Source organism: Mirounga leonina, unplaced genomic scaffold (assembly GCF_011800145.1).
Source record: "Mirounga leonina isolate KUSES-001 unplaced genomic scaffold, KU_Mleo_1.0 Mir_151, whole genome shotgun sequence".
In the NCBI taxonomy this organism is placed as follows: Eukaryota; Metazoa; Chordata; class Mammalia; order Carnivora; family Phocidae; genus Mirounga; species Mirounga leonina.
The window spans coordinates 110,638,088-110,782,266 of NW_023270377.1; positions in this window are offsets into that span (position 1 = coordinate 110,638,088).

Here is a 144,179-nt window from a genome sequence, read left to right on the forward strand (position 1 = left end):
GTTGTGATCTCTAGTAATTCTTTCAAAGAACCAGCTTCTAGTTCTTTTAATATGTTCTATTGTGTTTTTTTGGTTTCTATTTCATTGATTTCTGCTCTAACCATTATTATTTCTTGTCTCCTGCTTGGTTTAGGCTCTATTAGCTGTTCTTTCTCCAGCTCCTTTAGATGTAAGGTTAGCTTGTATACTGAGAATTTTCTATTCTTAAGAGAGTCTTGTATTACTATATACTTCCCTCAACCACCTTTGCTGCATCCCAAAGGTTTTGAACAGTTGGGTTTTCATTTTCATTTATTTCCATGAATTTTTTAATTCCTCTTTAATTTCCTCATTGTCCCATTTATCCTTTAGTAGGATGCTCTTTATCCTCCAAGTGAAAGGAGAAACTTCCTACACTGTTGGTGGGAATGCACGCTGGTCCAGCCACTCTGGAAAATAGTATGGAGGTTCCTCAAAAAGTTGAAAATAGATCTACCCTATGTCCCAGCAATTGCACTACTAGGTATTTACCCCTAAGATACAAATGTAATCTGAAGGGACACCTGCACCCTAAAGTTTATAGTAGTAATGTCCACAGTAGCCAAACTCTGGAAAGGGCCCAGAAGTCCATTGACAGATGAATGGATAAAGACGATGTGGTATATATATATGGACTATTACTCAGGCATCAAAAAATAAAATCTTGCCATTTGAAATGAGGTGGATGGAATAGATGGTATTATGCTAAGCAAAATAATTCAATCAGAGAAAGATAATTATATGATCCCACTGATATGTGGAATTTAAGAAACAAAACAGAGGATCATAGGGGAAGAGAGCAAAAAATAAAACAAGATTAAACCAGAGAGGGAGACAAACCATAAGAGACTCTTAATCATAGAAAACAAACTGAAGGTTGCTGGAGGCGGGGAGGGGTGGAGGGATGGGGTAATTGGGTGATGGACATTAAGGAGGGCATGTGATGTAATGAACAATGGGTAGTTAGTATTTAAGACTGATGAATCACTGACCTCTACCTCTGAAACCAATAATACATTATATGTTAATTAATTGAATTTAAACTTTTAAAGATATTTTTAAAAAAAGAAAGATAAGAACATGCCTTTCTTCATGGGGATATTACACGAAATAATCCATGAGGTTGTATATGCAAGAAAGACATGGTGATCCCATGTAAGTGGCTGTTCCTTATTTACATTGTTTAAAAAAATTCTTTAGTGGTATATTTAAGAGATTCAGCACATTCAAAACATTTTTTTCAACAGTAGAGTTGTGGACACCTGCTGAACTTCTGTTTGCCTCATGTGTGATCATTGTTTTATTCTTTTTGCCTTTTTGCAAGTATTCATATTAAAATATTTAAAAGAAAATAAAACCTCCATGTATTTGTGTTCCCTCCAAATTTTCTCTCATGGTTCACTTCAAGTTTTAAAGCATTGTGTTCTGAAAATATGCATGGTATAATCTCAATCTTTTAGTACTGGTTGAGACCTGATTTGTCACCCAGTATGTGATCTATTCTGGAGAATTTTCCATGTGCAGTCGAGATGAATGTGTATTCTGTTGCTTTAGAATGAAATGCTCTGTATATATTTTGGAAGACCATCTGGTCCAGTGTGTCTTTCAAAGCCCCTTCTTCTTTGTTGATCTTCTGTTTAGATGAACTGTCTATTGCTGTGAGTGGGGTGTTAAGTTAAAGTCCCCTACTATTATTGTATTATTATCAATGTCTTTCTTTAATTTTATTTTAATTGGTTTATACAATTGGCTGCTCTCATGTTCAGAGCATAACTATTTAAAATTGTTAGAACTTCTTGTTGGATAGACCCTTCAAATATGATATTGTGTCCCTCTTCATCCCCTACTACAGTCTTTGGTTTAAAATCTAATTTGTCTGTTCTAAGGATTGCTACCCCAGCTTTCTTTTGAGGTCCGTTAGCATGAGAAATTGTTCTCTACCCCCTCACTTTCATTCTGGAGGTGTCTTTAAGTCTAAAATGAGTCTCTTGCAGACAGCATATCAATGGGTCTTGCTTTTTTAACCAATCTGATACCCTGTCTTTTGATTGGAGCATTTAGCCCATTTATATTCAGAATATCTATTGAAAGATATGAATTTAGTGCTATTGTATTACCTGTAAAGTCTCTGTTTCTGTGCATTGTCTCTGTTACTTTCTGGTCTGTGTTACTTTTGGGCTCTCTCTTCACTTATAAGATCCCCTTTAATATTTCTTGCAGGGCTTGTTTAGTGATCACAAATTCTTTTAGTTTCTATTTGTCCTACAAGCTCTTTATCTCTCCTTCCATTCTGAATGACAGCCTTGTTGGATAACGTATTCTTTGCTGCATGTTTTCCCCATTTAGTACCCTGAATATATCATGCCAGCCCTTTCTGGCCTCCCAGGTCTCCATGGATAGGTCTGCTGCCAGTGTGATGTTCATTTATTTGTAAGTTAAAGACCTCTTCTCTCAAGCTGCTTTCAGGATTTTCTCTTTATCTCTGAAATTTGCAATCTTCACTATTGCATGTCACAGTGTTGATCTATTTTTATTGATTTTGAGGGGGTTCCTTTGTGCCTCCTGGAATTGAATGCCTATTTCCTTCCCCAGATTAAGGAAGTTCTCAGCTATAATTTTCTCAAATATACATTCTGCCCCTCTTTCTCTTTCTTCTTCCTCTGGAATCCCAATAATTCTAATATTGTTTTTGCTTTATGGTATCAATGATCTCTCAAATCCTCCCCCTCATAGTCCAGTAATTGTTTATCTCTCTTTTGCTCAGTTTCTTTATTCTCAATAATTTTATCTTCTATATCATTTATTCTCTCTTCTGCCCCATTTATCCTAGCAGTAAGAGCCTCCATTTTTTCATTGCATCTCAGCAATACCTTTTTTTAATTTCAGACTGATTAGATCTTAGTTCTTTTATTTCTCCAGAAAGGGATGCTCTAATGTCTTCTATGCTTTTTTAACCCCAGGTAGTACCTTTATAATCATTATTCTGAATTCTAACTCTGACATTTTACCAATACCCATATTTATTAAGTCTCTGGCAATGATTATGCTTATTATCCTTTTTTCTGGGAAATTCTTCTCTGGTCATTTTTTCCAGAGAAGAATAGGTGAACTAGAAAACAAAAAAGAAATAAAAAATAAAAATATCAACCACGACCCTGGTGAAATACACACTAGGCAAACCAGAAGAGATCAGAAACCAAAGAAGAAGAAAAAAAAAAGGAAAAAAGTGAGACTATAACCAAACAAGGAGACAGGACAGGATGATACACTTAGTCCTGGGTGTATTTTGGTCCATTTGTTAGAAAACGCTTGATCCCAAAATTGTAAAGAAAGTGAAACTTACATATACACAAAAATAAAACAATACAGTGAAAGGAAGCCAAAAATGAAGAATATAATCTATAAGATATAAATGCTAAAATGAAAATTTTAAAAAAAGACTTAGAGGAAAGAGTTGATTAAAAAGAAGCTAATTGAAAAGAAAAAAAAAAGGAAAAGAAAATTTTAAACTGAAAGACTAAAGAATCGTGATAAAAAAAAACCTTGAATTCTATATACTATTTTCCCCTAGCGCTGGAGTTTTGCAATTCTGCGTGCTCGGTAAACTTGGTATTTGCCTGTTCTTCCAGTTGGTCTTCTGGGGGAGGGGCCTGCTGAGCTGATTCTCAGGTGTCTGCCTGGGCGGAGTTGCACCGCCCCTTGCCAGGGGGCCAGACTCAGTGTAAATTGCTTCAGGTTGCTCTACGTAGCTTTTGTTCCCTGAAGGCTTTTCACACCATTTTAGAGAATGAAAAAAAAAAAAAATGGTGGTGCCCCAATCTCCAGCCCTGGAGCCAAATGATTGCAGCCCCCACTCTTCAGTGCACCCTCACGAAAAAGCAGTCAAGCACCTTTTGTATGCATCAAACTCTGCAGACTCCCATGGTGCACACCTGCACCAATCCTCCCAGGAGACAAAGGGGGTCTCACCGCACCCTGCTACTTGCTGGGCTCAGGCTCCAGGAGTGGTTGCTCAAACGTGTGCACACCCCCACTGCTCTTCCCAGGGGAAGGAGCAGGGTCTCAGAGCAGTTTTGCTGTTTGCTGGGCCTGTGCTTGGAAAGCACTAGCCAGATCATTCCGATTTATGGCAACACCTAGCTGAGAGGCTATTCCAGGGTTAGCTTGCATGGGAACTCTGCCAACTCAGGCACCCTCATTCTTTCTGTGACCCTGGGGATCCTGAGACCACACTGTCTCACCTAGGATTCTGCCCCTCTTCACCACCTGAGCAGCTTTCAGGCAGGGAAGTCCCTCATCAGAGCAGATTTTTAAAAGTTCCAATTTTGCACTCTGCTGCTATATCACTTCCCAGTAGCCAGCTTCTGGAGGTTCCCTCCCCCCACCATTTGTCATCTTCTGATATATCCCCTCAGATTCACTTCCCCGCACCTCCTACCTTGCAAAAAGTGGTTGATTTTCTATTTGTAGAATTGTAGCAAATCTTTTCTTGGGTCTCAGGTTGAATTCACATGTGTTCAGAATGATTTGTCAGATATCTAGCTGAATTCAAGGGACCAGATGAAACGAGGGTCCCCTACTCTTCTGCAATCTTCTGGAAATCATCAAGAGACACTTAACAATAGAGAACAAACTGAGGGTGATGGAGGGATGTGGGTGGGGGTGGGCTAGAGGGTGATGGGGATTAAGGAGGGCACTTGTGACAAGCACTGGGTGTTGTATGTAAGTGATGAATCACTGAATTCTACTCCTGAAACCAATATTGCACTGTATGCCAACTAACTAGAATTTAAATATAATGTTTCTAAAAAGAGAGAGAAGACACAATTAACTAATATCAGAAAGAAAAGGGGAACATCAATATGGATTATACAGAAATTTTAAAAACAGGAAAATAATTTTATAAAAACTTTATGGTAATACATATGGAAATTTAAATGAAATGGGCAAATTTCTTGAAAACCACAACTTGCCAAAATTGATGCTAAAAGAAAATCTAAATAGGTAGATAACTTTTTAAAAATTTTGAATCATTGGGGGCACCTGGGTAGCTCAGTCAGTTAAGCCTCCGACTCTCAATTTCAGCTCAGGTCATGATCTCAGGGTCGTGGATTGAGCCCTGAGTCAGACTCCAGGTTCAGCACAGAGTCTGCTTGTCCCTCTCCCTCTGCTCCTCTCCCTTTCTCCTCCTCCTGCTCTCTCTCTCAAATAAATAAAATCTTTTAAAATTTTTTAAAAATTTGAATCAGTACTTAAAATTCTTCCCACAAAGACCTCTCCAGGGCTAAATGGCTTTACCAATAAATTATACTAAGTATTTAAGAAGAAATGACAAATTTTACACAAACTCTTCCAGATAGTGGAAAAGAATGGAACATTCCCCAATTCACTTTAACCTTGCTACCAAATGCAAGGGCATTACAGGAAAGGAAAATCTCACACCAGAGTCTCAGGAACATGGATGCAAAAGTCATAAAGAAAATACTAGCAAATTAAGTCCAGTAATGTATAAAAAAGAACCAAGTTGAGTTTATTTTAAGAAAGGAAGATTGGTTTCCAATTAAAATTCAAAGAATGTAATTCAACACAGTATCAGAACAAAGGAGTAAAATTATACAAGCTTTTTATTAGATGTAGCAAAGGCATTTGATAAAATTTAAAATCCATTCAGGAAAAAAAAAAAAAAACCTTAACAAACTAGGAATAGAAGACAACTTCCTGAATCTAAGAAATAGTATCTACTAAAAATCCTTGCAGCAAATATCACACCTAAATGGCAAAATACTGAAAACTTAACCTCTAAAATCAGGACCAAGAATCAGGACTGATTACCATTTCTCCTTAACATTTTATTGGAGATACTAGCCAATGCCTAAGGCAGACAAAAAGTAATAAAAGGTTTAAGGAATTGGAAAGGAAGAAATAAAACTATAGGGGCGCCTGGGTGGCTCAGTCGTTAAGCGTCTGCCTTCGACTCAGGTCATGATCTCAGGGTCCTGGGATCGAGCCCCACATTGGGCTCCCTGCTCCGCAGGAAGCCTGTTTCTCCCTCTCCCACTCCTCCTGCTTGTGTTCCCTCTCTCACTGTGTCTCTCTCTGTCAAATAAATAAAATCTTTAAAAAAAAAAAAAGAAAGAAAACTATAATGTATATTTCTATATTCCAGCAACAAAAAATAGAAAATGAAATTTAAGAAAAGATACCCACTTACAAAAATGGTTAATAAACCCAAAATACCTAAGATTAAATCTAGCAAAGTGTGGGCAAGTCCTCTACACAGAAAATCACAAAACATTATGGAAGGAAAACTTAAAGAGACAAATCTGGGGAGACAAAACAAATGAGCAATTACACTCATAGATTGGAAGTCTCTATAATGTAAACATATCATTTCTCCCCAGATTATCAATAAACTCAGTACCATCCAGTCAAGATCCCAGTCAGTCCTGACCCCAAGCAGAATACAAGCCCACCATCACTGCCAGCTCCATGCCTAAGAGCTCCACCTGCTTCCCCACCATAGGCTCAGCCTGACCTGTGGCTTTGGAATTACCCATGTCCCTAGTCAGGGCTCAGAGTTATGAGTCCTCAAGTGTTAACCTCGTTAGCAGACCTGCCTGACATCATCTTTCATGCAGCATCTTGTGCATTTCTTGGCCAGCTCCTTACATCTCCAGTTTCCCTTTCATGCTCTGAGGTTGCTCTGCTGCCTGCAGACACCTGCCACACCATCCTGGATACACATAGTGTCCAAGCACAGGTTCCTCTGAAACAGGCAGTCTGGAGTCAGACAGGCCCAGGTTCTTGTCCCAGAGTGGCCAGCCACCAGATACACAGCCTGCTTAAGCCACATCCCCCTAAGCTTCCATGCCCTCATACATGATCTTGATGTTGCAGAGCTGTTGTGAGAATTAAGTAAGATATAATGCAGATTTCCTGGCTGGATGAGTACTTGACATATAGTAGGTGTTCCAACAAAGACAGATGGGAGATGGCAGGAAAACTTGCTTTCCTGGGGCCCTTCATATCTTCTTTTTAGGTGCTGGATCTAAAAGCAAACTCCCTAGGTTTTTTTCTGTCCCTCCCCAAATAAACTCAGCCTGCTGTACTTGCCTCTGCAGGCTTCCTTATAGCACAGGTATTCTAGACATCCTACTCCAGTGCAACCCACCATTAAGTAAAATTAAGTCTTCATAGTACAAATTGATAGCAGGTCTTACTCAATTAAGATTGATTTCATGTGAGATCTGGGAGGCTAATAATTTTATATGATGTCATAACAGCTCTGAAATCCTTCTTTGTTCCTGACCCCAAACCCTCCTTTGGAAGCATGCTGGTTAGGTACAGTTTAAGTTTTCTAGTTATATTATCATATTGAACATCTGCTATGTGCTACTCACTTTACATGTCTTATTTCAAAACTTCATAACAACCTTATGAAATTAGGTATTAGTAACTCCATTTTACAGATGAAGAGAATGGAGTTGACCTACCCAGGATCACACAGCAAACTACTGCTGGCACTGAGTCCACACCCTGCTCTCTAACCCTCAATAATGCAGCATCCCAAGGCCAACAGCTGGGAATGAGTTTCTCAGCCCTCCTTCTCCTAAATGCCCAGGATTCTGCCATATCCCAGTCAATAGGACTTGTCTATAGAAGCATTGACTGGGTGGAATGAAGGTGCACTCTTTGAACAAAGTCAGGAGTCACTGCTCTACTTGGTCTTATGAAGACCAACGGGTCAACACTCATCTTAATCTGGTGCAGGATTGTTTTCACTAGTGATGAATATATGGTGAGAGGTAGACCCAAAGAAGCTGCAGAAGGTGAAACTTTGAGACATTTCACTGCCAAGGTTCTGGGCACTTGGATAGAGGAAGAAGAATCCCTCAAAACACACTTCACCCAGATGCTACAAAGAGAAGTGTACCTCATCCTGGCAATGAGAACCTCACTTGTGAATTGAACATGTTAACCTTAAAAATGAAACTGCCAGGAGCACCCCTGGGTGGCTCATTCATTTAAGCAGCAGGCTCTTGATTTCTTCTCAGGTCATGATCTTGGGGTCCAGGGATAGAGCCCCAAGTTAGGCTCCATGCTCAGTGGGGAGTCTGCTTGAGAATTCTCTGCCTTCCTCTCCCTCTGCCCCTTCCCGCCTCTCTAAAATAAGCAAATCAATCTTAAAAATAAATAAAAATAAAACTGCCAGGTATTTTACCATCAAAAGTGGTTTTATTTAGGACTAGCAAAGAGTTGCAATCTGGAACAAGCTATGGCAAAACCATAGGCAAGCCCACAGGACAAAGGAGAGGAACACTCTATAGAGGAAAAGGGGAAGTTGGGAAGGCTGTGGTAAACACAAAGTTCATTGGAGTAAACTGGGAGATGGAAGTATAGTGTAAGTAAGTATAGTGGCTGCTCACTGGCTGAGTTGTGACTACCTCTCATTGTCTGGGCTGTTGCCAGGAAGACTTTCTTCCCCCTGCTGCGGTGGTAAAGTAGTATCCACAGGCATGGCTCCTCTCTTCTTGTTGATTCTGCAATTAACTCCCCTGCTGGCCTCCCAACTCCCTTTGAATGAGGCTTCTTTTTATTAATTTTCACCAATATTTTGCTAAATGACAAGAAGGAAATAATATAAACTGAGCAGGCATATTAACTATGAGTTAGGCATCAGGCTGGGTGCTATCCATGCACATCTCATTACTGCCCCATTTTGCTAAGGAAAAAACAGGTTTAATGAATTTAAGTAATTAGTTTAAGACAGCGTGGCATGACATACTGGGAAAAGCATGAGGCTTGAATCTTGGTTCCAGCGTCTACCAGCTTGGGCAAGCTGCTTAAAATCTTTGCATCTCAACTCCCAACCTGTAAAATGGGATGACAAGAGGTTCCTGGCCGCAGCCAAGAGGGAGTGACAAGGATGAGATTTACCCTCCTGCCTGAAGCAGTAAAAAAAAAATCAACAAAATATGTAAAATGACAGTTTCAAGACAGTGTACATCAAGCAACAAAGGATGAGGGTCCTGAGCATTGGTCAACAGGTAAGAAGAGCCTTACAACGGTCCCAGCTTACTGCCCAGAAAAAATTTCCAGATCATAGCCAAAGGAAGGGGCTCATCTAGAGCCCCTAGACTCCTTGAGTTGAGCATCTGGGGAGACTGGCTAGTCTGCAGAACAGAGCACCAGGGAGGAGAGAGAATATTGGAGGCTTGTGGAGAGCCCTTCTGTATTCAGGAGTCCTAACCAGAACATGCATGCAAGGAAACTACACTAGGCCAGTGAAGAACCCCCTAAAAGAATAAAAGGTAGTAGTTCCTAGAACTCACACAGGGCTGGAAATACTGCCTGTCCCCACCAGTTAGACTAGAAAATGTCATGGTTCATAAGACATTGGGTGGAGTATACAGAAGGGCCTTGCTTCAGGAGTATGGGATAATTTACCTTAGACTAAGTACTTTTTCAGTCCTGTCTAAAAACTCTTAAAATCCAAATAAATAGCAATAGCACGGAGGACCATAGGGGAAGGGAAGGAAATCCAAAGGGGGAAAATCAGAGAAGGAGATGAACCATGAGAGAATATGGACCCGGAGAAACAATCTGGGGGTTTCAGAGGGGAGGAGGGTGGGGGGAGGGAGTAACAGGGTGATGGGTATTGAGGAGGGCACATGATGTGATGAGCACTGGGTGTTATACTTAACTAATGAATCATTGAACACTACATCAAAAACTAATTATGTACTATACAGTGGCTAACTGAACATAATAAAAAAATCCAAATAAATAAATAACTTAAATTCCAATAGGATCAAACTGTTTCTTAATAATTTAACTGCATCTCACAACAAAACTCAAAAATACCGATAGGAGTTCAAACTGTCTATCATCCAACAAGGCAAGCATACAATATTTGGATCCAACCAAAAATTACCAGGCAGATAAGGATGCAAGAAAATATGATCCATAATGAAAATATCAATCAATGAATCAAAACCCATCCAGAACTGATAGATATCTTCATGGTTACCCATCTCACTTTCTTCAATCATTTGTTCAAACATCACTTTCTATATGTAGCCTATCCCACCTACTCTATTTGAAATTGCAACATGCCTATTCCACTTTTCTGATTTCCCTTACCTGGCCCTTAAGTTTGTGCCTGACCCTTAATGGTCACTCAACAAATATTTGTTGAATAAATGAATGACTCAACTGTAGGAAATACTTTTCAAGATTTCGTGCAACTAAGGAAATGTAACTGCTTTGAGCGGTGGTGAGCTCCCTGTTTCTGACTGCAGTCTCTTAAGAAAAAGAAATTAACAACAAGAACCTTGGGTTATTTGTCTTTTCCCAAAACTTCATAAAAGAAACACTAAAAATGTTAATCTTCTTAGAGGATATTAGAAAAGAGATCATCTGGAATTTATAAAGTATCTTGGTTAATAGGTTCATTTTAATAATAGCTGATCTTTCCATCCACAGAGAGGCTGCTTTGCCAGCTCAGCAAGTCTCCTCAAAGACTTTCTGGGGTGTGCTTTATGGTTAAGATATAATAAAAATACAGAGGGTGCTTGCCATTCTCGGAGAACAATAACACCATGGCCTGAAACCTGACAAGGCATGTGATTCATCTTATAAACTAATTTTTATAAACTTTCAGCCACTGCTGAGCCAGAACTTGTCAACACAATTCCCAGTTCACAGAGGAAGGACTTGCCCAAGGTGTGGGCTGTCTTGGTGAAGGAATTGCTGGCACTTGCAGACACAGGACCTGGCCTAGGCCTTGCCTAGGAGACTTGCCTCCACCTGGATGGACCCACCCTGCTCCCAGACTGAAGGGGCTCAGCCTCCTCCATGGCCAGCCAGATCTTGCAGCTTCTGCCTGCCTTGCCCACTGTCAGGGGGACCCTGTGGTGTATCTGCCTGGACTCCAGCATGGGTCCAGCACATTTAGTTCACTGATTCTTGAAGTGCTCCAGGGTGGAATACCTGAAAGCTTATTTCTTGACAGGCTTCCCATCCTCAGCCCTAAAACCTACACTCCAGACCCTACTTGTTTTCTGACTGCCCAGCTGTTCCCACCTCTACACCATTGTTCATGTGACACTTTCTCCCTGGAATGCTGTCTCCCACCCTGCAGGTGTCCCAACTTCAGATTCAGAGATGGACAGAAAGATGTCCTCCACGACTGAGCATCACCCTGGCCAGCAGACCAGAGGCTTTCTCCATCGTTCTCAAGTTCTGGAGAGGGCTTCTGAGTAACTGAATGCCAGACTCTTTTTAGGGAAAATATCTTCAAAAAAATAGTTATTTTCATTCACAGTGGGTCAGAGTGCAAAGGCATAAAGCGCTTAGAAGATATAAAATAGTAAACAAATGTATTCCTCATTGGTCATGGCTTTGCTTTTCACAAAACCATGCAAGATTCCCCATGCCTATCACAGACCCCCAACACAAAGTAACCCTTGGGTCCTGGCAACCCCAGACCACAGGGTCACACCCAACACATACCCAGCACTTCACCCTTTCCCAGACCCGGCTTTAAAGCATTTTATAGGCTAGCTCTTTTAATTCTCACACAAAAATCCCATGAAAGAGGTCTGTAGTTTTCCCATCTTCAGGAGAGAAAACTGACATGCAGAGAGTTCCAGAGACCTTCTCAAGGAAGGTTATGTAATGGAGAAGTGCAGGGTGAAAACAACCCAGGCAGCTGGCACCAGTGTCTAAGCCCCTAACCACTGCACCACCTGCCCCTTATAAATGCATTCTTTGGACACACTGGCAAGGACCAATTCTGCCAAGAGACATGCATGGAACACACATTTAAATAGCTGTTGCTGTGTCCCAGGTCCAGAAATGAGAAGGTTCACACAGGTTTCAAGGTGTCCACATTACAGAGACCAGTCAAGATGCGCAATAAGCAATTGGTGGAGCCTACCCTCTGTTCAGGAGTGTAATTTGGCTTGTCTACACACATCAGATCTGATGGTTCCAATCAAATCAGCTCCCTTTTCCATGGTTCCACCAGGGCTGGGCAGGCTGTAATTCACTGTGACCGCTGGGTAGCTGCCCCTGCCCACGTCAGGCCCTCCAGCCAGATACAAAGCATTAAGCCCCAGGATGTCTCCAGCCATGCCTGGCCTAACAATCTATGCTTATTACAGTTTATTGTTTGTTTTTTTATTTTCTCCAAAAATGGCAAGATCACTTCTTCAGTTGGTCTGCAAACAAGAGTTAAATACTTATTAAGTTGTAAAAAGGAGTAAATATGTTGTAAAATGGATTCTAATAGGCTTCTTCCCTCAAAAAAGTAACTTAATGAATACAGTTTGAATTTTGTTCCATTAATAATGTGCCCAATCACTTCTGCTTTGCAAGAAGTGACTATATGTAGATGATATTACTGTAGTAGCCTATTTTTTCTGTGCAATTAGCTGCATACATTTCCTGACAGACTAATTTATGTATTAATGCTTTCTAAAAGCAAAGGCATTTTGCATATAATTGTATTCCTTGTAATCCATCTGTTGAAAAATTTGTGTGCTTCTCTGTTTATTTGCTAATGCCTTCCCCTCTCTGGGATGATAAGGCATAAGAGTCATAATATTTTCTGGGCAAAATAAATACTAAATTAAAGGGTAATTAGAGGCCAGATGTGTGGCTGGTGGGAATGTCTCCACAAGGTATGGTGAGTTCTCCACTTGAACTGTTTATGCTGCTAAGTGGGAACTGAATAACAACATGATTAAAATTGTTACTTTGGATTTGCTTGTGTGCGAATCACCTTCTGTACCAGGTGGAGGTCATTACAAATTTGCTAAACTAGCCTGAGGAAACATCAAACCACAGTCCTCTTGATTTGGAACTCAGCTAACTTGGACCACACGGGGCTTCATCAGACTGACCTGATACACAGGCTGGCCTGATACACCGGGCTTCATCAGACTGTCCTGATACACAGGCAGCTTTTGCAACCACCTCCAGGGTGCAGCCAGAGCTTTCCTCGATGAGACTTAGCCCCCTCCTTTGTGGAAGGCTTTAAAAACTGCATCACACTTGGATTTGCAATGTTTTATTTGGTCTTAATTTTAAGCCCATCAGCCAAAGGCCACCAGGAACACATTCAGAGTTCAGTGTTTACCTGCTGGGGCAAGAAAGATTACATGCCACAGGGAGCCATGGGACATCTTGGTGCAGGGGGGTCCAGAGGGGCTTACTGTAGGATTTGGGCTTATGTTGGGTGACCGAGGAATGTTCAGGGAAGCAGGGGTAGCTATTGTAGGTTGGGTGCTATTGGAGTGTGGAGACAGTTCAATGAGCAGGTATCTTGGTAACTTCTATCTAGGAGATAAGAAGAACAGATCAAGGCTGGACTTGTCATTGGAGAAGAATCAACAGCCCAGCAAGTTAGCCAGTTCATCTGTGGATGCCTTGGGTCCTTGTTTGTGTGTCTGTTCAGGTTTGTGTGTCATTTTTGTCTTATTCCATCATGCTAATAGTCATCAAAGAGTGCCAGTGTGTGTGCCCTGTGACTTAGCTGGGAGGAACCAGACTAACCACCAGCTGTCGGCTGCTTTCTGTGGTCTCACAGTCATCCTACGGGGGAGGCACGTACCTGGGACAGAGCATTCAACAAATACTGGCCAGATAACAGCAGGGCAGATGGGAGGGAATAAACCAATGGATAGCTATGATCAGTATTAGCATTTTATGGATGAGGTGATTCAGGCCCAGAAGCGGGTCAGAGGGAAAACAAAGATCACTTACCACCAGGGTTGGGAGGCAGAAAGACCTACCCTATGCCAGGAGCTTTATGCCAATACCTCAATAATTCTTCCAACGACTTTATGGCACAAGGACCCACTTTACAGACATGGAAACTGAGGCTCAGTGAAATGAAGTGACTGACTTATAATTAGGCACATTACATAATTAGATTCATAATTAGCAGTAAGGCTGGGATTTGACCTGTGTCTAATTCCAAATCATCTGCTTTTTCTATTATACCATTTTGCTGGGGTCAACACCCACCTTGAGAGAACAGGGAATTGAGCCTTGGGTCACAAAGCTGGTGGGTTCCTGGCATTGGGTGTGAGGGTGGGGGTCTGTCTGACTCCAGAACCTGAGCTCATTCTACCCACCCTCACTGGCACTGAGAGAGGGTAGAAGCCTAGCAGAGGCAGAGACACACATAGGGGAACAGCAGCAAGGGTGGCAGAATCCCAGGGCCCTGTGGGGGCGGGAGGTGCTCCATGCTCAGCTAGGACAGATTCCTGGAGGAGATGTCCCTGAGCTGAAGGACAGGAAAAGAGCAGTTGCCCCATGATGCTTAGGGAACAGCTGGTGGGCATTCCTGTCCCTGCTACAGAGTGAAAAATCTGAGGTCAACAAATGCACAGTCAGGATGTGGTGCAGCTAACATTCAAAGTCAGGGCCATCTCTCTCCAAAATGTTACCTAGCCCACAAAATAGGAAACTGGACTCAATTTTGTGATGACCTGCCCATGTGCATCTAGTCCCCTCTGTGTCCTGGGATGTCTCCTTTCCTGACCTTGATTTCTCCTTGTCTGAAATGGCCTGGATGAGTGCTTTTCACACTGTGTTCATGGAGCCCAGTAGCCTCACAGAAATGTCAACATCAGGGGGCTCAGCCACCCAGCTTCAAACACCCCCATGCACAGCCGCCCCCACCAACTGGTTCCCACATTGCCATGGACACTGGGTTGTAGTTGGACAAAAGTTCAGTTCTGCTGCCATCTCTCCAGGACCTTCCTGTTCAGATGGGGTGCTTCTAGATTTGTCCCTTCTGTCCCCTTGGCCTTCCCCAAGTCTCCAAGGCCCCCAACCAAAGGGAGCTTGTTGATCTGCATGTAGGTTCACCCAGGATCCTTCAAAGCCATGGTGGGCATTAATGAAACCCATCTCTGGCACACACTATCTCACCCTCCAGCCCTCTGCCCACCTCACTGCTGCCCTCTATCCCCTCTTGTTCCCTGTTCCACCGCACAGAGCCAGGTGCTTTGGGGTGCCCTTCTCTCTGGGAAATTTGCATTGTATTGGAAAGATTGAGGACTTTGTGACCCAAATGATGACCTGCTAGTTGTGGGGCTCAGCCCTGTACCTGTGGGGGGGGGCCTCTCTGAACACACAGACAACCTCAACAGAAAGAACCCCTGAGGCCCCTCAGCCTCAACCTGAGACCTTGCGGTGGTCTTTGGACTGGAAATAAAAACCACACCTCACAGGGCTGTTGGGAACTCAGAAACAGCAGCTCCCTGACCTCTCAGACAGGGAAGCACTTCTCCTGACCCCTGACCCCTGTCTCTCGAGGGAAGGGCCTACCACCCTGACCTCCAGCTAGACGCCTGAGAAGGCCAGCACTCTCAAGTGGGCTCACCTGAACCACAGATGGATTCAGTGCCAGGACAGGAGTTTGGGGAGGGATTTGGGGAATATTCCTTCACAGAAACTTCAAATATTCTGCTTGCTTATTTGAGACTTGCCCTGACACCCAACTGGGGAATGTACCTTCATCCAGTAACACTAGTAGGTCCAGAGTCACTCCTTCCCTCCCTGACTCTGTCTCATCTCAACGTTGTTGGACACAGATAGTTTTCCTCCAGCTCCAGCTGTTGCTGGGACTGAATTTAATCTTGTAATCACATGTTCTGATAAACTATTACTGACTTTGGGTAAAAGACCAAGGTCAAATTGGAATCTTATTCTGTCTCACTGAAAGTGAGTGCACTGTGGTTTGTTTGGTTTTGTTTGTTTGCTTTGCTTTGTTTCGTTTGTTTTTGTTTTGAGCAAGGGAATTGCAACTTTGAGCAGCTGGGATCCATGCAGCAGAAAGGAAAGTATGCATGTATGAAAAAAACTCCCTTGTTTTCTTTCCAAATGACTAAAAGCATGAGTCCAGTTGAGATAGCATCCAGCAGATGACATGACAACAAAAGAAAAGGAAATGAGTCTTAGTAGCAAAGTTCTAGTAGTCCCAAGACCTGAATTGACCAAATCATTCTGGTGAACTTGCCCTTGAGCACAGGCCCCACTGACACAATGCAGGCTCAGAGGATGAGGAAAGCAAAGCCCCTGCGGAGAAAAGAGTTGGCATGTGTCCACCAGCTCCTGCACAGCCAGTAATTACACAATGGGCAAGGTCAGATTCCTGAGGCTTAACCACCAGACTTGTCTATTTTGCTTGCTCCACCCATAACACAAGTGATTGGACCAGTGGTAGAGACCTGGCCTAAACCAGGCCATTCATTGGCTAGCCCACAGTCCTTCACCTTCTCTACCTCAAATGTTTGAACTGAGAGACAGGGAAAGTATAAGTAGTTTGTGAGAGAAACTTACATTTAAAGGGCTCTTGAACGGGAGTTGGGTGGTCATATTGGACAGAGGCATATAGAGGAAGAGAAGACAAAGAGAGACAGAGTGCAAGCAAGCCCATACATGGAGCAGAAAAGAAAGCCACAAAAGGGAGAGAAAAGAGTGGGAGATACCAGGGGAAGAGAGGAGGGTCCCAGTGCCAACCCCTTGCATGTGGCTGTCTTTCAAGGTTCTATGGGTTGCCTTCTGCAGCCTGTGCAACCCTCACCCAGTCTCATGGCACAGATGACGAAACGTAGGTGCGGATTTTAAGCAACTTATCCAAGGTTATGCAAATATCTGACCCCGAAGACATCATCATGTCTTCATTTTTTTAATTTAAATTCAATTAGCCAAGGTATCGTACATCATTAGTTTTTAAATGCCCAGTGGTCCAACCTCAAAAGTGAAATTGGTCTCATTCATCAAGTATGGCATTTTCTCTTTCACTCACTCATTTGTTCATCAATCTCTGAAAGCACCACTGTGCTCCAGGTACCTTCTAGTCACTGGGACACTTTGAGCCCAGCTTTGCTCACACTCTTTCATGAGGAGTTTGTATGAGCTAAGTCTCACTGAGGAGTTTGTATGAGCTAAGTCTCACTGGAGCACTAAGCAGACGACCATCAGCCAGCCCAGCTCCTTCACCATCCTGGCGTGCCCACACCCAGTCAGGTATCACTTGGTACTCTGTTCTAGCTCATTTTTTTTTCCAATAAGCTTACATTGACCCCATGTAGCACCCTTGTACACTTTTCATTCTCTCTGCCCTTGCTCTCTTGTTCACACACTCATTGACACCAGCCTGGGCAGAGCTTGGGCACGTAACACACAAACCACCGTTCTGGAAAGGCACTACCCTAGGGTATGGGAACCACAGAGAGACAGTAACTATTGTGGAGTGGAGACAGTTTCCACCTGGCCTGATTCCATCTGGAGACAAGTCCCGGGGGTCTGCTCAGTGACGGCCTTGATGAAGCTGAAAGAAAAATGACTGGATAAGGGCTATACCCCCCATCCACCCCACACACACACCCTCTATAATGAGGTCCCACATAGGTCATCTGTGTGGCCACCCACATAGATTAAATGGCTCCCCACCTTCCTCCTGAAGATTTGGGGCAAGTTTTACTACCCCTCTAAGCTTCTATTTTCCCACATGTAAGACAGGTAATAAGAGGAACTACCTCCTAAGACTAATGAAATGATGAGTACTAAGCTCCTACTCTATCTAACACAGAAAGAACTGCAGTGCCTTTAATCGCTTATTAGGCGCAACCAAATGTTAAGTGGGCTGATTCCATCTCCACTTCCTCCTCTGCAGGAACAGCGCCTAGGTGTCACTCTGGCTGATCTACAGTCTTCTCTGTTGGGGTCCCCACATTGATTCCAGCTCTGGTTCCTAGGAGCATACACAGCCCAGTCCTAAAGTCCTGAGTGCTCACCAGTGGGCAAGGGTGCTGCCTATTCTCTCCAGGGCCCTGGTGACACTGTGCCTTCACTCTCCTTCTTCTGGCCTCTCTGATGTCACCTTGGGCTCTCCCCTTCCCAGCCTTCTGCTGCATCCTGGTGCACGAAGGGCATTTGGCTTTTTGTGGGGAGAAGCCTCCCTCCACTCCCCTCAAGAGAGGAGCCATGCATCACAACCAAACAGCTGCAGGGCAGCACAGCCTGTCACTACTGTGGAGTCCAGAAACTACAATAGTCTTTACCCTGTGTTTGAGGGATGGATGTGTGCACATAAAGTCCTGAAAGACCTACTTGCCCCATGGCTCATGAAGGTGAGAAAGGTGATCCTAAGTGTGAGTGTCCCTGGAAACAGGGCTCAGCTTACATCATGTAGGCAAACTAGAAAAACTGTATAGCATGGGCTCTGATTTGCCTTTAGTTTCCTCAATCAATGAACAGAAACATCACATGTTTTAATATCCTGGGGTTTGTTATATTTTGTCACTAAAAGCAAAATCAAGCCAATGGATCAAAACTGCATTATTTTCAGACCACACACACATACACAGGCACCTTCACACTCAAGGTTCAAGGTTCAGTTAGAAAACATTCAATTCACCTAGATACTTTTTACACTAAATCAAGGATGTTACAAAATTAAAATTAGCATACTCACACCATATTCTCTTACTTTAAAAGTAAAATATTGAGAAACAGGGATGTGGAATTATGGGATCAAATGTTTCTTGACAAAAAATAATAGTTTATCTCACACTTTCAAAAGTGAAAAGAACCTTGTATGAATTTAACAAAACATGTACATGATTAATATGCTCAAAATTATAAAATGCTGATGAAATAAATCAAAGACAAAAAAATGTTCTAATACTGTGTTGAATGATTAGAAGACCCAACATAGTACAGATACTGATATTCCCCACACTGGTCTGTAGGTTTAATGCCATCCCTATCAAAATTCTTGCAAGGTTTTTTGTAGATATAGATGAGTTTATTCTAAAATGTATATAAATAGGTGAAAAGAAGGAGAAGAAGGAGAAATAAAGAAAAGAAAGTGGGGTGAATCACTCTTCTGGAGTTAGGGTTTATTATATAGCTACCAAAATCAAGACAATGTAGTATTAGCAGGGAATAAACACACTGGTCAATAGAAAAGAAAGAACCTGCAAATAGACTCAAATGAATTGTTTACAAAAATGCAAAGGCAAGTCAAAGGAGGAAGAAGAAGAGCCTTTCCAACAAACGGTGCTGGAGAATTTGGACATCCACAGGCCAAAAAGTGAACTTCAATGTAAGTCTCACACCTTATACAAAAATTAACTCACACCTTATACAAAAATTAACTCAAAATGGACTTAAATGTAAAATAAAAGCTTTAAAACTTTTAGGAAAAAACATAAAAGAAAATCTACAGGACCTAGGACTAGGCAAAGTGATCCTAGATTTGAATCCAAAAGCATAATCCATAAAACAAAAAATCAGTAAATCAGATCTCATCAAAATTAAAAATTTTCACTCTGAAAGATACTGTTAAAGGTTGAAACACAACCTACAAACTGGGAAAAAATATTTGTAAACCACATACCCAATAAAGGATTTGTATTCAGAATATATAGAGAACTCTCAAAAATCAACAGTAAAAAAAAAAAAAAAATCGCATTAGAAAATCACAAAAGACAGGGGTGCCTGTGTGGCTCAGTTAAGCATCCGACTCTTGGTTTCAGCTCAGGTCATGATCTCAGTGTTGTGGGATTGAGCCCTGCGTTGAGCCCCACATGGGGCTCCATGCTTGGTGGGTAGTCTGCTTGACTACCCTCCCCTTCTGCCCTTCCCCCTACTTGCTCTCATACTCTCTCTATCAAATAAATAAATAAATCTTTACAAGAAAAAAGAAGATAACAAAAGACATGAACTGATATTTCACTGAAAAGGATATCCAGATGTCAAAAAAAATCACATGAAAAGATGTCCGACCTCATCAACCATTAGGAAATTGAAATTAAAACCACAATCAGATATTACTACTTGCCTATCAGAACAGCTAAAATAAAAAATAGTAATAAAACCAAGTGCTGGTGAGTATGTTGAGAAACTAGACCACTCATACATTGCTATTGTAAATGTAAAATTATACAACCACTCTATAAAATAATTTAGTAGTGGGCGCCTGGGTGGCTCAGTTGGTTAAGTGACTGCCTTCGGCTCAGGTCATGATCCCAGGGTCCTGGGATCGAGTCCCGCATCGGGCTCCCTGCTCAGCAGGGAGTCTGCTTCTCCCTCTGACACTCACCCCTCTCATGCTCTCTCTGTATCTCATTCTCTCTCAAATAAATAAAAAAATCTTTAAAAAATAAAAAAAATAAATAAAATAAAATAAAATAATTTAGTAGTTTCTTTTCAAATTAAACACATAATTACCATATGAATAGAATTGCTGTGGACATTCCTTGAACATTTATTTTCATTTCATTGTGATAAATGTCCAAAAGTGCAACTGCTAGGTCATATGGTAATATGGTATACCTACAAAAAAAAAAAGAGAGAGAGAGAATGGTATACACACAGCACAGAATTGGAATCAGCAATAAAATGGAACAAACTAGTGATACCTGCAACAACTTGATATTAAGGGAATTAGGCTGAGTGAGAAAAAAAAAATCTCAAAAGGTTCCATACTTTATGATTCCATTTATAAAACACCCTCTAACATAATTATAGAAATGAAGAACAGATTAGTGGTTGCCAGACGTTGGTGATTGATGGAGAAGAGGCAGGTGTGGCTATAAAGAGATAGCATGAGAAAGCCTTGTAGTGGTAGAATAGTTCTGTATCATGAGTATGGTGGTTGTTAGGAAGCTAGCTACACATTTGATAAAACTGCATAGAACTACACATACACATGCATGTGCATGTACACATAAGTGCATGTAAAACTGGTGAGATCTGAATAAGCTCTGTGGATTGTACCAATGTCAATTTCCTGGTTTGATATGTACTATAATTTTGCAAGATGTTAATGTGGAAGAGGCTGGGTCAAGATGTATGGGATCTCTGTAAATTTCCCTGCAACTTCCTGTGAATCTACAATTATTTCAAAGTAAAAAGTTATTTTTCAATGACCACCTTTTTCCTTTTTTTTTAAGATTTTTATTTATTTATTTGAAAGAGAGAAAGTTTGAGTTGGGCAGAAGCAGAGGGAGAAGCAGACTCCCAGCTGAGTAAGGAGCCTGACATGGGACTTGATCCCAGGATCCTGAGACCGGAAGGCAGACGCTTAACCGATTGAGCCACCCAGGTGTCCCGTGACCACCTTTTTCAAGCACAACTGAAAAAGAAAAAAACTATTTTCTGAAGACTCAAGCAACCAAATTTCTAAATCAACTGTAGGTTCACCACTAAGTCTTTGCAGACTCTTGGAGTGAAGTAATAACAAACTGTGACCTGAGCATGGTGGGGATGGTCATCCGGGGGAAAACACTCACTTTTGAGCAGATGGAACACCATGTTCTGTGGTCATGTCACCTGACCCACTTGTGAATACATAGATGAGCCCCCTCAGTGAGTAAGTGGGGATGTGACCTTCCCCAGCCACGAAGCCCCACTCCCTTCTTGCCTCCTTTCCCTTCCTCCAGGGAGGCTCTTATCATATGTTATTTAAATATATGGCTTCAAGTTTTAATCAGTGAGACTTCAGAGGACAAACATGCTTTTCACAGAAATCTTGCATATGGAATGAAGTCTGATCACTCAGATGACAGCTTCCTCAGTGACTTTATTGAAGCATTAGCACATTATCATGATTGAACAAGGAAGTTGGCCTAGAATTTACAAAGTCTCTTCCAAGTATAGAAATACTTTATTCCCTAGACTTGGCTAATTCCATTCTAATTAAATCTAGATGGAACACTGCACAGCTTCAAAAATAGAGTGAAAAGTAAACTCTACCGGCTTGACAACTCTGACGTGATACATTTGGTCTAGTTTGAAGCAAACATTCTCCATGAAGATGTTCTTACACCCAGATGGGGAGATGTCCATTAGTCCAGGTGACATCAAAGCCATTTCCTCTGTGGACTTCATATCTTTTGATAAACAGGAGTTTGAATTCCTTTCTTCTATTGATAGAAATAACAACAGCCAAATTCTATTGTCTACTGTACCAGGCATTATTACTTTTATTATCCTCATTTTGCCAGTGAAAATACCTAGATTCACAGTGATTAAGCGACCTTAGCAAGGTCATGGGCCAGTAGGTGCCAAAGCTGATTCGAACCCAAGGAAGGCTATGTCCAAAGTGCTGCTCTTTCTATCCCACCCCTCACTGTCATGAGCCCAGCACGTGGTAGACATCATGCAGATGAAAACAAAACTAAGGCCTTGCTCTTAGGGAATGTGGCCTCATATATGCAGAACAACACAAGAGGAATCATTGCCTTGAGCTAGAATGTGTCCAACAGACTGGAGAGCAGGAGAAGTTCTAAGATGGGGGTGGTCAGTGGCCTAGAGGGGCCAGAGGGGAGTGAAGCAGGGGGAGAGGAGGAGGGCAGCCCCTTGGAGGACCAGCAACATTTGGGCAGGAGTGGGCATTCTGTGGTTGTTGCTACTGTGCTGTGGTGAAAAATCTCATGCGTTTTTATTATTTCTTACTATCTTACTTTGACTTCCCAAAGCAAGTGTTCCTATGGGTGGAGAACAGGTCAGCATATGAAGAAAGCCATGGTTTTCATTGCATTATTTAATATATTTACATTTATGTATTAATTTGTGAGGAAAGATGAAATAGGTTTTCAGAACAGCTGACCTTCCAGGTGAGTAGGTCAAGCAACATCATGGCAGTGCACTATTTACTGAAGGGAGTATGTGTGATCTTTCATTCATTCATTCATTCATTCATTCATTTATATCCATGTTTTTTTTTCCAAAAAGGATTTCAGAGGTTGGATATCTACCATATGATGGGGTTTTTAGACCTATTTTCCCACGACCATGCCCTCAACATCCCCATGAGACTTATCTAGTTATCAACATGGGGAGACAAACACAATGTAGTGCCCCCAACATTGGCGGCAGGGAAAGGTCACCTCCTAGAGCTAACCTGTGCATCACACAAAATGGACCAACACAGAAAAACCAAACACAACCCTACTGGGGCAAACGTATTTCCCGCAATAAGATAAGATCACTATCTGACAAAGGACAGTCAATTACCCAAAGGTCACACTTCATGGCCCTATAAGACATGAACTAGTTTTTTATAACCCAGCAAACTAATCCTGATGTTTCTTTATTAAACTGCCTATAAATACCTAGCTCCTCAAATGCTCTTCAGACTGGTTTTGACATTTTACTGATTCCCCCATTAATTAATGAGCTGAATAAGCTCTTTGACATATGTTTGTTTTATATTTGCATCAAAGGCATAATTTTTAACCTTAGGAAAATGATAATTTAAGAGGCTAAACATGAAAAACAAGACATCTCCCTGGAGCCAGCAAGAGCTTTGTAGTGGGCAAATGTGGGCTCAAATTGCAGCTTTGCTACCTACCTGTTGGGATAATGGTCAAGTTACTTCACTCCTAAATCCCCAGCTTCCACACCTACAAAATAAGGATAATATTTGTCCTGCTGATTTGTTATGAAAATTAAATGAGATAATACATGAAGGCAATTCAGTATACTGTGTGAACCCAATAAATGGTGTCTATTACTATTGTAAATATTGATAATATTACAGATAACCCTGCCCATAAAGTTACCCTTCCCCTACATATAATTGATTAGACCAAGGATGGAGACACCGTAGCCAAGCAAGGCTTGTGAAATTCTCTCTCTCTCTCTGAAATAATAAATAAATAAATAAATAAATAAATAAATCTTTTTTTAGTTTTTTTTTATTATTATGTTAATCACCATACATTACATCATTAGGGTTTTTTTTATTTTTTATTGTTATGTTAATCCCCATACATTACATCATTAGTTTTAGATGTAGTGTTCCATGATTCATTGCTTGTGCATAACACCCAGTGCTCCATGCAGAACGTGCCCTCCTCAATACCCATCACCAGGCTAACCCATCCTCCCCCCTCTCAGAACCCTCAGTTTGTTTTTCAGAGTCCATCGTCTCTCATGGTTCGTCTCCCCCTCCAATTTCCCCCCCTTCATTCTTCCCCTCCTGCTATCTTCTTCTTCTTCTTCTTTTTAACATATAATGTATTATTTGTTTCAGAGGTACAGATCTGTGATTCAACAATCTTACACAATTCACAGCGCTCACCATAGCACATACCCTCCCCAATGTCTATCACCCAGCCACCCCATCCCTCCCACCCCCCACCACTCTAGCAACCCTCAGTTTGTTTCCTGAGATTAAGAGTTCCTCATATCAGTGAGGTCATATGATACATGTTTTTCTCTGATTGACTTATTTTGCTCATAAATAAATCTTTTTAAAAGAGAGAGAGAGAGAAAGAGCAGAGAGTGAAAGAAAGGAGGCCTAACTCCTAGAGCATTTCAGTGCCCTATGCAGCCTGGTCCCTGCTTGGGGCCCCATGAATTGTCCCTGGATGCTTAACAATAAATATTGCTTTATAGCTGAAGCTGGGATGAAATCTATCACTTACAATCAGGTGAGATTTTACTAAAACTAATATTGCTATTGTTATTGTTGCTACTATTGTTACTATTATTCTCCCAAGGACTAACACAGAGAATGAGACAGCTCCAATTGTCAGCTGTGGTGTCTGGGGACTGGACACTGAGAAGGGCTCATTGCCCTGGCTTTTTCAGCTTCAGCTCAGAGGTGGGCCAAACCTCAGGCAGCCCCAGCATCAGGGAGAAGTGGCCTAACAACCTGGGAACAGACCCTCATCCCTTCCTACATGATGAAAATTAAGTTGCCTTCCAATCCCAGTTCTATAGCTCACTCTACCAACATGTACCCTTTTCAAAATTCACCAAGGAAGGAATGATCTGGAGGAGATTATGCAAATACCCCAGACTCAGTAGGTAAACCCAACTTTAATAAATATGCAGAATCTAGCCTTTATGTGTCTGATTAACCAGGGAGGTGTTTGCTTTGTAAATATCACCTTCTGAGGGCCAGCTTTCTGAGTTCACTTAAACATGTGTTTTGAGGCATGATAATTTTTTCACTTTACATACAGTAAATGTTTAGATTTTAAGTGTACATTTCCCTTTGATGAATGTACATATTCATGTAGCTATGATCCAAGTCAAGATATCGAGCATGACTTGTACCCTGAAAGTCCCTTCATGACCCTTCCCAGTCTACCTCTGGCCCCACAAGATGGTCACTCCTCTATCACTACTATCAGAAATTATATTTTCCTGTTCTTGAACTTCATATAAGTGGAATGATAAAGTATATTATCATTTGAGTCCAGTGTCTTTCACTCAGCATAATTCTTTGAAATTTGTCCTTACTGTTGCAAGGATCAATAGTCCATTCTTTTTTATTGCTGAACAGAATTCCAATGTATTGAGAGAGTGTGATTTTGTTCACCCATTCACCTATTGGTGGACATTTAGGTTGTTTCCAGTTTTGAGTCATTATACATAAAGCTCCTATAAATAGTCTAACGTAAGTTTTTGGGTGGACATCTATGGTGATTTCTCTTGGGTGAGTACTTAAGAATGGAGTTGCTCTATTAGAAAAATACCTGAAGCTCACCCATTGCTGCATGGAGAACCACTTGAGCCAACAGAGCTCAGTCCTGTTCAGACTCCCTGGATCTGCTTTGCTATTGTCCACTTATCCATCCTGCTTTCCAGCCGGCAATTATAATCTTTCTCCCAGAGGTGAGCATCTTGCTCACGGCCTTGTCTCTTCTGTTTCAGCAGAAAACTTAGTCAAGGAGGACTAATGAAAATTATAGCTATTTATCCACCAAAGCTATGAAATCATACATTAGGGCTCCCAGAGCCCCAGATCATTGTGCTGTGACAAATAAGATTGTTTCCTTGAGCACCCAGGAGTGAAAACAGAAGTAAATGCACGTCGGAGATTTTTCTCCCTTCTACTTGATTATCAGAAGATTAAACTATGAATATAGCTTAGTATATCTTTAAAGTATCAATCAGGTGCTTGTTAGGAGTTTCAGAGAAAAGATGCCTCCACATCAACATACAGCTTCCCAAATTCAATACAGAATTCTAAAGTAAACAATTCTTCACAGAGAAGCCATGATGGAATGTCTCCCAAACCAGGAGACCACCCGAGGCAGTTGTTTCAAGCTCCTAGGGCTCCCCCTACTGACGTGTGGAAGCTGCCACCAGGACCCTCCCTCCTTTCTGTTTAACAACCCTCCACTATGTGCAGGCCTTCAGGGGATGAAGAGACCAGAGAGCATTCTTGGGCTCATGGTCAGAGAATCAGGTGATGGAGGAACTTCATATATAGGACACAGGAGGGGCCTGTTACCCTAGCTATCCCAGAGGACGCTTCCCGGAGAACCCAGCTTTTGAGCTAAGCTTTAGGACATGAGAACAGAATGTTATATGTCAATTATATTTTAATAAAGCTGGGGGGGAAAGACATGAGAAAGAGAGATTCTGCTAAAGAAGAAAATGAAGAGTTTTCCATTTCAGAGGAGCACCTTGTACAGAACCATGAAGCCCTGAGACAGACCAATTGTTCAGAAGCTTCCCAGACAAAGCTTGATTAGAGCACAGGTGGGGGAGAGGTGGAGCCGGGGGTGGGGGTGCAGGAGCAAGGCCAGCTGGGGACCTGTGAGCCCTGAAGACAAAGGGAGCCTAGCAGCAGAGGACCAAGGGAAACCCCATAGGAGGCCATGCCATGTGTATATGAGCATGTGAAAGAGTCTGTACTCTTTGTGAATGTGAGTGTGTGTTTCATTGCGTGTCACTGTGTGTGTCCATGAATCTGTGTGAATGTATGTGAGAGCATATGCGTTTGTGTGTTTGTGTGTGCAGGGTCTCACTCATGCTCCAAGATGGAACCAGAACCAGGTTGAACCCACTGGATCACTGGAGAGCCAGAACTCATGAGGTTAAATTCCACTTTGCAGAATTTCTAAGCACCATCTTCTAGAGCAATTTATACATTTCTCATTCACCCTCACAGAACCTAGACATTTTCATTCTCACTTTACAGAAGAGGAAAGTAAGGCCCAGAAACAATGCTAGTAAGGGAAAGAGCTAACTCCAATTCACTTCTATTCAATCTCTGGTCTCTGGCCTCTGAGCCAGCACCACAGGCCACTGAGCCAAGTGACCAGGACACCCCTTGAATGGGGACCTCAGTCATCTCTAAAACCCCAGCCTGAAGAGAAGGGCCAGGTGCTGGCCAGCCGTTGTGGTGCTGAAATGGGAAAGAAGCACAGAATGGAAGGGGAGGCCAGAGTGGAGGGAACACTGCGGCTTCCCTCTTCCTGGTTCCTCATCCCCAAATAGACACTAGGTCAGGAACATGTAGGCTGGGTTGACCAATGCAGCTGACACTGAATGTAGGTAATTATATGATTCTGAAATGGTATGGCTTAGCTCTGCTACAAGTGGAATGAGAGCACTGTGTACCCTGGGCCCTCTGAGGTATGTTCCATTCACATCAGGCAAGAACAGACACCCTCTACTTTGCTGGGGGCTGGGCTGCTGGGATTTCTGATCTAGAAGCTCCACTGTAGGGAAAATATGGACTCCCTGCCTGAGAGGAAGTCACATGCTACCCAGACACAGAGACAGGACAAACAGACTCTCTCCTTAAAATTCAACCCACAGTTACTGTTTTCTGTTGCCTTCCTTTATACTTCCTTTGCACTTTGGAGGTTTCCATTTCAGAATACATTTTAACCATTTTCTGCCCCGGTTTAATGCATTATTGAAAGGCTTCCTGATCACCAGGAGGAATGCATGTAGAGGAGACTTGTCACCTCGTGATGATGTAGATTTTTCTGGCCCCTGAAGTCCACTGTTAGCCTCGATGGAAGGACTCCAGCCTCTGTTGCTGCCATGCTGAAAACCCTCTATATAAAGAGGATAGACAGTGTGAATTCACCAAGGACCAGGAGACGCAGCAATGCGTGGCCCTCCCCAAAGACTGGAGGCTGAGGCGAAACCACTTGAAATCAGCTGGGGAAAAGAAGAAAGAGATGCAATGGATCACATGCACACCTGAAACAAACAGAGCAATTATTAACCTGCCTGAGGGCAGACCTGACAGCTATTTCATAAGGAACTAGAGCTCAGAAGACAGATCTCAGCCTCCTCACATGCAGAATGCACAGCCAGCACCCTGTCCTTCAGTCTTTCAGATTCAGTTCAGCTAGTCGATTACCAAGGCCTGGGTTGCCAGCTCTGCACCAGGTGCAGGGAGGGGATGGAAGCACCCCCCTGCCTTCATCACCCAGTCCAACAGGGAAATGACCAGAGACAGAGAGTTTCATTCATGCCATTTGTCTGTGGACTTAATCTCTTCAACTATATTTATTGAGCACCTGCTGCATACCTGACATTATCCTATCAACAGACAAACACTCTGCCCTCATGAAGCTTATGTTCTAATGAGAGAAGAGAAAGAATAAGCAAGTAAATAAGAAAAACAAGTGGTGTGACCTCTACAAAGTACAGAGTACAAAGATGATGTGTACCATGGGAAAGACTAAAGCGGTGAAGGGTAAGGAGTGCCAGGGAGGGATGGGTGTTACACACTTAAACACTTTATTTATGAGGATGGGGAAGTCTTCAGTTGATAAAGCAACACCTGCACAGACACCGGAGGAAGCAAGCTGAGTAGGTGTCCCAGAGAGTGTACCTGTTGAGGGAACAGCAAGTGCAGGCCTGCCTGCAGTGGGCGCTCTTAGTAAATCAGGGAACGGCAGAGAGGTGGTGTGGTGGAGGGAGGAGGGACACTAGGAGTGGCCGTGCCAGGCCTCACCATGGGCTTCTTACTTGCTCTAGGGGTTTTCTGAAGTGTGCCAATGCCTCAGCGGGGATGGTAATGTCCCTAGGAAAGGGGGCTGGAAATCTTCAGGGGCATATTTTGATTGTCTCAAAGATCAGGGACATTGCTGCCCTTTGCTCCTGGAACAGGGGTGGTGTTAAAGGCTTTGTGAAGGAAAGCTCTAGCCCTAGAAAGATCTGCCATATACCAGACCCCACAGCATCCCTGCAGACATGAGCAGGAACCTGCTCTTAATGCCCCAGCCCAGACCCACTTTACTGGCAAACCAAGGTGAGTGCAAGGTTTCAACATGCCATGGATGTTTCAGGCACACCATGCCACAAAACCTGTTTGATCCAAGGCTTTCCTGAGGTTTATTCACTATTTGGAAAATACCATAACCACAAAGGCCCTTCCAGGCACTTCTGGTGCCAATACTGAGACCCCACATCAGTCTTCAAGGCCCCATCCCATTCAATCAGCCCCTGACCTTGCCTGTCATCATGACATGCACTTTTTCATGTTATTTCTCTTTTCTATCCCACAGAGCATAATATGGTTTTTTGAAAATGTAAGTGGAGGTGGTGGGTTCTCTTCAGGACAGTAGAGGAGGATTACTGAGCACTGACGGGATGAGACTCTCTGCCTTGGGGTGTCCGAGAGGAGGGGTGAGGTGCCATTTCTGGCTCAGACTTGAGTGGAATTGCTGTAGGCTGTCCTGTACTTTGTGGCACAGGCAGGAGCAGCGAGACCAGTTGAGAGGCTGGTGTTGAATCCAGCTGACAGACGGTGGTGGCTTGGGTCCCAGCAGTACCTGAGAAGGCAGACCAAAGTGTCCACATTCTGGTCATGTTTTAAGGGTGAAGCTTATAGATTTACTGATGGAACAAATGTGAGTGTGAGAGAAGAAGAAGAGTTGAGGATACCTGCAACGATTTTGACCGAGCACCTGGAAGGGCAGGGGTGTCACAGACTGAGATGGGGAAGAGCACAGGGGCACAGAAAGGAAGGGGGACAGGGTCAGGAGCTCAGATTTGGACCATGAAGTTGGAGTTGCCTTTTCATGGAGATGCGCAATGGGCAAATGGAAACATTACAGAGGAGCCTGAAAAAGCAGAGAAGGAGCCTGAGAGACCAGATGACTTTCTGGAGAAAGAGCCACCTGGGCTGGGGCTTTAAGGGTCAGGAGGATTTTGCTGGAGAAGAAGGATATTGTTAGCAGAGGAAATAGCATGACCAAAGGAGGTGACACAATGACTATGCAGGACCTCCAAGCCATTCAGGAAGACAGGCTCTATGTGCTCTGGAAGCACGAGCAGGAACTGGAGGGCCACCGGAAGGCCAGGTATTTGTCCCACAGGCAAGGGGAAGTCACTGAAAGACCTACACAGGTCAAATTCTTCCATCTCTTCTGGAAAGACAACAGCACTGTTCCAGGCCCACTTCCTCACTGCTTAACCAACACCCACTTGCACACTTCAGGGCATTTTGTTTTGTTTTCTTTGCAACTGAACTATAAGATCCTTAGAAGGAGAGTGTCAAGCTTCAGGGAATTCAGGAAATGACAGTTGCACCGCATTTGGAGACCCCCATGCCGTGAGTAGGTGAGTAGGGCACAGCCCACCAGATGAGGAAGGCGCCCCAGGATTACATGACACAGTGTGTGCAATGCCCCACAAACAGCACCATCTGAGGTCCTATCAGACCACCTCTTTGGCTAAATGGGGTAAGGGCTTGTGGGGGGGGAATTGGGGAGCAATGGCAGGGCTAAGAACACCATCTGACCCCTGCTGTCCAAGCAGCATGAGGGCTCCCATGTGTTGGGCACCTGCTGCCTTCTAAGCACTGCTCCATTTAATCCTTCCAGCACCTGGAGAAGACAGATCTCAGGGCCCTGTGTCTCAGGTGGCTAGTGAGACCCCCAGAGAAGTAGTCAGAACACAGGTGAGGTCAAACACTAGCAGTTGGGAACAGCCCATCCAGCTGCAAAGCCTGGCCACAACCACTGGGCAGAGCCACCTCCCTGGTGAGGGAGCAGCCAAGCAGCAGGGCCTCAGCTGTCTGATTGAGGGAAGGGCAAAGGCTGATGCAGATTCGGGGATCTCTGAGACCCCATTCTCTGCACCCTCGCTGTTCGGCCTTTTTGCGGTATGACGATGGGCCAGCTTCTTGCTGCAGAGAAGGTTAATTTCTTGGCACAAGGGGGCAGTAGGGTTCGTGCCCCTACCCTGGGGAGCTGGCTCTCCAGTCACTGCCTGCACCTGAGTGACTTCGTGGTCTTGCCCTTCCAGGAGACAGGAACTGAGGTGGGGTCAGCCTCATTGGTCTCATTTATCAGCACAGGTGGCCTTGGAGCTGAACCTTGGAGGCTGAGCAGCAGTGGTTTGGCTAGATAGTAGGATTTTGGCGATGGAAGAAGGGGTCTGGGAGCGAAGGCAGGGATCCATGGACGAAGTCCATCCCTCACCCATTTCTTGAGCGTGTTCCCAGAGGCTGCCTGGCAGGTGAACTAGCCCTGCCCCACAGTCCCCAACTGCCTCGTCACATGCAGGATGCACAGCCAGCACCCTGTCCTTCAGTCTTTCAGATTCAGTTCAGCTAGTCGATTACCAAGGCCTGGGTTGCCAGCTCTGCACCAGGTGCAGGGAGGGGATGGAAGCACCCCCCTGCCTTCATCACCCAGTCCAACAGGGAAATGACCAGAGACAGAGAGTTTCATTCATGCCATTTGTCTGTGCCATTTGTTTGGCACACCTCGCACACCTCGGTGGTTTCTGGAAGGAACATTTTTATACATTGTCTCCTAATCCTCCCCCACCCCCATTAAATTTGAATACGACAGATACACTGCGTTCTGCTTATGTACTGTGTGTCTACAGGTGCTTTACACATAAGAGAAGTAAAAGCCTGGGGCCGTGATGTCCAGCTTTCACTGCAGGAAGTACATCAATGCAGCTGTGACAGACAACTAAGTGAGAGCTGGGTCCCTGGGAGCCCGGGGATTAGCATGAGAAGGGAAGTGCTGAGTTTCTGGATATCAGGCCCTTGGGTGCCCACAAAGGGGTTAAAAGAGTGTCCCTTGCCTGGGGAACTGGATGGGGGTGGGGGCAAAGGGAAGCTGGGAACAAAGCATAGGTGAGCATGAGAGATTGGGGAGAATGGAAATGAAATGAACAAGTCAGCTCCCTTCACAGCTTGCCAGCATCCTGGTGCCCCTTCCTGAATCCTGACAAGGGCTTTGGACGTCATGCACTCTTGCTGTCCTATGGAAGAGGGAACTGGGGCTCAGAGGGGCCCAGCAACTGGCCCCATGGATGAAAGGGCTGAGGCTTGGCTCTGGAGTCTGCAGAACGGTCAGACTTAGCCCTAGAGCACAGGGTCCTGTGTGCAGACAGCAAACAAATAAATCATGCCCCACTGAGCTCAGGGCACAAGGACGGGGACAGGCAGGAGGCATCTCTGCAGATGATTTGTCTGAAGTCCTCTGGAAGGAGACGAGGGTGCCGTGCACAGGGGGAACAGAGCAGCAGCAGATTTCCAAGCCAGAGGCCGCTGGGGCTGCTGAGTGGACATCTGAGGGACACCCAGAACCCAGACAGCATTCAGGAAGGAACACTGCAGAGGCAGCGGTGGTCAGGGCCACTGTGGCCTGGCCTAGAGGAGCGAGCCCGGTGTGAGGTCAGTGTGGCCAGACAACAGCACTCTCAGGATGCAGGCCTCATTGGAGGCACTCTGGGTACAGGAGGAAACTCTCAGGGCCTCCCAGCAGTTCTGTGATTCTGCAGTGGGACTCAGGAAACCAAGACTCATGCAGAGATGCTGGATCTCCCCTGGGGCTGTGTTGCCTTTGGCTGAGGAAACAGATCCATCTATTACTGATGACAAATGTTATGCAAAATTTAGGAGCCCAGGGTATGTAGCACAGGTAGGTTCACACCAGAGCAATAATCCACTGAAGAAAGAGCTCTGCCTGCTGTCTCTTTATCAACCTGGCAGATGTGCCTGGCACATGAGGTTATACCTGATTTTCAGGGTCTTGCATACCTCACACTTCTTAGAAATAAGAGTTTGGTGTGATTCACGTGCTTGCAATAAAGACCAAAGGATTTGCCAGAGGGAGGTGCTTCTCCAGGGAGGTCCAGCAGAACCCACCCCTACCTCCAACCTCAGGTCTCAGCTGCATTCTATAACCTTGTGCTTGCCACCATTCTGTTTTGCACTTTAAAATATTGTTTTAAAAGTGAAAGATGTAGGTCACAAGTCATTATGTCTAATTCTATGGTCTTTCTTCCAGCAAATCTCAAATATGCACACAAGTGGGCATGATTCTTACATACCCAGTGGGTTTTCCCTTGGACTGGAAATGACAGGGCTAATTTCTTGAGTGTGTAATCTGAGTGTGAGTGAGTGTGTGTGTGTGTACACATGTGAGCGTGCATAACCCCCTAAGAGGGTGTGTTTTCCTTTCCATTTTCATCTCTAATTCACAGACAATTAAACTCCACAGACTATATAAGCATCACCCTCATCTGAGCACCTTGAATAACTCACAGATGGAAAGGAGGGCAAATGGGCAGCGGAGCTCCTTCCACAGGTGCTGGAGTAAGTGGCCAGTTGTCAGGCCTTACGGGGCTGGGGCAGGATGGGCAGGGGCTCTGTGCACAAGGCCTGGCTCCAGGTGTCCCCTCGCTGGCCTGTGCAGTTCCTTGAACTCCAAACTGTGAGAGCCACCACTTTCTGAACAGCAGAAAATACACCAGCCGCTGCAGTGATAGTTCTCCCAGTCTTCACAACAGCCCACATAGGAAGTAGAACCTCAGGAGATCAAGTTACCCATGTGACTGTTGCTTTGTTTGTGCCAGGAAGGCTTCCCACATTCAGTGCAAGGAAAGACAAATTAAACGTAGGTGGGAAAAAAGGCAATAGGAAAACAAGGGTAAAAGACAGACATGGAGACAGGAGCTCATGAGGAAAGGCTGCAGTCTTGCTGAGAGAGGACCACCAGGCAGAGCAGACAGGTGACCACACTGCTGCCTGCAGCGCACGTGGGGGGAGATGGGGCTGGCTCTTGGACCCTTGCCCAGAGAAGCTGTTGGTGGCAGCCAAGAGGTGAGATAAACAATGTCCTCTGCGGGAGCTTCAGGAAACCCCTTCCTCTGTGCCTGCTCTCTGTGCACATACCCCAGAGGATGATCCAGGGAAGCCAACAGCCCTGGGAAGATCTGGGATGTGCCAGCAGTTTTCTGGGCAGGACCAAGGACAAGCACCACCGTGTCATCCTTGCCCAGTCTGATAGCCCTGGAAGCACTCCTTCCATTGGGGAACATGAGCTTCCAAATGAAGGCAACTTGGGCTGCACCCCCACTCCAGTGCTGTCAGGGGAAAGAGACACGCTCCATGTCTCTAGCATGAGTCAGGGCCACCTCTGCCCCCATGTCTTCCAGCAGCCCAAGCAATGGTTGCTTCCCTTTGCACTTCCTACTCAAAAAGGCAGGATTCCAAGAAGGGGTGACATGTGGGGCTAGGGGAGTCCCATGTTTATCAGGAAATCTGTCTATGCTGGTCTCAAAACATCTTAGAGCAGATGGAATGTGTCTCTGGGGCACCTTCAGGTCCCCTGGGAACATCTTGCTCACTTCTTACACCTCCCTGAAGCCAATGATTCAGTTCATTCACTCACTCACTCATTTCTCCAACAAATATTTTGAGGACCTATACTGTGCAAGGTGCTAGGAACACAGCAGTAAGGACGGCCACAGGGTCCCTACACACCAAGAGGTCAAATCTGTGTTCTTTCTACTTCAGCCTTTTTTGCCCATCTTCCTGCCTGTGATGGGCCGTCTCTACTTGAACTGGCATCTCCCATAACTACAAATCTAAACCTCACCTTTCCCTCAAGACCAACCTCAAATGGAGCTGCTTCCATGCACAATCTTCCCTGATTGTCCAGTTGGGAGGGAACTCTCACCTTGCTGACACTCAAAGACATTTGTTCTGCCCCTTTCATGGTTTTTAGCATTTCTGCTTTTTCTATTTTTTTTTTCCAAAAAGAGTTGCGGATTCTCCCATGATAGTTCCCTGTAGAATTATTTGCCTGTTAAATCCCTTGCCCTCACATCCCTTGCCCTCACATCACTCCCTCCCCACTTTGTAAACCCTGGTTTATCTGGTTCCAGAGGATTCCCGGTATCAATCAAGAAGTGTGCTGTGAAGACAAGAAAAGGAAAAGTGCCTGTCTCAGTACACAGCCCACAGTGGTACACCTTACATTTTTGGTTGAAGAACAGGTATATTACCATAGAAACACGCTTCCCTGAAGGAGCCCATTATAACGGAACATTAATTTGCAGACTTCAGATCCCATATTACAATTGTAGTTAAATAATTATTGTTGCTGATGTTTTGGTAAGATTTCAAAGATTCTGTTTTGGTGGTTGGTGCACATTGGGGCAGAGTTGAGTTAATATTCCAGAATATAGATGCCCTGCCTACATCTATATTAGTATTTATTTATAGGTATATCTAGTCAATATGCACATAAGTACAGATGATGGAGAGATAGAGATCTATAGATAGCTCCCCTTCATTTCTTATTCCCACTTCCATTCCCCAGATGCACTCAATGTATTTAATATATGTCCTTAAATATGCATGTCTCTTTGTAAAAGATATAGTACTGTTTTGTATATGTACTTATACTATAAATTACATGAGTTATATTAGGCCTTAAAATTTCATTGTTTCTTCTTATATTTTCATTTGACCATGGGTTTTTAATTTGTATCATTTTGCTCTATATGTATCTAGGTTATCACTTCTCAATGTTGTTTAGTGTTATTCCACAGTTTGCTTCCACCTTATTTTATATCCAAGGCCCAATAGTGAATACCAAGTTGCCCCACTTCAATCTGTCATAAACGAAAGGACAGATCTCCTCCTTGTGCACATCTCCTGGCAGGGCTCATTAAGGATTTCTCTGAGACTCTTAGCTGCAGCTGGGTTACTAGTCATGGGGTGTGTGCACTAGATTCACCAAGTTCTCTGGGATGGCCACACAGTCTACACTCCAGAGTTCCCATCTGCCCACATCCTTATCAATGTGTGATCTTATCTTTTGTCTAATTGTTGTTTTTCTGTTGGATGTGAAGCAGTTGCTTGTTTTAATTTTAACTTGTATTGTGACATTGGCTCATGAATTTGTTATCATTTGGGCTTCCGCTTCTATCAATTCCCTATTCAGTTCTTGTATCCACTTTTCTATTGGACTGTCCCTTCTTTTCCTTGTAGTGTGAAGGAACTCCTTTCAGCTTTGCCTATTCCTATTGCCTTCCACTACTATAACCCTCATTGGCCAGAAGTCCTCCATTCAGAGGTAATATTCAACTTTTTGTATTATGCCAGGATTCGACAGCTTTGTTCAAGTAATTATTTGCTTAATCTCTGCTGTCCTCCCCTGGACTCTAAGGGTAGGAATCATGGCAGTCTTATACCCCCAATGTCTATAACAGCACTTGTTATATTAGTTCATGAATCAATATTCAGGGAATGAATAAGGCTGGCACCTGCCACATTGCAAGTGCTCAGTAAATGGAAGCTGTTATTTTTAATGAATGAGATTTTTCCCAAGGAAAGACTCTAAAGAAATGTAATGAAGCAATCTTCTTCAGAGAGAAGTACAAAATCAAAACTAAATAAATGGAAGCTAAAATACCAGTGAAACTCGGGAAACAAGAAAGATTTCTGGGTTTTCTTAAGAGGTTTGAATGTTTTCCTTTAGTGCAGAAAGCCTCGTGAGGAATGAATCCAGATTTCCCACTTGGGAACAGCGTTGTCACAACAGGGTTTTTGTTTGTTTTTGCTTTTGATGGTTTTGTTTGGTCCTAAAAGCAAACAGGAAATGAACACCTATTTGGAAAAAAAAAATCTACAAAGAGTCTGTGGTGTTTCAACAAAGACCGGTCCCTTCCTCCTACCCTAAGGTCAGTAGAATAGACTCAACTCCAGAGCACTGCAGCTAAGAACACAGGGAGCCCTCTCCTCACCCTCCCAACTGAATGGCCTTCTTCCTTGGAGGAGATGGACATGAGTGTTTCTTATTCTGCCCCCAGCTACCTGTTGCAGACTGAGCACAGCAGAGAGGTGGGGGGACTCCATTTTTCCAGCCAGCTCCCACTCATGGAGATAAGGCTCTAATGTGGGTACAGTGCACAGAGAGAACCAGCCCTTACTAGCTCTTCCTCCAGTTCATTAGGTAGTTCCACATCAGCAGAGGCAAGCCAAGAAAACCTCAGACTGCTGCCCCCTCCACCAAGTGCTCAGATCCTACAGTGGGTGTGACACTCAAAGAGAAGTGACCTTGTCCCCACCTCCAGCTCTAGAGCCCTACCTAAAAGATTTTGCCTGGGGGGTGGGGGGAGAAGCAGGCTTTAAACGTATAACTCAATGTCTTCTCAAAGGAACTGACTTTGTAACCATATGGAGAACGTTCTATTAAATGTACTTTTAAGAATGGTAGAGGCTGTGGGGAAAGGAAATCTGGAAGAGATCCATGAACTTAAGATACAGTCTAGACTGTGGGCTGGCTAGTTTGTAGGAGAGAACCAGAGGATAAAACAGCTTAGAGAGCCCTCCTGGGGCAGAACAGGTATCAAACGCAGATGTAGATCGCAGAAACTATTTCTTAAAAGCAGCCACAGTTTGATTGGATTAGTTTGAAGAGTAATTTATGCTCCAGGGCATTGTTGAAAGGAAGATGGGTAAATGGCCAATAAGCATTTGATGCAATTTTTAACATGATTAATCATCAGGGAAAATGCTAATCAAGAGACCACTTCACACCCACTAGTGTCTAGAGTAAAACAGAATAACCAGTGTTGGTAAGGATTCGAAAAAATTTGAACCTTCACACACTTGGTGGTGGAAATGTGAAATGATGCAGCTGCCTTGGAAAACAGTGTGAAAGTTCCTCAAACAATCACACATAGAGCTACCATATGAGCCAGTAATTGCACTCGTAGGCATATAATCAAGAGAAATAAAAATATATGTTCACACAAAAATTTGTACATGAATGCTCATAGCAGCACTATTCAGAATAGCCAAAAAGTATAAACAACACAAATGTATATCACCTGACGGGTAAATAAAATAGAATGGGTAAACAAAATGTGCAATATTTTCAATGGAATATTTTTTGGCCATGAAAAAGAATGTAGTACTGATATATGTTACATCACTGATAAATGTTGAAAACATGCTAAGTGAAAGAAATAGTCCCAAAGACCATATTTTATATTTCATTTATACGAGTATCCCAGAATAGGGAAATCTAAAGAGATAGAAAATCGATTAGTGGGTGTTTAGGGTTTGGGAAGGTGATGGAAAAGGGTAATAGTGAGTACAGGGTTTCTTTTTGAGGGGCTAAAAATGTTCTAAATTTGACCATGGTGAAAATCACATATCTGTGAATATACTGTACATTAAATGGATGAATTCTAAAGCATGTTAATTATACCTTAAGGTTCTCAAAAAGGAAGTCTTGAGATATTTCCATGAGTATACATATAGAACAGAACCTGGTATGGCTAGGCAGTGGGAGTCTCTACCACAACTGTTAAGTGATAAACTGAGATGTGGCAGAGTCTTCAGCATGTTACCATTATGCTCAAGTATGAGAATGCGTGTGTATCTGTTTGTACAGAGTATCTCTACTTGGAAGGACAAGACACTGGTGACATGGATGTCTCTGGAAGGGGAGCTAGGTGGCATGGAAACAGGGGTGGGGAGAGAGACTCACTTTTCAGTATACCCTCTGCATCTTTTGAATCTTGTATCATATGCATATTCAAGAGTAATGAAATTATTTAAAAAATGAATAAAATCATTCAGTGACTCCTCATTGCCTTCACAGTGAAATTACATTTCCAAAACATGCTGTAAAAGTCTGTTCATGATCTTGAGTTTACCTCATCTTCATCTTCACCCCAGCACAACTTTTTTCTATTTCCAGCCCTGGACACTGCTTCCGCTCCACCTTCTGAGTTTTGCCTTCTGAACATGCCCACTCCCTCAATCTCATCTGCCTCTTAGCCTTGGAGGTACTACACAAGCTCTTGGGGAAGCCTCTCCTGATGCATCAGACTGCATTGGATGTCTCTTTATAAGTTCTAGCATTTCCATGTCATTCCATTCATCAAAACAGGGTGTGGGGCAACCAGATTTCAAGTTCCTGGCACAGGGCCTGAAATACAGCAAGCACTCATGAGTAAGAGAAAGTGTGAGTGAAGGGGGTAGAAGTAGACACCCCTAAGGACCTACTCGCACAGAATAACCAATAGACATAGCGTGTTTATTGAACTGCTGAATCACCCCCATATTTCTAGCAATGTGCTGGTTTCTGAGCCACCCCCCAGAGAGAACACCTCAATCTCTGTCTTTGTTGAGGTGTGACCCATTCAGAGAAACAGCCCAAACTACACAGCATCAGCACAGTCATCACTGCTATTCCTCCTTACACACCTTGCTAAAAGGCCCATGAAAATACCATTCAGCAGATGGAGATACATGCAGAGAGGTGATAATCTGCCCAAAGTCCCAGCTTGTAAGTGGTGGCTCTGGGATTTGGACCTGAATCCAAAGCTCTGGGTCCTTCTATTCCACCCTGCTGTCTTCCAAAGTTTCCTTACCCCCAACAAGAAGGAAATCAACACGGGTCAAGGGATGTTCTTTGGGTTCCTTGGATCCTCCTCCACCCAAATTCATCTTTAAATCCTCTCAAAACATCGCTGTACATTTTTTATTATTTAGACTGACAGATATTTAGAACTTTTTTACCTTGATTATTCTAATCCTTTAAAAATTCTTCATAGAGAATGTCAAAAGACTGAAAAAAATCCACTAATCGAGTTGTATAATATGGTACTATATTCCAAAAATAATGCTGATATATTTCTGTTGTTATCATTTACTGTGGCTTTCTTGTGGGGAGTTCCAGCTTCTGATATCTCAGCCATACAAACACACACACACAGAAATTATGAACCCTCAATTCTGTTCCTTCCTAGGAAACATGGAAGGAACCTGACCACTTCTAAGTCATGGTCTCTACCCTTATGAAAGCTCTCTGTGATCTGGTAGGGAGCAAGAGACATTTACATGAATAAATATATGTTAGAATGCAGTAAGTGATACCAGAAAAACATATCCAATTACTAATCAGTGTGAGACTGCAAAGACCCCACCACCTCAGTGCAACTTGGGACACCTCTAAAACCTACTTAAGCCCCAGAACCACCTGTACAGTGAGCAGAGGCTGCTGTCAGCCTGCATGGATGTCACTGGACTTCTCCACTGCCCACCTCTGCTTCCTTCTAATTTTAAACATTCTGATGAATGACATGTCATTGTGGTTTTAATTTGCACCTCTCCAGACTGATGACATTGAGCATCTTTTTGTGTGCTTATTATTCATCTGTATATCCTTTTTGGTGAAGTGTCCACTGAAATTTTTAGACCATTTTTTATTGGTTTGGGTTTTTTATTGTTCAGTTTTACAGAGTTCTTTACATTTTATGGATAAAAATTCGGTATGACATACATTTTCTCCCAGGCTGTGGTTTGCCTTTTCATATTCTTGACAATGTCTTTCGAAGAGCATAAATTTAATTTTGGTTAAATCCATTTGATTAATTTATTCCTCTATGTATCATGCTTTTTGTTGATTTGTAGAAGTTCCTTATATATTTTGGATACTAACCCTTTACCAGATATGTCATTTGCAAATATCTTCTCCCATTCTGTAAGTTGCTTTTTAGTTTTGTTAATTGTTTCCTTCACTGTGCAGATTTTTATTTTGATGTAGTCCCAATAGTTTCTTTTTGCTTTTGTTTCCCTTGCCTCAGGAGATACATGTAGTAAGAAGTTGCTATGGCCAATATCAAAGAGGTTACTGCCTATGTTCTCCTCTAAGATTTTAATGGTTTCATGTCTCACATTTAGGTCTTTCAACCATTTTGAATTTATTTTTGTGTATATAGTAAGAAAGTGGCCCAGTTTCATTCTTTTGCATGTTGTTCAGTTTTCTCAACACCATTTGTTGAAGAAACTGTCTTTTCCCCATTGGATATTCTTTCCTGCTTTATTGAAGATTAATTAACCATGCAGTTGTGGTGAGGAAGTTCCACTTTTATTCCTAGTTTGCCAGGTGCTTTTATCAGGACTAGATATTGAATATTATCAAATGCTGTTTCTGCATCTATTGAAATGATCATACAGTTTTACTTTTTAAGTTTGATAATATAGTGAAAAACAGTGCTTGATTTTTAAATGTTAAATCAATTTTGCATTCCTGGGACAAACCACACATGATAATATATATTATTGAATTCAGTTTGACAAAATTTCTTTTAGAGTTTTTACATCATTCGTCATGAGGGATATAGGACTTTAGTTTTCTTCTCTTTATAGGGTCTTTGCTTGGTTTCTGTATCAGGGTAATGCTGGCCTCATTGAATGACATGGAAAGTATTCCTTCCTCTTCTGGTTGCTGTAAGGGACAGTGTAGACTTGATATTTTTTCCTGAAAAGTGTAGTAGAATCTACCAATTAAGCCACATAAGCCTGGGATTTTCTTAATGCAAAGGTTTTTAGCTAAAATTTAAATGCATTAATATATATAGGACTATTCAAGTTATCTATTTCATCTTCAGTAAGCTTTAGAGATTTGTGTCTTTCAAGGAATTTGTTCATTTCATCTAACTTGTTGAATATATAGAGATTAAGTTGTTCACAATAATCCCTTTCCATCTTTTTAATGTCTATAGCATCTTCTTATGTCATCTCTCTATTCCTTATGACATTTGCCATCATATTTCTAGTTTCTTAAAGTGAAAGTTTGAAAGATTGATTTGAGATTTCTTTTCTAATATCTGTATTTAGTGTCATAAACACACTATTTTTTATTATGTAGTAATATTGCTTTAGCTCCATCTAACAAATTTTAATATGCTTTCATTTTCAGTCAGTTTTCAATTCTTTCTTTCCTTTTGATTTCTTCTTTGATCCATGGGTTATTTAGATGTGTGTTATTTAGTTTCCAAATACTTGAGGATTTTCCAGATATCTTCATATTGCAGATTTTTTATTTATATAAATTCAATTAGACATGTCCACAATGACCAAACTATGGAAAGAGCCAAGATGTCTATCAACAGATGAATGGATAAAGAAGATGTGGTGTATATACACACACACACACACACATGGAATATATTATGAAGCCATTAAAAACAAACAAAAAATGAAATCTTGCCATTTGCAACGATGTGGATGGAACTAGAGGGTATTATGCTAAGCGAAATAAGTCAATCAGAGAAAGACAACTATCATATGATCTCACTGATATGAGGAATTCTTAATCTCAGGAAACAAACTGAGGGTTGCTGGAGTAGTGGAGGGTGGGAGGGATGGAGTGGCTGGGTGGTAGACATTGTGGAGGGTATGTGCTATGGTGAGCACTGTGAATTGTGTAAGACTGATGAATCACAGACCTGTATCTCTGAAACAAATAATACATTATATGTTAAAAAAAAAAAAAAGAAGAAGATAGCAGGAAGGGAAAAAGGAAGGGGGGGAAATTGGAGGGGGAGATGAACCATGAGAGACTATGGACTCTGAGAAACAAACTGAGGGTTTTAAAGGGGAGGGGGGTAGGGGGATTGGTTAGCCTGGTAATGGGTATTAAGGAGGGCATGTATTGAATGGAGCACTGGGTGTTATACGCAAACAATGAATAATGAATCATGGAACACAACATCAAAAACTAATGATGTAATGTATGGTGACTAACATAATAAAATAAAATTTAAAAAATAAAATAAAATAAATTCAATTAGCCAAGGTGTAGTACATCATTAGTTTTTTATATAATGTTCAATGATTCCTTAGTTGAGTATAACACCCAGTGCTCATCATATCATGTGCCCTTTTTAATGCCAATCACCAGGTACCCCATCCCCCCCACCCACCTCCCTTTCCACAACCCTCAGTTTGTTTCCCGGAGTCAAGAGTCTCATATGGTTTGTCTCCCTCTCTGATTTCTTCCCGTTCAGTTTCCCCCACATCGCTATTGTCCTCTGCACTATTCTTTATGTTCCACATATGAGTGAAACCATATGGTAATTGTGTTTCACTGATTGACTTATTTCACTTAGCATAATACCTTCCAGTTGCATCCATGTCGATGTAAATGGTGGATATTCATCCTTTCCGATAGCTGAGTAGTATTCCATTGTATATATGGACCGCGTCTTCTTTATCCATTCATGCATTGAAGGATATCTCAGCTCCTTCCAGTTTGGCTATTGCGGACATTGCTGTTATGAACATTGGGGTGCATGTGCCCCTTCTTTTCACTACATCTGTATCTTAGGGGTAAATACCCAGTAGTGCAATTGCTGGGTCATAGGGTAGCTCTATTGCTGATCCTTAATTTAATTCCACTGGTCAGATAACATGCTCTCCATGACACGAATCCTTTCAAATTCATTGAAGCTTATTTTAAGGTTCAGAGTATACTTCATCTTGGTAAATGTTTCATGCGCACTTGAAAATAATGTGTTCTGCTGTACAGTAGGGCTCCATAAATGTCATTTCAGTCATATTTGGTTTATAGTTTCATTTTTATTTTCTTACTGATTTTCTGTCCACCAATTATTTAGAAAGGAGTGTGGAAATATTCAGCTATATTTGCAGAAGTATCTGTTTCTTTTCAGGTATATTCATGTTTGCTTCATGTATTTTGAAGCTCTGTTATTAGGTGGATGAACATTTATAATTGTTATGCGGTGATTAACTGACCCCTTTACCGTTATGAAATGACTTTATCCATAGTAATACTTTTTCTCTGAAATCCACTTTATCTGCTACCAAGATACTGACTCCTGACTGGTGTTAGCATGCCATATTGTTTTCCATTTTTATACTTCTAATCTAATTGTGTATGTGTGTGTGTGCACGTATACAGGTGCACTTGTATTTGGCTCTAACTTTTTAAGCCAATTGGAACAATCTCTAATCTTTGATTGGGATGTAGGTTAAACCTGTTTCCTTTAATGTGATTCCCTTTGTTCTCTTTTTATCCAATCTGTCACTTGTTTTCTATTTCCTTTATAAGAATTTTTTGGATACTAGCCCTTTATCTGATAAAACATTTGCAAATATCTTCTCCCATTGTCTTTTAGTTTTGTTGACTGTTTCCTTTGCTGTGCAAAAGCTTTTTATCTGATGAAGTCCCAATAGTTCATTTTTGTTTTTGTTTCCCTTTGAAGCACAACTCAGGAAACAACAGGTATTAGCAAGGATGCAGAGAAAGGGGAACCCTCTTACACTGTTATAGGCAATGCAAACTAGTGCAGCCACTCTGGAAAACAGTATAGAGGTTTCTCAAAAAGATAAAAATAAAGCTACCTGACAACCCAGCAATTGCACTACTAGGTATTTATCCAAAGGCTACAAATACAGTGATTCAAAGGGGCACATGCACCTCAATGTTTATAGCAGCAATGTCCACAATAGCCAAAATATGGAATGAGCCCAGATATCCATCAACAGATGAATGGATAAAGAAGATGTGGTATATATATACAACGGAATATTACTCAGCCATCAAAAAAGAATGAAATCTTGCCATTTGCAACAACGTGGATGGAACTAGAGGGTATTATACTAAGCGAAATAAGTCAATCAGAGAAAGACAAATATATGATTTGACACATATATGGATGTTAAGAAACAAAATAGACGAACATCAGGGAAGGGATGGGAAAATAGAATAAGATGAAATCAGAGAGGGAGAAAAACCATAAGAGACTCTTAACTACAGGAAACAAACTGGGGATTTGTGGGTAGGTGGAGGGAGGGATGAGGTAACTGGGTGATGGGCATTAAGGAGGGCACTTAATATAATGAGCACTGGGTGTTATATGTAACTGATGAATCACTAAACTCTACCTCTGAAACTATGTTAATTGATTTTAAGTTTAAAAAATTTTTTGGATTAAGGATTTTTTATATTTTCATTTTATCTCCTTTATTGGCTTATCAGCTACAACTTTGTTATATTATTTTAGAGACTGAGAGTTTATAGCACACTTTTTAACTTTTCAGTGTACAGTCAAGTGATATCATATCACTTGAACTGTAACAGATGAACCTTATAACAATATACTTCTATTTTTCCCTCTTAGCCTTTGTGTTATTGTCGTCACACACTTTACTTCTATATACATTGTAAATTCCACAATGCACTGTTGTTATTTTTGTTTTAAATAGTTGCTTCTCTCTCCAGTAGGTTAAAATAATAAGAAATGTTTTTGTTGTTTGTTTTTAAAGATTTTATTTATTTATTTGACAGGGAGAGAGAGAGAGACAGCAAAAGAGGGAACACAAACAGGGGGAGTGGGAGAGGGAGAAGCAAAGCAGACTTCCCGCCGAGCAGGGAGCCCAATGTGGGGCTCTATCCCAGGACCCTGGGATCATGACCTGAGCGGAAGGGAGATGCTTAACAACTGAGCCACCCAGGTGTCCCAAGAAATGTGTTGGGTTTTTTTTGTTTTTGTTTTTTTTTAATTTAAATTTCTATTGCTCCTCACTATTTCATATACACCAAAATTTCCGTCTGGTATTTTCCCACCTATAAAAAGGGCCTTTTTTAATGTTTCTTATAATACAAGTCTGTTGGTGATTAATTCTTTCAGTTTTTGTATATTGGGGGGGAAAAGTATTTCTCCTTCAATTTTGAAAGATTTTTCCTAAAGAGTTTTTCTTTTAGTATTTGAAAGATAACTTCGTCTTCTTGCTTGCATTTCTTTTAATGAGAAATTTTCTGTCATCCTTATCTCTGCTCCTTTGTACATAAATGTTTCTTTTTTCATTGTTTTTAAGGTTTTCCTTTTATTACTGTATTTGAACAACTTGATTATGATGTGCTTTAGTGTAGTTTTCTTCTTGTTTATGTGCTTAGGATATGTTGAGCTTCTTGAGTCTATGGGTTCTAGTTTTCTTCAAATTTAGAATATTCAAAGAAAACTACATTCCTTAAATTTTTTTCCACCCACCTCCCCTTCTGGGACTTCAGTTACTTATGTATTTGGATATTCAACCATTGAAATTGTTTCCCAACTCACTGCTATTCTGGTCATTTGCTGTCAGTCTTTTTGTTTCTCTATTTTGCATTTTCTCTCTGTTTTGTATTTTTTATCGTCTTTATTGCCTTGCCTCCAATGTCATTAATCTTTCCTTCTATGTTGTCTAATTTGTCATTGATTCCAACCTGTGTATTTTTCATCTCACACATTATAGCTTTCATCTCAAAAAGTTTGATTTGGGTCCTTATCTCTAGTTAACATGTTCAATCCTTTCCTTTATTGTATTAAATATATAAAATATTATTATAATGATTGTTTTAATGTCCTAGTCTACCAATTCTATCATTTGTCATTTCTAAATCTCTGTTGACTTGTTGATATTTATCCTCATTATGGATCATATGTTCTTCTTTCCTGGTAGTTTTTTATTGAGTGCCAGACATTGTGAATTTTAATTTGTTGGGTTTTGGATGTTTTATATTCCTATAAATAGCTTTAAACTTTATTTTGGTGTGTGTTTTAGTTAATTGGAAATAGTTTGAGTTTTTTTATCTTTCTTTTATGTTTTGTTAAATGGCACCAGAAAAGCACTTAGCCTCAGGCTAATTTTGTCCTCGACTAAAAGACAAAGCCTTCTAAGTACTCTATCCAGTGCCACTGATTTTTTTTTTTTTTTACTCTGGCTAATGGGAAGAGGCACTATTCCCAGCCCTGTTTGTTCTGTGGGGAATGTTCCCTGTAATTCTTTTGCATAGATTTTTTTTCTAACCAGTTTTCTCATATAAATGCACTGATCAGTGCTCAGCTGAATACTAGATGAGGACCCTCTGCAGATCTGTGTAGTTCTCTCTGTGTGCAGCTCTCTCCTCTCCGTTATTGCTTCCTGTAAGTCATAGCTGCCTTGGACTCCCTAACTTTCAACTCTACTTTTGTCATCTCAGTGAGTCTGCTGAGCTTTGCCTGGTTTCCCCTTCCCACACATAACTTAGAAACTTCTTGCAAGTAGTGTGCTGGGGCAATCATAAGCCTCACCTCATTTATTTCCCTGTGCTCATGGATCACTCTGCTTCATTTCCTGGTGTTCAGTGTCTTAAAAATGTCATTCCAGGGTGCCTGGGTGGCTCAGTTGGTTAAGCGACTGCCTTCAGCTCAGGTCATGATCCTGGAGTCCCGGGATCAAGTCCCACATCGGGCTCCCTGCTCGGCAGGGAGTCTGCTTCTCCCTCTGACCCTCCTCCCTCTCATGCTCTCTGTCTCTCATTCTCTCTGTCTCAAATAAATAAATAAAATCTTTAAAAAAAATGTCATTCCAATAATTTGTCCCACTTTTATCAGGCAGGAGGATAAATCCAGTTCCTGTTACTCTACCCTTGCCAGAAGTGGAAGCCATAGAAATGTTCACACAAGAGTCACACTGATGAGTGTTACCTGTGTCCATTCACACACGGTATCCAGGAAGTAACACCTTGTCAGATGACAAGTGTGTCTGGCTTGACAGAAGCTCAGTCCTGATGTGAAGATGAAGACCTCATGCTCTTTGAATTCGATGTCATCAAACCATCAAACACCATGGTAGAGTCACCCTTTGGACCTTGTCTGTAACATAACTGCCAGGAGAAAATGTGCAAACCAGATAGATATGAGCATGTGGTAATTGCATTCCTCACAGTGCATCAGTAAATTGGCACCTCTGTGATGCCAGTTTCTTCTATAGCCCAAGTCAAACTTGGGGACATTAGGATGTGGGACTTCTGAACCCCTAAGTTTAACGTCGAGTTTTGAAGAGATTATCAAGGTGGGTACAACTGTCAAGAACGGATTTAACCACTATTTTCCATACAATACCCAAAACATACTGTACTTCATGCAATTCTACAAGCTGTTTCATATAAAAATAGCTATCTAAACAGTTGGAATTTGTATTCTAAAGCACCAAAAATTCTCATTTTAATGATTTTTATGGCTATTATTCTAATGATTTGATTTCAAATTTTAACAATAACAAGCACAATAAAATAAGCAACTAAAGTCACATACTTTTGTACAAAGAGTAAAGAGAACATATCATAAGCCAGCATGGTCAATCATCATAATTGTGAGCACCACTTTTGTGTTTGCGAGAGAATATTAACCCTCAGGGATCTGGGACAGTGCAAGCAATTGGACAATGCCAGTTCCTTCCATTTTAATGAGAACTAACTGGCTGTGTGGCTGAGGCTAAGGCTGTGGCCCTCCCTTTCTCTGCTTCCTCATCTGATATGATGGTAACAGAGCCTTCCCTGCCTGTGGCATCAACCCTACAGTGGTTGTCAGAGTCTCCAGAGAAGTATAAACTATAATCCAAATGCATGATGACTCCAAAAGCTCTTGTCTTTATTAAATGTCACACCTTTCATGCCACAGTCAGCAAAACCAGGCAAGTCATTAGATTCTACCATACCGAAAAAAATGCTTCCCACTGGAGAAATTTGCCCCTCACAGTGTGTTTTCTTAAGGAAGATATCATGTTAAATGGTAAAGCATATTGCTTAGAAAGGCTATCCCCCAAGACACTTGTTTCTTTTTCTAGACAGTTTATCCCCAAAGGGGTAATCTGGGATTTCAGAAAAGTTTAACTAAGTGAGGGAGCATTAGGTATTTATAAAAAGAATTGAGCAAACAAGGCCCTCAGCAACAGTCCCCTGTGAATGGAAACAAGGTTGCCTTTTATGAGAACATTTCATGGGAACTCATTGCATCATAATAAGAGAATGAATCAGTGTTAGTCCCTCACACAGTAAAACCAATCAGCTTCCCCCCCCCACCCCCATCCTCCTCCTGTAGCCCCTGTCTTCTAGGGAATGGCCCCAATTGTCCCACTGTGAAAGCTAAGAGCCATCCTGGATGCAGCTCCACAGGAAGTGAATCATGGGAACTTGTAGAGGCTAATCCTAATCATCCACAACTGTCCTCTTCCCTCCCTTCCCACATCTGCCCACCACAAGGCTGCCATCATCTCCCACCACCACTTTGCTACCTCCTGCTCACCTCCATTCATCACTTGTTTACAAGCCTATCTCCCTCACCATCTGAGAGCACCTCCTTATTCCCATCATCCCCCAATAGCAGCACAGTGCCTGCAGCACACTCACCATCCAAGACAAGTTTGATAAAACGTATCTTTGCTCAGATCCTTGCTCCCAAATTTCCACAGTGATAACCCAGCCATATCACTCCTGCTTAACCCCTCCCATGGATCCCTGAGACTTTGGTGGTGCCTAAAGCTTTCTATACCTGAACTCTGCTTCCCACCCTCCCACTCATTTCTTTCTATGTCCTCCTTGAGGTCCCTTGATTCCAGACCACCTGTAGTTCCCCAAAGATGTATTGGATACAGGAGAGTTGGGGTGAGCAGAAAAAGCCCACATTGGAGGAAAGATGGGTAGAGGCTAGAGAAAGCCTTAGAATAGAGGCAGAAAGTAAATAATGCTGCCACAAACATAGGGGTCAATGTATCCCTTCAAATTAGTATTTTTGTATTCTTTGGGTAAATGCACAGTAGTGTGATTGCTGGATCATAGGATAGTTCTATTTTTAATTTTTTGAGGAACCTCCATACTGTTTTCCACAGTGGCTGCACCAGTTTGCATTCCCACCAACAGTGCAAGAGGGTTCCCCTTTCTCCACCTTTTTGCCAACACTGACTGTTTCTTGTGTTGTTAATTTTAGCCATTCAGACAGGTGTGGGGTGATATCTCATTATACTTTTGATTTGTATTACCCTGATGATGAGTGATGTTGAGCATCTTTTCATGTGTCTGTTGGCCATCTGCATGTCTTCTTTGGAAAAATGTCTTTTCATTTCTTCTACCCATTTTTTAACTGGATTATTTGGGTTTGGGGTGTTGAGTTGTAGAAGTTCCTTATGTATTTTGGATACTGACCCTTTATCAGATATGTCATTTGCAAATATCTTCTCCCATTCATAAGTTGCTTTTTAGTTTTGTTAATTGATTGCTTCACCGTGCAGAAGCTTTTTATTTTTATGTAATCTCAATAGTTTATGGAAGCAGCCCAAGTGTTCATCAATTGATGAATGGATAAAGAAGATACATATGTGGCATACATACACAATGGAATATTATTCAGCTATAAAAAGAATGAAATCTTGCCATTTGCAACAACATGGCTGGATCTAGAGTGTATTATGCTAAGCAAAATAAGTCAGTAAGAGAAAGACAAATGCCATATGATTTCATGGATGTGTGGCATTTAAGAAACAAAACAAATGAGCAAAGGATAAAAAAAAAAGAGAGGGAGACAAACCAAGAAACAGACTCTTAACTATAGAAAACAAACTGATGGTTACCAGAAGGGAGGGGGGTGGGGGAATGGGTGAAATAAGTGAAGGGGATTAAGAAGGGCACTTGTGGTGATGAGCACTGGGTGATGTATGGAATTGTTGAATCATTATGTTGTACACCTGAAACTAATATAACAATGTTATGTTCACTATACTGGAACTTCAAAAAAAAAAAAAAAACAGGTAGAAGGAACCACACCTCTTTCTATTGGCAATCATATTCCATTGTGAGCGGTTCTCTCTCTCTCTCTCTCTCTCTCTCTCTCTCTCTCTCTCTCTCTCTCTTTTAGAGAGGGAGAAAGGGGGGAGAGGCAGAGGGAGAGGAAGCTAGAGAATCTTAAGCAGGCTTCATGCCCAGCTTGGAGCCCGACATGGGGCTCAATCTCATAAACCTGAGATCATGACCTGAGCTGAAATCAAGAGTTGGACGCTTAACTCACTGAGCAACCCAGGTGCCCTGTGAGCAGTTTTTTTTGTTTTTTGTTTTTTGTTTTATAAATGGACTATTCATTCACAAGCATTTGGTGAGCACCTACTAAGTGCTAGAACAAGGGCTAAGATGTGAGTAATAAGCTGTGTCTTTCCCCCTAAGGGAAGAACATTCAGCATGGGGTAGACAATGAGTTGCAAGCAATACACAATAATGTGATTCTTAGAGTGCTGGGTACTCAGGTGAAAGGAAATTAAGTCTGCCTGGAGGTAGTGGAGGTGCCCAAGGAGGTCTTCCCATAAGAGGTGCAATTGAAATTGTGTGTAAAAGGATGAAGAGGCAGAGGAGGGGTTGGGGAATCCCTATGGGGTCTGAACAGGAGGTTGTTTGTGGCACATTCAGGAAAGAGCAAGCATAAGGATAAGAAGAAAACTGCTCCTCACTGAACACCCTCCTTGGTCATAGTCCCTCCACTCACTTCAAGAAGCTTCCATGTAATGGACAACATAAAATTCTGTGAGAAAAGAGTCCTATGCATGAGACTCCACTTATAGCAGTTAAAAGACCTGAGAATACCCACCTGCTTCAGTGGTCCTCAATATTCACAATGTGGCCCACAGACACCTCTCCATCCCCCTGCTCTCTCACCCTGGGGCCAGCTGATGTCAACATCTAGTTGACCTTGGAAGTTATATCCTGATGACAGGTCTCTGAATGATTAGGAGTAGGCCATCCCACGCCCATTCTGCCACTTGATCAGACCTTCTGTGAGGCAGAAATAAATGTTGATTGTGATAAGCCCCTGAGACAGCAGAGCTATCTGTCTATCTTACACAGAAGAAGTCTGGAGGGGCAGAGGTAAAAAGTAAAATCTATGCAGAGACTATAGGGGGATATTTGAACAACTTCCAGTGAGCATGCATAATTGCTACTCTGCATTTGTGCATTTCTCCAGGGAGAGAATCCATGACATTTACTAAATTTTCCAAAGGGGTCAATGATCAAAAATGCTAAGATTCACTGACTTACATTATTTCATTTAACCATTTGAGTTAGGCATTACTGAAGCTCAGTGGTCTAAGTTTACCAAGCCAGTTCATTCATGCATTCACTCAGCACATATTTACTGAGCGTTTTCTCTGCTCCCAACACCCTTCAGTCTATACTGGAGAACAAGAGAGCCTGGCCCTCACAGAGATGGAAAATAGAGCACACAACAAAGAAGTGTGCAGTAAATGTGGCAGTGAGGAGAGGGCCCATAATCTGGCTGTGCCCACTCTGGGGGTAAGGGGAGGTGCTCTGAAGAAGGAGATGTAGCTGTGACCCAGACACAGCTGGGCTAAAATATTGCTGCCTGCAGAGGGAAGGGCCTATGCAGATGCTCAACAGCAGGAGGGCAGCCAGGGCTGAAAGACTCTGCACTGGAGCCTGGAGCACTAGGGAAGGGAAGGGGGGCTGGCACGGGGGCAGGGCTGAGCTATGGAAGGCCCTGGGGGCCATGTTCCAGAGCCTGTGCTTACCCTAAGAGAGAAACCATAAGCAGGGGGGTCCTCTGACCCCAAGGCTAATGTCATCACTTCAATAGTTCACTAAACAAACTGGCTGTGAGTCCCTCAAACCCCCAGAAGCGGTCAGAGGAAGCACTCTCCAGATAACCCCCTTTTGCCTGGCTACATCCACATGGGCACATTTTCATCTCCCACCCCAGACCCAGCTTGCCCCAGGGACCAGGCCCAACGTGACCCATCAGCACATCTTCTCAGGTGCAATAGGTACAGGTGCAACATGCAGCACTTAATTCATAATTGGCACCTTTTTTCTCCATTCTCTTGATCACAGAGAGCAAAGAACAGCAGCCTTTCAGAATGTGTCCATCTGAATGTTAGGGTTGCTGCTTAGCTGCTTTGAAGTCTCAGAGCCTGACTGTTTGAAATGGAAAATTGTCACATTTATAAGATTATGCAGAATCCACTTTTCACCACCATTTCCCCAAGTCAGTGAAATTTACCCACCACCTGCCATTAAACTTACAGCCATAAAGGACAAAAGTAATGGAAACAAGTTAAGGTGCCAGGAGCATTACCCAGTTACAGGAAATTCAACAAAAGGAGCAAGGTCCAGTTTCTAAAATGAAAATACAACAGGTTTCAAATCCTGCCACAATGCCTTTCCAATAACAGAGACTCTGGAAAGAGAAGAACCAAGTCATTTAAACCCCAGCCCCCCACCAACTTACTGGTTCACCAACCCAGCCAACCTGGTGATTCCTCATGCCTGCTCTGCAGTGAACAGATTCCTTGCTTACAAAAAGGCACTGTGCTAATATCAGGGATCATTAGCCAGCCAGCTTCTGAATTAATGCAATGGAGCTGTCAGGTACAACTGTCTAGTGACATTGATAAAAGGCAAATTTGAAAGCTGTCCCAAATAGCCAATAAGTAAGGAGTTCAGGTCATGGTTTTTTAGGTAAGGACCTGGATCCAGCCATGTGGTCATATTACACTGTCCCAGAGGGCTAAGCCTGGTACCATTGTGTCACTTTTAATGCCTGGTGAATAAAAGATGTAAATATGAAAGAGGACACTATAAAATATTTAAAAGATAAATAGGAGGAGCACCTGCCCAGCTTCGTCTTGTGACTCTTGATCTCAGGGTTGTGAGTTCAAGCCCCACATTGGGGGTAGAGCCTACTTAAAAATAAATCAATTTTTTAAAAAAGATCATACAGGAGAATGGCTTATGACTTGGGGATAAGAAAGGACTTCTTAAACAAGACACAAAATGCCCAAGCCATAAAAGAAAGGATAGATAATTTTAACTACATTAAAGTTAAGGATATCTGTACATCAAATGACATCACAGAGAGAACAGGCAACTCAGATACTGAGAAAAGATGCTCACAAATTATATCCAACACATAAAAGAATTCTGCTGACTTGATAAAAAAAGACACTAACAAGCCCAAAGAAACATGAACAAAATACATAAACAGGCATTTCCCAGGACGAAGACAACCATGATCATAACCACATAAAAAGTTGTGCAGCTTCATTTGTAATCAAAGATCTATAAATTGGAACCATAATGAAAGACCATTTCACATTCAATAGTCAGAGAATCCCAAGGATGAGGGTGGAACACTCACGCACTACTCCTGGTGCTATTTGGCCCAGCCACTGGCAAGAGTGAATAAGTTAGAGATACCTAAGTCTCCTCTTCAAAATATAACCAGGAGCAGTGGTACTCAAACACTTTATACTTTTATGTTATTTATATACTTAAAAATTATTAAGGAATCTGAAGAGCTTTTATTTATGTGGGTTATACCTGATGTTTGTCATACTAAAATTAAAAATAAGAAAGTTTTTAATATGGGTTAATTTATATTAAAATTAACAATAATATGCACCAAAAGCCATAAGATACCTAGCAATAAACCTAACCAAAGAAGTAAAGGATCTGTACTCTGCAAACAATAGAACACTTATGAGAGAAATTGAAGAGGACACAAAGAAACGGGAAAACATTCCATGTTCATGGATTAGAAGAACAAATATTGTTAAAATATCTATGCTACCCAAAGCAATCTACACTTTCAGTGCAATTCCTATCAAAATACCATCAACATTTTTCACAGGGCTAGAACAAACAATCCTAAAATTTGTATGGAATCAGAAAAGACCCTGAGTAGCCAAAACAATCCTGAAAAAGAAAAGTAAACCTGGAGGTATCATAATTCTGGACTTCAAGCTCTATTACAAACCTGTCATCATCAAGACAGTATGATACTGGCACAAAAACAGACACATAGATCAATGGAACAGAATAGAGAGCCCATAAATGGACCCTCAACTCTATGGTCAAGTAGTCTTTGGCAAAGCAGGAAAGAATATCCAACAGAATAAAGGACAGTCTCTTCAACAAATGGTGTTCGGAAAATTGGACAGCCACATGCAGAAGAATGAAACTGGACCATTTCCTTACGACATACACAAAAATAAACTCAAAATGTTTGAAAGACCTAAATGTGAGACAAGAATCCATCAAATTCTAGAGGAGAACAGAGGCAGCAACCTCTTTGACCTCAGCCATAACAAGTTCTTAGCAGACACATCTCTGGAGGCAAAGGAAACAAAAGCAAAAATGAACTATTGGGACCTCATCAGGATAAAAATCTTTTGCACAGCAAAGGAAAAAGTCAACAAAACTAAAAGGCAACCTACGGAATGGGAGAAGATATTTGCAAATGTCTTATCAGATAAAGGGTTAGTATCCAAAATCTATAAAGAACTTATCAAACTCAACACCCAAGAAACAACAAATCCAGTCAGGGAATGGTCAGAAGACATGAACAAACATTTCTCCAAAGATGTACAAATGGCCAACAGACACATGAAAAAATGCTCCCCATCACTTGGCATCAGGGAAATACAAATCAAAACCAGGATGGGATACTACCTCACACCAGTCAGGATGGCTAAAATTGACAACTCAGAAAACAACAGATATTGGTTGAGGATACAAAGAAAGGGGAACTCTCTTACACTGTTCATGGGAATGCAAGCTGGTGCAGCTGGAGTTTCCTCAAAAAGTTGAAAATAGAGCTACCCTATGACCTAGCAACTGAACTACTGGGTATTTACCCCAAAGATACAAATGTAGTGATCCGAAGGGGTATGTACACCCCAATGTTTATAGCAGCAATGTCCACAATAGCCAAACTATGGAAAGAGCCAAGATGTTCATCAACAGATGAACAGATAAAGAAGATGTGGTATATATACAATGGAATATTATGCAGCCATCAAAAAAATGAAATCTTGCCATTTGCAACAACGTGGATGGAACTAGATGGCATTATGCTAAGCGAAATAAGTCAATTGAGAAAGACAAGTATCATGTGATCGCACTTATATGAGGAATCCTTAATCTTAGGAAACAAACTGAGGGTTGCTGGAGTGGTGGGGGGTGGGACGGATGGGGTAGCTGGGTAATGGACATTGGGGAGGGTATGTGCTATGGTGAGCACTGTGAATTGTCTAAGACTGATGAATCACAAATCTGTACCTCTGAAACAAGATATTAGGAAGGGAAAAATGAAGGGGGGTAATTCCAGGGGCAGGGAGATGAACCATGAGAGACTATGTACTCTGAGAAACAAACTGAGGGTTTTAGAGCGGAGGGGGCTGAGGGGATGGGTTAGCACGGTGATGGGTATTAAAGAGGGCACGTACTGCATGGAGCACTGGGTGTTATACGCAAACAATGAATCATGGAACACTACATCAAAAACTAATGATGTAATGTATGGTGATTAACACAACATAATAAAATTTTTTAAAAAAGAATTGAAAAAATAAGAAAATAACTGAAAAAAAAACCTAAAAAACTAAAGAATAAAAATACCAAGAATGCTATATACTTTTTTTCCCAAAAGCTGACTTTGCAGCCCTCTATGATCAATAAACTTGGGAGCGAGATGTTTGTGCTAGTCTTCTGGGGGAGGGGCCTGTTGGGCTGATTCTCAGGTGGACTCGCCCTAGTGGAAAAGCACCTCCGTGCAGAGGCCGGGCTCGGTGTAAGCAGCTCCAGACTCCACTAGGTGGCTCCATTTTACTCTCTGAAGGCTTTCAGCACTGATAGGTGGGATGAATATGGCTGTGCCCTGCTCTCTAGCCCTGGAGCTGAAAATTTGTGCCCCCTACTCTTCAATAAACCCTCACAGAAAAGCAATCAGCCATTCTTGTCTCCCCCTTTCTGTCAGAATTCTGTTTTCACCCAGTTGTGACCAAGCATTTTTATCTCAGGCATGCAACTGAGTTTCAAAACTCCCAATTTTACAGACTCCCACTATGCGTACCCATGCTGTTCCTCCCGGGGGAAGGGAGGCACCTCAGCACACTTTGCCTTTTGCTGGATACCCCCTCTCCAGGAAAGTGGTGACATGACTGTGCAGCAGTTCACAGTTTGTGGGGACAAAGAGCAGAAAGAGCCCCTAGACTCGCTGTTCTCAGCTGGCTTCCCCGCTCCTATGCCTGGGAGCTCTGCCTCACTCAGGCACCGCTGCTCTTCTTGTGACCCCGGGGATCCTCTGACCACCCTGTCACATCTGAGATTCCACACCTGGGATTCCACTACCTGAGAACCTTTAAGCCAGGAATGTCCCCTACTGTAGCAGACTCCTAAAATTTCTGATTTTGCCCTCCACTGCTTACACTTTGTGGCAGCCTCCTTAAGCAAGCTCCCTTCCCTCCACCACATCCTCAGCTATATCCCACCAGATTCAAGTCTCCCCACCTCCTACCTTCCAAACAGTGGTCATTTTTCTACTGTAGACTTGCAACATTTGTTTTTTCAGATCTCTGATTGTTCTTGGGTATTCAGAGTGATTTGATAAATATCTAGTTTTATTCCAGAGACTAGACAAGCAGGGTCCCCCCACTTCTTTGACATCTTAACATCATTGCTTTATTTCTTACAAATATTTTTAATGTCTAACAATAGAAGACAGCTGGTTTCTCATATTGCTTTCACGTTCAGTCTATTGTCATATATTGTTTTGGTTGAATATGAGAACATCCAGCTGCACGCAGATAAGGAGTTGGAAAAAAAACTTATCTTTCAGATAACTGGATGTGCTTTCTTGGTTTCATACCAAAACTTGATAAATGACAGCCCATGAGAGGTTAGTTGTAATGTGCAATCTGAAACTGTACCAATAAAATTTTCATAGTCAGTTAGATTAGAATCCACTGGCCTATCTTGCATTTTGAATGACTTTCTACAGCATGCAGCATTTTGTAACATTGTGCATTGGTCATATGGAAAGTACTGGGTCCCTAAGTTGCACATACCTTCCAAAGGAACACTTATGAGAGAATGACAGTGAAAAAGGCAAATAAGTTTTTCCTATTATTATGAAAGTAGTTTTGACCTCACAGACCCCCTGAAAGTGTCTGGGAACTGCAGACCCCAGACCAACTTGGAGAACCATGCCATCTAGAAACTCTTATAGGCATGCACCAGTCAATGCCATGCACTGGAATGTCACAGCAGTTGTGTTAGAACATGGGAGACATGGCAATGAACTGGTATTCATCAAGACTACAATAGAAAAATAAATTGTAGGAAAAGCACACAGTAGAATACCACACAAAATAAGGTAAAGGAAACAGCTACAACTATATCCATCAACATAGATGAATTGCCAACATGTAACGATGAGCAAAAGAAATTAATCACAAGAGAATACATAGAGAGAGGACTATCCCAGGCTCACAAAGTTCAGAATAAAGGCAAAAACTAACTAACATATTGTAGGAATGCAGACATTGGGAAACATGAAGTATTATTAACACAGTGTTCTAGGTGGTAGGCACCTTTCTTGGGGAGGGGAATGTCAAGTATCAGTAATCTTCTATCTCCTAACCTGGTGGGGGCAGGAGCAGGGAGGTACATGAGTGTCTATTTTAGCATCCTCTTTAAGTATGTGTGTGTGTGTGTATGTGTGTGTTTGCACTCCCTGTTATATAAGTGGTACATTTAATAATGAAAAAATACTGTTGAGGGTGAGAAAAGAATTAAGAAATGAGAAAAGATGAGCACTAGCCTGGTAAGAAATAGTGCTCCCTGAGCCCATCTCACCCTGCAACCTGTCTTCATGACAGTTGTCCCCTTCACTTGTCATCCTTCTGAGTAAGCCATTAGCAAATGTGTTTGGACCCTGGCTGTTTTGAGGATAATCGAATCTTTGGCAAAACTGAGGGTTTCTTTCCCTGGCAAATGGGCAGCCCCTCAGGAACCCAGCTCCAACTTCACCTTAGTCCTCTCAGTCATGGCCTGTCCCACTGCCACAGGTTCTGATCTTCCCTGCCTCACAGTGAGCTCCCCAAAGGCAGGGCCCATGACTCACTATCCAGGGGCCCTGCAACCCAAGCTGCAGAGGCCCCAGCCAGCAAGTTCCTAGAGAAGGTCTGACAGTGGGGGATGGGAAGTCTCAGGAGTCCTGTGAGATCATGGAGACAAATGTGTCCAGGGCACCACCTTGCCTATGGGCCCTACGTGATGGACAACAGCCAAGGGTGACCCACTCCTGTAAGCTCCAAGCTGGGTGCATGGCACTAATTTCACCCTCTTCCTGCTCCCTGGGGAGGCACAAGAAAGGGCAGGGGGTTGAATAACAACAATAAGCCTACTCTATTCATGACAAAGGAAAGGATAAGCAAATACACTTTGTCATGGGTCACAGGACTTTGGTATGTCTCCCAAAGACCTTCAGCATACCAAGGACCATAGCCCTGCACTTTATAACCACTGAATTATGTGCATCTATTTTTTAATCTGTCCAACCAATATTTGCCACATGGTACCATGGCAGGCACTGTGCTGGTGGTGAGTATGCAGTGGTAGTAGAGACAGGCTCCATGGTTGCCTTGCTGCTCCCACTCTGCCCCAGCAGCCAGTGTCAAATGCCCATGGATGAACTGTGGTGAGGCTTTGGAAAAGAGGCAGAGACACTGCAGGGAGAGCATACACAGTCGCCCACGCCCGGCATCCGAACAGGTAGCTCCACTCAGTTCTGCTCCCTGAGGCCCCACTACAGAGCCCCCTCTGCCCAGCCTCACTTTCCACCCACTACTGCCCTGTGGGCTACTGGGGATTTCCCAGCCTTGCCTTCCCCTGAGCTGAGCATGCACCTGGGCCCTCTCCTTCTCCCCACCCTCCCCCAGGTCTGGCTGCCTTCTGTTCTAAGTTAGCTGTTACTTCTTCCAGGCAGCCCTCCTTGTGCTCCCACCTCCCCATGCTTCTGTGTATCCCTCCAAATTACAAACCACATGGAAATTTCCTCATCTGTCGCCTCTGTGCACTGGGAATCCTATATCCCTAGTGTTAAGCAGAGGGTCTGTCATGGCCTAGTTGTAAAATCACTTTTGAATGATATAAGGAATGGAAGGACCTTTAATCTGCTCTGGACCTTTCCTAGCTGAGTCTTGGCATAAGGACATGCACTTTCTCTTCTCCCAGGGCACTTAGAAGTCCAGCCAGTGGGGTCTGTGTGAAGGTACCAGCCAAAAGTCCTCAGTGCTGTCAGAAGTTATGTGGTCCTGGCCCATAGAAGCCACCAACCTAAAATTTGAGATCAAATCCCTGCCCCCAAGATGCCCAAGAGGCCTAACAGAGCAGCCAGAATCCCAGTCCATTCCCTCTGAGCACCACGAAGGCTTTGTGAAGGAAGATAGCCACCTCCAAGTGTTCACTGCATACCTGCGCTGCTCAGGGGACATAGGTACAGGGGCCAGCCCATGGGTGCAGATGAAAGACACACCAAGGGACCTTGCAGCCACTCTTGGTCCTTCTGGGTTACTACCACACACATTGGGCTGCATGGCATTTGATGACTCTGTGAGCAGTCTCTACTTTCTTCCTCTCTTGTGCAGCTCAGAATGCAGGCAGTAGAGTCTCAGATGTAGAGATGGGGTGGTTAATTTTATATATCAATTTGGCTAGCCCAAATCTTATTCTGATGCTTCTGTGAGAGTGCCTTTGGATGAGATTATCATTTAAATCAGTGAGCTATGAGTAAAGAAGATTACACTCCATAAAGTGAGAGGGCCTCATCCAATTAGTTGAAGGCCCAAATAGAACAAAAGACTGACTTCTGCCAATGAGAAGAAATTCTATAGCAGCTGGACTTCAGACCTGCACTTTCACTCTCCTGGGCCTCTAGCCTGCTTGCTCACCCTGAAGATTTTGGATTTGCCAGCCTCCACAGGAGCCAGTTCCTTAAAATAAATATCTATTTATCTATATCTATCTACCTACCTATCTATCTATCTAAACATCCTATTGGCTCTGTTTCTCTGGAGAACCCTGACCAATACAGAGACCTATCTGCTAGGATTTCAGGGCAAGGAGCAGCCTCTCTGGGTCTGAACTGGCTCACCTGTTATGTGGGGGTAAAAATCCCATGGCCTCAGAGGGGTTGTTTCCTGAAAATTAAATGAGATAACAGGTATAAAGTAGCATGGCTCAAAAGGGACATGGAATAAATGTTAGGGCTGGAGCAGAAAAAGCAGAAGAGAAGGATTAGAATGAGGGGATGAGGGGGGGAGAGAAAAGGGGAGGACATGGGGAGCCCTTCCCAGACTGGGGAATAACAATGAGGGAAGGTTCCCCTGCCTTCTCCTTGCAGTAGATGCTCTCACCTCTCCCCCATTGGCCAATCACCCCCTTTCCCAAGAAGCGCAAAGTGGCCTGGCCTTCCTCCTAGGAGGGTGAGAGGAAAACTCCTCTCACTGTTGGAGGCTAATGAGTCCCCAACAGCAAGTGAAAGACCCAGACCCCAGTTGATGGCCTAATACCTCACTGTTTTACATTCCCAAGTGACAGATAAAGGACACCTTATTCAACCCTTAAGTGGCACCTCTAGAGGGCACTAGGAAATGGTTTCAATGTGAAGTCCCTGAACAATGGGAAGGGGGTGAGGGGGAGCAGGAGGCCAGGGTCAAGGATATCATGCAGCAATGTAAAATGGCGATGTCTCATGTTGACATGGCCACTTGAGCACAGGTGGGTCAAAACACTTGAATCAAGCCTCCTGCTCTATGTGTTTGCTGTTTTACAATCCTATATTTTTGAAGTAACTTATTAGCATGGTCACTTTCCATGTCATTAAATATTCTGGAAAAACTTGATTGCAATGGCTGTGTAATTAATCATCACCTAAATGTAGCATAATTAATATAACCATTTCTCTATGGTTGGACTATTTCAACATTTCCATTTTTTTTTTTACTATCATAGATAATGTTGCAATGAAAACCGACATACATAAAGCTGTGATTGCATCTTTGATTATTTTTTAGCATATAGACTGAACCAGGATTACTGATTCCAAGAGTATGAACATGTGAAACTTTGGGTACATGATACCAAGCAGCTTAAAAGAGAAAGTCATTAAGGAAGTGCCTGGCTGGCTCAGTTGATAGAGCATACAACTCTTGATCTTGAGGTTGTGAGATTGAGCCCCACATTGGGCATAGAGCTTACTTAAAAAAAAAAAAAGATTAGAAGAGCAGAAATTAGGGTAGAAGGAAAGATGGCGGGGGAGTAGGGACCCTATTTCAACTGGTCCCTGGAATTGAGCTGGATATCTACCAGACCACTCTGAGCACCCACAAAATCAGCCTAAGATATAAGAAGTCCTGGATCTCTACAAACAGAATATCACAGGCAGTTGGTTTTGAGGTATGAAGCAGGGAGCCGTAATTCCACGGGCAGATATCAGAGGATAAACGACAGCGGGAGGGAGCCTGTCCATGGGGATCCTACAACTCTGGTGAGCAAAAGCCTCCCGCGCTGGGGAAGAGGCACAGACTTGCAGACCAGTAGCAGCAGGGAAAGGACTTTGGGGCAGCCCCTGGGGTGGAACCTGGGGCGGTGGGGTCGGCGAGCGAACTGGGAGCAGCTGGCGGTTTTAGAACCAAAAAGGGCAGAGACATGCCATGACGAGGAGGCAGGACTGGGTGCTCTGCAATGGGGCACACAACCCAGGATGCTACAGTTTATAGCAGCACAGACAGAAATGGAGATGGAGTGGCCTGGAGGCCTCACTGAAGAACAGACTGCGATCTCTCTCCTCTGAGGCAGAAGGTTGCAAACAGTCTCTTCTGCTCTGACTCGTGGAAGAGATGCAGAAAGCCACCAGGGAAAGCCGCCAGAGAACAAAAGCCCCAAAAACTGATTCCCGCTGAGGCCATCCCCACCAGAGGGAGGCAGGGCAACTCTGCCCAAACAGGGTTGCCTGAGTAACAGTGTGGCAGGCCCCTCCCCCAGAAGACAGGCTGGGAAAACAAGAGGCCAGCAACCCTAAGGACCCTAGAAAAGAATCTTGCTTGGGTTCTGCTCAATAATTTGGACTCTATACATTCCCTCAAACACCCATCAACAGAATGACTAGGAGGAAGAACCCCCAAAATAGAAAAGACTCACAGATCTTGACTTATGCTGCAGATTTACAAATGGATGCAGATATAACCAAGATGTCAGAGATGGAATTCAGGCTAGCAATTGTGAAGACAATGGCTACAATGGTGAAATCAATTAATGGCAACACAGAGTCTCTAAGGGCAGAAATGAAAGCTGAATTGGCAGAACTTAAAAATGCTGTCAATGAGATCTAATCCAATCTAGATAACCTAACAGCTAGGGTAACTGAGTTAGAAGAACGAATAAGCGACCTGGAAGAAAATATACTAGGTAAAAAGGGAAAAAAAGGAGGCCAGGGAAAAATAACTCAGAATCCATGAAAATAGAATCAGAGAAATAAGTGACACCATGAAGCATTCCAATGTCAGAATAATTGGAATCCCGGAGGGGGTGGGCAGAGAGAGAGGACTAGAAGATGTATTTGAGCAAATCTTAGCTGAGAACTTCTCTACTCTGGGGAATGAAACAAACAGTCACATCCTAGAGGCAGAGAGGACCCCTCCCAAGATCAAGGAAAACAGGCCAACACCCTGGCATGTAATAGTAAAACTTGCAAATCTTAGAACCAAGGAAACGATCTTAAGGGCAGTTAGGGGGAAGAGATTCCTTATGTACAGAGCGAGGAACATCAGAATAAGATCAGACCTATCCACAGAGACCTGGCAAGCCAGAAAGGCCTGGCAAAACATATTCAGGGCCAAGAATACTTTATCCGGCAAGGCTGTCATTTAGAATGGATGGAGAGAGGCAGAGCTTCCACAACCAGCAGAAACTGAAAGAATATGTGACCATTAAGCTGGCCCTGCAAGAAATATTAAGGGGGGTTCTATAAAAGGAGAAAGACCCTAAGAGTGATCTACAACAGAAATTTACAGGGACAATCTATAAAAACAACGTCTTCACAGGCAACATGATGACAATTAATTCATATCTTTCAATAATCACTCTCAACGTGAATGGCCTAAACGCACCCATAAAATGGCACAGGATTGCAGATTGGATAAAAAGACAGGACCCATCCATATACTGCCTACAAGAGACTCATTCTGAACCTAAAGATACATCCAGACTGAAAGTGAAGGGATGGAGATCCATCTTCCATGCCAGCAGACCTCAAAAGAAAGGTGGGGTAGCAATTCTTATATCAGACAAATTAGATTTTAAACTAAAGTCTGTAATTAGAGACACAGAAGGACACTATATCATTCTTAAAGGGTCTATCCAACAAGAAGATCTAACAATTGCAAATGTCTATGCCCCCAACATGGAAGCAGCCATCTACATAAGCCAACTGTTAACCAAAATCAAGAGTCATATTGATAACAATACGTTAATTGTAGGAGACCTCAGTACTGCACTCTCAGCAATGGACAGATCATCTAAGCAGAAAATCAACAAGGAAACAAGAGCTTTGAATGATACACTGGACTAGATGGACCTCATAGATATTTACAGAACATTCCACCCTAAAACAACAGAATACTCATTCTTCTCAAGTACACATGGAAATCTCCAGAATAGACCACATACTGGGACACAAATCAGGTCTCAACCGATACCAAAAGATTGAAATTATTCCCTGCATATTCTCAAACCACAGTGCTTTAAAACTGGAACTCAATCACAAGAAAAAATTTGGCAGGAATTCAAACACTTGGAAGCTAAAGACCACGCGGCTCAAGAATGTTTGGGTCAGGGCGCCTGGGTGGCTCAGTTGGTTAAGCGACTGCCTTCAGCTCAGGTCATGATCCTGGAGTCCCGGGATCAAGTCCCGCATCGATCTCCCTGCTCGGCAGGGAGTCTGCTTCTCCCTCTGCCCTCTTTCCTCTCGTGCTCTCTGTCTCTCATTCTCTCTCTCTCAAATAAGTAAATAAAATCTTTAAAAAATTTAAAAAAAAAATAAAAAAAATAAAGAATGTTTGGGTCAACCAGGAAATCAAAGAACTTAAACAATTCACAGAAACCAATGAGAATGAAAACACATCGGTCCAAAACCTATGGGATACTGCAAAGGCGATCCTAAGGGGGAAATACATAGCAAGCCAAGCCTCACTCAAAAAAAACAGAAAAATCCAGAATTCACCAACTAACTCTACACCTTAAAGAACTAGAGAAAAAGCAACAAATGATGCCTAAGCCACGCATTAGAAGAGAAATAATTAAAATTAGAGCAGAAATCAATGAATTAGAAACCAGAAACACAGTAGATCAGATCAATGAAACTTTGGTTCTTTGAAAGAATTAATAAGATCGATAAACCACTGGCCAGACATATCCAAAAGAAAAGAGAAAGGACCCAAATTAATAAAATTATGAATGAAAGGGGAGAGATCACGACCAACACCAAGAAAATAGAAAAATTATTAGAAATTATTATCAACAACTATATGCCAATAAACTGAGCAAACTGGATGAAATGGAGGCCTTCCTGGAAACCTATAAGTAGCCAAGACTGAAACAGGAAGAAATTGACAACCTGAATAGGCCAATAACCAGTAATGAGATTCAGGCAGTGATCAAAAACTTCCCCAAAAACAAGAGTCCAGGGCCTGACGGATTCCCTGGGGAATTCTACCAAACATTCAAAGAAGAAATAATATCTATCCTACTGAAGCTATTCCAAAAAATAGAAACAGAAGGAAAACTTCCAAACTCATTCTATGAGGACAGCATTACCTTAATCCCCAAACCAGGCAAAGACCCCATCAGAAAGGAGAATTTCAGACCGATATCCCTGATGAATATGGATGCCAAAATCCTCAACAAAATCCTAGCTAATAAGATCCAACAACACATTAAAAGGATCATCCACCACAACCAAGTGGGATTTATCCCTGGGCTGCAATGGTGGTTCAACATTCGCAAATCAATCAATGTGATAGATCACATTAATAAGAGGAGGGAGAAGAAACATATGGTCCTCTCAATTGATGCAGAAAAAGCATTTGACAAAATAAAACCTCCTTTCCTGATTAAAACTCTCCAGAGTATAGGGATAGAGGGAACATTCCTCAAGTTCATAAAATCCATCTATGAAAATCACACAGCGAATACCATCCTCAATGGGGAAAAGCTGAGAGCCTTTCCCTTAAGATCAGGAACATGTCAAGGATGTCCACTCTCACCACTATTATTCAACATAGTATTAGAAGTCCTAGCAACAGCAATCAGAAAACAAAAAGAAATAAAAGGTATTCAAATTGGCAAAGAAGAAGTCAAACTCTCTCTTCGCAGACGACAAGATCCTTTATGTGGAAAATCCAAAAGACTCCACCCGCACCACCCGCAAATTACTAGAACTCATACAGCAATTCAGTAATGTGTATACAAAATCAATGCACAGAAATCAGTTGCTTTCTTATACACTAATAACACAACTGTAGAAAGAGAAATTAGAGAAATGATTCCATTTACAATAGGACCAAAAACCATAAGATACCTCAGAATAAACCTAACCAAAGACGTAAAGGAGCTATACTCTAGGAACTACAAAACACTCATAAAAGAAATTGAAGAAGACACAAAAAGATGGAAAAATATTCCATGCTCATGGATCGGAAGAATAAACATTGTTAAAATGTCTATGCTACCCAGAGGTATCTATACCTTCAATGCAATCCCACTCAAAATTCCAATGACATTTTTCAGAGTGCTGGAACAAACAATCCTAAAATTTGTATGGAATCAGAAAAGACCCCAAATCGCCAAGGAAATGTTGAAAAAGAAAAACAAAGCTGTGGGCATCATGTTGCCCAATTTCAAGCTATATAACAAAGCTGTGATCACCAAGACAGCATGGTACTGGCACAAAAACAGACATATAGACCAATGGAACAGAACAGAGAACCCAGATATGGACCCTCAACTCTATGGTCAACTAATCTTTGACAAAGCAGGAAAAAACAGGCAATGGAAAAAAGACAGTCTCTTCAATAAATGGTGCTGGGAAAATTGGACAGCCACATTCAGAAGAATGAAACTCGACCATTCTCTAACACCATTCACAAAGATAAACTCAAGGTGGATGAAAGACCTCAATGTGAGACAGGAATCCATCAAAATCCTAGAGGAGAACATAGGCAGTAACCTCTTTGACATCGGCCACAGCAACTTCTTTCAAGATACATCTCCAAAGGCTAGTGAAACAAAAGCAAAAATGAACCTTTGGGACTTCATCAAGATAAAAAGCTTCTTCACAGCAAAGGAAACTGTCAACAAAACAAAGAGGCAACCCACAGAATGGGAGAAGATATTTGCAAATGACACTACAGATAAAGGGCTGGTATCCAAGATCTATAAAGAACTTCTCAAACTCAACATCCAAAAAACAAATAACCAAGTCAAAAAGTCATTCAGAAGATATGAAAAGACACTTCTCTGAAGAAGACATACAAATGGCTAACAGACACATGAAAAAATGTTCATCATCATTAGCCATCAGGAAAATTCAAACCAAAACCACATTGAGATACCACCTTCCACCAGTTAGAATGGCAAAAATGGACAGGGAAAGAAACAACAAATGTTGGAGAGGTTGTGGAGAAAGGGGAACCCTCTTACACTGTTGGTGGGAATGCAAGTTGGTATAGCCACTTTGGAAAACAGTGTGGAGGTTCCTCAAAATATTAAAAATAGAGCTACCCTATGACCCAGCAATTGCACTACTGGGCATTTACCCCAAAGACACAGATGTAGTGAAAAGTAGGGCCATATGCACCCCTATGTTTATAGCAGCAACGTCCACAATAGCTAAACTGTGGAAAGAGACGAGATGCTCTTCAACAGATGAATGGATAAAGAAGATGTGGTCCATATATACAATGGACTATTACTCAGCCATCAGAAAGGATGAGTACCCAACTTTTACATCAACATGGATGGGCCTGGAGGAGATAACGCTAAGTGAAATAAGTCAAGCAGAGAAAGTCAATTATCATATGGTTTCCCTTATTTGTGGAACATAAGGAATAGCATGGAGGACATTAGGAGAAGGAAGGGAAAAATGAAGGGGGGGGAATTGGTGGAAGAGATCAACCATGAGAGACTATGGACTCTGCGAAACAAACAGGGTTTTAGAGGGGAGGGGTTAGGGGGATTGGTTAGCCTGGTGGTTAGTATTAAGGAGTGTATGTACTGCATGGAGCACTGGGTGTTATACGAAAACAATGGACCATGGATTACCACATCAAAAACTAATGATGGGGGCGCGGAGCAAGATGGCGGAGGAGTAGGAGACCTGGATTTCGTCTGGTCCCAGGAATTCAGCTGGATAGGGATCAAACCATTCTGAACACCTACAAACTCAAAAGGAGATCAAAGAAAAGAATAGCAACAACTCTCTGAACAGAAAAGCGACCACTTTCTGGAAGGTAGGACGTGTGGAGAAGTGAATCCGAGGCGATATTCGGGAGGATAGACGGCGGGGGAGGGTCCTCCGTCGGCCGCTTCTGGCAAGTGATAGAGCCGCGGAGCACAAAATCGGAACTTTTAAAAGTCTGCTCCACTGAGGGACGTCACTCTGGTGGCTAAGCGGGGGGTGGATCCCTCTGGGACAGTGTGGTCTCAAGACGCTCGGGGTCACAGAAAGACTGGGGGTGCCTGAGTGTGGCAGAGCTCCCAGGTAACGGAGCAGGGAAGCTGGCTGCAGAGGCGGAGCCCAGGCGCAGGCTCTCAGCTTGGGGTTGCCATAAACCATGATCCGTGGCACAGTCGGGCCACTGCTCCTCCAGCAGGGACCCAACAAGCGGCAGATCCAGGGAGACTCACCTTCCTCCCCTGGGAGGAGCCACACGGGAGTGCACCGCAGGGATCTGCTGGGTTTGGAGACTCCACCAGGGGTCAGGTGCCAGAGATAGAAATGCGCGGTCACAGGCCGGGTGAGCACAGAGTGCGGCCGGAGACCGGGGAGACGGGAGTGACTGACGGCTTTTCTCTGGGGGCGCACTGAGGAGCGGGGCCCCGAGTTCTTGACTCCTCCAGGGCAGAGATTGGGAGGCCACCATTTTCACTCTCTGCCTCCAAAGCTGTACGGAAAGCTCGCAGGGAACAAAAGCCCCGGAGAGCAAACCCGAGCAGATTACTTAGCCAGGAGGGGGCAAGGGCGGGGCAATTCCACCTCCAGCAGAGACATTTGGAAACCACGGCAACAGGCCCCTCCCCAGAAGATCAGCGAGAACAGCCAGCCAAGACCAAGTTTACCGATCAATGAGAACGGCAGAACTCCAGCGCTAGGGGACTACTGCACATAGAATTCATGGCTTTTTTACCATGATTCTTTAGTCTTTCAAAGTTAATTTTTTTAACTGTCTTTTTTTCTTTTTTTTTCTTTTTGAATTTTTCTTTTTCCCTTTTTCAACCAACATCTTATCAATCCCTTTTTTAAAAAAACATTTTTATTTTTCATTTTTAGAGTCATATTCTATCCCTTCATAGTAGTTACCCGTATTTTTGGTATCCTACTAAAGAATGAATGGGTCGACCAGGAAATTAAAGAAGAATTAAAAAAATACATGGAAATCAATGAAAATGAAAACACAACTATTCAAAATCTTTGGGATGCAGCAAAGGCAGTCCTAAGAGGAAAGTATATAGCAATACAAGCCTTTCTAAGAAACAAGAAAGGTCTCAAGTACACTACCTAACCCTACACCTAAAGGAGCTGGAGAAAGAACAGTAAATAAAGCCTAAACCCAGCAGGAGAAGAGAAATAATAAAGATCAGAGCAGAAATCAATGAAATAGAAACTAAAAGAACAGTAGAACAGATCAATGAAACTAGGAGCTGGTTCTTTGAAAGAATTAACAAGATGGATAAACTCCTGGCCAGACTTATCAAAGAGAAATGACCCAAATCAACAAAATCATGAATGAAAGAGGAGAGATCACAACCAACACCAAAGAAATACAAACAATTATAAGAACATATTATGAACAACTCTATGCCAGCAAATCAGATAACCTGGAAGAAATGGATGCATTCCTAGAGATGTATCAACTACCAAAACTGAACCAGGAAGAAATAGAAAACCTGAACAGACCTATAACCACTAAGGAAATTGAAGCAGTCATCAAAAATCTCCCAAAAAACAAAAGCCCAGGGCCAGATGGCTTCCCAGGGGAATTCTACCAAACATTTCAAGAAGAATTAATACCTATTCTTCTGAAACTGTTCCAAAAAATAGAAATGGAAGGAAAACTTCCGAACTCATTTTATGAGGCCAGCATTACCTTGATCCCAAAACCAGACAAAGACCCCATCAAAAAGGAGAATTACAGACCAATATCCCTGATGAACATGGATGCAAAAATTCTCACCAAAATAGTAGCCAATAGGATCCAACAGTACATTAAAAGGATTATTCACTACGACCAAGTGGGATTTATCCCAGGGCTGCAAGGTTGGTTCAACATCCTCAAATCAATCAATGTGATACAATACATTAACAAAAGAAAGAACAAGAATCATATGATCCTCTCAATAGATGCAGAAAAAGCATTTGACAAAGTACAGCATCCTTTCTTGATCAAAACTCTTCAGAGTATAGGCATAGAGGGTATATACCTCAATATCATAAAAGCCATCTATGAAAAACCTACAGTGAATATCATTCTCAATGGGGAAAAACTGAGAGCTTTCCCCTTAAGGTCAGGAACATGGCAGGGATGTCCACTATCACCACTGCTATTCAACATAGTATTGGAAGTCCTAGCCACAGCAATCAGACAACAAAAAGAAATAAAAGGCATCCAAATCGGCAAAGAAGAAGTCAAACTCTCACTCTTTGCAGATGATATGATACTTTATGTGGAAAACCCCAAAGACTCCACCCCAAAACTGCTAGAACTCATACAGGAATTCAGTAAAGTGGCAGGATATAAAATCAATGCACAGAAATCAGTGGCATTCCTATACACCAACAAGACTGAAGAAAGAGAAATTAAGGAGTCGATCCCATTTACAATTGCACCCACAACCATAAGATACCTAGGAATAAATCTAACCAAAGAGACAAAGGATCTGTACTCAGAAAACTATAAAGTACTCATGAACGAAATTGAGGAAGACACGAAGAAAAGGAAAAACGTTCCATGCTCATGGATTGGAAGAACAAATATTGTGAAGATGTCAATGCTACCTAGTGCAATCTACACATTCAATGCAATCCCCATCAAAATACCATCCACTTTTTTCAAAGAAATGGAACAAATAATCCTAAAATTTGTATGGAACCAGAAAAGACCCCGCATAGCCAGAGGAATGTTGAAAAAGAAAAGCAAAGCCGGCGGCATCACAATTCCGGTTTTCCAGCTCTATTACAAAGCTGTCGTCATCAAGACAGTATGGTACTGGCACAAAAACAGACACATAGATCAATGGAACAGAATAGAGAGCCCAGAAATGGACTCTCAACTCTATGGTCAACTCATCTTTGACAAAGCAGGAAAGAATGTCCAGTGGAAAAAAGACAGTCTCTTCAACAAATGGTGTTGGGAAAATTGGATAGCCACATGCAGAAGAATGAAACTGGACCAGTTCCTTACACCACACACAAAAATAGACTCCAAATTGTTGAAAGACCTTAATGTGAGACAGGAGTCCATCAAAATCCTAAAGGAGAACACAGGCAGCAACCTCTTCGACCTCAGCCAAAGCAACTTCTTCCTAGAAACATCGCCAAAGGCAAGGGAAGCAAAAGCAAAAATGAACTAATGGGACTTCATCAAGATAAAAAGCTTTTGCAAAGCAAAGGAAACAGTCAACAAAACCAAAAGACAACCGACAAAATGGGAGAAGATATTTGCAAATGACATATCAGATAAAGGGCTAGTATCAAAAATCTATAAAGAACTCATCAAACTCAACACCCAAAGAACAAAGAATCCAATCAAGAAATGGGCAGAAGACATGAACAGACATTTTTCCAAAGAAGACATCCAAATGGCCAACAGACACATGAAAAAGTGCTCAATATCGCTCGGCATCAGGGAAATCCAAATCAAAACCTCAATGAGATATCACCTTACACCAGTCAGAATGGCTAAAATTAACAAGTCAGGAAACGACAGATGTTGGCGGGGGTGCGGAGAAAGGGGAACCCTCCTACACTGTTGGTGGGAATGCAAGCTGGTGCAGCCACTCTGGAAAACAGTATGAATGTTCCTCAAAAAGTTTAAAATAGAGCTACCCTATGACCCAGCAATTGCACTCCTGGGTATTTACCCCAAAGATACAAATGTAGGGATCCAAAGGGGTACGTGCACCCCGATGTTTATAGCAGCAATGTCCACAATAGCCAAACTGTGGAAAGAGCCAAGATGTCCATCAACAGATGAATGGATAAAGAAGATGTGGTATATATATACAATGGAATATTATGCAGCCATGAAAAGGAATGAGATCTTGCCATTTGCAACGACGTGGATGGAACTGGGGGGTATTATGTTGAGTGAAATAAGTCAAACAGAGAAAGACATGTATCATATGATCTCACTGATATGAGGAATTCTTAATCTCAGGAAACAAACTGAGGGTTGCTGGAGTGGGGGGTGGGGTCGGAGGGATGGGGTGACTGGGTGATAGACACTGGGGAGGGTATGTGCTCTGGTAAGCGCTGTGAATTGTGCAAGACTGTTGAATCTCAGATCTGTACCTCTGAAACAAATAATGCAATATATGTTAAAAAAAAAAAAAAAGAAGAGGAAGAACGTAGCAGGAGGGGAAGAATGAAGTAGGGGAAATCGGAGGGGTAGACGAACCATGAGAGACGATGGACTCTGAAAAACAAACTGAGGGTTCTAGAGGGGAGGTTTGTGGGAGGATTTGTTAGCCTGGTGGTGGGTATTGAGGAGGGCAAATTCCGCATGGAGCACTGCGTGTTATGCACAAACAACGAATCATGGAACACTACATCTAAAACTAATGATGTAATGTAAGGGATTAACATAAGAATAAAAAAAATCAAGGAATGAAAATTTCCATAAAAAAATTAGCAATGTCAAACAAACAAACAAAAAAACTAATGATGTATGGTGACTAACATAACATAATAAAATTTAAAAAAAAAGATCATGATCAATTTAAACTCTCATGGTTGTGTTTGAGAATATTTTTTCTTAAGATTTTATTTATTTATTTGAGAGAGAGACAGAGAGAGCACAACTGGTAGGAGAGGCAGAGGGAGAGACAAGCAAACTTCCTGCTGAACAGGGAGTGGGGATGGATGAAGGGGCTCGATCCCAGTACCCCGGAATCATGACCTGAGCTGAAGTCAGACACTTAACTGACTGAGCCACCCAGGTGCCCCTGAAAATATTCTTTACATTGTATTTTTGTCTTTTTGATAGGCAAAGATATTCTATTCTTTCAATACTTTTATCATTATTTTTGAAGGGGAACATTTCTCAGAAACTTCAAGCCAGTTGCTTCCTGTTGTGACTTGTCTGTTTTATTCACTCCATCGGTACATCCCTCTGCTCATTGATCAATATGAGCCTTTACGTGTTAAAAAATGCTGTACTTCTGCCTTCCAACTGCACCACAAATATTTACTTTCAGTGTGCACTTGTCTTTAAGTTTTATTTATAACATTTTCTAAAGCATAAAAATTTATTTAATTTCTAAATATTTAAATTATATCATATTATGCCTTTGGTCTTGTGCTAGGAAAACTTACTCTGCCACAGATTATGTAAAATATTCACCACATAATATCCTGATATACTTAGTTTTCATTGTTACATATAAATCTTAATTCCATCTAGAATTAATTTTTGTGTATGATTTGAGGTACAACTTCATCTTCATTTTTCCCAATAGTTAGCAAGTTTTCCCAATGTCATCATTTATGGGAAATTCTCTACTCTATCCACTGGTTTGAAATGTCAACGTTATCATAAACTAAGTAAATGTGTGTGTATATAACAAATAAATTTATAAGTTTCTATATATAAAGCACATACGTGTTTTGAACTTTTTTTATTATGTTTTGTTAGTCACCATAAAATACATCATTAGTTTTTGATGTAGTGTTCCATGATTCATTGTTTGCATATAACACCCAGTGCTCCATGCAATACCCATCACTGGGCTCCTAAATACCCATCACCAGGCTAACCCATCCCTCCAAACCGCTTCCCCTCTAAAACTCTCAGTTTGTTTCCCAGAGTCTAGAGTCTCTCATGGTTCATCTCTCCCTCTGATTCCCACCCCCCTTCATTTTTCCCTTCCTTCTCCTAATGACCTCCATGCTATTCCTTATGGTCCACAAATAAGGGAAACCATGTGATAATTGACTTTCTCTGCTTGACTTATTTCACTTAGCATAATCTCCTCGAGTCCCATCCATGTTGATGCAAAAGTTGGGTATTCATCTTTTCTGATGGCTGAGTAATAGTCCATTGTATATAGGGACCACATCTTCTTTATCCATTCATCTGTTGAAGGGCATCTCAGCTCTTTCCAGTTTGGCTATTGTGGACACTGCTGCTATGAACATAGGGGTGCATATGGCCCTTCTTTTCACTACATCTATGTCTTTGGGGTAAATGCCCAGTAGTGCAATTGCTGGGTCATAGGGTAGCTCTATTTTTAATATTTTGAGGAACCTCCACACTGTTTTCCAAAGTGGCTATACCAACTTGCATTCCCACCAACAGTGTAAGAGGGTTCTCCTTTCTCCACAACTCTCCAACATTTGTTGTTTCTTGCCTTGTCAATTTTTGCCATTCTAACTGGTATAAGGTGATATCTCAGTGTGGTTTTGATTTGAATTTCCCTGATGGCTAATGATGATGAACATTTTTTCATGTGTCTGTTAGCCATTTATATGTCTTCTTTGGAGAAGTGTCTGTTCATGTCTTCTGCCCATTTTTTGAATTGATTATTTGGTTTTTGGGTGTTTTGAACTTTCTATCCATCATAGTGGTTTCTCTGTCTGATCTATTGATAGTAACACCATTTTACTGATTGTAACTTTATGAGGCATGTCATATCTGAAAAGATATATCTCTCTCCTAGGGGCACCTGTGTGGCTCAGTCGGTTAAGCAGCTGCCTTCAGCTCAGGTCATGATCCCAGGGTCCTGGGATCAAGCCCCGCATCAGGCTCTCTGTTCAGCGGGGAGCCTGTTTCTCCCTCTCCCTCTGCCTGCTGCTTCCCCTGCTTGTGCTCTCTCACTCTCTGTCAAATAAATAAGTTATATATATATATATATATATATATATATATATATATATATATATATCCCTCCTAAAATATTTTCTCAAGATTGTCTTGATTTTTTTTCATTTGTCAGTTTCTCCAGATGAACTCTTCTTTTCAAAAAAATCCCTACCCAATAACAAACGTTTCCTTAACAGTCATTACTATTCTAAAAGTTATTGTACAGTGTCTCCTGGGCTCCCTCAGTATACAGTCATATTATCTGCAAATGACTGCAGCAACTCACAGAGTGATGGCTGTGCTCTGGTTGATGGAAATGCCACCCAGTATCCATCAGACTGTTGACTCATATTAGTGACATTGCTTCCATGGGAATCGAAGATCCAATAATGAAAACACAGATTCTTTTAAGATGATTCCTTTAAGACAGAAGTCAGCCACTCAATATTCAGATTGATTACTTTCTTGTCTATATTTCATAGTAGATTATGAGGATTTTGAGAATAAAAACTATGTTCTATGTCCCTGATATGCATTAGGCACTCAATAAATATTTGATGAAGGCAAGATATGATGAGGGGAAGAAGAAAGGGAGGGAAGGGGACAGGAGAGTTTTGCATAGGATTCCTGCACAGAATCCCTCAGCTTCACCTGTAAAAATCATAGAAAATTCAGGGAGGTCCTATTCACTTAATAAAACAGATGTTTTCTTGACATAAACTTGTTTATAAATGGGTATTTTGATTGATGCCTAATTTTAGTATCTTCAAAAACGCTTTCTTTTCTTGAGCAACTCTGTACAAAACATGTCAAGGGTGTAATTCCAGATCTTCATAGGGCATGTTTTCAAGAGGGAACCCTGCCTGCAGGGGAGGATTGGTGAAAACAGGAGGGAAGCAGGGTGTTGTGAGTGGAGCCAATGAGCAGTGTTTCTGGGGTAGCTCTATCCCTGGATTTAACGAGTTGGTGGAAAGGCTCCCAACCACAGTTTGAGAGACTCCTGAGAGAATCTGGTCCATGAGGTACTACTGTATGCAGAAGACCCAGGATAGGGCCTGACATCTAAATAGCACCTAGTTATTAGGGGTAGCATTGTGAGCTATTGTTCAACAAGTTTTAGTTAAACACAAGCAATCAGTCTGCCATCTGTTGGTGTTAATTCAAGTGGTACTTCAGATAATTTCAAGATATCTCTGTATGAGAAGAAATGCCCTCTCACTTTCAGCATGGATTAGGAAGATTCCATCTGTCCACCACATGTAAACATGTTACTGACTGCCTTAGAACCACCCCAGTCGCTCAGCACCTCTCCCCCGGGAGCAGGCCTTAGAGGAGCAGGCTGACTGAGCTCACTGCTTGTGTCCCCCATCCTGGTGGTAATCCCAAGTTTTATGTTAAAGTTGCATTAACAATTGGGCCAGTTTTTAAGGTTTACTGTTAAAAGCATTAGGCTTACAAAAACTATTTCATTCAAAAATGTATTTATATTCTAGTCATATGACCATATCAATATAGAAAGTTTCTGCCTTACCCATCACAGCAGCAGCATGGAGCTGTGTGTTTAGAGCCCATCTTACTGGCTCTGATTTTCATATGCCCATCCCAGTGTTATGGACAGGCCTGAGCCCAATCATTCAACAACTATGTCCAAAGTATTTGGTCTGAGCCAGGGCCCATGCTGTGCACTGAAGATGGAAAAGTGTGTGCAGATGGGACCTGGATGCAGAGAGCTTCCTCTCTGCTAAGGGGCAAACAAATAAATTAAGTGAGGGGTCACATACTGTGGTGGGAACTAGATAGGAAACAAAAAACAGTAGGTGGGTGGTCAGGCCCCCTGGGATGATGACTGAAGAACAAAAGGAGAGTCCCACACAGACAGCCAAGAAAAGAGTGCTCCAGGGGAGTAAACTGTCATCACAAAGGTCCTGGGGAGGGCATGGTGAGTTCAGACACAGTATAGTGGAGATGTGGCAGGAGGGGCCTGTAGAGCAGATGGGCATTGAGTCTTGTGTGCCAGTTAGAACTGTCACAAAAGCCAGGGCATCGCAGAACATTTTTAAGCTGGGAAGGTGCATGAACTGATATGTATTTTCTGAAGATCACTTAGGCAGCTGTGTAAAGGTGGACTGAAGTGGGGCAGGACAGAGAGAGAGAGAGAACAGAGAGTTTATCACCTCATAATAGTGAGAAATGGGGATGCCTTCAAACCAGAGGGGAGAAAAAACAAGGTTTTCCAGTGTAGCAAATGAAATACCCCCACACACACACAAACAAAAGGAAGTACTGGGTGAAATATAATAAAACATTTTTTAAGCAATATTGAATTTAAACAAAAAAGTAAGGGAAGGGGTACTTGGGTGGTTCAGGTGATTGTCTGACTCTTGATCTCAGCTCAGATTTTAATCACAGGGTCATGAGTTCAAGCCTCACATTGGGCTCCATCCTGAGTGTGGAGCCTACTTTAAAAAAAAAAAAAGAGGGAGAGGAGTCCAAGATTGTGGAGGAGTAGGAGACCTTCATATCATCTGGTCCCAGGAATTCAGCTAGATAGCTACCAAATCATCCTGAACACCTTCAAACTCAACTGGAGACCAAAGAAAAGAATAGCTGCAACTCGACAAATAGACAAGCGACCATTTTCCGCAAAGTAGGAGGTGCAGAGAAGTGAATCTGAGGTTATATATGGGAAGATAGACCACGGGGGGAGGGAGCCTCCATCAGCCAGCTACCAGCAAGTGATAGAGCAGTGGAGCACAAAATCAGAACTTTTAGTTGTCTGCTCCAGTGAGGGATGTCGCTCAGGCAGCTAAGCGGGAGGTGGAAGTGTGGTCTCAGGATCCTTGGAGTCACAGGAAGACCAGCAGTGCCTGAGTGTCACAAAGCTCCCAGGTATTGGAGCGGGGAAGCCGGCTGTAAAGAGTGAGCCCAGGAGTGGGCTCTCAGCTCAGGGTTGCCATAAACTGTGATCCACGGCACAGTCAGGCCACTGATCTTCCAGCAGGGGCCTAACAAGCAGCAGAACCAGGGAGAGCCCCCTTCTTCCCCTGGGAGGAGTGGTGCAGGAGCATGCCACAGGAGCCTGCTGGGTTTAGAGACTCCAAACGGGGTCATATGCCTGAGATAGAAATGCTTGGTCATAAGCCAGGTGAGCAGAGTGTGGCCAGAGAGCAGGGAGACAGGAGCGATTGACTGCTTTTTTCTGAAGGCTCACTGAGGAGTGGGGCCCTGAGCTTTTGGCTCTGGGGCCAGAGATTGGGAAGCCAGCATTTTCACTCTTGTCCTCCAAAGCTATGTGGAAAGACTTCATAGAACAAAAGCCACATAGAGCATACCAGAGCAGATTACTTAGCCTGGCCCCAGGCAAGGGCGGAGCAATTCACCTGGAGCAAAGATGTTTGAGAATCAACACAACAGGCCCCTCCCCCAGAAGATGCACTAGTCTGTGGAGTTTGGTATGGGCAGAGGTAGAGACGGATTGACCTGGAGGATCTGTTGAGGGGGGTGGACTGCAAAATTGCGGCTCTGGGCCTGAGATTCCTGCACAGCCATGTTTGCTCTGACCCTCTGAAGAGAAGTAGAAAGACACCAGGGAACAAAAGCCACGCAGCCAATCAGCTCACATAATGCCCATCCCCCTGACAAGGGGTGGGGCAACTCCACCCAGGCAAAAATGCCTGAGAAGCAGAGCAGCAGGCCCCTCCCCCAGATGACAGACTGGAAGAACAGATGAATAAGCTTAAGCTTATTTCCCATAGGACTGTAAAACTACAGCACCAGGGGAAAATAATATAGGGAGCTCCAGGTGTTCCCTCATGACTTGCCTATATTTCAGGCTAAAATTTTACATTTCTTTTTTAGTTTCTTTTCTTATTCTTTTTTTTTTAACCCTGCCCCCATCTCAAATAGATTTGTACTTCCCAACCTATGTTCTTAAGTCACTTCTTAAGTTTTACTTTCTTTTTCACATATATGTTTTATTGATTTATACCCCATACTAGCACGTTTTGCACTCTATTCAATTTTATCTTGATATATATGTAAGTTCTGATTTCTTTGCAATTTTGGGATATAGTGTCTTCTAACACACAGAACAAAAATCAAGCAGGAACAGGCAGATCACCCTGCTGTGTCCGGCCCGAGAGATTATAATCTCTTTCCCCGCCCCCCTCTTTTTTTAATCTTTTTTCTTTCTTTTTATTGTTTTGGATCATCTTGGCTTTGATGACATATCTGTGGTAGCTTTCAACCACTTTGGATTTTTTCATAAGTGCATTTTGCTTGGATTGTGGTTGATATTTTGAACTCTGTACATTCCCTCAACCATCCCTCAACAGAATGACTAGGAGGAGGAACTCCCAACAAAGAAAAGAACAAGGGACAATGTCCTCTGCCAAGATCTACTGGATATGGATATAAGCAAGATGTCAGAGACAGACTTCAGGGTAGCAATTAGGAAGTCAGTAGCTAGGCTTGAGAAAAATACTAGTGACAATATAGAATCTCTAAGGGCAGAAATGAGATCTAATCAGGCCAACTTAAAAGTGCTATGAATGAGATGCAGTCTAAACTGGATACTCTTAACTGCCAGGGTAAATGAGGCAGGAGAATGAATTAGTGATCTAGAAGATAAGCTGATAGAAAGGAAGGAAGCCGAGGAGGATAGAGATAGGCAGCTAGAAGCCCATGAGAACAGACTTAAAGAGATCAATGACGCCATGCAACATTCCAACGTCAGAATTATTGGGATCCGTGAGGAGGTGGAAAGAGAAAGAAAGGACTAGAAGGTATATTTGAGCAAATCATAGCTGAGAACTTCCCTAATCTGGGGAAGAGAACAACCATTCATGTCCAAGAGGCAGAGAGGACACCTCCCAAGGTCAATAAAATACACCCTGGCATATAATGGTAAAACTTGCAAATCTTAGAGCCAAGGAAGCTATCCTGAGACCAGCTAAGGGTAAGACATTTCTTACATATGGAGGGAGGAACATCAGAATAACGTCAGACCTGTCCACAGAGACCTGGCAGGCCAGAAAGGGCTGGCAAGACATTCAGGGTATTAAATGAGAAGAACATGCAGCCAAGAGTACTTTATCCAGCAAGGCTGTCATTCAGAATGGATGGAGAGACAAAGAGCTTCCAGGACTGGCAGAAACTGAAAAGGATATGTGACCACCAAGCCAGCCCTGCAAGAAATATTAAGGGAGATTCTATAAAAGAAGAAAGGCCCCAAGAGTAATATAAACCAGAAATTTAGAGAGACAATCTATAGAAACAGGGACTTTACAGGCACTATGATGGCACTAAATTCATATCTTTCAATAGTCACTCTCAATGTGAACAGCCTAAATGTTCCCATAAAACGTCACAGGGTTTCAGACTGGATAAAAAGACAGGACCCATCCATATGCTGTCTACAACAGACTCATTTTGAATCTAAAGACACCTCCAGATTGGAAGTGAGGGGATGGAGAACCATTTATCATGCCAACGGACCTCAAAAGAAAGCTGGGGTAGCAATTCTCATATCAGACAAATAAGATTTTAAACCAAAGACTGTAGTAAGAGATATAGAGGGAAACTATATCATTCTTAACGGGTCTATCCAACAAGAAAATATAACAATTGTAAATATCTATGCCCCCAACATGGGAGCAGCCAACTACATAAACCAACTGTTAACCAAAATAAAGAATCATATTGATAATAATACAGTAAAAGTAGGAGACCCCAACACTCCACTCTCAGCAATGGACAGATCATCTGAGCAGATAAACAAAGAAACAAGAGCTTTGAATAACATATTAGACCAGATGGACTTTGTAGATAAATACAGAACCTATTCCACCCTAAAACAACAGAATTCTCATTCTTCTCGAGTGCACACAGAACTTTCTCCAGAATAGACCACATGCTGGGTCACAAATCAGGTCTCAAATGATACCAAAACATTGAAATTATTCCCAGCATGTTATCAGACCACAATGCTTTGAAACTAAAAAAATTTTTCACAAGAAAAATTTGGAAGAAATTCAAACACTTGGAAGTTAAAGAGCATCCTGCTAAAGAATGATTGAGTCAACCAGGAAATTAAAGAAGAACTTAAACAATTCATGGAAACCAATGAGAATGAAAACACATTGGTCCAAAACCTATGGGATACTGCAAAAGCAGTCCTAAGGGGGAAATACATAGCCATCCAAGCCTCTCTCAAAAAAGTAGAAAAATTCCAAATGCACAAGCTAACCTTACACCTAAAGGAGCTGGAGAAAGAACAGCAAATAAAACCTAAACCAAGCAGGAGAAATAATAAAGATTAGAGCAGAGATCAATGAAATAGAAACCAGAAAAACAGTAGAAACAGATCAAAGAAGCTGGTTCTTTGAAAGAATTAAAAAGATCAATAAACCTCTGGCCAGACTTATCTAAAAGAAAAGGGAAAGGACCCAAATCAATAAAATCATGAATGAAAGGGAAGAGATCATGACTAACACCAAGGAAATAGAAACAATAATTAGAAATTATTATCAGCAACTATATGACAACAAATTAAGCAACCTGGAAGAAATTGATACCTTCCTGGAAACTTATAAACTACCAAGACTGAAAAAGGAAGAAATAGACAATCTGAATAGACCAATACCAGTAACAAAATTGAAACAGTAATCGAAAACCTCAACAACAACAACAACAAAAAGTCCAGGGCCAGATGGCTTCCCAGGGGAATTCTACCAAACATTTAAATAAAGAAATAATACCTATTTAAAGAAGAAATAATACCTATTCTACTGAAGCTGTTTCAAAAAAATAGAAGGAAAACTTCCAGACTCGTTCTATGAGGCCAGCATTACCCTGATCCCAAAACCAGGCAAAGACCCCATCAAAAAGGAGAATTACAGACCAATATCCCTGATTAAGATCAGGATCCTAGCTAGTAGGATCCAACAGTACATTAAAAGGATTATCCATCACGACCGGGTGGGATTTATCCCTGGGATGCAAGGGTGGTTCAACATTTGCAAATCAATCAATGTGATAGAGCACATTAATAAAAGAAAAGACAAGAACTATATGATCCTCTCAACTGATGCAGAAAAAGTATTTGACAAAATACAGCATTCTTTCCTGATTAAAACTTCAGAGTATAGGGATAGAGGGAATATACCTCAATATCATAAAAGCCATCTATGAAAAGCACACAGTGAATGTCATTCTCAATGGGGAAAAACTGAGAGCTTTTCCCTAAAGGTCAGGAACCATGACAGGGATGCCCACTCTCACGACTTTTGTTCAACATAGTACTAGAAGTCCTAGCCTCAACAACAAAAGGAAATAAAAGGCATTCAAATTGGCAAAGAAGTCAAATCCTCTCTCTTCACAGATGACATGATACTTTATGTGGAAAACCCAAAAGACTCCACCCCAAAATTACTAGAACTCATACAGCAATTCAGCAACGTGGCAGGATACAAAATCAATGCACAGAAATCAGTTGCATTTCCATACGCTAACAATGTGACTGAAGAAAGAGAAATTAAGGAACCGATTTCATTTACATTAGCACCAAAAACCATAAGATACCTAGGAATAAACCTAAACAAAGAGGTAAAAGATCTATACTCTAGAAACTTTAGAACACTTATGAAAGAAATTGAAGAAGACACAAAAAGATGGAAAAACATTCCATGCTCATGGGTTGGAAGAATAAGCACTGTGAAATGTTTATGCTGCCCAGAGCAATCTGCACTTTCAGTGCAATCCCTATCAAAATACCATTGACATTTTTCACAGAGCTGAAACAAACAATCCTAAAATTTGTATGGAACCATAAAAGACCCCCAAATGGCCAGGTGATTGTTGAAAAAGAAAACCAAAGCTGGTGGCATCACAATGCCTGAGATAAAACTATACTACAAAACTGTGATCATCAAGACAGCATGGTATTGGCACAAAACAGACACATAGTTCGGTGGAACAATATAGAGACAGAAATGGCCCTGCAACTCTATGGTCAACTAATCCTTGACAAATCAGGAAAGAATATCCAATGGAAAAAAGACAGTCTCTTCATTAAATGGGTGCTGGGAAAATTGGACAGCCACATGCAGAAGAATGAAACTGGACCATTCTCTTATATCATACACAAAGATAAACTCAAAATGGGTGAAAGACTTAAATGTGAGAGAGGAATCCATCAAAATCCTGGAGGAGAACATAGGCAGTAACCTCTTCCACATCATCCACAGTGACCTCTTTAAAGACATATCTCTAAAGGTAAGGGAAACAAAAGCAGAATGAACTTTGGGGACTTCATCAAGATAAAAAGCTTCTGCACAGCAAAGGAAACAGTCAACAAAACTAAGAGGCAATCCACAGAATGGGAGAACATATTTGCAAATGACATTATAGATAAAGGGCTGGTATCCAAGATATAAAGAACTTCTCAAACTCAACACCCAAAGAACAAACAATCCAATCAATAAATGGGCAGAAGACATGAATAGGCACTTCTCCAAAGAAGACATACAAATGGCTAACAGACACATGAAAAAATGTTCATCATCATTAGCCATCAGGGAAATACAAATCAAAACCACAATGAGATACTACTTTCCATCAGTTAGAATGGTCAAAATTAACAAAACAGGAAACAAGAAGTGTTGGCAAGGATGTGAAGAAAGGGGAACCCTCTTACACTGTTGGTGGGAATGCATGCTGGTACAGCCACTCTGGAAAACAGTATGGAGGTTCCTCAAGATGTTAAAAATAGAGCTACCCTACAACCCAGGAATTGCACTACTAGGTATCTACCCCAAAGATACAGCCATAGTGAAAAAAAGGAGCACACATACCCCAATGTTCATAGCAGCAAAGTCCACAATAGCCAAACTGTGGAAGGAACAGGGATGCCCTTCAACAGATGAATGGATAAAGAAGATGTGGTTCGAAATGATCCAATCAAGAAATGGGCAGAAGACATAAACAGACATTTTTCCAAAGAAGACATCCAAATGGCCAACAGACACATGAAAAAGTGCTCAACATTGCTCGGCAAATCAAAACCTCAATGAGATACCAACTCACACCAGTCAGAATGGCTAAAATTAACAAGTCAGGAAATAACAGATGTTGGTGGGGATGCAGAGAAAGGGGAACCCTCCTACACTGTTGGTGGGAATGCAAACTGGTGCAGCCACTCTGGAAAACAGTATGGAGGTTCCTTAAAAAAGTTGAAAATAGAGCTACCATAAGATCCAGCAATTGCACTACTGGGTATTTACCACAAAGATACAAATGTAGGGATCTGAAGGGGTACATGCACCCGATGTTTATAGCAGCAATGTCCACAATAGCCAAACTGTGGAAAGAGCCATGATGTCCATTGACAGATGAATGGATAAAGAAGATGTGGTATATATATACAATGGAATATTATGCAGCCATCAAAAGGAATGAAATTTTGCCATTTGCAATGACATGGTTGGAACTGGAGGGTATTATGCTGAGCGAAATAAATCAATCAGAGAAAGACATATATCATATGAACTCACTGATATGAGGAATTCTTAATCTCAAGAAACAAAGGAGAGTTACTGGAGTGGTGGGGAGTGGGAGGGATGGGGTGGAGGGTGATAAACATTGGGGAGGGTATGTGCTATGGTGAGTGCTGTGAATTGTGTAAGACTGTTGAGTCACAGACCTGTACCTCTGAAACAAGTAATACATTATATGTTAAAAAAAAAAAAGAAGAAGAAGATAGCAGGAGGGGAAGAATGAAGGGGGGCGAAATCGGAGGGGGAGATGAACCATGAGAGACGATGGACTCTGAGAAACAAACTGAGGGTTCTAGAGGGGAGGGGGGAGGGGGATGGGTTAGCAGGTGATGGGTATTAAAGAGGGCACGTTCTGCATGGAGCACTGGGTGAACAATGAATCATGGAACACTACATCAAAAACTAATGATGTAATGTATGATGATTAACATAACATAATAAAAAAAAAGAAGATGTGGTTCGTATATACAATGGAATACTACTCAGCCATCAGAAAGGAAGAATACCACCATTTGCATCAACATGGATGGAACTGGAGGGGATTATGCTAAGTGAAATCAGTCAAGCAGGGAAAGACAATTATCAGATGGTTTCATTCATATGTGGAACATAAGGAATAGCATGGAGGCCCACAGGGGAAGGGAGGGAAAACTGAATAGGAGGAAATCAGAGAGGGAGACAAACCATGAGAGACTCTGGACTCTGGGAAACAAACTGAGGGTTACAGAAGGGAGGAGGGTTGGGGGGATGGGGTAACCAGATGATGGGTATTAAGTAGGGCACATGTGGTGATGAGCACTGGGTGTTATACGCAACTAATGAATCATTGAAAACTACATCTGAAACTAATGATGTACTATATGCTGGTTAATTGAACATAATAAAAAAGAAAGAAAAGAAGAAAGAAAGAAAGAAAGAAAGAAAGAAAGAAAGAAAGAAAGAAAGGAGAGAAAAGAAAGAAAGAAAATAAAAGAAAAATTAATTAATTAATTTAAAAAGTAAGGGAACTCCCCAGGAACAAAAAAATGGTAACTAAAAATTAGATTGACAAGTAGGTGAGTTGATTATGTGTCTGCCAGGGCCAGGGGAAGCAAGAGTCAGGGTACTTGCCCATCCTGGTAACCTAGAAGTTTGGGTTTTAACAATCATGAAGGAACAGGAGGCAAAGCTTTGGGCATTAACTAGGTGAGGAGTTGGGACTGGAGGGGCTATTGCATAGGGATAAAAAAGAATGAGGAAGAGGAGAAAGAGGAAGGCAGAAGAGGAAGGAGGAGAAGATGAAGGGGAAGAAGAGGAGGAAGAGAAAGAGCAAGGAGACAGAAGAGAAGAAGAAAAGAAACTTGAAAAAACGTATCTGCAAGTATAAGGAGACAAGAAATTTTGTTACTTTGGTCTAAACACCCCCTTGAGAATTTCTAACAGTTTCCCTGCCTTCATGCATGTTTGAGGTTCAAATTTATACTATTTGTGCAATCTGAGGACTTCTAAGTCAGGAAATTAAAATAAAAGTGGTCCCCAGAAGATTATATCCCTGGAAACCACCACATCAACACAGAAAAATCTTCTCTGGAAGAATGCATCATCAACCCAGATCTCCCAGAGTCTCTGTTATAGGCAGAATTCTAAGATGCCCCCAAGATTTCCATCCCTAGTGTGTACACACTTCCTCTCCCAGTTATGCAATCACATACAAATCTGCACACTGCTGTGAGGAGATATTGCAGCTGTACTGCAAAAACAAAAAAGCAACCTACTCAGTTGACTTTAAGAAAGGGAGATCACCCCAGGTGAGCCCCAATCAAATAAGCCCTTATAAAGTACTGGGGCTCTTCCTGGCAATAGGGATTTGAAAGGAGGGAGATTCAATGCACAATGAATTCTCCATTGCTAGTTGAAGGAGAAAGAGGCCATGTGGCAAGGAGTGTGGGCAGTCTGGTAAACGCTGAGAGCAGCCACCAGGTGACAGCCAGAAAGGAAATGGGGATTCAGCCCTACAATCAAAAAGAAGTGTGTTCTGCCAACAAGCTGAATGAGGTTGGAAGCATCTTCTTCCCCAGAGCCAGCTAATGAAAACAGCCCAGCTGCACCTGATTTCAGTGAAACTGAGCAGAGAACCCAGACATGCTGTGACTGACTTCTAACCTGCAGAACTATGCATGAGTTAATGTATGTAACTATATAACAATAACTACACACTAATAAATGGGCATTGTTCTGAGTTAGTGGTAATTTCTTATGCTTCAATAGAGAACTAACTAATACAGATTTAGTCACCTGGACGTGAGGTGCTGCTGTAGCTAAACATGTGGCAGTGCCTTTGGAACTGGACAGCAGGCAGAGGCTGGAGGAATGTCAGGGAGCATGATAGAAAAAGGTTCAGTTGCAGTGAACAGACAGTTGGTACAAATTCGTATGTGGAGGATACTACGGGGGAGGACTCAGTAGGAAATGATTAACGGTATTGGAAACTGAAAGATGGGAAATCATTATTTATTAGTGACAACTCAGCAAAATTATGTGCTGCAATTAGGTGGAAAGTAAAACTCATAAGTGATACACTTGAATACACAGCCAAGGAGATTTCGAAGCAAGCAGCCAAGTTGATTGGTTACAGTAAAATGTGAGCAGAGAGATAAGTTGAGAAAAGAAGTGTAAGCAAAAAGGAACCAGAACTGGATGATTTGGAAGATTCTCAGCCTACCCAGATGGCAAACGATGATGAAATTAAAAGATGGTTTTCAAAAGCATGGCATGGAGAAAAAGCCAAGTGTGTGACTATACAACATTTGGCAAAAAGCTCAGAAAGGTCAGGTCAGAGTATTCGGCCATACGAGTGAACGGCTCTTTCAACAGATTTAAGGTGTGCCTCACAGGTCTTCTCAAGCAAGCCAGAGAGCCCAGGCCCCCTTTCCTGTGCCCTCAGCCATCACAGCCAGAGCTAGACATAGAGAGGGGAGCATCTCAGATCTGTGGGCGTGGCTGTTGTCCAACTAGTGAATCACAGTACAGTTCCCACAAAGGCTGCAAGGTTCTTGAGGAAAGTTGCTTTGGGGTAGAAACACTATCAGCCTGGACTAAATAAAGTGAGAGATCACAAAATGAAAAGGGGCAGCCACATCCCAGATTCTAACAGCAAGAAGCAGTTGATGAAACTCTTCAGCTGCAAACACCTGCTACCTTTCACAGAAAGGAAAAATGACTCAGACCCAAGCAGACAGAACCATTAAATCGGGATAATTCCCAGGCCTTGAAACCTAATCAAGGGTCTCTGGCTGGAACTCATCCAACTAGATGTCAGAACCACATGGAGCCGTGACTCCTTTTCACCTTCCATTTTCCCCCTTTTTAGGTAGAAATGTTGATAGCCATCATCCTGTCTGTGTCACCACTATATGTCAGGAATGCTGGGCAGAAAACTTCTCAGTTTTACAGGCCCACAGATGGGGAGGAAGTGAACCCAAGGAAATCACACCCAGGAGCCTCATCCACAGCTAGGCCTAATTTAGATGATGAGATTTTGGACTTGGACTGACATCCTAATGGGATTAGATTCTTGGGAATATTTGGAGGGGATCTGAATTGCTGGGGTCCAGGAGGTAGACTGTGGTAGGCAGAATTCAAAGCTGACCTCAAGGTTCCCATCCCCTGTGTATATGCCTTGTATGATTGCCTTCCCTCCACCCCCAGTGTGGGCAGGACCTGTGAGTATTATGGCATATAATCCCCATGATTGTGTTACATTACAGAGCAAGTGGGATTATGTCAATGTAATTAAGGTGATTAGTCAGTTGGTTGTGAGTTAATTGAAGGGAGATTTTTCCATGTGGACCTGACCCATTCACACAAGCCCTATCTATCTGGCTCTAAAACTTAAAGACACAGGAAATCAGAGGTTCAAAGCAGCAGAGACACTCTTGCTGGCCTTGAAGGAGAAACCTCCATGTTGTGGAGGGGACAAAAGGGCAGAAAGTGGAGGGGCTGAGAGGGGCTGACAGGAGTCCCAGTCAACAGCAGCAAGAAACAGGATTCTTATTCTACAATCACAAGGAATGAATTCTGGAAACAGTCTAGATGAGTTTGGAAAGGGCCCTGACTTCATATATAAGAATACAGCATCAGCTGACCCCATGTGAGACCCTCAGCAGAGAACAGTCAGGCTGTGCTGGACTCCTGACCCATGGAAAATGTCATATAATAAATTCATGTTGTTTTAACCCTCTGGGGTTGTGCTAATCTGTTACACAACAGGAAACTAGTACAATTCCCCAGAAAGAAAGAAAAAGAAAGAAAGAAAGAAAGAAAGAAAGAAAGAAAGAAAGAAAGAAAGAAAGAAAGAAAGAAAGAAAAGAAACAGAAATACGTGCTCCAAACCAAGACTACAAAACACACAGGGGAAAACAATTCTGCTTGTGTGAGCATACGTATCCACAAGAAAAATGTGGTTTAAACCCCAGGAACATCGGACAAAAACCAGTGAACCTAGAAGAAAGGAGTAGGTGCAAGAAAAAAAAAAAGTGAACAAAGAAACTGGTAAGCATGTGTGTATAAATAAAACCAGTTTAGAGAATTTCACTTTCCACAGGGATAGGACTTGCCCATTTATTGAACCAGTCGAGAATGGACAAATACATTAAACAAAGGTGTATAGGACCCTGACACGAACAACAGTGATTATGAGTAGATGGGAAACAAGTGAGGTGAGCCCTATAATTGTCCCAGCTTACTGCCCACAGAGAGCTCCAGGCCATGGTGCAGGGAGGGCAACTGAGGCAGAGCCCAACAGATCCAGCACATTCAGGGAACAGAGCTGAGAGTCCTAGGAGGTGGCCAGAGTTCATAGGACAGAGTACCAGAGAGGAGAGAGCTCCATGGACAGAGAGAGCTCTGGAGATCTGCAGAGGATCCCCACAGGATTCAGTTGAATACTGAATGCATGTGGGGACACAATCTGGAGCCAGGCAAGTTCCACCTGAGAGAGAAAGGACAAAAACTAGTGCTCACCCAGGGCTAGGCATCATGCCTTTTCCCACCAAAGTTCTCATCTCATGATTCACAGGGCACTAGGTAAAGCACAAAGAAGGTCTTACCTCAGTAAGAGGGGTTATGAACATTAGACTGAGTGAGACTCTGGTCCCACCTAGCAAATATTAAAAGCAAGACCCAAAAAGGTCAAGATATTTTAAGTAACTTAATTGTGTCCCAAAACAAAGCTCAAGAATATTTATAAGAGAAAAAATATCTAGCAATCAAAAAAGTAAAATTCACAACATATGGCATCCAATCAAATCAGCAGGCATGCAAATAAGCACGTAAAAAACACCCCAATACAGGGAATTAATCAATGAATTGAAACAGACTCAGGAACAAAACAGGTGTTAAAATTAGTAGGCATGACATTAAATCAATTATCAAGGGGCACCTGGGTGGCTCAGTTGGTTAAGTATCTGACTCTTGATTTTGGCTCAGGTCACGATCTCAGGGTCATCCGCACTGGGTATGGAGCCTGGGTATGGAATTTCTCTCTCTTCATCAAGATAAAAAAGCTTCTGCACAGCAAAGGAAACAGTCAAAACAACTAAAAGGCAACCTATGGTGGGGGGAAGATATTTGCAAATGACATCAGATAAAGGGCTAGTATCCAAGATCTATAAAGAACTTTTCAAACTCAACACCCAAAAAACAAGTAATCCAGTCAAGAAATGGGTAGAAGACATGAATAGGCATTTCACCAAAGAAGACATCCAAATGGCCAACAGACACATGAAAAAATGCCCCACATCCCTTGGCATCAGGGAAATACAAATCAAAACCACAATGAAATACCACCTCTCACCAGTCAGAATGTCTAAAATTAACAAGACAGGAAACAACAAGTGTTGGTGAGGATGCGGAGAAAGAACCTCTTACACTGTTGGTGGGAATGCAAGCTGGTGCAGCCACTCTGGAAAACAGTATGGAGGTTCCTCAGGAAGTTAAAAATAGAGCTACCCTACAATCCAGCAATTGCCCTACTAGGTATTTACCCCAAAGATATAACTATAGTGATCTGAAGGGGCACCTGCACCCCAATGTCCATAGCAGCAATGTCCACAATAACCAAGTGGTGGAAAGAGCCAAGATATCCATCAACAGATGAATGGATAAAGAAGATGTGCTATATATACAATGGAATATTACTCAGCCATCAGAAGGGATGAATACTTACCATTTACATTGATGTGGATGGAACTGGAGGGTATTATGCTGAGCGAAATAAGTCAATCAGAGAAAGTCAATTATCATATGGTTTCACTCACATGTGGAATATAAGAAACAGAGCAGGGGATCATAGGGGAAGGGAGGGAAAACTGAATGGGTAGTCTTCAGAAAGGGACAAAAACCATGAGAGGCTCTTCACTATAGGAAACAAACTGAGAGTTGCTGGAGGGGAGGTGGGTGGGGAAATGAGGTAATTGAGTGATGGGCATTAAGGAGGGCATGTGATGGGATGAGCACTAGGTGTTGTACGCAACTGATAAATTATTGAACGCCACATCTGAAACTGATGATGTACTATATGTTGGCTAATTGAATTTAAATTTAAAACAAAGAACAATGAATCATGGAACACTACATCAAAAACTAATGGTGTAATGTGTGCTGATTAACATAATATAATAAAATAAAATTTAAAAAAACTAATGATGTACTGTATGGTGATTAACATAACATAATAAAATAAAATTTAAAAAATAATAATAATAAAATAAAACAAAGATTCTCCTCTCCCTCTGCACCCCCCCCAAAAAAATCAATCATTAAAACTGTATTCTATATGATTATAAAAGCTAGGTATAGACATGAAGACATTCTTTAAAAAAAAGAATGAAATAAAGCTCCGAGAAGAAAACTACAATGTACAAGATGAAAAATACCTTAGAGAAGCAAATACTTAGAGACATACCAAAAACAACTCTCCAAAATCACACACACACACACACACACACACACACACACACACACACAAAAGAGAATCAAGAAAAAAGAAAGAAAAGAAAATGACATTATAATTCTGATACCCAATTCCAATGTGCAAAGGTTTTCCCCCACACCACCAGGCAACTCTCTGACACCAGCTGGGAATCCTATAATTCAACTCAATTCTGATACTATCTACCTGGAGACACCAGATTCCACAGGTTAAGGGCTTGAAGGGCTCAGTCCTTCAAGAAGTTCCCCTTGCCCTCAGATACCAATCACAAGTCCAGGCCATCACCTGTGCTTCAGATTGGCTGACTACATGTTATATGTTCCAACAACCCCCTCCTTGGGTTCAATTAATTTGCTAGGGCAACTCACAGAACTCAGAGGAACATTGTACTGACCAGATTACCAATTTATCGTAAAAGGATTTAACTCAGGAACAGCCCATTGGAAGAGATGCATAGGGCATAAGGAAAGGGTGCAGAGCCTCCATGACCCTCAGAGGGCACCACTCTCCCCAAATCTCCTCATGTTCTCCAACCCAAAAGCTCTAGGAACCTTAACCTTTTGGGTTTTTATGGAGGCTTCATTATATAGACATGATTGATTAAATCATCAGCCACTAGTGATTGAACTTAATCTTCAGCCCTTCTCTTCTCCCCTGAGGTCAGGGTAGGGGCTCATAATGAAAAGTTCCATATGTCTACTCACAGGGCAACCAGCCCCCATCCTTAAGTGCTTTCAGAGTCACATCATTAATGTAACAAAAGACAACTTATTGCTCTCACTTAGGAAATTCTGAGGGTTTCAGGAGCTCTGTGCCAGAAATGGATGAAGACCAAACATATACTTCTTATTATAAATCTCAATATCACAGGAGCAATTTTAAGCAACCTAACATACATGTAACTAACTGGAATGCTGGACTAAGGGGATACTGCAAAAGAAGGGGGGGAAACTGAAATATTTGAATAAATAATGGCAGAAATTTTTGCAAATTTGGCAAAAAACTACAGTGACAGAAACTAAAAACCCACAAATCAGGAAGTTCAATGAACCCCAAGCATAAGAAACAGAAAGAGAACTGCATCAAGGCACATCATAAACAAATTGCTGGCTAGTATATGGAGAAACTGAACCTCTCATACATTGTTAGTGGGAATGTAAAACAGTACAGCCATTCTGGAAACTAATTCAGCAGTTTCTTTGAAATTGAATATTCACTTTCCATATGGCCCAGCAATTGCATTTTTGAGGACATTTATCCTAGAATAGTTAAAATGTATGTTCACAAAATAACCTATACACAAATGTTCTTAGCATCTTTACTGTGGTATCCAAAAACTGGAAACAACCCAAATGTCCTTGAACAGGTTAAGCAAACTGGAATATACATACCATGAATATTGCTCAGCAATAAAAAGAAACAAAGTATCAATACACACAACAGCATGGATGGATCTCAAGGGAATTATGCTAAGTGGGAAAAAAAGATGCTAACAAAAGGTCACATACTATTGTTTATATAACATTCTTGCAATGACAAAATTACAGAGATGAGGAACAGATGAGTTCCCTGCCAAGGGTTGGGGTGAAAGAAAAGTGTGATTATAAAATGGTAATATCAGAAATCAAAAGAAAGCTGGAGTAACTGTTACAATCAAAGTGGATTGCTGAACATGAATAATACCAGGAATAAAGGTTATTACATAATGACAAAAAGGTCAATTCATCCAGAGTACATAACAATCCTAAATGTTTATGCACCTAATAAGAGTTTTAAAATACAAGATGCCAAGACTGATAAAACAGAAGTAATAGACACTTCCACCAATCTAGTCAGAGTTTTAACACCCTGCTCTAAATAACTGATAGAACATGTCAACAGAAAATCAGTCAGGATACAGATTTGAACCACGCTATCACTTAACCTGACCTAAATGATATTTATAGAATACTCCACCCAACAAAAGCCAAATACATATTCTGTCCAAGTTCACACAGAACATTTAAGATAAGCCATACTCTGCAATATAAAAAAATACATACATTTAAGAGGATCCAGGTGATTTATGTTCTGTCCAAAATGAATCAATACACAAAAATAAAATCAATTTATATCTACTAACAACAAATAACTGTAAATTGACTTTTTTAAAATATCATTTCCAATAACATCAACAATCATTAAATACTTATGGAGAAACCTGACAAAAGCTGTACTCTGTAAACCACAAAACTTTAATGAGAGAAATTAAAGGTCTAAAAAATTGAGAGATGTATTTTGTTCATGGGTCAGAAAACTCAATATTGTTAAGATGTCAATTCCCCCTGAATTGTTCTATAGATTCAACTCACTTCCAATCAAAATCTCAGCAGGTTTCTTTGTACAAATTGACAAAGTGCTTCTAAAATCTATATAGAATCCACAGGACCTAGAACAGGTATAAAACAATATTGGGAAATAAAAACAAACCTGGAGAACTGACACTACCTGATTTCAAGATTATAATTTATAATCTATGATAATCAAGATAGTGTTGTACTAGCATAAAGATAGACAAATAGATAAATGGAACAAAATAAAAAGTCCAGAAATAGATGGACATATATATGAACAACTGATTTTTTGTAATGTGCTGCCTTTTTAATTTTTTATTAAAATTCCAGTGTAGTTAACAGTGTTATATTAGTTTCAGGTGTATATTATAGTGATTCAACAGTTCCCATATATCACTCAGTGTTCTTCAAAATAAGTGTGTTTTATATGTTTTGGATACTAACCTTTTATCAGATAATATCATTTGCAAATATCTTCTCCCATTCTGTAGGTTGCCGTTTAGTTTAATTTTGTTTTTTCTTTTTAAGATTTTATATATTTATGGGGAGCCTGGGTGGCTCAGTCGTTAAGCATCTGCCTTCAGCTCAGGTCATGATCTCAGAGTCCTAGGATCGAGCCCCGCATCGGGCTCCCTGCTCAGTGGGAAGCCTGCTTCTCCCTCTCCCATTCCCCCTGCTTGTGTTCCCTCTCTTGCTATATCTCTTTCTGTCAAATAGACAGAGAGAGAGAGCACAAGCAGGGGGAGCTGCAGAAGGAGTGGAAGAAGCAGGCTCCCCACCGAGCAAGGAGCTGGACTCAAACCAGGCTCACCTGAGCCAAAGGCAGACCCTTAACCGACAGAGCCACACACGTGTCCCACCTTTTAGTTTTGTTAATTGTTTCCTTTGCTGTGCAAATGATTTTTATTTTGATATAGTCCCAATAGTTTATTTTTGCTTTTGTTTCCCTTGTCTCAAGAGCCCTATCTAGGAAGGTTGCTGTGTCTGATGTCAAAGAGGTTACTGCCTATGTCCTCCTCTAGGATTTTTAGTATATGTGCTGCCAAAGCGAGCACCCTCCTCTAGGATTTTTATGGCTCAGGTCTAAAATTTAGGTCTTTCAGGCATTTTGAATTTATTTTTGTGTATGGTGTAAGAAAGTGATCCAGTTTCATTCCTTTGTATGTTGTTGTCCAGTTTTCCCAGCACCATTTGTTGAAGAGACTGTCCTTTTCCCACTGGATATTCTTTCCTGCTTTGTTGAAGACTAGTGACCATAAAAATTGTGGGTTTATTTCTGGGTTTTCTAAAATATATAAAGAACTTATAAAACTCTACACCCAAAAAACAAATAATCCAATTTTAAAAGGGCTGAAGACATGAACAGACATTTCCCCAAGACATCCAGATGGCCAACAGACACGTGAAGAGTTGCTCAAAATCATTCATCATCAGGGAAATGCAAATCAAAACTACAATTAGATATCACCTCACACCCATGAGAATGGCTAAAATCAACAATACAAGAGACAACAGGTGTTGGCAAGGATGTGGAGAAAAAGGAACACTCCCACACTGTTGGTGGGAATGCAAACTTGTGTAGCCACCATATAAACCAGTATGGAGGTTCCTCAAAAATTTAAAAATAGAACTACCCTATGATGCAGCAATTGCACTACTAGGTATTTACCCAAAGAATACAAAAATACTGATTAAAAGGGACACATGCACACCAATGTTTACAGCAGCATTATTTACAATAGCCAAATTATGGAAGCAGCTGAAGTGTCCATTGATAAATGAATGGATAAAGAAGACGTGGTTTAGGGGCGCCTGGGTGGCTCAGTCCTTAAGTGTCTGCCTTCAGCTCGGGTCATGATCCCAGGGTCCTGAGATCGAGCCCCACATTGGGCTCCCTGCTCCACGGGAAGCCTGCGTCTCCCTCTCCTGCTCCCCCTGCTTGTGTTCCGACTCTCGCTGTGTCTCTGTCAAGTAAATAAATAAAAAATCTTAAAAAAAAAAAGATGTGGTTTATATATAGAAGAGAATATTATCCATCCATAAAAAAGTGAGATCTTGCCATTTGCAACAACATGGATGAAGCTAGAGAGTATAATGCTAAGTGAAATAAGTCAGAGAAAGACAAATACCATATGATTTCACTCATGTGGAATTTAAGAAACAAAACAAGCAAAGGGGAAAGAAAGAGAGAGAGAGATCAAGAAACAGATTTTTTTAAAGATTTAGTTATGTATTTTCGAGAGAGCAGATGCCCAATGGCAGGGCAGAGAGAGAGAGAGAATCTCAAGCAGACTCCCCACTGAGCATGGAGCCTGACTCAAAACTCAAACTCGTAACCCTGAAATCATGACCCTGAGATCATGACCTGAGCTGAAAACAAGCGTTGGACACTCAACCAACTGAACCACCCAGGCCCCCCAAGAAATAGATTAATTATAGAGAACAAACTGATTGTTACCAGAGGGGAGGTGGGTGGGGGATGGGTTAAATAGGTGATGGGAATTAAGGAGTGCACCTGTTGTGATGAGCACTGGATGATGTATGGAAGTGTTGAATTACTATATTATCCACCTGAAACTAATATAACACTGAATGTTAACTAGAATTAAAATGAAAGCTTAAAAATAAAAATAAATAACAATAAAAATAAGATACTTAGGAATAAATCTAACAAAGCATAAGCTTGTGATGGAGAAAATTACAAAATCTATCTGAAGGAAAATAGAAAAAGAACTGAGAAAATAGAGATATGTTCCAGATTTAACTGGAAGCCTCAATATCATAAAAATGTCTATTATGCTCCCAAATTCTGTGCAACTACAATAAAAATACTAATAAGGTGATCTTAAAATTCATATGGAAGAATAAAGTGCCAAAAATAACCAAAATTCTAAAAAAAAAAATGTTGGGAACAACCCTTCTCGATAGCATGACTTGTTATAAAATCATATTAATTGGGATCATTTGTATTGGTCATAAGATAAGCAAATAGAAATAAAGGAAGGAGGAATAGATTAGAAAGATCTATTGAAACTTGATAAATGACAGAGAACATTGCAAATACATGAGGAAGAATGATGTTTTCAATAAGTTCAGTAGTGATCAGCTGTATGGCCAAACAATAAAAGAATCTGCTTTATTCACACCCAGAAACAAATTAAATGTGGAGTAAATGTGAATGGCAAACCACTAAAATTGTATTTAAAAATACACAGAACACCTTTACAGCCTTACAGTAAGCAATGATATCTAAAACAAGGCCTAAAAATACACAATTTCCAGAAGATTGTTAATTTTTACCATCTTAAAATTAAAATATCTGTACAAGATGAAAGACCATAAGCAAAAGGATAACACTAGCGACAGAGAAATTTGCATACTGATAAAGTGTACAGATGAAGGGCTCATCTCTATAACATAAGAAAAATTCTCCCAAATCAATAAGACAAAGCACAATAAAAATGGATGGAGCATATGAATATGCATATCTACAAGGGAAAACTCAAATGGCCAATAAATATATTTTAAAATATTTATTTTTTTTTATTTAAGAGAGAGAAAGAGAGAGGGAGGGAGTGTGAGTGGGGGACAGAGAGAGAGAGAATCTCAAGCAGACTCCCTGCTAAGAGTGGAACCTGACACAGAGCTTGATTTAAGGACCTAAGATAATGACCTGGGCTGAAATCAAGAGTCGGCTGCTTAACTGACTGAGACACCCAGGCACCCCGGCCAATAAATATTTTAAAAGATGATGAACCTCACAAACTATCAGAAATACAATTTAAATCAACCTATAATATTTGAAAAAATGTATTAATAAAGTATGCTTTTGGGATGTAATAATTGACTATGGAAAAAAGACATTCTGTATACTATATATTTTTGCAGCTTGTGTGTGTGTGTGTTTGGGTATGTTTCAATCTGTTTTTATGAAAAATGTCATGGAGAAACATATATTCAACAAAGGGTACAAATCGTAAGTGTACAGTTGCATGATTTCGCAAAATGAAGTCTCCATGAAGCTACCACCCACACAAAAATATTACCATCGTCCCAGAAGTCCTCCTTGTGTTCTCTTCTAGTCACTACCCCCACGGAAACAACTACACCACAAATTTGTTTTGTTGCTCTTAACTTTATATAAATAGGATTATATATTATTAGTCTTTTGTGCCTGCTTCATTCATTCAACAATATTTTGAGATTCATGTTGCATTAATCATGCACCTGAGATTCATTCTCATTTCTGAATAGCATTTTATCATATGAATAAACCACTTATTTATCCATTCCAGATGGATAATGAGTGTGTTCAATTTTTTTGCTATTGCAAAATAGAGCTTCTATAAACACTTTTTGAAACACATTGGTATGAAATCCTGTTAAATAGATTACCTAGATGTGTACCTACTGGCTATGTGTCTTCGAATTTAAAGAAGCAATCGTTTCCTCTAGTCTTCACTGGGTGGCTTCTGGAAAGACATACCTTCTGTCACCCTTACCACAGATTCTGAGGTTTTCTTGGACCTTTTTATGGGCACACCTGCTCTTTACTCCTTGTTCCCTCTTTTGGCAGAATTCTTAGGCTTGTATGCCTTCTGCAAAACTGACCAAGTAAATGCTTTCCTAGGGCAATGCTGAATGCTCAAGTTTGTGGTTTCTCCCAGGCCCACAGATCCAGGCTGGCTTTCTGAGCATGCTCACTGGCAGCCACCTGCAATCGCTGACTCCTGCACTGTTGGGAGCATGTGCAAGTTCTTGGCACGGGTCAGGAGAGAGGTGTGTGTGGGTGAGGTACTCAGGCACTGGGGTGCCAGTGGGACACTTGGGGAAATCTGCAAGCAAAGTTCCCAGGGGCTTCTAGGCAGGCCTCCTAATGGAGTACATGATGTAGTTAGTAGGATTCATACCCCTTTGATATAATCAGCTCTGAACCCTGGCTTCTGTTCTCCCAAACACTCATTGGCCCTGTCATGGAGTTCATGAGTCAGTCTTCAGGATGGGATGAAAGACAACTTCGCCTCTTTGGCAGCATCCCTCACAGCTGGGGATCCATCCACACACAAATGCTCTGGATTTCCCCCACGGGAGAGATCACACTTCAAAAAAGGCTCACCTGGCACTGAGTTGGGGGAGGATTGACACAGTAAAAGTGGAATGCAACTCTTACCCTCTTCAACGCATTACCCTGTCAATGCTGCACTGGTCAGAGTGTCCAGAACAACACTGAGTAGTAGTGGTCAGAGCAGGCATTCCTTTCTGGATGCCAATCTCAGGAAGAAAGCTTTCAATATTTCACTATTAAATACGATTTTGCTATAGCTATTTTTTTCTTTTGAGATTTTATTTAAATTCAAGTTAGTTCACATTTAGCGTACTATTAGTTGCAGGGGTAGAATTGAGTGATTCATCACTTGCATATAATCCCTAGTGCTCATTACAACGACTGCCCTCCTTAATGCCCATCACCCATTTACCCCATCCCTCCACCTACCTCCCCTCCAGTAACCCTCAGTTTGTTTCCTATAGTTGAGAGTCTCTTATGGTTTGCCTCCCTCTCTGTTTTTATCTTATTTTTCATTCCTTTCCCCTATGTTCATCTGTTTTATTTCTTAAATTCCACTTATGGGTGAAATCATATGGTATTTGTCTTTCTCTGACTGACCTATTTTGCTTAGCACAATAGCCTTTAGCTCCATCCACATCATTGCAAATAGCAAGATTTCATTCTTCTTAATGGCTGAGTAATATTCCATGATATATACATACAGACATACATACCATATCTTCTTTATCTGTTCATCTGTTGATGGACATCTGGGCTCTTTCCATAGTTTAACTATTGTGGGCACTGTTGCTATGAACACTGGGGTGCAGGTGCCCCTTCAAATCACTATGTTTTCATACTTTGGATAAATACCTAGTAGTGCAATCGCTGGGTTGTAGGGTTACTCTATTTTCAACTTTTTGAGGAACCTCCATACTGTTTTCCAGAGTGGCTGCACCAGCTTGCATTCCCACCAACAGTGTAAGCAGGTTCCCCTTTCTCTGCATCCTCACCAACATCTATTGTTTCCTGTGTTGTTAATTTTAGGCATTCTGACAGATGTGAGGTGGTATCTCATTGTGTTTTTGATTTGCATTTCCCTGATGCCAAGTGATGTGGAGCATTTTTTCACGTGTCTGTTAGCCATTTGTATGTCTTCTTTGGAGAAATGTCTGTTCATATCCTCTGTCCATTTCTTAATTGGATTTTTTTATTTTGGGGGTGTTGAGTTTGAACTTTATAGATTTTGGATACTAATCTTTTATAATGATATGTCACTTGCAAGTATCTTCTATTCTGTACATTGCCTTTTTTTTTTTAAAGATTTTATTTATTTATTTGAGAGAGAATGAGAGACAGAGAGCACGAGAGGGAAGAGGGCAGAGGGAGAAGCAGACCCCCCGCCGAGCAGGGAGCCCGATGCGGGACTTGATCCCGGGACTCCAGGATCATGACCTGAGCCGAAGGCAGTCGCCCAACCAACTGAGCCACCCAGGCGCCCCTGTACATTGCCTTTTAGTTTTGCTGATTGTTTCCTTCACTGTGCAGAAGATTTTTATCTTGATGAAGTTCCATAGTTTATTTTTGCTTTTGTTTCCCTTGGCTTTGGAGACATGTCTAGTAAGAAGTTGGTGTAGCTGAGGTCAAAGAGGTTGCTGCCTGTATTCACCTCTAGGGTTTCGATGGATTCCTTCTCACATTTAGGTCTTTCATCCATTTTGAATTTATTTTTGTGTATGGTATAAGAAAATGGTACAGTTTCATTCTTCTGTATGTGGCTTCCAGTTTTCCCAACACCATTTATTGAAGAGACTATCTTTTTTCCATTGTTAAAGATTAATTGACCATAGAGTTGAGGTTCCACTTCTAGGTTCTCTAGGCTATTGCATTGATCTATGTGTCTGTTTTTGTGCCAGTACCATACTGTCTTGATCACTACAGCTTTGTAATACAGCTTGAAGTCTGCAATTGTGATGCCTCCAGCTTTGGTTTTCTTTTCCAGCATTACATTGGCTTTTGGGGATCTTTTGTGATTCCATACAAGTTTTTAGAATTGTTTCTTTTAGCTCTGTGAAAAATGCTGGTGTTATTTTGGTAGGGATTGCATTGAATGTGTAGATTTCTCTGGGTAGTATAGACATTTAACAATATTTGTTCTTCCAATCCATGAGCATGGAAGGTTTTCCATTTCTTTGTGTCTTCCTCAAGTTCTTTCATAAGTGTTCTATAGTTTTTAGAGTACAGATATTTTGCCTCTTTGGTTAGGTTTATTCCTAGGTATCTTACGGGTTTTGGTGCAGTTAAAATGGGATCGATTCCATGATTTCTCTTTCTGTTGCTTCATTATTGGTATACAGAAATGCAACAGACTTCTGTGCATGGATTTTATATCCTGCAACTTTGTTGAATTCCTGTATTAGTTCTGACAATTTTTTTGGTGGCATCTTTTTGGGTTTTCTATGTAGAGTATCATGTTGTTGTGAAGAGTGAGAGTTTGACTTCTTTACCAATTTTGATGCTTTTTTTTTTCTTTTTGTTGTCTGGTTGCTGAGGCTAGGACCTCCAGTACTATGTTGAACAACAGTGGTGAGAGTGGTCATCCCTGTCGTGTTCCTGACCTTAGCAGAAAAGCTCTGTTTTCCCCCACTGAGGATGATATTCACTGTGGGTCTTTCACATATGGCCTTCATGATATTGAGGTATGTTCCTTCTATCCTACTTTCTTGAGGGTTTTTATCAAGAAAGGATGCTGTATTTTATCAAATGCCTTTCCTGCATCTATTGAGATTCTTATCCTTTCCTTTATTAATGTGGTGTATCATGTTGATTGATTTGCAAATATTAAACCACACCTAAAGCTCAGGCATAAATCCCACTTGGTCATGATGATTAATCCTTTTAATGTACTGTTGGATCCTATTAGCTAGGATCTTGGTAAGAATTTTTGCATCCATGTTCATTAGGGATATTGGTCTGTAATTCCCCTTTTTAGTGCAATCTTTGGTTTTGGAATCAAGGTAATGCTGGCCTAATGGAATGAGTTTGGAAGTTTTCCTTCTGTTTCTATTTTTTGGAACAGTTTCAGAAGAATAGGTATTAATTCTTCTTTAAATGATTGGTAGAATTCCCCTAGGAGGCCATCCGGCCCTGGACTCTTGTTTGTCCAAGATTTGATTACAGATTCAATTACTTAGCTGGTTGTGGGTCTGTTCAGATTTTTATTTCTTTCTAAGTTTTGGTAGTTTATATGTTTCTAGGAATTTATCTATTTCTTCCAGATTGCCTAATTTGTTTGCATATAATTGTTCATAATATTCTCTTATAATTGTATTTCTGAAGTGTTGCTTGTGATCTCTCCTCTTTCATTCATGATTTTATTAATTTGGGTCCTTTCTTTTTTCCTTTTGATACATCTGGCTAGTGGTTTATCAATCTTATTAATGCTTTCAAAGAACAAGTTCCTAGTTTCATTGATCTGTTCTACTTTTTTTTCATTTCTATATTATTGATTTCTACTCTGGTCTTTATTATTTCTCTTTACCTGCTGGTTTTAGGCTTTATTTGCTGTTCTTTTTTCAGCTCCTTTGGGTGTAAGGTTAGGTTGTGTATTGGAGATTTTACTTGCTTCTTGAAGAAGGCTTATATTGCTATATACTTCCCTCTTAGAACCACTTTTGCTGCATCCCAAAGGTTTTGGACTGTTGTGTTTTCATTTCCATTTGTTTCCACGTATTTTTAATTCTTTAATTTTCTGGTTGACCCATTCATTCTTTAGTACAATGTTCTTTAACCTCCATTTATTGATGTCTTTCCAAATTTTTTCTTGTGGTTGACTTCAAGTTTCGTAGCACTGAGGTCTGAAAATATGCATGGTATGATCTCAGTCTTCTTGTAAAAGTTTAAGCCTGATTTGTGACCCAGTATGTGATCTATTCTGGAGAATGTTCCATGTGCACTTGAAAAGAATGTGTATTCTGCATCTTTTGGATGAAATGCTCTGAATATATCTGTGAAGTCCATCTAATCCAGTGTGTCATTCCCTTATTTCCTTGTTGATCTTCTGCTTAGATGATCTGTCCATTGCTGTGAGTAGGGTGTTAAAATCCCCTACTATTATTGTATTATTATCAATGAGTTTCTTTAAGTTTGTTATTAATTTATTTATATATTTGGCTTTTCCCAAGTTAAGGGCATAAATATTTACAATTGTTAGATCTTCTTGTTGGATAGTCCCCTTTATTATGATATAGTATCCTTCTTCATCTCTTATTACGGTCTTTGGTTTAAAATCTAGTTTGTCTGAGGGCACCTAGGTGGCTCAATCAGTTCAGCTGCTGACTCTTGGTTTCTGCTCATGTCATGGTCTCAGGGTCATGAGATTAAGCCCTGCATCAGGCTCCGTGCTCAATGGGGAGTCTTCTTGAGATTCTCTTTGTCTCCTTCTGCCCCTCCCCGACTCATGTGTACTCTTTCTCTCTTTTTCTCTCTCTCTTTCTAAAATAAAGAAATAAATCTTTAAAAAAATAGTGCTGAGATGAATAATTTTGTATATATAAAATATATTTGTGCATTGGTCTGATCATTCCTGTAGAATAAATCTCTAAAAGTAGAATTACAAGTCTGAGGGCATGCTATATATTTTTTGGTGAAAATGAAGACTATCTGAATAAATTCAAGGGCAACTATTATTAAAAAAATAAATTTAAAAATAAATAAATAATTAATTAAAAAAATAATACCTAGTTTCTCTGATATAAGTATGGCTACTCCAGCTTTTTTTTATCTCCAATTAGCATGATAGATGTTTCCCCACCCCTCATTTTTAATCTGGAGGGTCTTTGGGTCTAAAATCAGTCTCTTGTAAGCAGCATATCATAGGGTCTTGTGTTTTGTTTTTGTTTTTGTTTTTTTATCCATTCTGATACCCTATGCCTTTTGATTGAAGCATTTAGTCCATTTCCATTCAGAGTAATTATTGATAGATACAAATTTAGTGCTATTGTATTACCTGTATAGTCACTGTTCCTGTAGATTGTCTCTATCCTTTCCTATTCTTTGTTGCTTTTGGTCTCTCCCTCCCATTCAAAGAGTCCCCTTTAATATTCCTTGCAAAGCTGTTTTAGTGTTCATGAGCTCCTTCTGGGCTGCATATTTTTCCCATTGAATATGCCATGTCAGTTCTTTCTGGCCTGCCAGGTCTTGTGGACATGTCCTCTGCCAGACTTATGTGTCTATCCTTGTAGGTAAGGATCTCTTGTCCACAGCTGCATTCAGGATTTTCTCTTTATCTTTGAAATTTGCAAGCTTCACTATAATATGTCCAGGTGTTAATCTATTTTTGTTGCTTTTGAGGGGGCTTCTCTGTGCCTCCTGGTCTGGAATGCCTGTTTCTTTCCCCAGATTAGGGAAGTTCTCAGGTATACTTTGTTCAAATAAACCTTCTGCCCTTTTCTCCCCCTCCTCATCTTCTGGGACTCCTATAATAAGGATATTATATCACTTTATGGAATTGCTGAGTTCCCTCAGTCTACCTTTATGATCTCATAGGTTTCTTTCCCTCTTCTTTTCAGCTTCCTTATTTTCCATCATTTTATCTTCTATATCACATATTCTCTCCCCTGCTTCTTTAATTCTCATTGTGATTATACCTAGTCAGCTTTGCCTCTCAGTTATAGCAATTTTTTTTCCAGCCTGACTAGTTTTTAGGTCTTTTATCTCTGTAGCAACTGTTTCTCTGGTGTCTTCTATGCTTTTCCAAATCCAGTTAGTAGTCTTATGACTGTTGTTCTAAATTCTTGTTCAGATATAGTGCTTATATCTGTCTTGAGCAAGTCACTGGCTGTGATTTCTTCTTGACCTTTCTTTTGGAGAGAATGCCTCCATCTTGTCACTTTGGCTAAGTTTCTGTCTTTTGTGTGTTTTTAAAGCTTGTTATGTTTCCAGCACCTGAGAGTAATACTATATTTTAAAAGGACCATACACTTTCCAGGGCCTGGCACTTCAAAAAGTCTTTCTGGTGTACACTGTGTGTATTCTGCTGTTGCATTTTGGCTGCTCTTTCCCACTGGCCAGTCCTCTGCAGAGTTACCCTTGGTTGCAGTGGGGAGTGTTTGAACCTTTAACTAGGTGTGCTTTTGTTTGTTAAAATAAGTCTGGAAAAAAGGGGGAGGAGCCTGATCCAAAAAATAAAAGAGAGAGAGAGAAGGAAAAGGAATGAAAAAAAAAAAAAAACAGACCATCAAAAAACTATAAGCCTGATTCCAAAGAAAAAGAAAGGAAAGAGAGAAGAAAAAAAGAAGCCTGATCCAAAAAGAGAGAGAGAAATGAAAAATAAATTAACAAACTAAAAACTACAGGCCTGATTCCAAAGGGGGGCAAAAAAAGTAAAGCCTGGTCCTATTTCCACCAAAACTGCAAGTAACATTTTGAAGCACTCTATGATCAGACACTTGGTGCATGTGGGGTGCTACCTGTGCTGGTCTAATGGGGGAGAGGCTTGTTACACTGGCTCTAAGTCAGACCTGCCCCAGCGAATATACACTTGCTAGGCACAGGGTGGTGGGGCTTGGGGTAAGTGGCTCCCACCTCCACTGGGGGCTGCTGTGTTGCTCTCTAAAGTCCAACAGTGTTGGTGGAGAGGGGAGAATGCTGCCACCCCACTCTCTCATCCCCAGATAAGGGATCTCACACCCCCTGCTGTTCAGGAAGCCCTCACAAAACAGCAAGGGCCATCAGCACACCTGTTGCCACAGCTTTCCTGTTTTATCTTTGGCATGAAGCTGTGATTCAAAACTCCAAATCTTAAAGGACTCAGCACCAAATGGACCTGCTCCCCTCCTCCAGAGTAGAGCCTTGCCGTGCTGTGCCTGGTGTCCTTTGTCCCAGAAAATCAGTCCCATGCCTGTATGGTGCATGGAATCTATGGTTAGCACAATGAAAAGCAGTGACCAGGTTATCCATCCTCTGTGCCCATCTCTGTCCCCTGCTGATGAAAGACCATTTGCTGATGCCTACAGGGTATTTTGTACTTGGAGAGGCAATGTACCCTATTCCAAATGTATTCCAGGAAGGGGAATGTTCTCTGCCAGTGCAATCCAGGAGATCCCTACACCACCATTGTGCACTCCCTGGCCAGCACCCACCTCCTCCCCAGGAGTGCCCACCAGAGCTCCACTCCAGTGAAAGTCATGCACTTCCACAACCTCAGAGCTTGAGCTCCACATGCTGTTTGCAAAAAAACCCCTGCAATACTCAGTATCCCTCACTCCCCAGTCCATGGTCTGGAGAGGTTTTCTTCTTGTGTGAACCCAGTGTTGCACTCTCTCAACCCCTCTCTCCCTGTCTCCCTTTTCTCCCTCCACAGAAAGGGCTCCCTCCTCTCCACAGCACAACAGTTTTCCTCTCCCCCAATTCACTTCCATGCAACTCGCACCTGCCATGCTGTCTCCCTCCAACCATGGAGATCCTTCTCCCAGTCCTCAGATCAATTTCCTGGGTGTTCCAAGTGATATTACCTCAATACACCTATGTTTGAAGGAGGAAGAAAGTCAAAGGACCCCTACTTCTCTGCCAACATAACTCCCCCTCCACTATAGTTATTTTATTAAAAATTGTATTTATTTATTTGTGAGAGAGAGTCCATGTGCATGCATGCACAAGTGAGGGGTGGAGGAGAAGCAGAGGGAGAGGGAGAAGGAGAAGCAGACTCCCTACTGAGCAGGGAAACCAATGCACGTCTCTATCCCAAGACCCCAAGATCATGACCTGAGCAGACTTCCACTTAATAAATAAATAAATAAATAAATAAATAAATAAATAAATAAATAAAGCTTTTGTCATGGATGAATATTGAAACTTCATCCTGTGATTTTTTTCATCCATTTAAATAATGATATGATTAATCTCCTTTATTCTGATAATATGGGTGTTAATTCCTGAAGTTATACCAATCTTGCAATCCTTAAATAAACCTAAGTTAGTATGATAAATTTTCCTTTTTTGAAAATATTTGGTTTAGGACTTTTTGCAACCATGTGTATGAGTAAAATTGGCTTCTAATTTTCCTTTCTTTAAATATCTTTGTCAAGTGTTGGAATGATGTTTATTATGAGCTCATGATACTAGTTGAGAATATTCTCACTTTCCTATTCTCTGGAAGATTTGGTGTAATATCTGTATTATTTATTCTTGAAATGTTCTAAAGAATTCACCACAAAAGCTACTTGAACCTGTGTATTTCTTTATGAGAAGAATTTTAAGTAAAAGTTCAATTTTTTAACAAACATAGGAAAATACATAATTTCTATTTTTTCATGTCATTTGTAGTAAACTATGTTTTTTCTTTTAGAAATTTATTTCATCTAATTTACCATATTTATTGGCATAAAGTTGTTTATAATATTTCTTATGATCTTTTCAATAGCTTTAGATTCAGTAGTTATATTCCATTTTTCATTGCTGATATTGGTCAAACAAGTCATATGGCCATGCCCACCTTCAGCAAAGCTGAGAAGCACAATTGTGCCCTGTGCCTGGAGGTAGAAAAAGACAGCATCAATGAACATAAATTGTGTTTAGCACATTCTACTTCCAGGAATATGAAGGTAGGTTCTTAGGGGAAGCCAGAATTCAAACTATTACACATGCACACAGAGCGCTCACTGCCTCCAGGGAGACTAAGTGGCTTCCCCAGCTGGGCTTGAATCCTGTCTTTCTTTCCTCTCTGAAACAAGACCCATGGGCTGGTGTCCCATTGGTACTATAGACCCTGCCCTGGCCCTGGGCAGGAATAGATTGCTGGACCTACCCACACAACAGCTCTTAGAATACATTATATCTTTCTTCATTTTGTTTCAAAAGTAGCAATCTTCCTTGACAAAGTTTTTCAGTGTTAAACTTATTATAAGAAAATTACCCTTGGTAATGATCTGAACTTTTAAAAATCCATTTTCTATTTCTGAAATGAGAGAGCTCAATTTCTCCTTTCATATTATTTGTTTCATGGCACAGATTGGAAATAGTATCAATTTTCTGCCAGCATATTCAAACATGTTTTTATTAACTAGTAATTGCAGTGGGACTTGAAAATCAGCAACAAAATGCTTCTGGAAGATCGAATATATATACTTCTGATTTCTTTAATAAAAATCATAACTCTATAGTTACCACAGTTTCTTGTGTTTGTCCACCCTGCAGCCATGCATGATGGGAATTTTCTCCACCTCTTCCCAGCACATGAATATGAAGAAGCTCAAGTTCATAGTAATTCTGAAGACCATAGATTGGCCTTACTGCAAGTGCACTAACTTTGGCAGAATTTCATAAATACAGCAGATGGCATAGGATAACATTGGTTTATTGGAACATAATCAGAACATCTCAACCTAGGAAGCACAATGAAGTGAATAGTGCCTAGATGTTGGAGTCAGACATACCAGGTCCAAACACCAGTTCTCTGATGTGTGACCTGGGAAAATCTCAATCTCACTGACCGTTAGTTTCCTTGTCTGTGCATATAGGAGACTGAAGCTTAGCTTGCAAAGTTGCTATGAAGATCCGCTGTGAAAATGCTGCGTAAGCCAGGTGCCTAGCATCACAGTTTCTGGACACAGTACACACTGTAATGGAAGTGGTAACAACCACTGTCATTGCCTTTAGTCAACCCTCTCCAGGACTGGCCTGTCTTTGAAGAGAGCCCAACCTAAATACCTACTGTTAGTTAACAGAGGGAGTGGTGAATTACCCAGAATTGTCCATACCCCAGCTCCAGGTCTGGACCCAGTCACAAAGTGATGCTGGCTCTTAAATGGATTGCCCAGAGTTCAGAAGGTCAGGCGGTGCCAGGCATGTCTGGTGGAGGAGAAGGTATTAACCAGAAGGAGTCTTAAATGCCACGCATCCTTGGTGAAAGCAAAGGTCATTTACAGTGAGCTGTATAAAAATGTACAAAGACTGAAGATTTTTCTGGGAGTGTTAATGAGGGCTTAGATAGAGGGTGGGATGTGCTTAGTGGAAAACACTTATAGGGGACCACAGATAAGGCCTGGCCAAGGAGAGGATGCTAGCTGACCATGACAGAGCAGGGGCTCTGTCTGCTGAAGGCATTGCTCCAATCCCCTAAAGAGGTGGAACTGAAGCCTTCTTTGGGGCTTACTAAAAGAGGTGGTGGGTTGTTCGCTCTTCTGGACTTCGTAAATGCTCCTGGGGGTCTTCATACAGTCTCCAGGTGTATGAATCACTCCAGGTATGGACTCAAATAAATGTCTGGGTTGGGAAGATGCCACCAACATGAATGCAGGGGTCATGGCAGACAGAGACAGGGGCTTCATCCAGAAAGAGCACAGGTCGTGAAGCCATACACCTCAGTTGCAACCTGGCTCTGCTCAGTACCAGCTGTGGGATAGCAGGCAGCATCAATGAATATAAATCTACAGGGAAATTTCTATGAGAAACAGGATATTATGGTCTTAAAGTGGTCTCTATGGATTGCTAATTAGATTAGTTATAAGGAAAAAAAAGTATTACTACAGGATGGAGAAATGGAACAACACCTTGACCAAGTGATTAAAGTTAATATCACCATTGAAGAACAGATGGATTCCATATGTCTCTAGATGTGATGTCCTAAGGAGGACACAACATCACTTTTCTAGCATTCTGACTTAAAATGCATAATCCAAATGTATCCCTGAGAAACACCAGGCAAACCCAAAATAAGGAATATTCTATTTTTCTGATTAAAAAATCAGGTTTCAAAAAAAAATGTTACCACAAAAACAGGAATACTCATGAATTTTCTTAATTCTGAAAAAAAAAAAAAAAGAATTCTCAGTCCTTAACTTCTAGTCAAAACTAAGTAGTAAGCAGTTGTACCAGCACTCTTTAGACTGGCAAATTTATAAATACATTTCATAATTCCCAGAAACATGTGCTTCTTCACAGTATAATTTTTCAATGAAGTATAAACATGTTGGGCGCCTAGGTGGCTCAGTCATTAAGCGTCTGCCTTCGGCTCAGGTCATGATCCCAGGGTCCTGGGATCGAGTTCCACATCAGGCTCCCTGCTCGGCAGGAAGCCTGCTTCTCGCTCTCCCACTCCCCCTGCTTGTGTTCCTGCTCTTGCTATCTCTCTCTCTGTCAAATAAATAAATAAAATCTTTAAAAAAAAAAGCATAAACATGTTCACTGAGAAAAACAATAGGAGATACACAGACACACACACATATATATACATACATATGTGTGTATGTATATCTCCTACATATATATAATTTATTATGAGGAATTGATTCATGTGCTTGTGGGGACTGAGTCTCACAATCTGCTGACTAAAAACTTCCAGATTAGAAGGGACTAAAAAGACACTGCATTTTAATGAAGTACCTGATCCTGAACTAGACTTGTATTGGAACTGGGAAAATTCTATAAAGAAAATTATTGGGTCAATTGACAAAACTGGAATATAGTCAATAGATCAGAAAAAAAGTTAAATTTAATGAAGTTGATAATTATACTGAGGGGTATATGAGAATGGCTTTTCTTAGGAAATACATACCTAAGAATTTAAAGATAACTAAGTGACTTAGAAAAAATATATTTTGTATAGAGAGATAAAGAAAGAAAGCAAATGGAGGGAAATGTTATCAATAGGTGAATCTGGATAAAGGGTATATAAATATTTTATATTCTATTCTGATTTTTATAAGTTTTCTGTAAGTTTGAAAATATTTATAAATAAAAAGATTTTTAAGTGACTGGTGATAATAAGGACACTTATGAAAGATATACATGTGAAGAACTGGCATAATATTGCTTCATAAAATGTGATTGGAGATTAAGATGGTGGCATAGGTCGTTCCTAATTTCAGTTCCCCTCACAAGAAGACCAGCTAGCAACTATCTATAGACAAGATACCATTTTAAAATTCATAGAACCAGAGGTGAAGCTGCAGCACCCCCTGGCCCACAGAGACCAAGAAGGATTATATTAGAAAGATAAGAGGGGTGATTTCATGTTGACCACATCACCCATCTCACACTATACACCACATTGAGAGGGATCCCCAAGCCTATATTTTCTCCAGTGCAAGGTGGACATCCAGCTCCCTCAGCATTGGAGGATGCTTCCTGGGAGGCCCACTCAGGTCTTGTCTCATAAGAATCACTGGGAGAATCTGTGGAGCTTGACCACTGAGGATCAGATAGAGACAGAGAAAGTGGGAAGGCACACAGCAATCAGCATTCAGATCTTAGTGGACCACATTCCTGCTTCTGGCAGTGCATGAGGAAAGATCCCAGTGAAAGCTCTTCCCATGTGCAGAGCCAAGCTGGTGTCCCCATCTGGCCAAGGAGCTTGGTTGCAGCTCTGCCTGACTATCCAAAGCCAATAGGCCGTGCCAGCTGTGGAGCCTGTTCTACAGCCCTACCCAGGCAGGAAAGCAAATTCATAGTCCATATGGTATGGACTGTATGGCTGGTTTGTGTAGGCACACCCTGAATGCCCCTGCTAATCACTGTCTTTAAAATCACAGATTTTAAAACACAACAGATTTTAAAAACACAGATCCCATCCTCCCTCTATATTCCCATCAAGCAGGGTATATAGAAAAACATTGTTGAGCATTGAAGGTCAAGAGCTCCTAGGGTGACTAACTCAGGCCTCTCCTTGGTAATGAAGGATGTCCAGGTGGCAGGCTTTGATCTCCTTGGAGTGCTGGCCATGCAAGGAGGGTAAGGGCTATAGATAGTTTCCAGGCTAGTTGCTGTACTATAAAAGCTTTTTGCCATGTAGATTCCAGCAGTGGAATAGCCACTCCTGGACTCCCTCTATATAAACTCCCCCAATAAACCTGTGTCTTGATCACTGTCTCCAGGGCATTTCTTCAGTCTCATGATGTTATCACCTACTGTTGGCTCAGAGTCTGCTAGAGTGCAGCCATAGCCCCACCCAACCCAACTGCTGAACATAAGCTCCAACTCCACCAAAGCAAGAAGACTAGTGAGAGAAACTAGACAGCCAAGCCACCAGCCTCTGGCCTGCATAACAAAGAAGCCTAAACAGTGACCCTAGGCAGCCTCAAAGGTCAGCTTACAGTACTCCCCAGCAATGGAGCCCAGCCTACCATGCACCTAGCAGTGGAGCCCAACTCCTAACCCTGCCCAATTTCTGAACACAACCTGTAATCCCACCAAACCAGGAAGTCTGGACAGTGTCCCTACCCAACCATGGAGCAAAGTATCCACCCCACCCAACCACAGAGTCTATCCAGTGAAGAGACAGCAAATGAAACTTCCCAAATGTGATAAAATATATGAATCTACACATCTAAGAAGCTCAAAAACCTTAGGAGAATAAACTCAAAGAGATCCATACTGAGACACATTAGAATCAAACTGTCAAAACCAAAAGATAAAGAGAACCTTAGGCAGCAGGAAAGAAGTGATTCATCATGTACAAGGGATCTTCTACAAGATAAGCACTGATTGACCATCAGGAACCAATGGGGTCAGAAGGCAGTAGGATGACATATGTAAACTGCCAGGGGAAAAAAAACACTGTCAGTCAAGAATTCTATATCCAGTAAAACTAGCTTTCAAAACTGAAGGAGAGGGACACCTCAGTGGTTCAGCTGGTTAAGTATCCAACTCTTGATTTTGGCTCAGGTCATGATCCCAGAGTCAGATCAAGCCCCACATTGGGCTCCAGGCTGGGCATGGAGCTTGCTTAACAGTCTCTCTCCCTCTGCCCCTCCACCTTCCATCCTCTCTCTCAAAAAAAAGAGAGAGAGAAAAAGAAAGTAGAACATTTCCAGATAATAGTTGAGAGCATTTGTTGCTAGTAGACCTGCACTACAAGAAAGGCAAAAGGGAGCCTTTCAAGCAGAAATGAAAGGACACTAGACAGCACCCTGAAGAAACACAAAGTAATAAAGAATACAAGTTAAGGGTAACTACGTAGGTAAACATAAAAGCCAAACTATATTTTTTATTTGTAACTTCACTTGTTATTTCCTCCAGATGAAAAAAATTATTTAAAAATATGCATCTATGTTAGTGGGTACACAATGTATAAAAATGTAATTTGTGGCACAAATAACTTAAAGGTGGAGGGGGTACTGGAGCTACCTAGAAAAACAGTTTTTGTATGTTAGCAAAGCTGAGTTGGCATCCAATCAAACGAAATTGTTATAAATGCATGATGTTAGTTGTAATTTCCATGTTAGCCACCAAGAAAATATGTCCAAAATATGTGAAAAAGGAAAGAAGAAGGGAATCAAAATGATTAAATAAAAAAAAAACTATTAAGCATGAAAGAAAGTAGTTTGGGAAGAAATGAGAGTCAAAAAAGGTATGAATCATTTTGCAAATATGAGATAGCAAAGACCCTCGTCAAAATGGCAGAAGAATTTCTCTATCAGTAATTTTATATTTTTTATTTTTAAAGATTTTTATTTAATTATTTGACAGAGAGTGAGAGAGCAGGAGAGAGTGAGCATGAGCAGGGGAAGCAGCAGAGGGAGAGGGAGAAGCAGGCTTCCCACTGAGCAGGGAGCCCAATGCAGGGCTTGATCCCAGGACCCCAGGATCATGACCTGAGCGGAAGGCAGAGGCTTAACTGACTGAGCCACCCAGGCACCCCATCAGTAATTACTTTAAATACAAATAGTTTAAGCCAATCAGAAGGCAGAGGTTGCCATAATGGATTTTAAAAACATGACCAACTACATGCTGTCTATGAAACACTTTAGATCCAAAGACAAAATTAGGCTGAAAGTGAAGTAATGGGAAAAGATATTCCTTGAAAATAGTAACCAAAAGAGAGCTGGGGTGGCTATACTAATATCAGTAAAGATGGACTTTAAGCCAAAAAAGAAAAAACTATTACAAAAATAAAAGAGGACATTATATACTGATAAAAATTTGATAAAAATTACTAACACTTATGTACCAAACAACAGAACCCCAAAATGTATGAAAGAAGACCGACAGAATTGAAGGGAGATAAAGACAGTTCTACAGTCACATTTGCAGCCTTCAGTATCCCAGTCTCAATATAGATAGAATATATAGACAGAAGATCAATGAGGTAATAGAGGATATAAACACCACCATACACCAACTAGACCTAAGTGACATAGTTAGAACACTATACCCAACAATGGGAGAATACGAATTCTCCTCAAATGCACATGGAAGATTCTCCAGGGTTTAGGCTACAAAACAAGTCTCAATAAATTTAAAAAATATAAAAATCATACTATCTACTTCAGTACAATGGAATGAATTAGATGCCAACAACAGTGAGAAAACTGGAAAATTTACAAATATGTGGAAATTAAACAACACAGTCTTAAACAAACAATGTGTCAAAGAAGAATCACCAAAAATTTTAGAAGATACTTAAAGATTAATGAAAATAAAAACACAACATGCCAAAACATATGTGATTCAGCCAAAGCAGTGCTCAGAGGGAAACTTATAGCTATAAGTGCCTGTTAAAAAAGAAGAAATATCTCAAATCAATAACCTAACTTTACTCCTTAATAAACTAGAAAAAAAGAACTAAAGCAAAAGCTATCAAAAGGAAAGAATTGGTGATGATTAGAGCAGAAATTTGTGAAATAGAGATTAGAAAACCAATAGAGTGGATCACAAAATCAAAAGTTGGTTCTTAGAAAACACTAACAAATTGAAAAACATTTACCTAGCTGAACTAAGAAAAAAAAGAGAATAGATGTTAATAACTACACCAGACATGAAAATGGGGAATTACCAACAAAATGGAAATGAAGAGGATTATAAAGAGAATACTATTAACAACTGTACATCAACAAATTAGACAACCTAAATGAAATGGACAAATTTCTGGAAATATACAAATTGTCAAAACTTACTCAAGAAGAAATAGGAAATCTGAGAAGATCTACAGTGACTAAATCAGTAATCAAAAATTTTCAGAGAAAAGTCTGGAATGAGACAGCTTCCCTGACAATTTCTACCAAAACTTAGAGAAGAATTAACACAGATTCTTTTCAAACTCTACCAAATATCAGGAGGAGGAAACACTTTTCAACACATTCTATGAGGCCATGATTACTTGACACTGAAGCCAGACAAATACACTGCAAAAAAAACTACAGACCAATATCCCTAAGTAAATACAGATGCAAAATCCTCAACAAAATACTAAGAATTCAAATTCAACAGCTGTTTTAATTCACACTGAAAGGGTTATATAGTATCATAAAGTAGATTTATCCCAAGAATGCAAACATGGTCAACATATGAAAACCAATTAATCTAATACATAGTAATAGATCAAACTGGAAAAAAACTACATCTTTTTAACTGATGCAGAAGGAGAATTTTATAAAAATCCAACACATTTTCATTTAAAAAAAAAAGCACACACACTCAGAATACTAGGATTAGAAGGGAACTTCCTCAACATAATAAAGGGAATTTATGAAAAAACCCACAACAATATCATACTCAATATGAAAGGCTGATAAGCTTTCCCCCTAAGATCACAAACAAGACAAGGATGCCCACTCCAGTCACTGCTATCCAACACTGTACTGGAAGTTTTAACCAAAGCAAGTAGGAGAAAAAAATAGAAAGAAAGAAAAAACATCTAAATAGGAGAGAAAGTATTTAAACCATCTCTATTTACAGGTGACACAATCCTGGTATATGCCCCCCAAAAAATACACATGAATACTAGAATTAATAAATGAATTCAGTAAAATTGCAGGATTCAAGGTCAAAACACAAGAATTAGTTGTTTTTCTATACATCAACAACAAAAAATCCAAAAATAAAACTTAGAAAACAATTCCATTTATAATAGCATCAAAAAGAATAAAATACCTAGGAATAAATTTAACCAAGGATGTGAAGGACTTGTACAATAAAAACTTTAAAATATTGCTGAAAAAAATTAAAGAAGACCTAAATAAATGGAAAGCTATCTAATGATCATGGATTGGAAGATTTACTACTGCTAAGATGGCAATACTGAAATAATCTACAGATTCATGCAAATCCTATCAAAATTACAACAGCAATTTTTGCAGAAAACGAAAATCTAAATTTCAAATTCATATGAAATTGCAAAAGGCCCAGAAAGCCAAAACAATTTTGAAAAAGAGAGAGGAGAAAAAGATGATGGAGGAGTAGGGGACCCTATTTCAACTGGTCTCCTGAATTGAGCTGGATATCTACCAGACCACTCTGAACACCCACAAAATCAGCCTGAGATGGAAGAAGATATATCTGGATCTCTACAAACAGAATATCCCCAGTGGTTGGTTTCAAGGTATGAAGTGGGGAGCCATGATTCTGCAGGCAGATATCAGAAGATAAACGGAAGGGGGAGGGAGCTGCCATAAGCATTTGAGCCAGGAAGATGAAATAACACAGGAGCGCAAAAGCCTCCCATGCTGGGGACCGGGCACAGATTCGCAGACTGGTAATTGTGGGGAAAGGACTTTAGGGCAGCCCCCCAGACTGAAACCTGGAGCTGTGGGGAGCACCTGCAATCTGAGGGTGGCTGACGGTTTTAGAAGCACAAAGGGCAAGGCCTGCCTGTACCTGGAAGTGAGGGCTGGGAGTGAGGCTGTGGGGCGCACAACCCAGGATGCTGCAGCTTTTAGCAGCAAAGACAGAAACAGACAGTGTGGCCTGGAGAGCTCACTGAAAAACAGACTGCAATCTTTCTGTTCTGAGGCTGAGGTTTGGATATGGTCACTTCTGCTCCGACTCTCAGAAGAGATGCGGAAAGCCACCAGGGAAAGCCATCAGAGAAAAAAAGTCCCAAAAAACTGGTTTTCACTGAGCCCATCGCCCCCACACACAGGGGCAGGGCAACTCTGCCCAGACTTGCCTGAGTAACAGTGAGGCAGGTCCCTCCCCCAGAAGATAGGCTAGAAGAACAAGAGGCCGACAACCCTAAGGTCCCTATAAAACAGGTGCATCTTGCTTGGGTTCTGGTTGATAATTAGGACTCTGTACATTCCCTCAACCACCCCTTAACAGAATGACTAAAAGGGGAACCCCCAAAATAGGAAAGACTCAGAGACTGTGACTTCCTCCACAGAACAAATGATTATTGATATAAACAAGATGTTGGAAACAGACTTCAGGGTAACAGTTATGAAGACAATAGGATGGAGAAAATGATTAATGGTAACATAGAGTCTCTAAGGGCAGAAATGAGAGATAATCTGGCAGAACTTAAAAATGCTATCAATGAGATCCAATCTAATCTAGATACTCTAACAGCTAGGGTAAGCAAGGCAGAAGAATGAATTACAGATCTAGGAGACAAACTGATAGAAAAGAAGGAACAGGAGGAGTCCTGGAACAAACAGCTTAAAATCCATGAAAACAGAATCAGAGAAATAAGTGGCACCCTGAAACGTTCCAATGTCAGAATTATTGGGATCCCTGATGGGGTGGAGAGAGTGAGAGTACTAGAAGATATGTTTGAGCAAATCATAGCTGAGAACTTCCCTAATCTGGGGAATGAAACAAGCATTCATGTCCTAGAGGCAGAGAGGACCCCTCCCAAGATCAAGGAGAACAGACCAATGCCCCAGCATGTAATAGTAAAACTAGTAAATCTTAGTACCAAGGAAACCATCTAAAGGGCAGTTAGAGGGAAGAAATTCCTTACCTACAGAGGGAGGAACATTACAATAATGTCAGACCTATACACATAGACATGGCAAGGCAGAAAGGGCTGGCAAGACATATTCAGGGTACTAAATGAAAAGAACATGCAGTCAAGAATACTTTATCTGGCAAGGCTGTCACTTAGAATGGATGGAGAGATGCAGAGCTTCCAACACCAGCAGAAACTGAAAGAATATGTGACCACAAAGCCGGCCCTGCTAGAAATATTAAGGGGGGGGGGTTCTATAAAAGGAGAAAGACCCCAAGAGTGATATAGAACAGAAATTTACAAAGACAATCTATAGAAACAAGGACTTCATGGGCAACATGATGACAATAAAATCATAAATTTCAATAATCACTCTCAATGTGAATATCCTAAATGCTCCCATAAAATGGCACAGGGTTGCAGACTGGATAAAAAGACAGGACCAGCCCAGCCTCGCCTTCCCAGCTCGCCGTGGCCCGGCACTCAGCCTCCGTGCCAGAGGTGAGCGCTGCGCTCCAGGCACCGCAATCCCAAGGACACGGCCTCTCCGACACCTCCAGCCGTGGAGAGTCGGTAGCATCATCGGCGGGAGTGGTCGCAGCCTCCTCAGCTCCTCTCTCGAGTCCTTCCCATCACCTCGCTGAGACCCTGTCCTGGCCGCAGGGACACCCCTTTTTGTCCTGCCCCAAAGGCTAGTGGGACTGACAGACGGAAGCAGGGATCCAGGGCCAGACTGCGGGCAGCGGCAAGGGGGGCGGAGCAAGATGGCGGAGGAGTAGGAGACCTTGAATTTGTCTCCTCTCAGGAATTCAGCTGGATAGGGATCAAACCATTCTGAACACCTACAAACTCAACAGGAGATCGCAGAAAAGAATAGCAACAACTATCTCATCAGAAAAGTGACCAGTTTCTGGAAGGTAGGACGTGCGGAGAAGTGAATCCAAGGCAATATTCGGGAGGATAGACAGCGGGGGAGGGGCCTCCGTCGGCCGCTACTGGCAAGTGATAGAACCACGGAGCACAAAATCGGAACTTTTAAAAGTCTGCTCCGCTGAGGGACGTCACTCTGGTGGCTAAGCGGGGGGTGGATCCCTCCGGGACAGTGTGGTCTCAGGACCCTCGGGGTCACAGAAAGACCAGGGGTGCCTGAGTGTGGGAGAGCTCCCAGGTAATGGAGGAGGGAAGCCGGCTGCAGAGGCGGAGCCCAGGTGTGGGCTCTCAGCTCGGGGTTGCCATAAACCGTGATCCGCGGCACAGTCAGGCCACTGCTCCTCCAGCAGGGACCCAACAAGCGGCAGATCCAGAGAGACTCACCTTCCTCCCCCGGGAGGAGCTGCGCGGGAGTGCACCACAGGGATCTGCTGGGTTTGGAGAATCCACCAGGGGTCGGGTGCCAGAGATAGAAATGCGCGGTCACAGGCCGGGTGAGCACGGAGTGCGACCAGAGACCGGGGAGACAGGAGTGACTGACGGGTTTTCTCTGGGGGCTCACTGAGGAGAGGGGCCCTGAGTTCTCGGCTCCTCCGGGGCAGAGGTTGGGAGGCCGCCATTTTCACTCTCCACCTCCAAAGCTGTACGGAAAGCTCGCAGGGAACAAAAGCCCCGGAGAGCAAACCCGAGCAGATTACTTAGCCAGGAGGGGGCAAGGGCGGGGCAATTCCGCCTCTGGCAAAGACATTTGGAAACCACGGCAATAGGCCCCTACCCCAGAAGATCAGTAAGAACAGCCAGCCAAGACCAAGTTTACCGATCAATGAGAAAGGCAGAACTCCAGCGCTAGGGGAATATTGCACATAAATTCATGGCTTTTTTACCATGATTCTTTAGTCTTTCAAAGTTAATTTTTTTTAATGGTCTTTTTTTCTTTTTCTTTTTCTTTTTTGAGTTTTTCTTTTTCCCTTTTTCAACCAACATCTTATCAATCCCTTTTTTTAAAAAAACATTTTTATTTTTCATTTTTAGAGTGATATTCTATCCCTTCATAGTAGTTACCTGTATTTTGGCATATATATAAAAGTTGTTCCCTCTTTAAAATTTTGAGATAGTTTCTTTCAACAAATTAAAATACACCCTAAATCTCTAGTATATGGTTTTTTCTACTCCCCTGCCTGATCACATTCTCTCCCTCTTTTTTCTTTTTTTCTTTTTTTAAATCCTCTTCTTTCTTTTTTCAAACAACTTCTTATCAATTCCTTTTATAAAATTTTTTATAATTTCCATCTTTACAGTCATATTCCATCGCTTCATCATATCAACCCTTATTTTTGTATATATATGAGTTTTTCTTTCTTTAAAATTTTGGGAGGCACTTTCTTTTAAAAGACCAAAATACACCGCAAATCTAGTGTGTGGCACTGATCTATATACCACCCTGATCATATTTGATCACATTCTGTTTTTTTTTGTTGTTGTTCTGTTTTGTTTGTTTTTGTTTGTTTTTCTCTTTCTCTTTTTCTTTTTTTTCTTTTTCTTTTTTCTCTCTTTCTGTTTCTTTTTCCACTGCTTCAGGTCTTTTCTGATTTGTTTAGAGTATATTTTCTGGGGATGTTGTTACTCTGCTAGCATTTTGTTCTCTCATTAATCAATTCTCCTCTGCACAAAATGACAAGATGGAAAAAATCACCTCAACAAAAAGAATAAGAGGTAGTACCGACTGCCAGGGACCTACTCAATATGGACATTAGTACAATGTTAGATCTAGAGTTCAGAATCATCACTTTAAAAATACTAGCTGGGCTTGAGAAAAGCATGGAAGTTATTAGAGAAACCCTTTCTGGAGAAGTAAAAGAACTAAAATCTAACCAAGTCGAAATCAAAAAGGCTATTAATGAGGTGCAATCAAAAATGGGGGCGCTAACTGCTAGGATAAATGAGGCAGAAGAGAGAATCAGTAATATAGAAGACCAAATGATGGAAAATAAAGAAGCTGAGAAAAAGAGAGATAAACAACTACTGGATCATGAGGGCAGAATTCGAGAGATAAGCGATACCATAAGATGAAACAATATTAGAATAACTGGGATCCCAGAAGAAGAAGAAAGAGAGAGGGGCAGAAGTTATAATGGAGCAAATTATAGCAAAGAACTTCCCTAATTTGGGGAAGGAAACAGGCATCAAAATCCAGGAAGCACAGAGAACCCCTCTCAAAATCAATAAAAATAGGTCAACACCCCGACATCTAATAGTAAAACTTATGAGTCTCATAGACAAAGAGAAAATCCTGAGCAGCTTGGGAGAAGAGATATGTAACCTACAATGGTAGAAACATTAGATTAGCAACAGACCTATCCACAGAGACCTGGCAGGCCAGAAAGGACTGGCAGGATATATTCAGAGCACTAAAAGACAAAAATATGCAGACAAAAATACTATATCCAGCTAGGCTGTCTTTGAAAATTGAAGGAGAGATAAAAAGCTTCCAGGACAAACAAAAACTAAAGGAATTTGCAAACACAAAACCAGCCCTACAAGAAATCTTGAAAGGGGTCCTCTAAGCAAAGAGAGACCCTAAAAGCAACACAGACCAGAAAGGAACACAGACAATATACGGTAACAGTCACCTTAAAGGCAATACAATGGCACTAAATTCCTATCTCTCAATACTTACCCTGAAAGTAAATGGGCTAAATGCCCCAATCAAAAGACACAAGCTATCAGACTGGATTAAAAAACAAGACCCATCGATATGCTGTCTGCAAGAGACTCATTTTAGAACCAAAGGCACCCCCAGATTGAAAGTGAGGGGGTGGAAAACCATTTACCATGCTAATGGACACCAAAAGAAAGCTGGGGTAGCAATCCTTATATCAGACAAATTAGATTTTAAACCAAAGACTGTAATAAGAGATGAGGACGGACATTATATCCTACTTAAAGGGTCTACCCAACAAGAAGATCTAACAATTGTAAATATCTATGCCCCTAACATGGGAGCAGCCAATTATATAAGGCAATTAATAACAAAAGCAAAGAAACACATCGACAACAATACAATAATAGTGGGGGACTTTAACACCCCCCTCACTGAAATGGACAGATCGTCTAAGCAAAAGATCAACAAGGAAATAAAGACTTTAAATGACACACTGGACCAAATGGACTTCACAGATATATTCAGAACATTCCATCACAAAGCAATGGAATACACATTCTTCTCTAGTCCCCATGGAACATTCACCAGAATAGATCACATCCTAGGTCATAAATCAGGTCTCAACCAGTATCAAAAGATTTGGGATCATTCCCTGCCTATTTTCAGACCACAATGCTTTGAAACTAGAACTCAATCACAAGAGGAAAGTCGGAGAGAACTCAAATACACGGAGTCTAAAGAACATCTTACTAAAGAATGAATGGGTCAACCAGGAAATTAAAGAAGAATTAAAAAATACATGGAACCAATGAAAATGAAAATACAACTCTTCAAAATCTTTGGGATGCAGCAAAGGCAGTCCTAAGAGGAAAGTATATAGCAATACAAGCCTTTCTCAAGAAACAAGAAAGGTCTCAAGTACACAACCTAACCCTACACCTAAAGGAGCTGGAGAAAGAACAGCAAATAAAGCCTAAACCCAGCAGGAGAAGAGAAATAATAAAGATCAGAGCAGAAATCAATGAAATAGAAACTAAAAAAACAGTAGAACAGATCAACGAAACTAGGAGCTGGTTCTTTGAAAGAATTAACAAGATTGATAAACCCCTGGCCAGACTTATCAAAAAGAGAAGAGAAATGACCCAAATCAACAAAATCATGAAGGAAAGAGGAGAGATCACAACCAACACCAAAGAAATACAAACAATTATAAGAACATATTATGAGCAACTCTATGCCAGCAAATTAGATAACCTGGAAGAAATGGAGGAATTCCTAGAGATGTATCAACTACCAAAACTGAACCAGGATGAAATAGAAAACCTGAACAGACCTATAACCACTAAGGAAATTAAAGCAGTCATCAAAAATCTCCCAAACAAACAAAAGCCCAGGGCCAGATGGCTTCCCAGGGGAATTCTACCAAACATTTCAAGAAGAATTAATACCTATTCTTCTGAAACTATTCCAAAAATTGGAAATGGAAGGAAAACTTCCAAAGTCATTTTATGAAGCCAGCATTACCTTGATCCCAAAACCAGACAAAGACCCCATCAAAAAGGAGAATTACAGACCAATATCCCTGATGAACATGGATGCAAAAATTCTCACCAAAATAGTAGCCAGTAGGATCCAACAGTCCATTAAAAGGATTATTCACCACGACCAAGAGGGATTTATCCCAGGGCTGCAAGGTTGTTTCAACATCCGCAAATCAATCAACGTGATACAATACATTAACAAAAGAAAGAACAAGAATCATATGATCCTCTCAATAGATGCAGAGAAAGCTTTTGACAAAATACAGCATCCTTTCTTGATCAAAACTCTTCAGAGTATAGGCATAGAGGGTACATACCTCAAAATCATAAAAGCCATCTATGAAAAACCTATAGCGAATATCATTCTCAATGGGGAAAAACTGAGAGCTTTCCCCCTAAGGTCAGGAACGCGGCAGGGATGTCCACTATCACCACTGCTATTCAACATAGTATTGGAAGTCCTAGCCACAGCCATCAGACAACAAAAAGAAATCAAAGGCATCCAAATCAGCAAAGAAGAAGTCAAACTCTCACTCTTTGCAGATGATATGATACTTTATGTGGAAAACCCCAAAGACTCCGCCCCAAAACTGCTAGAACTCATACAGGAATTCAGTAAAGTGGCAGGATATAAAATCAATGCACAGAAATCAGTGGCATTCCTATACAGCAACAACAAGACTGAAGAAAGAGAAATTAAGGAGTCGATCCCATTTACAATTGCACCCAAAACCATAAGATACCTAGGAATAAATCTAACCAAAGAGACAAAGGATCTGTACTCAGAAAACTATAAAATACTCATGAAAGAAATTGAGGAAGACACAAAGAAATGGAAAAACGTTCCATGCTCATGGATTGGAAGAACAAATATTGTGAAGATGTCAATGCTACCTAGAGCAATCTACACATTCAATGCAATCCCCATCAAAATACCATCCACTTTTTTCAAAGAAATGGAACAAATAATCCTAAAATTTGTATGGAACCAGAAAAGACCCCGCATAGCCAGAGGAATGTTGAAAAAGAAAAGCCAAGCTGGCGGTATCACAATTCCGGACTTCCAGCTCTATTACAAAGCTGTCGTCATCAAGACAGTATGGTACTGGCACAAAAACAGACACATAGATCAATGGAACAGAATAGAGAGCCCAGAAATGGACTCTCAACTCTATGGTCAACTCATCTTTGACAAAGCAGGAAAGAATGTCCAATGGAAAAAAGACAGTCTCTTCAACAAATGGTGTTGGGAAAATTGGACAGCCCCATGCAGAAGAATGAAACTGGACCAGTTCCTTACACCACACAAAAATAGACTCCAAATGGTTGAAAGACCTCAATGTGAGACAGGAGTCCATCAAAATCCTAAAGGAGAACACAGGCAGCAACCTCTTTGACCTCAGCCGAAGCAACTTCTTCCTAGAAACATCGCCAAAGGCAAGGGAAGCAAGGGCAAAAATGAACTAATGGGACTTCATCAAGATAAAAAGTTTTGCAAAGCAAAGGAAACAGTCAACAAAACCAAAAGACAACCGACAGAATGGGAGAAGATATTTGCAAATGACCTATCAGATAAAGAGCTAGTATCCAAAATCTATAAAGAACTCATCAAACTCAACACCCAAAGAACAAAGAATCCAACCAAGAAATGGGCAGAAGACATGAACAGACATTTTTCCAAAGAAGACATCCAAATGGCCAACAGACACATGAAAAAGTGTTCAATATCGCTCGGCATCAGGGAAATCTAAATCAAAACCTTAATGAGATACCACCTCACACCAGTCAGAATGGCTAAAATGAACATGTCAGGAAACGACAGATGTTGGCGGGGATGCGGAGAAAGGGGAACCCTCCTACACTGTTGGTGGGAATGCAAGCTGGTGTAGCCACTCTGGAAAACAGTATGGAGTTTCCTCAAAAAGTTGAAAATACAGCTACCATACGATCCAGCAATTGCACTACTGGGTATTTACCCCAAGGATACAAAAGTAGGGATCCAAAAGGGTACATGAACCCAGATGTTTATAGCAGCAATGTCCACAATAGCCAAACTGTGGAAAGAGTAAGATGTCCATCGACAGATGAATGGATAAAGAAGATGTGGTATATATACACAATGGAATATTATGCAGCCATCAAAAGGAATGAGATCTTGCCATTTGCAACAACGTGGATGGAACTGGAGGGTATTATGTTGAGCGAAATAAGTCAAACAGAGAAAGACATGTATCATATGATCTCACTGATATGAGGATTTCTTAATCTCAGGAAACAAACTGAGGGTTGCTGGAGTGGGGGGTGGGGTGGGAGGGATGGGGTGACTGGGTGATAGACACTGGGGAGGGTATGTGCTCTGGTAAGTGCTGTGAATTGTGCAAGACTGTTGAATCTCAGATCTGTACCTCTGAAACAAATAATGCAATATATGTTTAGGAAAAAAAAAAGAAAAAGAAGAAGAAGGTAGCAGGAGGGGAAGAATGAAGCGGGGGAAATCGGACGGGTAGACGAACCATGAGAGACAATGGACTCTGAAAAACAAACTGAGGGTCCTAGAGGGGAGGGGGTGGGAGGATGGGCCTGGTGGTCGGTATTGAGGAGGACACATTCTGCAGGGAGCACAGGGTGTTATGCACAAACAATGAATCATGGAACACTACATCTAAAACTAATGATGTACTGCATGGGGATTAACATAAGAAAGAAATAAATAAATAAATAAATAAATAAATAAATAAATAAATAAATAGGAAAAAAAAAAGACAGGACCCATCCATATGCTGCCTACAAGAGACTCATTTTGAACCTAAAGATACATACAGACTGAAAGTGAAGGGATGGAGAACCATCTTTCATGCCAACTGACCTCAAAAGAAAGCTTAGGTAGCAATTTTCATATCAGACAAATTAGATTTTAAGCTAAGAGTGCAGTTACAGACACTGAAAGACACTATATCATTCTTAAAGGGTCTATCCAACAAGAAGATCTAACAATTGTAAATATCTACACCCTCAACATGGGAGTAGCCAACTACATAAGCCAACTGTTAACCAAAATGAAGAGTCATATTGATAATAATAAGTTAATATTGGAGATCTCAACACTCAACTCTCAGCAATAGACAGATCATCTAAGCAGAAAATGAATAAAGAAACAAGAGCTTTGAATGACACACTGGACCAGATGGACCTCATAGATATATACAGAACATTCCACCCTAAAACAACAGAATACTCATTCTTCTCGAGTGCACATGGAATTTTCTCCAGAATAGACCACATACTGGGTCACAAATCAGGTCTCAACTGATACCAAAGATTGAGATTATTCCCTGCATATTCTCAAACCATAATTCTTTAAAACTGGAACACAATCACAAGAAAAAACCTTGAAGAAATTCAAACACTTGGAGGCTAAAGACTACTCTGCTCAAGAATGTTTGGGTCAACCAGGAAATCAAAGAACTTAAACAATTCATGGAAATCAATGAGAACGAAAACACATCAGTCCAAATCCTATTGGGGTACTGCAAATGCAGTCCTAAGGGCGGAATACATAGACATCCAAGCCTCACTCAAAAAAAATAGAAAACTCCCGAATTCACCAGCTACCTTTACACCTTAAAGAACTGGAGCAAAAGTAACAAATGATACCTAAGCCACGCAATAGAGGAGAAATAATTAAGATTAGAGCAGAGATCAATGAATTAGAAAGCAGAAATACAGTAGAGCATGTCAACAAAACTAGAAGCTCGTTCCTTAAAAGAATTAATAAGATCGATAAAGCACTGGCCAGACTTATCCAAAAGAAAAGAGAAAGGACCCAAATTAATAAAATTATGAATGAAAGGGGAGATATCACGACTAACACCAAGGAAATAGAAATTATTAGAAATTATTATCAACAAGTATATGCCAATAAATTAAGCAACCTGGGAGAAATGGATGCCTTCCTGGAAACCTATAAACTCCCAAGACTGAAACAGGAAGGATTTAACAGCCTGAATAGACCAATAACCAGTAACAAGATTGAAGCACTGATCAAAAACCTCCTAAAAGAAGGACCATATGCACCCCTATGTTCATAGCAGCAATGTCTGCAATAGCCAAACTGTGGAAAGACCCGAGATGCCCTTCAACAGACAAATGGATAAAGAAGATGTGGTCCATATATACAATGGAATATTACTCAGCCATCAGAAAGGATGAATACCCAACTTTTACATCAACATGGATGGGACTGGAGGAGATTATGCTATGTGAAATAAGTCAAGCAGAGAAAGTCAATTATCATATGGTTTCCCTTATTTGTGGAACATAAGAAATAACATGGAGGACATTAGGAGAAGGAAGGGAAAAATGAAGGGGGGAAATCGGAGGGGGAGACAAACCATGAGAAACTGTGGACTCCAAGAAACGAACTGAGGGTTTTAGAGGGGAGGGGCGTGGGGAGATATTTTAGCCAGGTGATGGGTATTAAGGAGGGCACATACTGCATGGAGCACTGGGTGTTACATGAAAACAATGAAACGTGGATCACTACATCAAAAACTAACTATGTATTGTATGGTGTCTAACATAACATAATAAAATCAAGTTAAATTAAAAAAAAAAAAACTCCCAAAAAAACAAGAGTCCAGGGCCAGATGGATTCCCTGGGGAATTCTACCAAACATTCAAAGAAGAAATAATACCTATTCTTCTGAAGCTGTTTCAAAAAATAGAAACAGAAGGAAAGCTTCCAGATGCATTCTGTGAGGCCAGCATTACCTTAATTCCCAAACCAGGCAAAGACCCCATCAGAAAGGAGAATTTCAGACTGATATCCCTGATGAATATGGATTCCAAAATTCTCAATAAGATCCTAACTAATAAGATCCAACAGTACCTTAAAAGGATCATCCACCACAACCAAGTGGGATTTAGCCCCAGGATGCAAGGTGGTTCAACATTCGCAAATCAATCAATGTGATAGAACACATTAATAAGAGGAGGGAAAAGAACCATATGGTCTTCTCAATTGATGCAGAAAAAGCATTTGACAAAATACAGCATCGTTTCCTGATTAAAACTCTTAAGAGTATAGGGATAGAGAGAACATTCCTCAAGTTCATAAAATCCATCTATGAAAAACCCACAGCAAATATCATTCCCAATGGGGAAAAGCTGAGAGCCTTTCCCTTAAGATCACAAACACGATAAGGATGCCCACTCTCACCATGATTGTTCAACATATTACTAGGAGTCCTAGCAAGAGCAATCAGACAACAAAAAGAAATAAAAGGTATTCAAATTGGCAAAGAAGAAGCCAAACTCTCTCTCTTCACTTTATGTGGAAAACCCAAAAGACTCCACCCGCAAATTACTAGAACTCATACAGCAATTCAGTAATGTGGCAGGATACAAAATCAATGCACAGAAATCGTTTGCTTTCTTATACTAAAAATGTAACTGTAGAAAGAGAAACTAGAGAATTGATTCCATTTACAATAGCACCAAAAATCATGAGATACCTTGGAATAAATCTAACCAAAGAGGCAAAGGATCTATACTCTAGGAACTACAAAACACTCACGAAAGAAATTGAAGAAGACACAAAAAGATGGGAAAACATTCCATGCTCATGGATCAGAAGAATAAACATTGTTAAAATGTCTATGCTACCCAGACCAATTGATACTTTAAATGCCATCCCAATCAAAATAATGATGGCATTTTTCGAAGTGCTGGAACAAACAATCCTACAATTTGTAGGAATCAGAAAAGACCCTGAATTGCCAAGGAAATGTTGAAAAAGAAAAAGCTGGGGCATCACATTGCAGGATTTCAAGCTATATTACAAAGCCGTGATCACCAAGACAGCATGGTACTGGCACAAAAACAGACATATAGACCAATGGAACAGAACAGAGAGCCCAGATATGGACCTTCAACTCTATGGTCAAATAATCTTCGACAAAGCAGGAAAAAATATGAAATGGAAAAAAGAGTCTCTTCAACAAATGGTGCTGGGAAAATTGGACAGCTATATGCAAAAGAATGAAACTCGACCATTCTCTTACACCATACAAAAAGCATAAACTCAAAATGGATGAAGGACCTCAATGTGAGACAGGAATCCATCAAAATCCTAGAGGCAGTAACCTCTTCGACATCGGCCACAACTTCTTTCAAGACACATCCCCAAAGGAAAGGGAAACAAAAGCAAAAATGAACTTTTGGGACTTCATCAAGATAAAAAGCTTCTTCACAGCAAAGGAAACCATCAACGAAACAAAGAGGCAACCCACAGAATGGGAGAAGATATTTGCAAATGACCCTACAGATAAACGGCTGGTATCCAAGATCTATAAGGAACTTCTCAAACTCAACGCCCAAACAACAAATAATCACGTCGAAAAATGGGCAGAAGACATGAAAAAACACTTCTCTGAAGAAGACATACAAATGGCTAACAGACACATGAAAAAAATGTTCATCATTAGCCATCAGGGAAATTCAAATCAAAACCACATTGAGATACCACCTTCCATCAGTTAGAATGACAAAAATTGACAAGGCAAGAAACAAATGTTGGAGAGGTTGTGGAGAAAGGGGAACCCTCTTATAATGTTGGTGGGAATGCAAGTTGGTACAGACACTTTGGAAAACAGTGTGGAGGTGCCTCAAAAAATTAAAAATAGAGCTACCCTATGACCCAGCAATTGCACTTCTGGGTATTTACCCCAAAGACACAGATGTAGTGAAAAGAAGGGCCCTATGCACCCCAATGTTCATAGCAGCAATGTCTGCAATAGCCAAACTGTGGAAAGAGCAGAGATGCCCTTCAACAGATGAATGGATAAAGAAGATGTGGTCCATATATACAATGAAATATTAGTCATCAGAAAGGATGAATACCCAACTTCTGCATCAACATGGATGGGACTGGAGGAGATTATGCTAAGTGAAATAAGTCAAGCAGATTAAGTCAATAACCATATGGTTTCACTTATTTGTGTAACATAAGAAATAGCATGGAGGACAGTAGGAGAAGAAAGGAAAAATGAAGGGGGGCGGGAATCGGAGGGGAAGATGAACCATGAGAGACTATGGACTCTGAGAAACAAACTGAGGGTTTTAGAAGGGAGAGGGGTTGGGGGATCGGTTAGTCTGGGGATGGGTATTAAGGAGGGCACATATTGCATGAAGCACTGGGTGTTATACACAAACAATGAATCATGGAACACTACATCAAAAACTAATGATGTAAAAAAAAAAAACTAATGATGTACTGTATGGTGACTAACATAACATAATAAAAAAATTTTTGAAAAAGAATAACAAATCTTGAGGATCTCCTAGCCAGGTTGATGTGAAACCTCAAAGCCCCAAGTGTTAAACCCATGCCTCCCCCAACTCTGATGATGGGTCCTTGGGCCCTGCCAAGTGCATCCATAAGAGAGAGCCCTCGTAGATATGGAGCACACTGAGGAAGCAGGGCAAAGAAGAAACTATAAGCGCCACTTTCTGAAATACAGAAGAAATGTTTCTAAGAGCCAGCCTGGTGAATTGGGAAAACCAGATATAAAAACTCAGTTAAGAATGTGTCTGCTACTCCAAATGTGAAAGCAGAAGTGCATAACTACAAACAATCATGAAAAATAAAGGACATAAGGTATAACAAGAATGATAATTCTCTAACAACTAAACTCAAAGGCATAGAATATTATGATCTAACTGCTAAGTAATTCAAAATCGCTGTTATGAAAAAAATTCCTTAAGCTACAGGAAAAATTTAGAAATACAATTCAATGAAATCAGTAATGCAATTAATAAATAAAATGAGTTCTTTACCAAATAGATTGAAGTTATAAAAAAGAATCAGACAGAAATTCTAGAGCTGCAGAATTCAATGAATAAGATGAAGAATGCAATAGAGAGCCTCTGTAGCAGAGCAGACCAGATGGAAGGAAGAATAAATGATTTGGAGGATAGAAATACAGAAATAATACATTTAGAAGAGGCAAGGGAACAAAGAATTTAAAAGAGTGAAGAAAGCCTGTGAGAGCTTTTGGGTTCCATCAGAAAGACAAATATCCAAATAATTTGGATTCCAGAAGAGAGGAAGAAGGGGGCAGAGAGTTTATTTAAAGAAATAATAGATGAGAATTTCCTCAACCTGGGGAAGGACCTGGGCATAAAAGTCCACAAAGTTAATAGAACACCCTATTCTATCAATGCAAAAAGAGCTTCTCCAAGAAACATTATAATGAAACTGTCAATGAAAATCTAATAATATCTTAAAGACAGCCAGGTGGGGGAAGAAAGTAACCTACAAAGGAACCCCATTAGGCTACCAGGGGATTTCTCAGCAGAAACTCTATAGACCAGGAAACAGTGAAATGATATATTCAAAGTGTTGAAAAATTTAAAATGCCAGCCAATTATACTTTATCTAGTAAAGTTATCCTTCAGATAGGAAGAGAAAGTCTTTCCCAAACAAATGCTAAAGGAGTTCACAACCATTAGGCCTGCCTTCAATAAATGCTTTTATTTCTTCAAGCTAAAATAGGAAGACACTAATCAACAACACAAAAACATATGAAAGTATACAACAGATGGTAAGGGTGAAAAATAGAATTAGAAAATTGTAAATGTTTATTAGAATAGTGTGTTAGTCACTTAACCATAGTATAAAAGTTAAAGGAAAGGAGTATTAAGTATAACTAGAACTACTATAAATTAATATAAAAGAGATAAATTGTAACATCAAAGGGAGGAGTAAAAAGGTGAAGCCTTCATAGGTATTCAAAAATAAGTTGCTAGCAGCCTAAAATGGACTGCTTTATCTAAAAGATGTCTTATGTAATGCTCAACATCACTCAGCATCAGGGAAATGCAAATCAAAACCACAGTGAGATATCACCTCACATCTGTCAGAATGTCTAAAATTAACAACACAGGAAACAACAGACGTTGGTGAGGATGTGGAGAAAGGGGAACCTTCTTAAACTGTTGGTGGGAATGCAAGCTGGTGCAGCCACTCTGGAAAACAGTATGGAGGTTCCTCAAAAAGTTGAAAATAGAATGACCCTACAACCCAGCAATTGCACTACTTGGTATTTATCCAAAGTATACAAACATAGTGATTCAAAAGGGCACATGCACCCCAGTGTTTATAGCAACACTAAGCACAATAACCAAACTATGGAACGAGCTCAGATGTGCATCAACAAATGAATGGATAAAGAAGTTGTGGTATATATATACAATGGAATATTAGCCATTAAGAAGAATGAAATCTTGCCATTTGCAATGACATGGATGGAACTAGAGTATATTATGCTAAACAAAATAAGTCAGTCAGAGAAAGACAAATATCATATGATTTGACACATATGTGGAATTTAAGAAATAAAACAGATGAACATGAGGAAGGGAATGTAAAATAAGATAAGATAAAAACAGAGAGGTAGGAAAACCATTAGGGACTCTTAACTATAGGGAACAAACTGCGGGTTGTATGAGGGGAGGTGGGTTAGGGGGATGGGGTGATTGGGTGATGGGCATTAAGGAGGGCAGTTGTTGTAATGAGCACTGGGTGTTATATGCAACTGATGAATCACTAAATTCTACCCCTGAAAGTAATAATACAGTATATATTAACTAAATTTAAATTAAACATCTTTGAAAATAAATAAAAGATAAAAGATGTCTTATTTAATTCACGAGGTTACCACAAGCAAAAGCCTAGCATAAATACACAAAAGACAAAGAGAGGGGAAACAGCATAATACCATGGAAATTAACCAATTTATGAAATAGGCAGAGACAAAGGGAAAAAGAAACAATGGAAATACAAATCAACTGGAAAGCAATTAATAAGATGGTATTAGTAAGTTCTTACATATCAATAATCACTCTACATATAAATGGACTGAATTCACCAAAAGGCACAGAGTATGGCTGGACAGATTAAAACACACACACACACACACACACACACACAAGACCCAATTATATGGCTGCTTATAAGAGATCCATTTCAGAGTTAAAGATATACATAGGCTCAAAGTGAAGGTTGTAAAATTAAGCTGAATGCAAGCAGGCTCATTAAGCAACCTACCTTGAAATAGCCAGAGGCCCTAACTAACTAATGGGCTACTTACAACCAGGCACAGATCCTAAGAGTACCAAAAAGGAAATAACGCCATATGTCCCCATACTCCCTCACTGCACTCTGTAAATATAGTCCCTCGCCAGCCCCTCATGTCAGACAATCTCTCCTTTGCTGTCCTGCCCACTTCTCCCTGTGGTGTACTCAATAAATTTCTCTTTGTTCTGCCTTGGGTGAATCTTTTCACCTCCTGCACCACTGGCCCCCATCCAATTGGGATACCCTACAAATTCTTTTCAAATTCTTCCAAAAAAATTGAGAAGGGAACATTTCCAAATTCATTCTACAAGGCTGACATTACCCTGATACCAAAATCAGTTAAGAACACTACAAGAAAAGAAAACTATACACCAATAACTTAATATAGATGCAAAAATCCTCAACAAAATATTAGCAAACCAAATTCAAGAAATCATTAAGTTCATTCTATTTTTTTTTTTCAGATTGACAAGACCTTTATTCACAGTCATAGGACACAGGAAGTAGAGAGAGGGTAAGAGCCAGGGAGAGTATTTGACAGTCATTTTAACACAACCTCCTCACTGTCTTCCCTCTCAGTTCTGTGTATAATTACACCATGACCAAGTGGGATTTATTCCTGGGATGCAAGGATGGTTCAGCATATGCATATAAATCAATGTGATATACCACATTAATAGAATGAAAGATTAAAAGCACATAATCAGGGGTGCCTGGGTGGCTTAGTTGGTTAAGCATCTGCCTTTGGCTCAGGTCATGATCCCAGGGTCCTGTGATCAAGCCCTGCACCGGGCTCTCTGCTCAGCAGAAAGCCTGCTTCTCTCTCTCCCTCTGACCCTCCCCCTGCTTGTGCTCTCACTCGCTCACTCTCTCTCACTCCTCTCTCTCTCAAATAAATAAAATCTTTTTTTAAAAAGCACATAATCATCTCAATAGATGCACAAAAAACATTTGACAAAACAGAACATCTTTTTATGATAAAAAAAAAACCCTCAACAGATTGAGCATAGAAAGAACATACTTCAAAATAATAAATACTACATACAACAAACTCACATCTAACATTATAATCAATGGAGAAAAAATGAGAGCTTTTCCTCTAAGATCAATAATAAGACAAGGGTGCCCATTTTCACCATTCTTATTCAACATAGTACTGGTAGTCCTGGAGAGAGCAATCAGGCAAGACAAAGAAATAAAAATCATCCAAAAATAAAGGAAGAAGTAAAACTGTCACTATTTGCAGATGATATGATCTTACATATTGAAAACCCCAAAGACTCAACAAAGACATATTGGATCTAATAAGTGAATTCAGTAAAACTGCAGGATATAAAAAAAAAACAGAATCAGTTGCTTTTCTATACACTAGTAATAAAACACCTAAAAAAGAAATAAAGAAAATTATCCCTTTCACAATAACATCAAAAACAATACTGGGTGATGGGCATTAAGCAGGGCATGTGATGTGATGAGTACCAGGTGTTATACAAAACTGATAACTTATTGAACACTACATCTGAAACTAATGATGTACTGTATATTGGCTAATTGAATTTAAATTAAAAAATTTTTTAAAGAAAAAAATAAAATACCTAGGAATAAATTTAACTAAGGAAGTGAAAAAATCTGTACAATAAAAACTACAAAATTTTGCTAAAAGAAATCAACAAAATACAAACAAATGGTGGGACATCCTGTGTTTTTGAATTGGAAGAGGATATTGTTAAAATGCCCATGCCATTAGATTCAACAAAATCCCTATCAAAATTCCAATGGCACTTTTCACAGAAATAAAAAAAAATTCTAAAATTTGTATGGAACCACAAAAGAGCTCCAATAGTCAAAGATATCATGAGAAAGAAGAAAAAAAATCAGAGGCATCACACTTCCAGAAAACTGGATAACCACATGCAGAGAAATGAAATTGGACCCTATCTTACACCAATCACAAAAATTAACTCTAAAATCCATCTTAGACTTAAACATAAGACCTAAAACCATAAAACTCCTAGAAGGAAATATAGGGAAGAAGCTCCCTGACACAGCTTCACAGTTATTTTTTTTATTATGACACCAAGACAACAAAAGAAAAAAATCAACAAACGGGACTACATCAAACGTAAAAGCTTTTGCACAACAAAAGAATCAACAATGAAAACACAATCTACAGAATAGGGGAACATTTTTGCCAACTATGTATCAGATAAGAGATTAATATTTAAAATTTATAAAGAACCTGGGGGCCTGGGTGGCTCAGTCGATTGGGCATCTGACTGTAAGATATTATGAGACCTGGGTTGTGAGGGTTGTGAGATCAAGCCCCCCATTGGACTCCACACTGGACATGGAGCCTGCTTAAGATTCTCTCTCCCGCTCCCTCTACCCCTCCACCCACCCACCCCTGCTTGCACTGGCTCTAAAAAATAAATAAATAAATACTAAAGAACTCATGAAACTCAGTAAAATCTGATTAAAAAATGGACAGAGGAACTACATAGACATTTTTCCAAAGAAGACATCTAAATGACCTTCAGGTACATGGAAAGGTGCTCAACATCACTAATCATCAAGGAAATGCAAATCAAAACCAAGATGAGATGTCACCTTACACCTGTAAAATGGCTATGATCAAGAAGATAAGAGATAACAAATGTTGGGGAGGATGTGGAGAATAGTGAACACTTATGCACAGTTGGTGGGATTATAAACTGGTGCAGCAACGAGAAAGCAGTATGGTAGTTCCACAAAAATTTTAAAATAGGATCTGGTTTCAGAAGGAGAAGTGGGGGTTCCTGGGTGCTTCAGTCAGTTGAGCGTCTGACTCTTAATCTCAGGTCTGGATCTCAGGGTCGTGAGTTCAAGCCTCCACCCATCATGAAGCCTACATTTAAAAAAGGGGTGGGGGAAGAAGATGGAGATGTAGGAGGATCCTGAATTCACCTTCTCCCTTGGACACACTAAGCCTACAGCTGCATAGGGAACAGTTTCCTCTGAAAAGCATCCAAAAACTATCTGAGCAACTCCTACACATTGGGTGAATAAGAAAAAAAAAACCCATGTCAAAGACTGTAAGAGAAACTAAGACGTAATCTCACCATAAATTCCACCTCCACTGCAATGATCCATAATTGGGAGGGAACTCACAACCCCAAGCTTCTCCCTGAGGAGTGAAGCATTTGAACCCCACATCTGGCACCCTAAGTTTTAAGACCTGCACCTGAGAGATGAGCCCTTAAACATCTTGCTTTGATCCACCATGCTATAGTGAACTGAGAAACAGTTCTTAAAGGGCTTGAGAACTCACCCACCCCAGAGCATAGCACAGATACAGATGATTAAAACACCCAGACTCTGTAAAAGATGCTTATTTCCTTTTCCTGAAAGCATCAGCCTGAGAGGCAGGCATCTAAATGTAACAACATCTAAGGCTCTACTGAAATTCTCCAAAAACAGAGACCAGCAGTTACCATCTTTGAGCTCTCCCTCTGCCTCACTCCACCTCACCAATGTTTCCCAGAAGGAAGCTTGTACACTCGCCTGCTTCCCTGGCATTTGTGGCTGCCACCCAGGGAAAAAACACCTCTGGCCAGAGGGGATTATATTCATCGGAACCACAGGACTGTAAGAAACAGAGAAAGAACTCTTAACTAGCTGCCACCCCCAGGATACAACAGAGAGACAATAGACTCAAGGTGCCCAGTTTTCCTGTTACCTTATCTTCATGGCTGTGACCTGGTGGACAGACATCTAATTAAATACAGAAGGATCACACATAAGGGCAACCCTCTCCAGAGACCTCAGAGAGTGGCACTAACTTTACACTCTCCTTCTGTTACACTTTTGAGCATTCTATCTTCTGGAGGGCAGCTAGTACACAAATCTAATGGCCCAGCTTTTATGTTTAGTGCCCAGTTTTTGTGGCTGCCACTCAGGGGATGTCTCTTACTTGCCTGACTGTAGTGGCCAGTGGAGCTTGTGTTCATGGGTCCCATGGGACTATAACAAACAGAAAGATAGTTCTTGGCCAACTACATCCCCCAAGGCACAGTGCAGAGGTATTAGACAGACACACACACTCAGTCTTTCTATGAAAGAGGCCTATTTGCTTATTTTGGAGCTTTGGCTTGAGGAGCAGGCTTCTGCTTTGACACATACCTGGAGGCCTACTGGGGTGTCTCTGTTCTCTGACCTCAGTGAGGACAGAGGTCAGTGAGCACCATCTTTGCACTCTTCTTCTTCTGCATTCTGGGTCACTTGTATCTGTTAAAGTGGCCTATTAGCTTATCTTCATAGCTGTGGCCGGAAAGACAGCATCTAATTAACCACACAGCTGGAAGATAACTACAGTCTTCTCCAGAGACTGAGAAGGCCAATAGATGCCATCATTGTGCTCTCCCTCTGCCCTGCCTCAGGATATTGGTGTATATGAGAAAGATATGTACATATCTTTGTGTATATATCCGGTGCCCTTTTAGAAATTACTTTTTTTTATTTTATTATGTTATGTTAGTCACCATACAATACATCATTAGTTTTTGATGTGGTGATCCATGATCCATTGTTTTCATATAACACCCAGTGCTCCATGCAGTACATAAACTCCTTAATACCCATCACCAGGCTAACCCATGCCCCCACCCCCGCCCCTCTAAAACCCTGTTTGTTTCTCAGAGTCCATAGTCTCTCATGGTTCATCTCTCCCTCCAATTTCCCCCACCCATTTTTCGTTCCTTCTCCTAATGTCCTCCATGCTATTCCTTATGTTCCACAAATAAATGAGCCCATGATAATTGACTTCATCTGCTTGACTTATTTCACTTAGCATAATCTCCTCCAGTCCCATCCATGTTGATGCAAAAGCTGGGTATTCATCCTTTCTGATGGCTGAGTAATATTCCATTGTATATATGGACCACATCTTCTTTATCCATTCATCTGTTGAAGGGCATCTCAGCTCTTTCCACAGTTTGGCTATTGCGGACATTGCTGCTATGAACATTGGGGTGCATATGGCCTTTCTTTTCACTAAATCTGTGTCTTTGGGGTAAATACCCAGAAGTGCAATAGCTGGGTCATAGGGTAGCTCTATTTTTAATTTTTGAGGAACCTCCACACTGTTTTCCAAAGTGTCTGTACCAATTTGCATTCCCACCAACAGTGTAAGAGGTTCCCCTTTCTCCACAACCTCTCCAACAGTTGTTGTTTCTTTCCCTGTCCATTTTTGCCATTCTAACTGGTGGAAGGTGGTATCTCAATGAGGTTTTGATTTGAATTTCCCTGATGGCTAATGATGATGAACATTTTTTCATGTGTCTGTTAGCCATTTGTATGTCTTCCTTGGAGAAATGTCTGTTCATGTCTTCTGCCCATTTTTGGACTTAATTATTTGTTTTTTGGGTGTTGAGTTTGAGAAGTTCTTTATAGATCTTGGATACCAGCCATTTATCTGTAGTGTCATTTGCAAATATCTTCTCCCATTCTGTGGGTTGCCTCTTTGTTTTGTTGACTGTTTCCTTTGCTGTGCAGAAGCTTTTTATCTTGATGAAGTCCCAAAAGTTCTTTTTTGCTTTTGTTTACCTTGCCTTTGGGGACGTGTCTTGAAATAAGTTGCTGTGGCTGATGCCTATGTTCTCCTCTAGGATTTTGATGGATTCCTATCTCACATTGAGGTCTTTCAACCATTTTGAGTTTATCTTTGTGTATGGTGTTAGATAATGGTCGAGTTTCATTCTTCTGCATGTGGCTGTCCAATTTTCCCAGCACCATTTGTTGAGGAGACTCTTTTTTCCATTGCATGTTTTTTCCTCCTTTGTCGAAGATTATTTGACCATAGAGTTGAGGGTCCATATCTGGGCTCTCTGTTCTGTTCCATTGGTCTATATGTCTGTTTTTGTGCCAGTACCATGCTGTCTTGGTGATCACGGCTTTGTAATATAGCTTGAAACCAGGCAACGTGATGCCCCCAGCTTTGTTTTTCTTTTTCAACATTTCCTTGGCGAATTGGGGTCTTCTCTGATTCCTACAAATTTTAGGATTGTTTGTTCCAGCCTTTGAGAAATGTCATTCATATTTTGATTGGGATGGCAGTGAAGGTATAGATTGTTCTGGGTGGCATAAACATTTTAACAATGTTTATTCTTCTGATGCATGAGCATGGAATGTTTTTCCATCTTTTTGTGTCTTCTTCAATTTCTTTCGTGAGTGTTTTGTAGTTCCCAGAGTATAGATCCTTTACCTCTTTGGTTAGGTTTATTCCGAGGTATCTTATGGTTTTTGGTGCTATTGTAAATGGAATCGTTTCTCTAATTTCTCTTTCTACAGTTGCATTGTTAGTGTATAAGAAAGCAACTGATTTCTGTGCATTGATTTTGTATCCTGCCACATTACTGAATTGCTGTATGAGTTCTAGTAATTTGGGGGTGGAGCCTTTTGGGTTTTCCACATAAAGTATCATGTCGTCTGTGAAAAGAGAGAGTTTGACTTCTTCTTTGCCAATTTGAATACCTTTTATTTCTTTTTGTTGTCTGATTGCTGTTGCTAGGACTTCTAGTACTATGTTGAATAATAGTGGCAAGAGTGGGCATCCTTGATGTGTTCCTGACCTTAAGGGAAAGACTCTCAGCTTTTCCCCATTGAGGATGATATTCACTGTGGGTTTGGAAAAGATGGCAGAGGATAGGGAACCCTATTCCAACTGGTCCCTGGAATTGAGCTGGATATCTACCAGACCACTCTGAGCATCCACGAAATCAGCCTGAGATGTAAGAAGATCTGGATCTCTACAAACAGAAGATCACAGGTGGTTGGTTTCAAGGTATGAAGCAGGGAGCCGTGATTCTGCAGACAGATATTGGAGGATAAATGGCAGCAGGATGGAGCCTGGCCATGGGGATCCTACACCAGTGAGTGAGAGCCTCCCACACTAGGGACGGGGCACAGACTTGCAGGACCAGTAGTGGTGGGGAAAGGACTGAGGGTAGCCCCCAGGACAGAAACCAGAGCGGCAGGGCCCTGCATGTTAACTGGCGGTGGCTGGTGGTTTTAGAAGCACAAAGAACAGAGACGTGCCCCAACCTGGAGGTGAGGACTGGGAGCACTGCTTAGGGGCGCCCAACCCAGGATGGTGCAGTTTACAGCAGCACAGACGGAAACAGAGATAGTGTGGCCTGGAGAGCTCACTGAAGAACAGATTGTGATCGCTCTGCTCTGCAGCAGAGGGTTGGAAACGGTCTCTTCTGCTCTGACTCGCTGAAGAGATGCAGAAAGCCACCAGGGAAAGCCACCAGAGAAAAAAGGCCCCAAAAAATCAGTTCCCACTGAGCCCATCCCCCACCACAGAGGGGTAGGGCAACTTGGCCCAAACAGGGTTCCCTGAGGCAGGCCCCTCCCCCAGAAGACAGGCTGGAAAAACAAGAGGCCAGCAACCCTAAGGTCCCAAGAAAACAGGTGCATCTTGCTTGGGTTCTGGTCAATAATTTGGACTCTATACATTCCCTCAACCACCTCTCAACAGAATGACTAGGAGGAGGAACCCCCAAAATAGGAAAGACTTAGAGATTATGATTTATGCTGCAGATTTACAAATGGATGCAGATATAACCAAGATGTTGGAGATGGAATTCAGGCTAACAATTGTGAAGATGATAGCTAGAATGGCGAAATTAATTAATGCCAACATAGAGTCTCTAAGGGCAGAAACGAAAGCCAAATTGGCAGAACTTAAAAATGCTATCAGTGAGATCCAATCTAATCTACATAATCTAACAGCTAGGGTAAGTGAGGCAGAAGAACATATTAGCGACCTGGAAGACACTTTAATAGATAAAAAGGGAAAAGAGAAGGTCAGGGAAAAACAACTCAGAATCCATGAAAATAGAATCAGAGAAATAAGTGACACCATGAAGCATTCCAATAATTACTTTAAATATAAATGGACTATGGGGCACCTGGGTGGTCAGTCAGTTAAATGTCCAACTCTTGATTTTGGCTCAGGTCATAATCTCAGGGTTGTGGGATCAAGCCCCGCATTGGGCTCTTTACTCAGCAAGGAGTCTGCTGGAGTTCTTTCTCTCCTTCTCCCTCTGTCTCTCCCCACCACACACTACCCCCCAACCCTCTCCCAAATAAATAAATAAATCTTAAAAAATAAAATTAAAATTAAAAATAAATATAAATGGACTAAATTTTCCAACCAAAAGACAGAGTGTCTGAATACATTAAAAAAAAAAAAAAGGCTCATATATATACTGCCTACAAGAGACTTACTTCATATGTAAGGACACACACAGACTGAAAGTAAAGGGATGGAGAAAGATATTCCATACAATAAGAAACCAAAGGAAAGCTGGGGAAGCTATAATTACAGCAGATGAAACAGAGTTTAAAACAAAGATTTAATAAGAAACAAAGAAGATTATTAATTAATGATAAAGTGTTCAATCCAACAAAAGAATATAAGAATTGTAAATATTTACACACCTGACAAAGGAGCACCTAAATATGTAAAGTAAATATTAATGTACTAAAAAGAGAAAAAGACAGCAATACAACAATAGGAGGAAACTTTAATACTCCATTTTTATCAATGGATAGATCATCCAGACAGAAAATCAGTAAGGAAACATTGAATTTAAAGGACACCTTAGACCAAAAGGACTTAACAGACATATACATAACATTCCATCTGAAAGAAACAGAGTACACATTCATCTCAAGCACACATGAAACATCCTCTGGATAAATCATATGTTAGCCCACAAACCGTGAACTAATAAACAAATTCACTGAAGTTGCAGGATACAAAATTAATATACAAAAAGCTGTTGTGTTTCTACACACCAATAATGAACTATACAAAAGAGAAATTAACAATCCCCTTTACAATTGTATCAAAAAGAATAAAATAAATACATAGGAATAAATATAACCTAGGACATAAAAGACTTGTTCAGTGAAAACTATGACTTTGATAAAAGAAATTGAAGAAGATAAAAAAAAAGTCAAAAATGTCAAGATGTTCCATGCTCATAGATTGGAAGAACTAATATTGTTAAAATATATATACTGCCCAAAGCAATCTACAGATTCAATACAATCCTTATCAAAATTCTAACAGCATTTTTCAGAGAAATAGAACAAACAATCCCAAAATTTGTATGGAACTACAAAAGATCTAGAATACCCAAAGAAATCTTAAGAAGAACATAGGTGGCATCACCTTCTTAATTTTAAACTAATATTACAAAATTATAATAATCAAAATAGTAATGGCATAAAAACAGACACACAAATCTGTTTTTGTGTGGAACAGAATAGAGAGCCTAGAAATAAACCCATGTTTATATGGTCAACTAATTTATGACAGAGGAGCCAAGAATATACAATGGAGCAAGGAGAATCTCTTCAATAAATGATGCTGGGATACTAGACAGATACATGTAAAAGATTGAAACTGGATTGCTATCTCACAATAAAAGTCAACTAAAATGGGCGCCTCAGTGGCTCAGTCATTAAGCATCTGCCTTCGGCTCAGGTCATGATCCCAGGGTCCTGGGATCAAGCCCCACATCAGGCTCCCTGCTCAGTGGGAACCCTGCTTCTCCCTCTCCCACTACCCCCTGCTTGTGTTCCCTCTCTCACTGGGTCTCTCTCTGTCAAATAAATAAATAAAATCTTAAAAAAATAAAGTCAACTAAAATGGATTAAAGACTTGAATGTAAGACCTGAAATCATTAAACTGCTAAAAAAAAAAAAATAGGTGATAAGCCTTTTGACGTCAGTTTTTTTGATGATTTTTTTGGATTTGACACCAAAAGCAAAAACAACAAAAGCAAAAATAAATGGGTGGGGCTACACACACACACACAAAAAAAATTCTGCACAACAAAGGAATCCATCAACAAAAAGTCAACCTCCTTAATAGAAAAAAAATTTGCAAATCATATATCTGATAAGGAGTTAACATTCAAAATATGTAAAGATATCATACAACTCAATAGCAAAAAAAAGCAATCCAATTTAAAAAATGCAAAGAGGGAGACTAGAAGGGAAGATGGTGGAGGAGTAGGGGACACTATTTCAACTGGTCCCCGGAATTGAGCTGGATATCTACCAGACTACTCTGAGCACCCACAAAACAAGCCTGAGATGTAAGATGATCTGGATCTCTACAAACAGAATATCACAGGAGGTTGGTTTTGAGGTACGAAGTGGGGAGCCGAGATTCTGCAGGCAGATATTGGAGGATAAATGGCAACAGGAGGGTGCCTGGCCATGGGGAACCTACACCACCGGTGAGTGACAGCCTTGCACGCTGGGGACGGGGCACAAACTCGCAGACCGGTAGCGGCAGGGAAAGGACTTTAGGGCAGCCCCCGGCAAGGAAACCCAGAGTGGCAGGGTCGTCCGTGTGAACTGGGAACGGCTGGCGGTTTTAGAAGCACAAAGGGCAGAAACATGCTCCGACCTGGAGGCAGGACTGGGAGCACTGCGGAGGCGCACACAACCCAGGACGCTGCAGTTTATAGCAGCATGGATAGAAATTGAGACAGTGTGGCCTGGAGAACTCACTGAAGAACAGACTGAGGTCTCTCTGCTCTGAGGCAGAGGGTTGGAAATGGTCTTTTCTGCTCTGACTCTGGGAAGAGACACAGAAAGCCACCAGGGAAAGCCAGCAGAGACAAAAGCCCCAACAAACCAGTTCCCACTGAGCCCATCCCCTGCCACAGGGGGGCAGGGCAACTCGGCCCAAATAGGGTTGCCTCAGTAACAGTGTGGCAGGCCCCTCCGCCAGAAGACAGGCTGGGAAAACAAGAGGCCAGCAACCCTAAGGTCCCAAGAAAACAGGTGCATCTTGCTTGGGTTCTGGTCAATAATTTGGACTCTATACAACCCTCAAACACCCGTCAACAGAATGACTAGGAGAAATATAAATAGAAAAGACTCAGAGATCGTGACTTATGCTGCAGATTTACAAATGGATGCAGATATAACCAAGATGTTGGAGATGGAATTGAGGCTAGCAATTATGAAGACAATGCCTAGAATGGAGAAATCAATTAATGGCAACATAGAGTCTCTAAGGGCAGAAATGAAAGCCAAATTGGCAGAACTTACAAATGCTATCAATGAGATCCAATCCAATCTAGATAATCTAACAGCTAGGGTAACTGAGGCAGAAGAATGAATAAGCGACCTGGAAGACAATATAATAGATAAAAAGGGAAAAGAGGAGGTCAGGGAAAAACAACTCAGAATGCACAAAAATGGAATCAGAGAAATAAGTGACACCATGAAGCGTTCCAGTGTCAGAATAATTGGAATCCTGGAGGGAGTGGAGAGAGAGAGAGGGCTAGAAGATGTATTTGAGCAAATTGTAGCTGAGAACTTCCCTAATGTGGGGAATGAAACAAACATTCGCATCCTAGAGGCAGAGAGGACCCCTCCCAAGATCAAGGAAAACAGACATGTCATGGTAAAACTTGCAAATCTTAGAA